At 32.7% G+C, this 144,179-nt stretch overlaps 8 protein-coding genes and 1 long non-coding RNA gene across 16 annotated transcripts in view; 5 read left to right on the top strand and 4 right to left on the bottom strand.

Moving 5' to 3' along the window:
- LOC130635517 (DNA ligase 1-like) overlaps window positions 1–2,382 on the top strand; it is a 2,638-nt gene extending 256 nt beyond the window's left edge. Inside the window, exons 2-6 of the mRNA XM_057444870.1 lie at window positions 216–298; window positions 923–1,034; window positions 1,225–1,452; window positions 1,599–1,856; window positions 2,171–2,382. Coding sequence (XP_057300853.1) covers window positions 216–298; window positions 923–1,034; window positions 1,225–1,452; window positions 1,599–1,856; window positions 2,171–2,202 — 713 coding nt within the window. The 3' untranslated portion in view covers window positions 2,203–2,382. The remainder of the gene's footprint in view (window positions 1–215; window positions 299–922; window positions 1,035–1,224; window positions 1,453–1,598; window positions 1,857–2,170) is intronic.
- Window positions 2,383–9,782: 7,400 nt separating this feature from the next.
- LOC130635515 (uncharacterized) lies at window positions 9,783–17,271 on the top strand. 2 transcript variants are annotated; one of them, XM_057444864.1, is made up of 7 exons: window positions 9,783–9,934; window positions 10,629–10,722; window positions 12,514–12,879; window positions 13,565–13,864; window positions 14,135–14,461; window positions 15,257–15,394; window positions 16,291–17,271. In XM_057444864.1, the coding sequence occupies exons 2-7, from the start codon at window positions 10,662–10,664 to the stop codon at window positions 16,794–16,796; spliced, it is 1,698 nt and encodes a 565-aa protein (XP_057300847.1). In that variant the 5' UTR covers window positions 9,783–9,934; window positions 10,629–10,661; the 3' UTR covers window positions 16,797–17,271. The 2 variants fall into 2 exon arrangements, with proteins under 2 accessions (XP_057300847.1, XP_057300846.1); XM_057444863.1 differs by having other exon boundaries at window positions 10,626–10,722.
- A 16,514-nt stretch (window positions 17,272–33,785) lies between these two features.
- Window positions 33,786–35,839, top strand: LOC130635359 (neuropeptides B/W receptor type 1-like). Its single transcript, XM_057444692.1, has one exon. It carries the CDS (start codon window positions 34,520–34,522, stop codon window positions 35,663–35,665), a length of 1,146 nt encoding a protein of 381 aa, XP_057300675.1. The 5' UTR covers window positions 33,786–34,519; the 3' UTR covers window positions 35,666–35,839.
- Window positions 35,840–37,313: 1,474 nt separating this feature from the next.
- On the bottom strand, window positions 37,314–38,960 carry LOC130635514 (ADP-ribosylation factor 1-like 2). The gene is made up of 2 exons (XM_057444862.1): window positions 38,318–38,960; window positions 37,314–37,614 (listed from the first exon to the last, which is right to left on the bottom strand). Exon 1 carries the CDS (start codon window positions 38,892–38,894, stop codon window positions 38,325–38,327), a length of 570 nt encoding a protein of 189 aa, XP_057300845.1. The 5' UTR covers window positions 38,895–38,960; the 3' UTR covers window positions 37,314–37,614; window positions 38,318–38,324.
- A 2,774-nt stretch (window positions 38,961–41,734) lies between these two features.
- LOC130635513 (C2 domain-containing protein 5-like) lies at window positions 41,735–74,284 on the bottom strand. Of its 4 annotated transcripts, XM_057444859.1 has the most exons (37): window positions 74,240–74,284; window positions 71,006–71,056; window positions 68,075–68,157; window positions 65,860–65,946; window positions 64,947–64,987; window positions 64,067–64,112; window positions 63,487–63,571; window positions 63,283–63,378; window positions 62,908–62,993; window positions 62,611–62,680; window positions 62,090–62,150; window positions 60,651–60,803; window positions 57,620–57,705; window positions 57,095–57,168; window positions 56,858–56,966; window positions 56,052–56,166; window positions 54,910–54,995; window positions 54,734–54,818; window positions 54,255–54,500; window positions 54,002–54,059; window positions 53,732–53,785; window positions 53,464–53,538; window positions 52,462–52,527; window positions 52,040–52,147; window positions 51,697–51,816; window positions 50,360–50,417; window positions 49,416–49,477; window positions 48,697–48,795; window positions 48,139–48,228; window positions 47,691–47,793; window positions 46,770–46,805; window positions 46,602–46,649; window positions 46,406–46,437; window positions 46,124–46,198; window positions 44,317–44,439; window positions 43,638–43,784; window positions 41,735–42,457 (listed from the first exon to the last, which is right to left on the bottom strand). In XM_057444859.1, the coding sequence occupies exons 2-37, from the start codon at window positions 71,010–71,012 to the stop codon at window positions 42,257–42,259; spliced, it is 3,171 nt and encodes a 1,056-aa protein (XP_057300842.1). In that variant the 5' UTR covers window positions 71,013–71,056; window positions 74,240–74,284; the 3' UTR covers window positions 41,735–42,256. The 4 variants fall into 4 exon arrangements, 3 of the variants coding, with proteins under 3 accessions (XP_057300842.1, XP_057300843.1, XP_057300844.1); XM_057444860.1 differs by lacking the exons at window positions 46,124–46,198; window positions 74,240–74,284 and having other exon boundaries at window positions 71,006–72,149; XR_008982166.1 differs by lacking the exons at window positions 41,735–42,457; window positions 43,638–43,784; window positions 44,317–44,439; window positions 46,124–46,198; window positions 74,240–74,284 and having other exon boundaries at window positions 47,609–47,793; window positions 71,006–72,153.
- A 4,971-nt stretch (window positions 74,285–79,255) lies between these two features.
- Window positions 79,256–81,614, bottom strand: LOC130635358 (uncharacterized). The gene is made up of 3 exons (XR_008982149.1): window positions 81,437–81,614; window positions 80,793–80,840; window positions 79,256–80,592 (listed from the first exon to the last, which is right to left on the bottom strand). It is a non-coding gene; the product is annotated as an uncharacterized LOC130635358 (long non-coding RNA).
- A 16,636-nt stretch (window positions 81,615–98,250) lies between these two features.
- Window positions 98,251–111,890, top strand: LOC130635512 (out at first protein homolog). The gene is made up of 4 exons (XM_057444857.1): window positions 98,251–98,828; window positions 99,590–99,724; window positions 100,367–100,538; window positions 100,880–111,890. Exons 1-4 carry the CDS (start codon window positions 98,625–98,627, stop codon window positions 101,149–101,151), a joined length of 783 nt encoding a protein of 260 aa, XP_057300840.1. The 5' UTR covers window positions 98,251–98,624; the 3' UTR covers window positions 101,152–111,890.
- Window positions 111,891–117,379: 5,489 nt separating this feature from the next.
- On the bottom strand, window positions 117,380–124,501 carry LOC130635511 (translationally-controlled tumor protein homolog). Its single transcript, XM_057444856.1, has 3 exons — window positions 124,337–124,501; window positions 117,693–118,205; window positions 117,380–117,478 (listed from the first exon to the last, which is right to left on the bottom strand). The coding sequence occupies exons 1-2, from the start codon at window positions 124,362–124,364 to the stop codon at window positions 117,703–117,705; spliced, it is 531 nt and encodes a 176-aa protein (XP_057300839.1). The 5' UTR covers window positions 124,365–124,501; the 3' UTR covers window positions 117,380–117,478; window positions 117,693–117,702.
- A 3,606-nt stretch (window positions 124,502–128,107) lies between these two features.
- On the top strand, window positions 128,108–143,320 carry LOC130635507 (FK506-binding protein 5-like). 4 transcript variants are annotated; one of them, XM_057444851.1, is made up of 28 exons: window positions 128,108–128,177; window positions 128,281–128,334; window positions 129,471–129,568; window positions 129,670–129,828; window positions 130,465–130,602; window positions 131,417–131,656; window positions 132,185–132,268; window positions 132,492–132,569; window positions 133,144–133,171; window positions 133,249–133,280; window positions 133,685–133,726; window positions 133,837–133,944; window positions 134,112–134,195; window positions 134,470–134,505; window positions 134,627–134,648; window positions 135,151–135,192; window positions 135,383–135,914; window positions 136,410–136,541; window positions 136,764–136,791; window positions 137,169–137,324; window positions 138,136–138,392; window positions 138,547–138,702; window positions 139,458–139,554; window positions 140,085–140,129; window positions 140,557–140,697; window positions 141,641–141,729; window positions 142,474–142,520; window positions 142,597–143,320. In XM_057444851.1, exons 1-28 carry the CDS (start codon window positions 128,165–128,167, stop codon window positions 142,728–142,730), a joined length of 3,072 nt encoding a protein of 1,023 aa, XP_057300834.1. In that variant the 5' UTR covers window positions 128,108–128,164; the 3' UTR covers window positions 142,731–143,320. The 4 variants fall into 4 exon arrangements, with proteins under 4 accessions (XP_057300834.1, XP_057300830.1, XP_057300835.1 ...); XM_057444847.1 differs by having other exon boundaries at window positions 134,627–134,705; XM_057444852.1 differs by lacking the exon at window positions 132,492–132,569 and having other exon boundaries at window positions 134,627–134,705.
- The last annotated feature ends 859 nt before the right edge of the window (window positions 143,321–144,179 follow it).

Raw genomic sequence — 144,179 nt, 5'->3', positions numbered from 1 at the left:
AATGTAATTCCATCCTTCGCTTTATTCTATATTAAAAAAAAATATTTCTATTTTTATTTGTTATTGTATCTTTTATTTTTTTCGTTAATTTTTTCTATTTCTACATTGCATTCTTTATTCGTTAATTTCTTCCATATTTCTTTTTTGTTAACTTTTTTTATTTCTTTGTTATATTTTATTTGTTATTTTTTTTTATTTTATTTTTTTATTTTTAGCTAACAAACCTCAGGATGGTGATGATGGTGAAGAACAAGACCAGCCAGATGAGAAAATTGCAAAACAAGACGATGAAGAAGCCGTAAGTTTTTGCTTGTTTCTTTGTAAAAAAGTTATTTAGTTTTCCTATTCTGAAAGGTTAGAAATATATTTTTGGAAAAAAAAGACCGCCGTCATTCCCATTTGTGGCTCGCTTAAAGTGAAAAAAATCAAGTTTCTTTAAAAAAAGTTGACTTCTGGGTGTAGAAAAGGCTGCTTTGAAAAATACAGATACTGAAGAAAGAAATGTTCCGCAAGAAAAAATCTGATGGTTTATTGTTCTGTTTCGTGAAAATATATGCTCGCAAAATATAATAAAGACAGCTATTTCCGAAAATTAATTTTTGCGAAACAAAAATCTGATTTTGCAATATTCGCGACAATTAAATATTGTCCACATAAATTTAGATAGGATAGAAATAAGAAGATAGATAACTCGCACAAATGCAAGAAAATCATTCTCTTTAACCTTCCTTATCAATTACAATCACACTATTTGGGTTTTAAATAGCATTGCAATGCCTGTATATTTTTACCTTTATTGCCTTCAGCTTACCACCAGTATTTGCGTAAAACTAATGATATAGCAACTAATGATTTTTCTCTCTTCTTTTTTCGAAAACAGAGGTAGGGTATTGAACATTTTTCGGCATATTTTTATTTTTAGAAACCAGAGGATGAACAAGACGAACAAGAAGACGGAACAGCAAAAGATATAACTGGTCAGGAAGAACAGGAAGAAGAAGCAAGTGGCGAAGAAGGAGAAGAAAGCAAAGAATGTAAATTATAATTTTTTTTTTTTTTTTTAACTTAACATAATCTCTTTAATTTTTCTTCTTTTTTTAAAAAAAAAAATCAAAAGCGAGAAATACATTTTCATAAATACGAAAAAAAAGAAGAAATGCCAGTTTATTTAAAATGCTATAAAAAAATCTTTGCAACATATTTTAATCTGAATGTCATTTTTAGTCCAATGCAACTTGAAATTCAAAAGAGTTGGTTGCTATGCTGACAAAGGCAAGAAAAACAGACCATTGAAATCTTTCATCATGTCCGATATGGACATGGGCTTGCTTACTAAGAAAGGAGACATGCCAAAGGACGACAAATTCAACTCCGAATTGCCAAAGTTCGCATGCAAGTGTGCAAATGAAGCTCTCAACTCAGGAAATGCAGTCTTTGGAATTCAAAATATTGGTAAGCGTTCTTTACATTCAAAAGGGACTTCAACCTTAGCTGTCTATCTCCATTTCATCAGTTCACTCGGAATCTGCCTCAGGCCAGATATGACAGATAGTTAGGCAATGCCAATACGTGGTTTTTAAGAAGAATTATTCTTTTAGCTGAATGTTGGTCCGGACCTGACAACAGCAAATACGACAAAGACGGGCAATCCGGCGACTGCGTTACATTCGACTATCAAAATTGTGCTTCCGATGATGAAATTTGCGCTGGAAAGAAACACAGCAACTTTGTTTACTACGTCGACACACCTGAGCATACCAAATCAGCTGAAGAAGTCCAAAAAGAGCTTGCTGCCGCCAAAAAGAAGGCAGCACACAAAAAGAAGCAAGCTATGAAGAAAAAGGCTGCAAAGAAATGTTAGTTGTTTTTGTCTTACGTGCTCGGTGTAAAAGCAAATATGCTTGCTTTTTTTAGTTCGTCAATTCTTGATGACGTAGCAACAATCTGTGGCTTTAACGGCTGTCTAATTTGCAACAAGTTTTTTCCTTGTTTCAGTCAAAAGCTATCAATATGGACACATTTTTTATCTCCTGCGTTCGAATCAGCGGGTGGAAAGTCCTTGTTGCGTTGTGACAGTTATAAAGAATGCTCTTGTTTTGTAAATTTCGTTCCTAACGTATATTTCCTCTTTAAAATACTAATCATTTTTTCTGATTATTTTCCTTTTTAGTGAAGAAGAAGTCAAAGAAATCGAAACAATAAATGATCCTCATTAAACGAAATAGTCGTCCTTAGAGAAAAGCATTTCGGCGAAGAAATTCCATCCAATCTTTAACCTGGTTATGACATAACTAGCAAAAATAAAAATTATTTTTCTTGTAAAGATATCAAATGTAGTTATATGGCGTGTTTTAAACGCGAAATAGAAAAGTGAAAAATTCATTTCCTGTCCTCGATGCCTTTATTAATTCCTACAATCAATTATATTGTTTCCGTGTCTACTGAAAATAGTTAGTCTATGGCAGACATTTTTAGCCTACGGATAACAGTGTTAGCCTATGGCAGACGATGTTAGACCATGGCAGACATTTTTAGCCTATGGCAGACGACGTTAGCCTATGGCAGACAAAGTTAGCCTATGGCAGACAATGCCAGCTCATGGCAGACAATGTCAGCTCATGGCAGACAATGTCAGCTCATGGCAGACAATGTTAGACTATGGCAGACTATGTTAGCCTATGGCATAAGATATTAGGCCATGACAGACGATGTTAGGCCATAACAGACGATGTTAGGCGTCTGTTTGTTTCAGTCTGTGTCGTGATAAAGTTACGAGAAGTTTTTTTCGCAAAATTGTGACCAAATTTGAAACAAAACAATACATATCCGTTCTACCGCATTTACAGTAACTTTTCCGAGTTTCTATTTTCTCGCGTTCTCCCCAAAAACTTCGTTATTAGTACAGAAACACGCGCTTTGTGAAGTCATGCCGGTGGAACGCTCGAAGCAACTTTTATACAGCTCGGTTGTACCAAATTTCAAAAGCCTGTCACAAGGTGTGATCATTTTGCTGGCAATCATCTAATAGATACTACTACTTTATTAATCATGTAGAGTGATGAAAAAGTAAAGAGAAGAAAAAAGTCAATTTATTAGTTATTGACGACAAGAGTTGGACAACAAACAAATAATATATACCACAATTAAAGACAAAATTAAGTTAGAAAATTTAGAAACAGGTGGACATTTAAACGAATTTGGATGTCACAGAGGTATTTCCACGGGGTATTTTTTTTAAAACCGGTCACGGGTCAGTAAGCAGATTAAGCTGCCATTATGATCTGTAGTAACGTAACTTAAAACTTGGATTATCAAAGGAGTTCTTTACTTTCTAACTTCAAATACTTAATACCTTTAAGACAAGCCTGTGGAAGAATCCATGAAAATTGACCCTTTACGACGCAGCTACCATTTTGGCTTAGAGACATACAGACAGACGGCTAGCATTGTAGTATAGACTAGTCACTCCCCCGAGGAAAATACATCGGAAATTGGCGCGTCCCAGCGAAGTCGAACAACTATATTGCTATACTTTGTTATTTGATATTTGTGCCATGAAAATTCCGTGCATATTTTAAACGATAGACAGACAACGGGTATAGATAGAAACAGATCACTCTTTGAGAATTTACTACATTTTAACCCTATTCGATTCAAGGTTTTGCAAAAATATATGACTGAAGGTTCTGCCCCCACTTCCACTTCTCCTAAATAACTAGCTTCCCTAATAGATCAAACTTGGCACAGTAATAGTGTGTCATAAAAAAACAAAATGGTGGTGATAAGTTTTTACTCATATCAGCACTTTATCTGAGACGTCATCAGAAGCTTGAAATTAGATCTTAAAATTTTAAAATTTAGTTTTACATTTTGAGATTTATTTGAAATTTCTGATAGCCAGATAAAATTCATTTAACGTAACTTCCTGTATTTATATATTTCATATCAAAAAATTTCATATCAAAAGATGCCATTTTATTCACAACACAAGGCTTTTAGCAAAACGGGGGTACTAATATCTGGTAATGCGGAATTTATTTGCACATATGGCACATGGGAATAGCCACTCTTGTAGTATTTAATGAGCAATGTCCTAGATCTTACTAAGAAGTCAATATTTTTGAATTGTTATACTGTTAACTAGAGAGGACTAAAAGGACCTACTTTCGTATCATCCAGTATGTTGCGTCCCCAATAAACTAAATTGGACCATCGACTCAAACAATAACAAGTAGAAAGTTTGTCTCTAGAAGTCCTTCGCTAGTTGTATGTTAGACCAACACATAAAAGTCGATAATAGTCGATGTGGAGGGGTTGTAACCTTTACAACCCCTTCACATAAAAATTGTTTTTCAAATCATTATGGGCAAGATGACGTCATTAAATTATTTTCCTGACAACTGTGCCCAATGAACTACCAAACAGTTGTGCCAAGTGCCTTAACTACTTTAGGTGGGTGGGAAATGTGGGAGACATTAGCCTTCACCACCATTCTTTGTATTTTAGCCCCCCCCCCCCCAAAAAAAAAGTCAGTGTTAAAAGATAAAGAAAATATTCCTAATATAAAAGAACAACGAGAAAATAAACCCTTTTTGTTATTGTGCACATTTTTGTCTGTTACAACATCAACATTTGAATTCCAAAATGTCATCACTCTAATTAAGGAACTTCATTTGGACAAATCGATCCAGTCCGATAAGCGCTATGATGTAGGCGGAAATATGCGTAAAAAATATATCAAAGAATTGCGCCACAATTTTAAAAATGCAATGCGTTTCATTAGAATACCGTAAAACATGTTTGGGTAATGGAGGCCACACAACAATCTGATACACTGAGGCAAAATATTAATTTCAGGGATGTGTTCTTTAACTGCTTGGTTGCTATTAAACCATACACGATGGCGATGGCTAGTAATTACACTTGACCTTTTGTTAACAAGTTAGTTAATGTCTTTGTATGTTCTTGTAATAGCTTCCGTGAAAAAACGTGACCACTTTTTAAAAAGTATGTTTAGAACTGAACATGGTACAATGTAAGTAAAGTGTGGAAACAATTTTTTTTATTTATTTTGTTTAGCTAATTTTCTTCATGGTTATTTGATATTGTTTTTACTTATATTTTGTTATACTTGATGCTACATATTTGGAAAAAATGTAATACACAGTTTTGTTTGTTTTTATTTATTTTTCTAATCTTTCTGTTGTTTACTATCTTGTCCATTTCTTCTTACGTTCTTTTCCATTTTTCCTTTATTCTGATACGAAGCAAGAGGTTTTTATCAAACAAAGAAAATTAAAACCTTACCTAAAACAAGCTTATATTTCACCGTGTTTTTTTTTGTAGATTGCAGAAATGGCGAACAACAGTGCTAACAGTTTCTCTACATGTCAAACATCTTACGAATCAAAAGCGAATTTAAACGAATTGCAGAGAAACATCTTGATCTCCCTCAACATACCTTTGGCAATTTGTAATTTCTTCGCAAACCTTGCCATCGTGTATGGTTTAATAGCAACCAAGCAGTTAAAGAACACATCCCTGAAATTAATATTTTGCCTCAGTGTATCAGATTGTTGTGTGGCCTCCATTACCCAAACATGTTTTACGGTGATGATAATGAGATATTCTAATGAAACGCATTGCATTTTTGAAACTGTGGCGCAATTCTTGGCTTTATTTTTTACGCATATTTCCGCCTACATCATAGCGCTTATCGGTCTGGATCGATTTGTCCGAATGAAATTCCTTAATCACCATTCCAGTATGATTGCCAAGTCGAAATTAATACATCTTTTAACGCTTGTGATTGGTGTAGCTTTTAGTCAAGCAATTCTATATGTTTTCGGTACAAAACTTCATTTTTTTAAAACCGCCAAAATGGTGTCCGTTGGGATTGATATTTGCTTAGCAGTGACTATACTTATCATCCATATTTTTACGCTCAAGGCTGTGCGACAGAGACGAAAAGAAACAACGCATAGCCATTTACTACGTCACGTGGATAAAACAATGACTCGCATCATATCGCGTATGTTTCTATCCATCGCAGTGTTTTATGTGTCGTATGCGATTACGTCCGTCTTGCATGCTACTTTAAAGAATAAAATACAGGGAAATAGAAAACGCTGGCTAGATTTTTGTCAACTTTTTGGATATTTGCTTTCCTATTGCAACTCTTTTGTAAATGCTGTTATATTTTTGTTAGCAAATGCCAAAGTTCGGAAATACTTAGCACGCTTTAAAATGTGGCATGCTTTTAAAAAGAAGGAAGCTGATTGCTTACATATCCAAGAGAGTGTAGAAACGTCGATATAAAGAGAGCCCTCCATTGCTCGCTAAAAGAATGTCCTAGTTGTTTGGCAAATTAGTTCTCTTATCTTGAAAGAATGCTCAATTTTAACATTCTTTGACTGTTAAATGGAAATGATTACTTTTGAACCAGTGAAGTAGTGGATTGATTTGCATAAATAAGCCTTTATACGGTTAATTATTGGACATCTGGAGTGGATATCATGATGGAAAGTTTGTAATGGCACTGCGATTAAAGGTTTTTATAAGACATTCCTTTCATAATGTGACACGTGAAGATATTAAAACATTTATAAGAAAGTAAGAGTAATATACAGAACACACATTTTTCATGAGTCTAATTTTCCAATGAGTTGATTATTTACGCTTTGAAAATCTGATTGATTGTTGAAAAAAATATTGTAAAATACTGAACAAGCTTTAAACATATACAGAAAAAAGAAATTTTTTTTTTTGTACATTTTCTTTCTTTTGTTTCGCTTGTCCATGATTTTTACTTGTTACAAGCTCGTGAGCTTGTATTAAAACGCACATGTGTCCTACAAGAATGGAAATTTTTGCCTCTCTGAGCACCGACACGGGAGTCGTCGTGTGTTCGAATCTCATCTTGGTAACTATTTTTACTTTTTTTTACTATCTCGCCCGCGAGGACGTGTTTACAGACTGACCTAACGAAAATTGAAATTTCGAGAAATTTTCTATCAATATTATTGCCTATCCGAATAGCAAAATATGTCGTGTCTAACTTCAGCTTTTTATACACTTTTTTGGCGAGGTTGTTTGCGTATATCATACGCCTTGTATTCCCTTGGGTAGAACATTTTAATTAAATCAATTAATTATTTTTTATTTTATTGTAGATATTTTGTATAAAGGTTTTTAGCTTAGGATATTTTTATCACTTGAAAATGTAACTCAGTTACAAAAAGCTTCGTGCTACTTTATAAATTAAAAATAAAATTTTAACAAGTGTTTTTAAAACTTTTCTTATTTAGAAAAAAAACAGTTATTCAATTTCTTCTCAGTTCGCGAAAATACTCAATGGAAACAAATAATAGAACCTATAATACCAGGGTAAGGGGTTGGAGATAGGGCCAGCTTTGAAAAACTTTTTTTCTGGAATTTGAATTGCGTTTTAGCCAATCCGGAGTGTCAAATTTAAAACATTTTCTAAGACCGCTTTAATCATCGATATAAAGAAGCGGCTGATTGAAAATTTGAGAAATTGTAAAATAAAATTACAGTAAAGCACTGTTGTGCTCAAATATTTTCCCCTTGGTTTGTCATAATAATTCTTTATTTTGTGAAAAATTGCTTTAAAAGGTACCCCATTCGTTCTAATTTTCTTTCGTTCATCTTCTTAAAAAGTTCGTTATTTTGCTAAATTAGCACAGATATTAGCAAGAATGCGCGCGAAAACTAGCACTTGTCCAACGAAAAAGTCTAACGCCCATCAAATTTTAAAGTCAAATGCTGAGGCTATTACGATATTCAAAACTCAAAGTTCATATCTGAAAAATGTAAGTCAAAGATGCAATTTCTGTAAAAAATGACTATTCCAAAGGCCTTTGGCATCGACTTTTTGAAAAAGGGTTCTAATAAGAGACATGACTGATGTTTAATGAAGTTAAATATTTAAAATAGTATACTTCTGTTAATTTTTACTGAACAATATCCATAAATACCACAAGGAACAACACGTTGATATAAAGTCTCCACGGAAAAATATTTTTCATGTTTGCATCACTCCATGTTTTTACAGGTCCAAATACTAATATCCAAGTAACTAAACAGTGACACCTGTAACCAACTTATTGTTGTTCATCCGACATCATGAAAAAACAATTTCCGTAGTTCAAACCTCGATATTTGAGCGACCCCTTTCAATTAAAATGTCAAAATGATATTTTCAGAAGCGTTTGATATATGTGGTAAATCCACAAGGTTTATATTTTTGGTTTTTTTGATGTTCTTTGTCAACCAACCAATATCGTTATAGTCTCCGCGAAAAAAAAAGGAAAACAGGCGCATATACACTGCAAGGAGATGTCTTTGATATGATTGGTAAATATAGTTTGTTTTAAATATAAGTGATGATTAACAATAAAAAAATTTTATTTACAGAACTTGATTGTTCTGTCCTAAAAAATTCTTCCTGCAGGGAGAATCTCGAGTTTTCATCAGATTATCTCGAAAAAAATTAAAGGAAATCTCAACGAGTCAAGCCAATGAAAACTAAATATCAAAAAGAGGAAAGAGAAATTTTATTTTCATACTAATATGACATTTTATTTTCAACAATAAATTACAACACAAAGAAAATTTTTGTCGAATTCAGTTAAATAAACGACATATTTTAAAATGAAAAATAATACTAACATGTAATCCTCAGCTTTCTTCTGCTTGACCTGATTAACTCATATTTTTCTTCAAAAGGGGGTTTGGAATATTATTATTAGCTTTATTTTGACTTTGCTAATAATGAAAACAAAGTTCTTGTTAAATTTGTCTTTTTTTCCGGTGTGTCTTTGTACCTTTGATGCAGTCAAACAAAGAAAGTAGAATAGGTAGTCTTACTTTGGCAATAAAAGCAGTCATTTTAGTTAATAAAATGTTGGTTAAACTGCAATTTTTAATAGTAAGCAAATACGCCAGAATTTTAGCAGCTTTTTATAACTTTAATACACCTTTCTCAAATTAGTTTTTCTTAATGCACCGCTGCTATTTCTAAACTTTTTCAACCAAAGTAAATGTGATTTTAGAAATCCTCATCTAAAACTTTATAGACGGTGAAATCCTCAGTATCCTACAGCAAATAAAAAACCTGTTACAACAGGTTTTTTAATTTTGTCCTAATTGAAATCTGCTTGAAACCAAGCCTTATCAGTATAAGTAGAAAATTAAGAAGATTTTGACCGCAACATAAATACCACGAAAACAGCATTTTCACTTGTCGGATATCCATGGTCGGATTAAATTGAAAATGTATACACACACCAATTTAATGATGTTGAATATGATCTTAAAGTCAAAACATCAAAATTATAAAATTTTAAAAAACATGTAATTCGGGAAACGTGTATTTCAATAGTAAATTCACTCGTCTACGTCTGCAGTAACTTCTAGTCGTAAAAACAAAACAATATTACTGAAAACATAAGCAAGTCACATTTAACAGTACATCAATTTTATTTTCCAAGTGTCTGTCAGTGTCTATCACAATGAACCTGTACACAACATAAATACTCTTTAAAAAGCATTTTGTCCATAAGAATAGTTTCAATGTAAAGGGTGGCCTATGACTAATGTTTTATATACAAGATTTAAATAATAGGATTTACTAAAATATCTATTTTGAATTGTTACATAATTTTATTTGAATGTTTAACATTTTTAACAACATAACACTATAGCACCCTGGACAGCCCTGATAAATCATCATAAAAGATCGTATTAAAAATTGTGTTGTATTCCTTTCAAAAGTAGGAACCACCGTGTTGAGAAGGATAGAAAAGACGAGTGAGGTTTGTTTTTAATAACAGCATTGAAGAGAAATATTTTTAGTTTTAAAAAAAGAAAGAAAGTGGCAAGCACATCGCAGCTCGAGTAGATTCGCTTTGCTGTAAGTTATTCTAATGTTATTATAGATTGCAATGGTAGAAAGTTAAACTAACGACACTATGTTGCGCCCGATCTCTGACGTCGTAGAAACCGTTAAAAATGTAAGTTGCGACACGATACATAAACAGGTAATTAAAATGCGATACCCAAGCGTTACGTTACGATACGATAGGTAAACGGTATCCTGTCACACGATAAAATCGAAACGAGATGTAAATTGCACGTTTAGATATGATGGGCCGACGGTATGTTATGATACCGTAGGTAGCTAAACAGTATCCTCTGAAGCGATTAAAAATCGAAACGAAATGTAAATCGCACGTTACAATAGGATAGGCCAACAGTATGTAATGAGACGATGAGTAAACGGTATTCTTGAAAGTAGTACATTCCGAAACAAGATGTAAATTACACGTTACGATAATATGCGCTAATGTTAGGTTATGATAATATAGAATAGGTAAACAATATTCCGCAACAAGATTAAGAATATAATTTGCTCTGAAATGAGATACTACCTTAATATAAAATAAAAAAGTTTTATGTTACAATACGATGACACGACGCCTTATTAACACACCATACGTGGGAAGTATTCTTTATCTGTTCAAAATATGTATAGAGAAGAGATAATTAGTGAGAATTCTTGTGAGATTAGATTTATGTGTAGTTAATTTTTTATGTTGTGTTAGAAGTAATCCTGCATCAGTCCAATGTTTTGCTAAAGGATGGAACGTCACGTTGCATGCATCAAAATTCTGTTCATTTGGGCATTGTGTGTAAATTCAGGTAGGTTAAAATCTTTATAAAACAGTGAATGGTTTTAATGTCTGACAAAAAGATAATTTGAAGTTCTTCTGCAAGCTGATCGATTCACTGTAATTCTTATGAGTTAATCTCGGTGACGGGTACAAACAATCAATAATTTTCTTACATTTTGTTAGAAAGACATTTAATATTTTCTTTTTACATACTTTTGTTAAGGTCACGGAGATGATACTGGAATCCTAAAAAGTTTTTAACCATATTTCTAGTTTTAAACTTTTTTAACTTGTCTAATTTTTTTTGCATTGCAACAAGTCTGAAACATAGCCTTTCCTATTCTCCTATACTGCATTTTTTAATAATTGATAACATCCCTATCTCTTTATCCTTACATCGCCTACAATATTTTTTATATACATAGCATTATCGAACCTAACAAATAGAGCGATGTGAAAATAGTACTCTGGGAGTTTAGGTATTTTATTGTTGCGCAACCTTCTTGTAATGAAAGGATTTAATAACAAAAAAAATATTTATTGATTGCTTGATTGATTGATTGATTGATTGATTGACTTAGTTGGCCAATTAATGTTGCGTCTATGTGATGCGACTAGTGATTTATATCTCCTTAATCCTTCTCCCAAAGTTTGTCAACTTCGCTTCCATGCTTTCTTCAAATTTTAAATTGGAAACATAGAAAAGCAAAAACAGTAAAGAAACGTATAGTTAAATTAAGTTTATAGTTCCTAGTCAGGTTGAGACCTCTACCTAACACGTAGAAAATAAAATCACCCACAACATTTTCACAAAAAAGACAGGCCCTGCTAAAAATTGATTCAGTTCAATCCTGTTTAATAAGATTTAAAATGAAATCTTATTTTTTAACTAATAGCTTAACCCTATTTGGTCCGGGGTTTTTCGAACATACTATGACCGGGGGGGGCGGATTCCGCCCCCCCTCAATAACTTTTCATAGGATTGTTCAAATTGAATCAAACTTGGCACACTTATAGTACGTCATAAAAGGAACAAAATGGCGGCAATAAATTTTTGCTTGCGTCAGCACATTTTCTGTGACATCATCAGAAGCTTGAAAATTGTTAAAAATGCCACTATCTGCTTAGAATATCATTACTTTTGTTCTAGAGCGAATTTTTACATTCTGTTTGAAGTTTCTGAAAGCTAAATAAAATTTGTTTAGCATATCTTCCGGTTTTTACATGGATCAAATAAAAAATTGCCAAAAAATGCCCGAAAATCCGATTTTTTTCGATTTTCGGGTAAAATCCGACAAAATCGGGAAATCGGATTAGTCACGTGTCAAAATTATTCAAAATGATCTTCTTGATGAAACAAAGTTGTGTTGCAAGTTTCAAGTGCTAAGGATAATCCTAACAGGAGTTATTATATTTTCCCCATTATAAGGATTTCATAGAGATTTTAGGGGTAGTTTCGAGTAATGGCCAATATCAAAGCCTCCGAAAGGTATGGGACGTAAAAATTTAGCATGCAGGTGTCTAATAGATAAATGTTGAAACTCAGTAGGTATCATAGCCATATAAGAAAGCAATCAGGAGTTATTAAAAAAAAACCGTCAGGGGGGGCGGAATCCGCCCCCCCCCCCCCCCCCCCCCCCCCGGACCGAATAGGCTTAAGAGTGTGTGATGTCGTCTCCGTATGTGGGTAATAAGAGGTTTAAAACCTCCTGATGTGTTGTACCAAACTGGTTGAGATAAAGGTAAAGGGTACTTTACTGCTCATAAATTTTCCTTTAAATGTATTAAAAAAATAAGTAATACATTTTGTATATTCTAGCATTTCCGGCAGTATTATACACGGACAGTCCGACAATAAGTGGAATATTCAATCAAAGTGCAATTATATCATTCAAAGCAACCATCACTGCGAATGATAATAGAACGGTGAAATCATTTTATGTAGAACTACCACCATCAACTCAACAAATTGCAATAGGTAGCAATAACGTTCTTCAAGCTCTTCCAGTACCACCATTTAATTCAAGGCTAACTGCCAGTGCTGCAAACCAGGAGTATCTGCTGCAGGTTAACCCGTTAAAGTTTTCAGATGATTATACTTTTCGAGGTGTTTTGATTTATTTATTGAACAACGATATTAATAATCCCATTGCAGTTGAACAGGATGTAAAACTTGATGTGTTTGGTAAGTTGCAAAGTATAATTGCATGTTTGTTGCAATATTTTTTGCCTATTGTTACGATTTATGAGCGACTGGTATTTGAATTTTCCTACACAAGATTAAGAATATAAAAATTAAATCATAGAATGGCATTTCAATTGTTATCCAGTTCTATTTATTTTTGATATGTCTGCTCGTTTTTCAAACTGACGCAGTATGAAAGGGTGGACCTTTAGAACAACCAATCAATTTTTTGTAACTATGCATACAAACTCCCTTATTAAACTTACAAGAAGTTTATATAAAATTCTTTAACTGTTAATAAGATTTAAATCCTAAAGGGTACTTCAGGTTCTAAGTACTTAAATGAGGTTCTAAACTGGGATTTATTCAAAGCACTTGATAAAAGACCATATACGTTTGTTGTGGGATACTACTATTCATTAGCTCGTAGAAAGATCCATGGAGAATTCTCGCATCTCTACAAAGTCGATATATCGCAGTTAAAATATTATTAAATATCGAAGATTTGTGATAGATTTTTAATACATTTAAACCTCACTTAGTTAAATTTAAGCAGGCTCATTATTTATTTGTTCCCCATTTAAAAGAACATGTATAAGCTAATCTCAAACACTGAAAAGAAATTAAAAATTAATCCTATTTCCTGGAAACCTCAAAAAACTATGTCTGTTTCTTTTTATTTCAGGTGGACCGCATGTCTGTGGAGATGATCTCCCTTCAAATATTACTCTTAATGCAACATTTTCTGTTGTGTTGAGCATACATTTATGTGGTCGTCAAAAACCATTGGTAACATGGAGTATAGATAACGAAACAGTCACAACACATAATTCAAATACAACTGAAAATACAACTGCAGACGCCCAATATGTATATAGTGTTGTGTTACCTAAAGTATCTGCATCCATGTGTGGGAAAACACTGAAGTATATAGCAACTGGATATGAATCTGACAAAATTGGAACCGCCTTGTTAGATACCCAATGTATGTGTATCATGTTTTTTGTAAACATGTAAGCGCATACCAGATAGAACCTTCCCTAAAACAATACACATTATTGGGACCTTTGGCTCTGCCGGATTTTGATGTTTTGGAGGAGCTAAAATTTTTGCCGATTTGACAAACTTAAATTGAAAAACTGACAGCAACTTATAACTTAGATTTATAAGTTGATAAGAAGGAAATGACATTCTAATTTCACTATGTAGTCAATTAAATTTTTTAATAATTTTAACTTTTGGTATATTTTTTTAGTTAAGCCACCTGCGGTCGTTATTACACAATCTTACAAGGACTTACTGTGCGTACGTACCACTTGGGACCCAATTGATATTGGCCTATGTACAGGTTATTACGAGGTCAACTTGATGAACAGCTCTGATAAAACTGTGCATTCAGCAGTTCTTAACGACACTACAGTGGATTTTACGTATTGTTACAACACCAGCAGTGGTTTTATTAATGTCACATATGTACGTGTGCGAGCCTTATACGGAAAACAGTTTGGAATGTGGAGTCAACGGAATGTCTCAATTACTGCACCTACAACCGTGTCGACAACAACAAAGTCAGAAAGTTCAGGTTAGATTGTTTTTTTAAATTGACGACACGTGTAAAAGAACGCCAGCACAACTGTAATCCCAGAATCCAACACAATTGTAGTCCCAGAATCCAACACAATTTTAATCTCAATATCCAGTAGAACTGTAAATCCAGAATCCAACACAATTGTTGTCCCAAAATTCAACACAATTGTAGTCCCAAAATCCAACACAGTTGTAGTCCCAGAATCTAACAAAATTGTAGTCCCAGAATCCAACACAATTGTAGTAGTCCCACAATCCAATACAACAATTCTTAAGGGAACATGCCATGCTTGTTTTATTTTTTCGATTATTTTGTATCAAACAATGTGTTACTAAGCTTCTTATTGTAATTTTTCATCCACTCTTTAAAAAGATGCGGCAACAACAACACTAAAACTGACCACAACTGTAACTACAGCTGCTACTGGTAGTCCAGGTAGGATATAAAAGAAATGCACAATACAATTTCCTTCAGCTGCACAAAGAAAATCATCACAATTATGAGCATGTAGACAGAAGAATATTATAAAAAACCTATGCTAGACACAAGGCACGAACATCACCTTTTGACGTAGTGGTAAAGAAATAGCAAATCCAGAACTTAGTACACTTTGCATTGCAAACCGTATTGTACAAGTTTGGTGTACACATTTTGCAATAATTCTATGTACAGTTGCACGAATTTCGTCAATTACATTTACCACTTAGAACTTATGGCGACCGCCGTACGACGACGTGCCGATATACAGCACTTACAGAAACCTATATTTTCTGATATGATCTCATTTAGGAGCAGCAGGAGATGATGATGACGACGATGATAAAACACTCATCATCGCTATTGGAGCAGGTGCTGGAGGGTTGGTGGTCCTTATTATAATATTCGTGTTAATCTGTTGTTGTTGTGGATGTTGTGGAAGAAAGAAAGGTAGGTGTTACGCAAGCTAGATTCCTAGTTTTTTCTTAAATCTATTAAACCCGTGCTTTTCGATACTTTTAGTGGGGGGATTTCTTTGAACTACTTAAAACAAACGCATTGGCAAAACTCTATATTATGTTAATACAAACTAGAAAAACATGATGTCCTTTTTATTAAAGATGGACCCTTGGCAATGGATCAAAAGGTTTTTGTTTTCAACCAAAAAAGTAATTATTTAATGAGTAATAAGATCATCACGAAGTACAAAATGTTGTTTTTACTTTGGTGATAAAAAAAAGATTCACTCCAATTTTATCATCTTCGTGTCAATAAATTATGCACCAACAGAATATTGCATTATCGTAACCGAAAGAAAGAAAAATTGGGATCATAATCGATATTCCCTTCAAACATGGTCTACATTTTACTTTAACTTCCCATTTATCGCCTTAGCAACTGCTTAGAAACTACATCAAAATCAAAATAAATAAATAAATGTTAGTAAAATCAGGAAGATAGAAACGAGTCCAATGGTATAATGGTAAAATCAATACGTTGCACATATTCCAAAGACAGTCGTTTGTTTGATGCATAACCCAAAATATAAACCTCTAATCAAAAAACAAAATTTTGCATCTATCTTCTTTATATTAATAACATCCATGTTTTGTCTGCCTTTTCTCATAAGGGTTACGCCACAACTTTATTTCAAACCCCCCGCAGAGTAACAGACAAACAAGAATGAACGAAATTTTGATTTGGTATGACCAAAAACGTGATATGACGAGCAAAATCCTGTGGAGCTAACGGCTACTTATTTGTCAGTAAGAGTTCCAACAATAAATAAGGGGCTAAAATTACAAACCTATCTAACAGTTAAGTAAATTGAAAATATTGTTTACTAGAAAAAGACGATCTACAAAGGCATTCAGTGCGCGGGTACAGTTACCGCGAGACAAGCAACAATAATATTACTGCTGACGTCTACAAAAATGATGTAGAGATGGGTAATGCAAATACGTACACAGAATTTCCCGCAGAAAATAAAGACGAGTTAGCTGAGAATGAAAACAATACGAGAGAAAATGAAGTTGCATATAAGGATATGAGCGTAGAATTTGACAACAAGGAGGAGGGTGAGGAACAGGAGGTCAAGGATGAGGATGATGAGCATGAATTTGTTTCCGTAGCTCAATTAAAATATTATGATCCGGAAGAGTTTAAAATCAAAAAAACACCAACAATAGAGAATTTAAACACTGAAAAGCCAACAGAAGAAGAGCATAAAGCGAATCTTGGATATGTTGAAAACAGAACTTATAATGATGACGAATTTGACACGGACAGCGATCATGATTATGAAAATTATGACGTCACTAACAATGAAAAACCGGAACACGAAAATCATTAAACTTGAAGGGATGAGAAATGCGACAATATAAAAATAGTCAATCTAAGAAATGGGAGAATAAATCTTCTATTTTTTTCTATACATTAAGCTTGAAATAATCTTAGTTGGAATTTCAGAATATTCACAGAGGAAAAGTATTATTAGAAACAAGCTGTTAAGGAAAAATCTGCCAGATTTATTTGAAAGAAGATGCAGAAAGCAATTGCAAATTTTGGTTGATGTAAATATTTTTTAATCACGTTTATCTCTAAACATTACGAACGTCATGCAGCAGACTTGAAATGTACATTTAATGCTGTTGTCAATCCATTTTGGAAATGCGCTTATCACTTCAATAATATTAATTTTCCAATAATTACTTTATCACTTTGATAAATTTATTTATTTGTTTATTCTTAATTAGTTTATTTTTATTTATTTACCACATATTTTTGTACAAAATTGCTTTTTAAGAAACATAAACCAGTTTAAACGGCGTTCATAATACGTTTCAACTGTTTTAACAGTTCTAAGCGAAAAAAAATATGTTTGTATTTTACGTTGAGTTAAGAATCAAAGTTTTTTGAAAATAATTTTCTTAATCAATAACTAAGTCTTTGAAGAGTTTGGAACTGTTATATTCTTCACAGCCACCAATGCCGTTACTGTCATATATAAACACGTATATATGACACATATATAACATGAACAAGACATATATGAAAAAGATGATATGTGTTAGAAACCCCAAAGAACCAAGAAACACTCAACGCAGTATTGAAATTTAACTAAAATTTACTGAGTTCTGACTTTTTTGGCATCTGGTCTGACAAAGAATTTGGATTTTTGTTACGTTTCTGCAAAATAATAATGTTTAATCTTGGAGGTTTAATAGAGTATTCATAGCATCAGTAGGAATAGAATTTTGTTAAAAACAAAATCTTCTTCGTTGTGTATGCTAAGCAACTCTTGACCAAAAACCAAAATGCTCTACATGTAAATTAGAATAACTTTTCTTATCAACTCGAGTACAGAGTACAGAATTTATAGTTTTCCTCTTTAAGTGGAGCAATCTAATAAATGAAATCATATTTTTGATTTGTCATGGACTTGGTCATGCTGTTTTTTACACAATTATTCAGCTCGGCTAGCTAGTTACCATACGTTGGTTTCTTCATGTGTGGGACCATTAACAATAAAAATTCAAACGAATTCTCACAGGGCTTCTCTCTATTCCCAAAAAACTTCTGTGGACTTATATGATTTTTGTTGTAATAAAATGTTATTTTACGATGATCTTTTTTTTTTCTTTGGTGCATCGACTCGTAACCTAGTGGTAAAGCGTTCGCATTCAGTGCGGGAGGTCTTGACAGAGAACATAAGAGTGTGAATCTATTCTTTCTGCTTAGCGTTCAGCGTGAGAATAGGATTAGGCGGTTGTCTAGTTCAGCAATTGCTGTGCTTGCACGACTTTTGTGCCACAAATGGGAGCTTCAAATGCGCTAGGACTCCCTTCGCAGGATCCTTTTTTGTAGCAGTACCAATAGGAACTGAAAAGGCTATCCTGGGAAAATAATTTCAAAAATAATAAAAAAATTTATATTCATGTCACTTTAGATTTCACTTTTTGGGTAATTGTGCAAAAAAGTTTTCATCATACAAAATTATTAATATCTCATTGCTTTGAGCATAAAACTACACAAAAAGATCAACGAAACACTTCTAAACCACTTGTCTTGAAACTCCTTTATAGCCACATCTAGTTTGTGTGTATTTCGATAATCAATAGTCAACACTTTTAATCTTAGACAAGCATCAAAATAGTAATTTTTAAGTCCTGTCACACAAGTATTTTTTTTTTTAAAAAAGTTTAAATGCTAAAACAAGCTCAATAAGGCAAGCTAGAAAAGCAAATAGTAGCTTTTCGCGCGCTCCATTTGTTAGAAAAAAGACACTTTGATTAAATTAAACCCTGAATATGACACATGGACTAAAAGTTTCACGTAAGTTATAAGTTGTTAAACGGAGATAAAATTTCTGAAAGATATATAAACATTATATGTTATTATTAATGTTTTTCTACTTAGTTTTTGCAATTAGAAAAGTTTTTTTATACAAACTGCGGATCTTATTTTTGTGATTTGCTGTTACAAGTGCAATTTTGACGAATTTAATTTTGCAAATGTGCAAGAACGATGTACGACGTAACAAAGGAGCTGTTCCAGAAAGATAACTCAATGATGCTCAACTTCCATCCATTGATTTATCTTACGAATCTGGTAGTCGTTGTCTGGAATGATCGTAAGCCAAAAACAAATTCAAGACAACATCCGATTATAAAGGTATATATAGGCAATTCCTGATTTGCTCAAAATATTCGCGTTTAGTTGCAGTTTTACAGGTAAGCATTTTTTTGTCTTTTAAAATAGGTGGATTTGTTAGCTTGGGCCACAATGAAGTACGGGACATCAATTAAGTTTGTAAAGAGGTAAGAGCACCTAAATTTGAAAATTAGTGGGGAATCGTTATCAGCCGTATCAGCAAAATGTAATAACGAAGTTGGTTTAAACGTCTCTGCGAGAGAATTTTGGATAAGGGACAAATTGCATAGCTTTGGTGTAGTTTGAATGCAAAGTTGAAAACAAAAAGAACTTAAGGTATTCTTTTTCCAATTGGCGCAGATGATATTGCGAAAAAGTGTTTTGCAGCAATCTGTCGCGTTAGATTCGATAGAAAATTAGTTTTGCTATAGTGCGCAGTATAACAAAGTGAATGAGAAAATCTACTATCAGAAAAAAAACGAAATATTTATGTACTTATTTATGTATTTACAAAGGTTGCATTGTTGCAGCTATGGAGAGTGTTTAAAAAACAGCAACTGTGTTAATTTTTTGCTAGCGATTGTAGATTGAAATTGCATCTTCTAATCAACGGCTTTGTAAATAGACGATTTCAGGCAAGCATTTAAACTCTTAGTGTCTTTTATGATAATACTTTCTAATGATTATAGTAAGTATTCGCGAAACCTCGTGTTAATAATTCCTCTTGATGTGATAAAGTTGTGCCGTAAGATTTAATGTCTGAGAATAATGTAAAAGCTCATGATATAAGCTGTGCCGTGTAGAACTGCTAGATTACGGCTGCTTCCAACACGCTAGATATTGGTTTTATAAGCTGTGCCAAGCCGAACCCTGTAAATAGTTTATGAAAGAGACTCGGAACAGCACATAATATATCACGAGCCTAAAGAAAATCTTTAAATTTTAACGATTATGAAGTATTTCATTAAATTTTTAAGACTAGCTTGGAGTGAGGCTATAATCTATGGTTCTAGAAGATATGATATATAACGACTTAGCAAGCAGGTGTATAAAAGATAGATATCAAAGTTAGGATCGTAGCTATGCAACGTCACAAAAGAGTTATTGAGAAAAACTTAAAGTTCTTAGGTAATTAATTACTTAATTACTTACTATTTTTACTTCCTTAAACAACAATTATTTGTTAATTTATGTGGGCGTAGTAAGGTTAAGAAATTTATTTGATGTTAAAATTTATTTTTATAATTTAAAATCCGCAAAACTTTACTTTATCAGGTAAGATGAAATCGCATTCGGGGTGATTTGTTGCAGATTAGATTAAAGTGTCATTGTGGTTCATTGGGTTGTTGAGGGATGGTTTGGGGTCATGAGTGACTGGTTTCGGATCATTGGGTGATGTATGGGGGTTGTTGGGATTTATTGGGAATCATTATTAAACTGTTGATATGACCAATAAAATATCGAAGAAACAAAGTAGGGTAATAAAGGTAATAGATTAAATTGGCTTCCCCGAGTCAATCTTTGTATAAAGTACGATATCGCACATTCACGCTCTCCATTGTTGGCAAGATGCATCAGAGTTATTATGGTATTCATACGAATGAACTGAAAAATGTCAAATGTGGAGGACTCTATACTTGGAACGTTCATATTTTTAATATATGTTAACGATTTGCCTTTTGCATCGACACTTTATTCTTTTGGGTGATGATACTAACTTATTCTATGCTCATAAATATATCAAAACTCTCTTCATTTTGGTAGACAATTAACTGGTTAGTTATAATGAATGGTTTAAAGCAAACAAACTGTGCCTAAATGTAAATAAAACAAAATATACGCTATTCTGCAAAAATTCTAAAACAGACGACTTGCCATTAAAACATCCAGATCTATGTATAAATAAAATTAGCATAAAAAGGGAAAGTTCTTTAAACTTTTTAGGTGTTCTTATTGACGAAAACTTGTATTGGAAAACCCATATACAAACTGTAGAAAATCAGATTTCTAAAAACATTGGAATATTATACAAACCAAAGCCATTACTAATTTATCATATTCTTAAAAATTTATACTTTTTCCTTATTCGCAGCTATTTAATATATTGTAACGTTGTCTAGGCTAGCACTAGTCATTCTAAGCTTACACAAATTTACAGCAAACAAAAGCACACATGTCGCATAATATTTGGCAAGGACACAGCTTAACCATTACTAAGAGAAATAGGGGGCCTTGAGTATCTATATACTGACACCAGCTTCTGTTGTTTATATATAAAATCAGGTATGCCGTTCTAAAAATAAAACAGGTATCACACAAGATATTCAATAAATAATTTGAACATTCCAAAGACTTTACTAGTGACCAGTCGATACTTACTATCTTATAGTGTGCCATTGTGATGAAAACTATCTTGAATGAAGACAAAAAAATCTATTTGCTTGTTGACGCATTTTAAGGAAACCAAAAGGCATTTCTTGTTACTTCATGATTTAGATTATTCGCAATATTTGTAGTCAATATTTTGTTGCTGCATTCTTCAAACTTTTATGTAAACAATCAGCAACCCGAAATTTGCTGATCACTAATCTCTCTTTTGTGTGAAATAGGCTTATTTGATATTCTTCTGCTTAAAAATTTATACGAAGAATATAGCAGTGCTCTATATGGATTGAAAAAACGCGATTAATACAGGCAAAATAGTTGGAAAGCTAATTAAAAACAGTGAAAAGGTTGCTATAAGCGTAGCGATGCACTTAAACATCAGGGAAAGAGTTGACTTTGGCAAAGAATACCCATTTCGATGGTAATGTCGGATAAATTATGTCTCCAGTACATGTTTAAAATATTTTTTTAGAAATAGAAGAGAGTCTTTAAATACGGTAGCAACTAACGGACCCCTAAAAATTGGACTCGATTTTCTATTCCTCTGCGAAAATCTAGTCAAAATCTCAAAAAAATTGCTCAAAAAGTGGACAAGCTATTATTAACAAGCACTTGGTTCATTAGACGCCTTCTTATACATGTGTTGACTACTAACTTTTTCTCTCGATCTCCAAAAAAGTTTTATTTGCTTATTGTCTTGAATTAACAGAAAGTAAACGAAGAAGTATACTAAGTTCATCTCGGAATTTTTTTATCTCAAACGTTTGGAAATTTTAAATTTCAGTTCCTTTACAATGTTTTCTAAAATAAAAAAAAAGCTTACCTGGACTTTCTAGTCAATAGCCACCTTCACGATTTCGAATACGCCAACAATGTCTGCTTCAAAATTTCGAAATATGAATAATAACTTAGTGTCTATATTATTATACCTGCATACGTCTGTCTGTCACGCAAAATGGTAGGTCCAACTTCTTATATTGCTTAAGTTCGGATAGTGATATTGATCAAAAATAAAATCAATACTATCCAATCTAATGTTTGGGGCGATAGTTATCAGGAGTTTGGTTACGACAATTTTTTTTCTCTTTTTGACTTGTTCATTGTCTATATTGAATGCAACTAGTTCTAACAGAATTACTGTGCGATATTTAGCCAAAAGAGAAAGACATGTTTTATCATTAAAGAAAACAACGCCGAGAGATTGTAAGGGAAATTGTAGTTATTAGATGAATTTCATCCGTACGTTAAGGTACAGATTAAATTAATGACATAATATGCAGTGACCAGCTCACATCGAATAAATCGGGGAGGCCGCGCTAGATGTACTTAGGTGGCATTTGGGGTAAACCAAAAGTTGCTCTAACAAAGTCTTAGTGCAAGTGGAGACTGCTACCTGTTGATAGAATGCACATATAGCTAAAAGTACTCGAATATGGAAAGATGAAGTGTCCGATAAAGGCACTCAGATACTCTGCTACCACGGCTACACAGGCTGCTTTACAACAACGACGCCGTGTGAAAGTGAGGAAAACAAAGGATGGGAGCGAACTAAAACACCTAATATTTAGAGTTAGAGTATGTTCTGGTGCACTTCATCTTATGATTAGGCCGTGTAAAGGCGCAGAGGTCAACTCTTTGTCAACCATGCGGCAAGCAGGAGGAGGGTCTACAGAACAAAAAAAGCAACGAAATTGTAACGAGTAATTTCGTACAGCAACAGTAAAAGAACATACGGCATTGACACAGCGTAAAGAAAGATCACGCATCTGTAACACAGCTTGCATAGAGCCAAGTGAAAAGACAATGTGAACAAAATTTGGAAATGTTAGTAAATGTCACAGCAATTTTTAAACCAATAAATGAGACATAAGAAGCGTATGGAGCAGAGTGAAATATCAATTGTATTGTCTATAGTTTAATATACTAAAAGGAATAAGTGAATATTGTATGGGAAGAAGATGGAGTCAAGTATAATTATTTAAAATTAATATCGAAATGATTTTGTTTTAATTTAAATGTTTTGACAATATTTCGTCCTTTTTGATGACATCATCAGGTCTATCTATAAACAAAAATACAAACAGTCAAAATTAATTAACATAATAAATATACAGCAATTTTAAAAACATGAAAGTTCTCTATCTTTGTTTTGAAATGACAAGAAACGCTGTGCATTTTAACAATCGCGTGTTTGAAAATGTTTGTTCCATGCAGTTGATACGACGACCTAGTATAAAATAAGTTTTCCTTCCCAATATAACTATATAACTTTCTTTAATATCCAAGCATGCGGAAGTGAGTTAACAGGGGACGGCATTTTTTTCCAGTCGAAGGCATGAGATTACATTAGACCACAGTCAGAGGTAACATGAGATGAGATCAGTTTTAAAACAGAAATTTTTTATAAACACAGTGTAGTTTAAGACTTGTTTCATGCTCTTGCTTATATTTTTATGTTATGATGTGGTTATTTACAATTATCCAAATCACTCAGCTTTCCCTTATTTTGATATTTGATCTTTTGATATTTGAAGCTGAATGGATTGCTAAACACCTTGGGGAAAAAGGAATAATGCAAAAGGGCCAACGAATGAAAGAAATCTTGCAAATATTAACACAACGTTATGTTATACTTATGCAAAAAGGCGTATAAAACTGCGCTCATACTACCGTCTATAAGCAATGTTCATAGCTGTAGTGATTGCGCAGAAGTTCTATAAGTAAGCCATCAAAAGTTTGATAGTGAAAACAGGAACTAAAGACACGATTATAAAACACAAAATTTTTTATATGTTTTTCCGAAAATGTCACATAAACCTCTAAAAAATTCAAAATGCACAAAGAACAAGCGAACCATCATCAGCCAGGTGAAAATGTATCAGATGCAACTCAAATTGATTTAACTGCCATTAAAATTTACTGACTTACTGACTTATGGATTTCTTTTGATCAAAATATAAGAATATTGGTTGCACAGAACACTTACGTTGGTTCAAGACAAACAAAAAATAAATATCTATCAACAAGTCGGTTGTGCTACATATGCAAAAAACGTTTTATGAAAATGTGAATCTTTCTAAAAATCGTCAAAAAAATACAAACAAACTTTCTTCTAAGAATGGTAACAGACGTACTAAGTTAAATTTAGAGTGCAAGATATGCAACCTTGAATATTACCACATGATAAATCAGACATCTGAGTTCGAAATAACAAAGTGCGATACCACAAGCAACTATAATGCCACAGAGATATTTCGAATTTCCGCATTTTTCTAGTGGTCTGAGTTGAATGTCAATATAACTATACGAATGTAAAAGTAAAAGAATTAATTTTTTTAAATTTATGAACATAGTAAAAACACAAAATTTATTATAACCATTTATTATTTTATTATTAATTAATTAATATTTTTTTATCTATTTCTAAGGCCCCTTACACAAGAGAATATTTACAACGCTGGCACCTGTTACCTTTGGTTTATTCTTTCTAAGGTAAACTTTACAGTTTACCTTAGAAAGAATAACAGGAGTGTGCGATATAGAATGAAATTCGTAACGGGGTCTTTTCATTACAATGATATTTTTTAATAATAGTGCTGTAAAAATAGTAGCTATGTACAATGTTTTTTAGTTGATATATAAAAATGCGACTTTACTAAATCCTGAATATACCAGATTCTGAATTCTTTCCCAACTATTATCGATTTATTGTAGCCTTCGAACTCAAGGAATGTTGAATTTCCATCGAATCCCTGAAGCGTGTAATAGGTTTTTGTTGGAAGCTGTCTTGGAAAAAGAAATTTGTCTTCTTCATTTGTAATAGCAATATAAATGTTATTCATATTGTGATCACATCCCCATCGTGTTCTATTTGAACTTCGTTTACAATTTATTAATTTTTCCCCACGATGTGTAAGCTTTAACTTCATGAGTCTTCTACTATCACGAAAAGTAAACCAACCATAGCTGTCACCTTTCGCGCGAAAGCAAACATTGATTGCTTGGAGTTTCCAATACACCTTTCCCGAGACTTATTCTTTTGATGTGCCGCAACTTTTTCTGTTGAGTTTTATGAAATGCAGCAAGTAAACAACCTGCTATTCTCATATAAAGATTTGTGGCATGTCCAACCACTTTTTGAAAACGAGGCGGGACATGGTAACTTGAGCATTAAGAAGACTTTAACTGTGATATATCTCCTCAAAATAGCACTTTCTGTTGGCGTATCAAGTTAAACTTTTACACATAAATTAAACAAACTATGCTGAATTCAAATATGGTATTCATATTTTACGAGTTTAAAAAAAAGTATGACTTATGGTCTCGGGAAAGGTGTATTGTGATCTAAATACACCAAAGCGAGGGTGAGTTCGTTCGTCTATGCCAAGTGCAACTTCATGCAAAATTTAATTTTGTAGTAATAAAGCCGAAGTTCAACCAGGACAGAGTGGGTTGGGTTGATTTTTTACCGTATGGTCTGCTTTATATGATTCACTATAACCCTATCCCCCCACCCCCGGGGGAAAGTGCCATAAAGGTCCATCGGTTTATTCAGACTTTATCTGGTATCATGAGGTAAAACTTTTATTTTAAAAAAGTAACTCATAATGCCACATGTACAGGGAATTTTTTTCTCGATTTTGTTTTTAAATATAACTTGAATATTTGTTTGAATGTTGAACTTCTTTTTTTATATATTTCGTGAAAATTTATATGGGATGGCTTGATACAATAAAGAAATATTAAAATTTACCCACAGAAGTGCTAAAAACGCTAACGTAGTGTCTAACTTAGTAAATTTAAATCCTTGTACCATTTGTCTTGACCATATTGGGCATTCTGTTAATATAATTGTTTTCTATTAAAAGTCTGCATTACGAGAAGGGTTAAATAGTCACATCACATTTGCAAACTTACAGAACAAGACATGGTTAGGAAGGAGAAAAATGTTCTTACTGTCGCATTGACACTTGTATTGCTTTGGCTCGCATGTATCTTCACATCTTCCATGTTGACATGGTTGGTTTACTTGACAGTAAGCACCAAGCTAGAAGAATTAAAAGTGCTAGGTAATACATTAACGACCCTTCTTACACCGGGTATAATTCAACTCCGGTTCTTTTAAAGCTTTCCTTTACCCCACTGTACCCTAAATTTAGGCGAACGCTATTAGTAGCCGTCTTTTACGTCGAACAGGCCTGTTGTGACTCTGACGCATCGGTTAACAGATGGTCAGGGGAAAATTGAAGGAAAATGTTCATGTTTTTTAAATCCCTTTAAAGCCTGGTTCTCACTATGGGCTAACGATGAGTTAACCATAGTGCGCATGACGCGCTAAGACCTTAGACCATAGTGTGAACGTAAAAGTACCTGCTTAGCTCACAGCTGAACTCATCGTTAGCTCATCGTTAGCCGATTTTTTGAAATAAGAATTTTCGATAATTTATTTCGGCTAACAGTGAGATAAGTTCACTTTCAGCAATCTTCAAAGGAAGCCGACATAAATCTTGCTCCAATCGATTTATGTTTTTGAAAATAGTAGTATGTTCCGTTGTGTAAGGTCATTGTAAAACTAAAATGGCTGAAAAAACTTAAAAAATGTCGTTTAAAGAAGAAGAAGAAGAGTTGGCGTTCAGAGTGAAAGATTTTCCTTGCCTTTCTGACCCAAAGTCGTTTCCTTCTTCATAATTTTGTTAATTCCTTTCTTTCCAGGCTACGTCGTCTTCTTCGAAGTAGTAATAATAACAAGACTTTCTTTCTATCTTTCTTTTTCATTCTTTCTCGCTTTATATTCGGCTACAAAAGAGCTAACGATGCACCGTAGTGTGAGTGCAAAATAAATACATCAGGCACCCGTAGCTTAAAATTTGAAATCGGCTAACACATTATGCGCACTATGGTTATCGTTAGCCCATAGTGAGAACCAAGCTTAGGAGGTAAATTTTAGCCTTTTCATACTTTTATCAATTCATATGCCAAAATGGCTGTTCCCTAGCATTTTCAGAAATAAATTATGACGTCATCTTAAACTAAATAACTTCATTAAATTTTTATTCCAAATTGTGACCAATTTTTTAAAAGATTGATTTGTGAAATTTAAGAAAAAAGATGAAATTCATGAATAATTTATAGGTTAAAGTAAGAGATCAATTTGCGCATTTTTCCCGCAATTTGTGAATATATTTTATGCTTATCGATCAGTAAAATTAAACCACTCATTTCATGTAGTTTGTATGAAAAATACTTTCTCATCTAAAACATCAAGGTTAAAGTATCTTGTTTTTTTAAAGACCTTCCCAAAGCTTTGTATCTACAAAATTCTACCTACGCTCAACGTCTAGGAAATCAGCATCTCTCAGTTCAATTATGGTTAAAATGAGTTCATTAAAATGACACGTAAGATTTCTTTTGTCAACACGAATTCAAGTTGGCGAATTATTGAACATATGATTACTTACAACGTCACTAAACTGTTTTGAAACGAGTGAAATCTCTTTATTCAGTGGAGAATAGCTACCAACAAATGATTACATTGTTACACCTAATTAACATTTGACAACAGACAATATTGCTGTAAACTGTACAATTAGTGTATTGGCAATATTTTCGTTTGATTATGTATACAAGAGATAAATAAATGAATATAAACAGAGACACCAAGACATTACAGGACATTGTTTTGTATTGAAACCAGTAAGATAAAATAAAATATCAATTTTATGTTTTATTCTTATTTTTTATTATCCGTTTTTATATTTTTAATTTTTGTCTTTTCTGTTATTTCAGTGATTTGCGATAAATTAACATGTCAAGAAGAGTTTAATTATATTGTAGAAGAACTACTTTGTTCATCACTAACATACTGCCTGACAGTGAGCAGGATTCGATCCACGGTCCCCAGAACTGGGAGCCGCAGACGAACCCACTAGACTACGTGCGGCAGTATGCTAGTGAAAAACAAAGTAGTTCTTCTACAATATGACTTACACGCATTATACTCGCCGTCATGATCAGAGGTCTGATCGGGGTGAAGCATTCTCTATTGAGAATGAAATACGGATGTGCTATGATAAATATTCACCTATGTATGAGTGTGATTGTTTATGTTTCAAAGATAAGACATGTGCTGTTAAATTGTTATATGATAGTAGGTATGAAGTAAAAGATAGGAAGTAACTAGTTAATTTCGGGGGATTTAAATTTCCCTGATAAATACGCGAAAAGTTTTTTTCAAGAATATTACTTCTCTTTATCGAATGCATAGTTTTTTGCATTGCATGAGAATAGAGCACTGAAAAAGGGATCATGGGTTTGATGTGGTCATCACAAACCCTGAAGGTTTTGTCTAGCAGTATATTTTTTTGTTTGTTAACTCTGAAAAGGTAAAGAGTCTAGTTTTCTCCGCGAAGTTCACCATTTTTGATAATTCCAAATTTGAACAAAGTCGCTTCATTTTTATTAATATTTTTTTAGTTTTTTAAAACATTCGTTTTGTTTTAACTTGTAAAATGAAAACTAAATGCGTTTAAAACAAATTTGTCTCTACAATATAAAAGTTTCATTTAAATAAAAGTTTGCCTTTCAAAACAATTTCCTCAAGTCGAAAGTAAAATATAGAGAGATTCTTATTTTAAAAATGGTCATAATAATGTAGTTGTATAAGTTTCCTAATTCTTTGAGATTCTGCATGTACTTATAAACTGGTTTCTTATAAAAAAAATCATGTATGTTTCTTTAATAACTTATTTTGATAATTTTCACATTCTGCATGTAATTGTAACCAACTACGATCTTAATACATTGATCATTTAAAAAAACACATTTAAAAAAGACATTCACAATCCAACTGACAGCTTGACTTCGCCTTTATCCATTAAAAGTAACTAGTCAACTATTAATAGAGATTATATGAAACCAAATTAGTTTTAGTTTCTATCGTACTGTCCTTTTACTTCGTCATTCATTCATTTATAGACAGCATAGTCAGTACAGCAAAGCTTTGAATCAAGCCATAACATAAGGCGCCTTTTCTTCATTAATGCACAGTGGTAGAAGTTGTTATTATCAGGATTTACGTCGTGGCTTAAGAAGTAATTTGCACTCGGACTCGAAGAATCCTCAGTTTATGACGTTATGTAATCACCTCACAGAATATAATATAAATGAACTAATTTTGAAATTTTGTTATCTTGGGCGCACCATAGGGCATATAGAATTTCGCAAATCAGTTTATCTTTGATAAAGGGAAATCACGTATATTTCACTTCACGTGCTGAATCCAGTGCAGCGAAACAAAGGTATATTGTTTATGGCAATCTTAATACATATTTCCTTCTCCAACACCAACTTCCTTCTTTGACATTTCAAAACCTGATTAAAATGATAGGCACCCTTCTGAGTGCAAAATGTGTCCAACCAAAGGGTTAATCCGATATCGGAAATGGTTAATAAACTTAAATTTTATTTACTATTAATTCTTTTAAATTAATTTTCACTTATTGTATTAAATTAAGTCGCACCTACGTTCAGTATTTTAACTTGCAGTCAAGATAAATATCTGTATAGTCATATACCTGAGAAGTCGGAGTCAGAGCCAGACAGATCTTATTGTAACTGTATGTGAAGTGGTATTTTCAATAAATGGTCGGATTTACAAACTTATGGTATTTCAATAACGTAACTTTTATTTTGGTAAAAATAGTTATTACAAACTGCTATTGTTTAAACTTGATAGATATGTACGCCCTCCCCTTTTTTACCCTTAACGCATCCTTTTCCGTACTTTGACGGGAGGCAGTGGCTGAAGATCTCTTATTGTTGATACATGGAAATGAGGCGTCAGGCTTGAGTTCTTTAACAGAAAACCTTGTTGTAAGAAATTTCTAAGATTTCACTTTAATTTCCACACCGTAGTGAGAAGTGTGACTTTTTACATCATGTTTCGTTTTGGGTTGAATTTAATTTAGGGGGTGGGGAGAGAGGGTGGCCCGTAAATGCCTCCCGAAGTGTTAAAACTCATTTAAACAGTCCTAAAGATATATACCATGGATTAAAGTCACTTAAACTGATTTAATTTCACTTCTGGTCTCATGTGAACGGTCTTTAAAAGATCGTAATAAACACGACGTGATGGTGAAAAAAGAGCTTTGAATTAGTTATATAACTCAGACTTAACATATTTTAAAGACTTTCTTAGGCTGAAATTAAACCTAAAGAATCTTAAAATAAATTTTTCTAAAAAACGGAAATGTTTGTATAAAAATTATTTTTATTTTGCAATATGGATTTCATTTCCTGACATGATTGTAATTTATACATACAATAACAATGAAATTGACATGTGACTGCGTTACAAAGCAAAAAAAAAACAAATTACAAATTGCAAATTATAATTCTTCAAGATTAGTTTCCCTTATGTTCTTATATCGTAGTTGTAACACTAGCTGTTATACAACTTCTTTCTCTCCACTTCCCCATGTCAAGCAAGATCTCTTCCTTATAGCAGAAGTAGTGTTGCGTTATAACTGTTCTTAATTCGACAAGCAATTAATAAGAATGATTGCTTGATTAGCTCATTAGAAATAATTTGTGTTATAAATATAAAAATGAAATGAACCTTTTGAAAGAACATTCATGCTACCAGACCTACGGAGGTTAGTACGACTTCATATATTTTCTGTATATTATGTTTTATAATGTAATTTTGATAGCATACCTATCCTATTAGTTAACAATTTTCAAATGGAAAAGAGTTTAATTTTATTATTAATATTTTGCAACTCTATTCGTGCTAAAATTTACATGTGCTGAAATCCTCTCGACACTGGGTCTTTCTCAATTAGATTCCTTGCCGTTCAAAAATTAGTCATGCAAGGTTACACACTTTTTTTCTCACATAAGGCTCAAATCCATCAAGAAAAAAGTAATTCGCAAGCAACTGCCAGCTTAAAATGAGCAAAAAAGATAAATGGAAAAAAAGCAGGGAGTATAAAAAATACCAATGGTTTTTGGGACTTGTTCTGAAAGTCGTGTAGCAATTTTCTTAGATACCTACTAGAATAAACATGATGAAAACAGAAGTTTGATTTTGATTGGTCTGGTCAAGAAACAACGTAAATTTGGTCTTTTAAGTAGCTGGGATAGTTAACAAGCAACAAGTAACCAAAAATTGAGTGCAAGCCCAAATGTTGCATATAAAACGCATGTAACTACTCACTAGCCAATCCTAATTTGATTTTAATCTCTACAGCGTGTATAAGGATGATCTTGGACTTCATTTTGAATATGTACCACTCTTCAAGAACTCTCTTTTTAATTGACAACATTAATCATGTAGATCACATCGTAACAATACAAAGGTAAGGAAAGGTAACAATAATTCAACATGCAGCATTCTGAAAGAATATAAAAAAACTCGTAACTGCTTCTAGATAACTGAAAAAGTGAAACAATTTTAGGAATGATCATAATCATTTTTTTTCAGAGTTTGAACAAAACATAAATTTTTTTAAAAAGATAAAATTATATTCTTATATTGAGTAATATAAGAATAGGAGCTACCCTCCTAATGTGAATTTTAGACCAATATATCGTGCATGCTGCACCTAATTTTTAACCAATAGAAGTGCTAAAAAAAGGGGAGGAATTAGTAATATCTTTACGCTATGTCAAATCACTCAAATTGTTTTAAGTTTATTTTTTTAAAGTAACATATCACGACTCAGCTATGAAGTATCTTTTTTTAAAACAAAGGATAAAAAGGCGGGAGAATAGGATGTTGTCTCAAAAGATGTCGGATATCCTTAAGCATGTACATTTCTTGGATGCAACGTTACAACACAGCAACGAATTTTTACCAGTTATTGATAATAGCTTGATATCAATAAATTATAATTTAACTTTTCTCTATTAGAGTTACAAAAAAATTTTTAAATAGCAATACGAGATTTACTAAACACAAAGGTAAAAAAATATGACTTCCTATTATCCACTTTAAAAGTATTTTATGTCTCCTATGATCGGTCAACGTTTGTGATTTTACTAACCGAATGTGCTTCCCGTTGCTAATTATAAATTTTGATTTTATTTCGCACTCCATCAAAGCTGATGTTTCTAACTCCAGTATGTTAGAGCGGAATAGGTAGGGAGGAGTGTGATAAATTGTGAACTGCTCGTCTGCGTCGTGCGGTCTTTGAAACATACCGATATGTTATGAACTTATACAACTTACAAAGAAGCTAATTACAGGATAGTTGCATTCTATATAGTTACTATATTAAACAGCTGAAGAAAGAGGTAGAGATGTATTATGTAGTTAGTATCTTATTTAACCTTTGCAAATCACCATGACAGGCTTTATTTAAGAAATATGCTACTTTGTTTTTAAGCGTTACTCATTAATGTTGCTGCAACTCTGGTCTGTAGCATTTTCGTAATCTTGAGTGTCCTCCAAATTAATAATTATATTCTTATACCAAACCATTAATATTTGAAGTTTCGACTACTTAGGACAATCTCAGTTATTTTTTTGAGATTTGTTCACCTATTGTTGATTTTGTTTGATATAAAATATAGAAAATGGATGAACGCTCTTGCTGGTGGAGTTTCCTCATCTTTCTAATGAAATTCTGGCAAAACTATACATCAAGCGTTATTAAGTCTAGCTTCTACAAGTAGTTTTACGTTCTTTGATTCTGTTAACACTTTACTCATATAAATTCTCGAGATTCATGAATCGACTTTTTACGGCAATGAAAATAGCACAGATATTTCAATAACTTGGTTGCAGAGTCTCTGAGTTGCAGGTGTGCTAGACAATATATTTTGAAAATTCGATAGTCAGATTACCGTCAGGGGAAAAAATCGTTAAGCTTTCAGTTTTTTAAGTAGTATAATAATCTATTTGGTGAATATATTAGTTTATTTCACAACAATAAAAAATAGGTAATTTTCATGGATGTTATTGTATATCAAGAATTTCTTTCCGATGATAATTTATCCTTTCTTATTAAACTTTGTTTACTACTACTATTAATATGTTTTTTATTTATTTTTAACGTTTCTATGTACATAATTGTACTAATAAAAACACAAATAACAAAGGCATTAGAAAGACGTTGCGGAAGTGAAAATATCCTTCTTTTGTCGAGCATTTCATCCTGTATATTTTTTTCTCTTTTATTTTTGTTTGTTTTTCTTTGAGATGTGTGGCTGATATAACGGTGACAATTATGGTGCTCCTTTCTACAATGGACGCACTGAACAAACAAAAACCTTTACTATTCTATCACATAAGGCAGAAATCTAAAAAATCAAGTTAAATAAGTTGAAAAATGGAGAAGATAATTCCTGCTTTGTTTGGATTGACGTGGAGCCAACTTACAAAACAGTCCATGAAACTCTAATATTTATGTATAGTTTTTCTAACAAGACTTTTCTGATCTTTCGAGAACGGAAGCGTAGAGGTGTTTTCAAAATCCAGAAAATATATAAAATGGCCATTTATGAATTTAAAAATAAATTATTATTATTATTATTACTATCCCGGATAAACTCTTCAGTTTTTTTAGGAACTGTTCTCAACGAGGGACCTGCAAAGGGGGTCCTAGTGCAATTAAAGCTTTCATTTGAACTATGGAAGCCGAACATAGCCTTTCAACTAGACGATCACCAAGATATCAATCCTTTTCTTATATTAAATGTTAAAGAAAAAAAAGTCGATTCACACTTTTATAGTCTCTAGCATGACGTTGTTGGGGTTTGAACCCAAAACCTTGCTCACTAAATGCGAACACTCTACCACAAATCCACTGATCGATTTAAAAGGATGCTCATATGGAAAAATGCAATAGTTTCGGATGATAATACTTTATTCTTTTCTTCCTCGGTTAGAAAGATATCGAAAGATATAATAATATGTTTCCCTTTTAATTTAGACATAATAACATCATAAAAACAACAAAAACAACAACACAATAAAAGCAACAATTGCAACCTGGTTATCCTTGAGCATTACCAAAACAGATCTGTTAAACAAATATGTCATTTGGAAACTCTTCTAATTCATCAACACCACAATCAATTGAGAAGGATGTTACATTCAGTGAATGGTTGTTGGTATTTGCATTCATAGTAATCATGGTGACAGGGGTGGTTGGAAACCTTTTAGTATGTTACGTATTTGGTGTCAAGAAAAAGTTAAAATCCACTACTGAATGGTTGATTCTATACCTAGGAGTCATTGACCTCTTGACGTCAGTGTTTAACCCAACATTATACATATTCTGGACGCTTACGCATTACTCTAAATGGCCTTTTGGTTATTATGGTTGCAAGATATTACCAGCCATTGGTCCAATTATGACAGCTGCTTCGGGGGGTGTGTTATTAATTTTTGGAATTGATCGTTTTCTTGCAATAGTCACGCCATTTTATGGTCAGTTATCATTCAAAATGGTAACTCTTGCTAATACAATTAATATGCTGCTTTCGATAGCTTCTTTTGTGCATTATATTCTGGTGTTAAAGTTATCTCCGGATGGGAATCGTTGCTACGTCTCGGGAGTGCAAACATTGGAATATGCAGTACCAAATTGTTCATTGATTTTGTTTAGACTGGTTGCATTCATTGTTGTCTTTGGAGGTACAAACATCAGTATCTATCTCACTTTGAAAAGAAACCAACACACCTCCACTGCCATTGATCTGAGATTGCAGAGACATGCGCAATCGAAACGAATCATGCGTGTCTTAGTTACCATGGGAATTGTTTTCATTTTATTAGTATTTCCAAGAGAACTTTTTTACCTGATATACAATCTTTCATGGGTGAACTCCAGCAGTGGCATAGGAAGCAGCCCTACGATATTGCAGATTAATTCTTGGCTAAAAGTCATGCATACAGCGAACAGTTGCGCTAATGTTTTCATTTATGCACATATGCAAACTTTATACAGAAAGCAGATTTTAAAATTTCTCCAGTTCATGGGTTGTTGTAAGTATGGCTATGAATTGCAATCGTTCTCAACGACACATCCATCACCAACTACAATGTTATTACCATTAGGTAAAGGTTACTACGAATGGATTGTCAATACGACACAACCGAAAAAGAGGACATTCTTTCAACGTGCTCAGAATTGGAAAAACAATAACAACAATAACGGAATGGTTGTTTACATGTGACTTAAAAAACGAATAAAAAATATTGCACCTTGACGCCTCTTTGCACATTGTTTTGGTCCCAAGGCAAGTTAGGACTGAAAACAAATTTAATTTCTTGTAATATTTAAATTTTATATTTTATAAATTTGTAGACATTTTTTTCTTTTTATTAATACATGCGTGATTGACGAAAAGCCGTAGTGTTTAAACATGATGCACCTGTCCTATTCAAAAAATTTATTTGTGATTATTAATTCTAAATGAATGTTCTTTGTCCAAGCATGTAAACATTCAGCTGCATTAGCAATAAAAAAGCTTGAAACCTGAAAAACATACTGCAATCTCGGGCATGTTACTGCAATCTCGGGCATGTTACTGAAATCTCGGGCATGTTACTGCAATCTTGGGCATGTTACTGCAATCTTGGGCATGTTACTGCAATCTTGGGCATGTTACTGCAATCTTGGGCATGTTACTGCAATCTTGGGCATGTTACTGCAAAAAGGCCGATTATTTGTTATTTTTTGAAACTGCCGAAGTGAATCAACTTGAGAAAACTCAGCAGAGGGTAAGCTTTGAGCTTATAGAATCGTAGGTTAGTTAATCATGTGTAAGCGTTAAAAATGCACTACTGGCAGTTTCTGCCATGCCTGCATTTCAGAACAGTCCATGCTTCATAGTCCGAAAATCAGCAGCGTGGAGGCAGACGTTAGCAAAACTTAGTACGAGTTAAGATTTTCAAATCAGTGGAAGTTCTTAAGTTGCCAGGTGTTTGTGCGATCATTTAGAAAAAAAAATCGAAGTTTGTAGTACGTAATAGAAACAGTGCTTATAATTGCTTGTAGGACGAATTTTAGTTCTACTCCTGCATAATATAATGGTAGAAATTTTTGTTTATTTGAAGTTAATTTTTTGCAGATTTTGTTATAACCTTAAATAATTTTTGAACCGCCAAATTTTGAAATACTTTTGGAATTTGCCTCATCCACGAAAATTTTTAAAATTGGCTTGTACGTGAGAATTTTTATGACCAGTTGGAAGAGGCTTTGTAATCCCCGAATGAGTTCTGTCAATTTTTTTCTCACAACTAGTGATTTTGAAACATAAGTTATATTAATAAAAACCAAAACAGATAACACCAAATTTTTTTCGTAATTTGGTGTTTACATGCCTCTAAATTCTAATGATGTAAAAAATGGAAGTTACTGCTAACCCTATTTCAGCGTTTTGTAAAAGGGTTTATCTAGCAATAAACGGTAATAGGACGTAATCTTTAATTTACTTTTTCTTACTCAATTCAAAAAACAAAACAAAAACAAATGGTATGTCAAATTAATTGATTAACAGAGATGTTTTATTCAACCATTTATATTTAACCACACTTCCATGATTTAACAATGTATTTCGGATATGAAAATGAATCTTCAGGTCTAATCAATCAATTTGTTTATATATTTGCTATAAGAAATAGACGGAATTGTGATTGAAAAGTAAAATGACATTTCTCTCAATTTAAATGAAACTAGAACAGATTCTCTATTCTCTAATTTCTCTTGGGATAAAACGACTAAATCTTAAAAATTTGCTTGTATTCAACATTATGGCACTTAAATATTTAATCTTTACAGTAACAATGATGGTAGCTATACATTTAAAACAAATCATGAACTTGCATGTTGAATTTGTTAATGTTGTTCACATGAACACAGAACAAAGGTATATCTTCTTTAAAGATAATAATTAGTTAAAGGAATTTACAATTTTTAAAATTTGTTTATTTATTTAATACCATCTGTTCATTTGTCTGATCTCATTTTCCCAAAATTGTCCTTCTTTCTCCCTTTCCTTTCGCACTCTCTCCATTTGTTTCATCATGTCATTGTTGAAATACATCATATCGCTACTCGCAGTCGAATCACCGTCGTTAGTTGATTTCTTCAAATCTTTCGTCGAACAATTTTCTTCCTCGCCTGAACACAAATACATCGGATTATTACAAAAAATATATTGCAACTTTCGACACAGCAATCACGCCGTGAAAATGATTATTTGCATACGCCTTGGCAAAAAACGAGGATTGATATCATTTATCATAATAAGGTACTGTTTGCAGAAACACGTGAACAGGACAGATTTACTTTAAAATCTCGGGTATGTTGGGTGAAAAATTTTAATAGAAATACAAAAGCTAATTGTAACGGTCAATTGTAAATAAAATATATAAATATATATATATTTTGTCCCTAAGAAAGTATAGAAAGGATTTTCTTTTGCAGAACTCATTTCTGCGAATTTGACCCAAACCAGCAAAACTAAGTTTCGCAAAAATTTTCAAAACGTTGGTCATCCACAAATATGTTTCATTTGTTGCACCTGCAAAAATATCTACCGTAACTCGATTCCTGTAGGGTTCTTGGTAGAAAAATACGGAATCTTTAACAAAATCAATTCTGCAAATTTCGGGAAAAATGTAGTTATCCACAAAAAAAATGTTCCGCAAAACGAAGCATTCTGGATCCACCTATAGATCAAAACAAGTTCCGCAAAAATTTCTCTGCTGAAACTAATTTAAACACCGAAAAAATTATGTAAGGGAAAATTATTTGTCATTCCAGGGTTAAGTAGCATGATATCCCTGACTGCAAATAAGGTTGACTGTAAAGTTAAACTAACCAGCAGCTCAACTATATTTGATACTTTTCTTTTTTCTACACTTCATCTGCTGACTAATCCATTCTAATCCTTGGTACAAACCATCTCCCTTTACTGCTGACGTTGCTTGTATGTACCAGTTTCTATTACGCAATCTCAATAAACCAAGTTTATCAGTCAGCTCTGTAGTAGACATAGCGCCTGGTAAGTCCTGCTTGTTCGCATACACCAACAACACAGCGTTCTGTAGATCTTCCTCTTTTAAAAGTTTATAAAGTTCATGTCTAGCTTCATCGACTCTTTCCCTATCGTGGGAGTCAACGACGAAAATGATTCCTTCAGTTTCTTGGTAATACAAGCGCCACAGAGCTCGTATACGATCTTGTCCTCCTATGTCCCATACTGTGAACGTTAAGTTTTTATATTCAACTGTTTCAACGTTAAATCCAATCGTTGGTAACGTATGGACGAGTTCTCCACTCAGTTTAAAGTAATATAAAATTGTAGTTTTACCCGCTGCGTCGAGTCCTACCATTAGAATTCGACATTCCAGTTTTCCAAACATTCGCTTGAAGAAATTGCCTATAACATTCCCCATCTTTAATTTATGCTGCTATAAGTTATTAATTAAAGTTTAAATTTATGCACCTATAATTAAATACTTAAGTTATATTTATACAGCTATAAGTAATCAAACAAACTTTTAATTTATGCAACTATAAGTAATTACACGAAGTTATAATTTATACAATGCAAGAATGGAATATGGTCTTAACTTGTGAAAGCAAGTTAATGGTGATGATAATTTATGCACCTATAATTAATTACTAATAACTGTCTGACTACCTTCATTTCGTACATTATGCCATAAAGACAAAATTAATATGCAAGTAATTTAAAAAACAAATGAGATTGTCCTGGGTGGCAAATGATTCAAGCATTAACAAAAGGTGGAAAGAGTTTGAAGAAGAATGTGCTGACCGGTAAAATTCTCAATAATTAATAGCGGGGGGGAGGGGAAATACGCAAAGTTCTGAATGAAAATAAGTTTTGCTGAAACTTCACACCAGGCTGTGTAATATAAAGATGTCCTAAGTGATTTTTTGCTATCACAAACATACTTTATGAGTACAGCCTGGATGTTTATATCACATACGATTTGAACATGTAGAAAAATAAAATGTGAATGAATTATCTGCTTACAATTGTAAATCCAACTTGTAAAACATAACAAAGAAAGTTAGTTCAGTCTCTACTCTTTGGTTGTGCTAATTGGAATAAACAACACGAATAAAAAGTTATCGACCATTCAGATTGTAATTTTTTTTATCCATTTCGTAATTCTGTAGCTAACAAAAATCTATAAAAATTTAAGAAATATAAAAAAATATTCATGCCTCACATATTCCAAATTCATATCATTTGTAATATCTACTTGTCCACTTCGCAAAGCTATGTAATTATTCTAAGGATAGAAATTGTTTTTGGAAGAAACTTTTGAGGTTTTCTCGCAAAAAATAAGGTGAACCATAAAAGTTTTTTTCTCGTTGCTGTACAACAAAATGCGTAAAAACTACTTAGACATATATGAAAAATTTGTAGAACCGCGAAAGCTTTTCCCTGCTAAATGCATAAATTCCGCGGTAAAGCTGAACCGTACAAGCTTCTTCCGGAAACAATCTCTTCGTTTAAAATATTATAGATCAATAATTTGCAATATACTATATACTACATCACGTGAATTTTATTAACAAGTGAATTTTCTCCCATAGTAGCAACGAAAAATCACTCACAAGCAAATCTAACCAAACTTTTTCAAAAAAAAAAACTAACTCGCAATTTTTGTAAGAATGAAAACAACACGTAACTTCTTTAAATAGAATTTCATTTTGAGCATGTTCAAACTCATTTTCGGTATTATGCAATGCAATATCGTACCCAGGACTTTTTATTCACGTATCTAGAGTTTCTTTGTAAATTTTTGTGGACGAAGGAGGTTTTAGCAACCTTTCGCGATTTTTTTCAGAGAGTTTTAGACATATGTTGCAAAAAAAATGTTAGCAGCAAATATCTTGTCCGGATAGTCATACTCAGATGTGTTTGCGATTCTCCGTTTATTTTTAAATAAATAAATAAATAAAAAGCAAGAAAAAGGTTTGGAGGGCGCAACACAAACTGATAGTTTCAATGTCTCTACAACTTGCGGGATAAATTTCAAGACTAAAACATTTTTCAACTTTCTTTATTAGCTTTAAAAATCAAGTTGAAAATCTAGTTCAAACAGCATATTACCTTTCTGAGATAATGGCTTGCAAATTCCTTCCTTCAGGAATATCATAAAAAGAACCATGATGGATAAATTTAATATTCTCTTCATTGTCAAACCTTAAACAAAAGCAGAAATGACATGTTTATCATAACAAGATTCAGGCGATTGATCGTTTTTTAACCAAATCGCTAACTCTTCATTGATCTTTTACGGCATGTCAGGCTATAGTGAAACAGAGGTAGACATACACCGTTAACACATTTTCCAACACCGCTCGATCTTTTTGCATATTATAAGGCTACCAATAAATTATAATACTATCACACTACATACTACTTCGTAAAAGACTTTAACAATAATTGAAGGCGATTCGCAAAAAAGAGTACTGGGTAGCAAATCATACAACAGATAGAACAAGAAATAAAATGTGATTACCTTCGCGATTGAAAAATTTTTTTTTCAAACACTTTTCTGTAACAACAAGCGAGTCTTCCTAAAACACTGAAACATTCTCTAATGTTGCTGACGTCACGTGATTGAACACGTGTTTATTGTTAAAAATGAAAAAAAGAAATAGTTTATAGAAAACAGGGTTGCCATAGAAACAAACATAGGACACCATTTTATAGTCTGGAAATGTTTTTTTAGATTATTTGCAAGCATCAACAAAATATCAGAACATGAGTTTTTATAGAGAAAATATAATTATTCGAAATATAAAATCAGTTTCTTGCATTTTGTGTCTTGTTAAGCATCTACATTGAGAAGATGAAATTCAAGTTTTTGATTCGTAACGTTTTTAGTAAACTGTAACAACAAGCTAATTTAGAAATTAGAATCTTATATAATTTGTTATTTATTAACTCACCTCAGACTGACCTGTTGAAAAAAGTTTTTTTGTTGCATATAAAGTAAGAAATGTTCTTAAAAAATATAATCGACTAGCTGGGGGGGGACCGTCGTAGAATGTCCGGGTGAGCGCCTAGACCTGTCCAAAATACACGGAGATTTGTTTAAATTCATTACATTTTTAACGAAGATGGCTAACTCAATCAATGCGATAAATGTAAAAGAGTTTGTTTTTCTAACTAGGCTATGTTTCCAACAACTTGATTGTATACCATGGAGGTAGAAATTGAGACCTCCATGGTAATATATAGAAACAGGAATTTTGGATTCATATAATATTTTCTTAATAAATAGAAAATTACATAAATATATACATATAAAAAATTTTAGCGTGCAATTTAACATTGAATATATTATAGTTTTTTTTAATTCCTTTAAACACAACGGTTTTTCTTTGTGCTTCCTTTCATCAGGAAATGTTTACGGATTTGTAACAGCACAATTTGAAAGCAGTACTAATATCAGCATTAATTCAGAATTTTTCGATGCTGGGAATGGGAAAATTATTTAAACAATTTCCACACAAAACGATTAACCGTTTTTATTTGACTTCCACATCTTCCGGTGAGATAAATGATCCAGTAGGTTAAAACCATCTATGTTGAAGGTAGCATAAGTCACGTGACCTGTTATCACTTTCAGAGTGGATGCCTAATAACACGTTCAATTTGGTTTCACATGATAATAATCGATTTAATGATGGTGCGCTTATTAATCAGCATGATGTGAGTTGCTTCGAGTAGTTGTACCTCAAAAACAAATTTATTCAACCCTTATTTCCTCTAAACGTTAGTTCCAAACACCGCGCGATCGAGTTTATACTTAATTTCTTCAATTAACTCAGGTGCTTGGGGTGTAGCAGGTGATGAACTAATCGAACTGCAATTTGAATCGTCTTCAACCTGACAAAAAATTGTTTCCATCTCATCAGTGCTCCGCTTAACATTTGCTGTATCGCCACTTACGTTGATTAAACATTGTGCCTAAAAGAATATTAAATGTGCCTGAATAAAAATAAGTGCCGATGTTTATACATCGTACCTAAATGTAAAATGTATCTAAATGAAAATCCATGCCCATGTTTAAACATCGCGCCCAAGATGAAATAAAAAGAGCCCAGGTGATGTACATTTACTCGTATCTCTTAACAATTCAAACGTTCTCGAAAAGTCCATTTTTTAGACTAATTACGAAATAATTATTGAAATCCCATATGAATTTTTACCTTTTTTGTAACAAAAGGACGGCTTCTTGTCGGACAATTAAAACGGGAAATTTCAACCAGAGGCGGCATGTCTAAGTAATTACACCGCCAGCACTTCAAGAAGTCATCTGTGCTGGCACTATAATTACTTAGACATGCCGCAAAATCTCCTAAATTTTGGAATGGTATATGTTACCAAAAATTATATGCGAAATGGAAAGTTCGTACTTATCAAGCCCTTGTTTCTCCGAAAGCAGTATTGCTTTTGTACAGCAGTAATTATCTTAATAAAAGATATTTTAAAGGAAAAATTTGGCAGCAACAGCAGAATTTAATAAATTTAATAAAATAAATTTAATAAAAAAAAAAAAATAAAAAAAAAAAAAAAATTGGCAGGCAGCAAAAAATAATTTTTCGTCACCAAGGCTAGCACTAGTGCTTTATAATGGCAGCTGTCTTTAAAGTAAAATTAATGTGTCCACGAGGAAAAATAATGGTTTTGCCCGAAAAACTATTTTTAAAATTAGCACTTCCAGAGTGCTGTAAAACTCATCGAAATTGCAACGGATTGGTTTGAAGGGGCGAGGAAAAGCTGGTGTTATTTCTATGTTTCTTATTTTCTTACCAATCAGATTTTTATAAAGAGCAAAAAAAAAATAATAATAATAATATTGACGAAAATTTAATTTTAGGCACAGCAAAAAAAATAAATTTTTCGAACTAGGCACTAGTGTGACCTTGAAAATATTTTTTTAATTGGCAGCTGACTTTAAAACAACATTAATGTGCCCACAAGGACAAACCATGCTTTTGCCCGAGATAATTTTTTAAATTAGAACTTCTATATTACTGAAAAACTCATCGAAATTGCAACAGATTGGTTTTAAGGGGCGGGGAAAAGCTGGTGTTATTTTCTATGTTCTTGTTTTAAAAGAAAAACTATCCCCTTCCCTACTAACCTGGTTTTTATGTGGGTTATAATTCAAAACGATCTCATTCAAGTAAAACGACAGGATTGCATTTCCACCCAACGCAATTACGTGAGCACGAATGATAGCATGAACCTCACTCACAAATTGTTGCATGAACAAATTCAAACCTCCATCCTAAACAATAAAAACAAACTAAAAGTCATGCTCCAATGCAACATTGCGAGAACTTTTCTGAAACGGCAAATCAATCTAAGGAACACTAGTACATCCTTGTCAGACAAAACTACATCGAACAGCAGTTTTATTGGATATATCAGAGAAACGTAGGCGTGAGGCGTCTAGTAGAAGCTCAAACATTGATTTCTTCGTTGTTTATTTAAAAATACATTTACTCTGACAGCTACGCTATGCAAATTATTGATTTTGTCTCTACTAAAACTACTCGATCTTCAAAGTTGAAGATTTTTAACAAAAAAGTCTAATTATCAGTCATAAGTTTTTTTTCAATATTAAATTAAGAAGATTAATAAAAGGATTATAAATTATAAAAATATAAATTTTACAATTCTTTTCGACACATACAATATCAGGGTTTTGCCATACTTTGAATTTCCGGATGTAAAACTGTTTTTCGAATTTCACAGCATTTTATACAACACTCGAGAGTGTTACAACTTTAAAAATATTTTTTACTACAATCATATACCTCTTTGACAGCGCTACTTTCTCTAATCAAAAACAAGTTAATATTTCCAAGATAGGAAACAATTTGAGCGTTGGGCACATAATCCATTGGGCAGATAGTGACAGATGAGTGGAACGGTTGCTTCTGAAAATAAGAGACAGGAATGTCGACGGTAAATATAATCTTTACAAGTTACCAATAAAATGTTTTACCAAAAATAAATCTGCTAGATAATCGGATTAGGTAACATTATAACGGAGATTTTGGAAACAAAAAAAAACAGAGATAAAGAAAGAAAATGACAAACAAAACATTGTTTTCTTTAGAATATAATTATTATTTAGCTGCACAATGATAAAAGATAAAAAATATTTTAGTACTGCTGCTATAAAAACTTGCATAACTAATAACTTCTTAAAACAACTCAACAACTCCAAATCTCTATATTCGTGTGTGTTAATCGTGTTCAATCGCGTTTAATTGTGTTAATTTGCGTTTTATCTTGTTATTCGCATTTAATCGTGTTAGCGTTTTAATGTTACCGCCCATTGTCTTAAAAGAATATTTAGTGTCCTAGTTTAAAAAAATCGGTTTTGGAAAAATCATTTAACATTCTTTTTAAAGGAGGGTAGAACATGGTAAGTAGTGTAAAGTTATGAAACACATTGTAAGGTGTAGAAGTAGTGTAAAGTTATGAAACACAAAAGTTGTAAAGTGTAGAAGTAGTGTAAAGTTATGAAACACATTGTAAGGTGTAGAAGTAGTGTAAAGTTATGAAACACAAAAGTTGTAAGGTGTAGAAGTAGTGCAAAGTTATGAAACACAAAAGTTGTAAGGTGTAGAAGTAGTGTAAAGTTATGAAACACAAAAGTTGTAAGGTGTAGAAGTAGTGTAAAGTTATGAAACACAAAAGTTGTAAGGTGTAGAAGTAGTGTAAAGTTATGAAACACAAAAGTTGTAAGGTGTAGAAGTAGTGTAAAGTTATGAAACACAAAAGTTGTAAGGTGTAGAAGTAGTGTAAAGTATGAAACACAAAAGTTGTAAGGTGTAGAAGTAGTGTAAAGTTATGAAACACAAGAGTTGTAAGGTGTAGAAGTAGTTTAAAGTTATGAAACACAAAAGTTGTAAGGTGTGGAAGTAGTGTTAAGTAATGAAACACAAATGTTATAGGGTGTAGAAGTAGTGTAAAGTTATGAAACACAGTTACATTTGTGTTGTTAAAGTAATTATTTTTTATAGATTTAAGGATTTAGTAATCTATTAGTTTTTGTTCCCTATAGATGCCTCAAAACAGTTTGTCGTTCGCCCCTCCTTTCACGTTTTTTATAAAAAAAAAACACAGCAAGGGCCACGGGGAACGAACAGACAAATATGAAGCAGTTAGTAAGATCACATGCTTAATTATTCACACAGTTACGAGAATTAAACATGCAAAACAAGTGCACAGAAAAATTTCAACTAGTTAAATTTAAACTGATACCTTAAGAGAAGAAATTTTGACGGTAATGATTATTCACCCATTGTAAGGTCGACGTTGCGAATGACAAATTTTAAAAATTTCTCATGAGCTTGATTGTTTAAAGTAAACTGTTTGAATTAATTGGAGAGCTAAATATTACGTTTCGTTCTATTTTGATTTTGATTTAATAAAAACTGCGAAATTAAATTCCCGCGGAAATTTCCTCCCTTACGGTAAGTTAAATGGTTTTTAATTTATTTATAATTCTGAGTTTACACCAAGCACCATTCCGCTTTTCTCTAAAATGTCCAACTCTACTTTGCAATCCAGACAGAAAAGATGCCTAGTGTAGACTCAGCTTTAACATACTTTAGCTTGTAGAGCATTGTTTAGCATTGTGTTGAATTGGCCCCTTGGCCATGAAGCCGATAGTGGTAGTAAAAACTAAACGAACAAATCAGTAAATCAATAAACCAACATATGGAAATAACTAAATACATGCTGTTGGTAGAATCATGTAACAGGATCAAATTTAATGCAAATTTCTTCCACTGTCATGCACTGCGAGGCACAAAGCAGCGCTTCTTCGATTCCACGTTAAAAAAGAGTCATAATATTAACAAAAATAGTGGTATATACAATGTAACCTACCGGTTCAGGTCGCCCTTTCTTTTGAACGAACGCTAAAGAAAACAGTTGTTATTGCGTATGTGCGTGTTGCAATGTGCTGTAAAATTTACACAGTCTAGAAAACCAGCAAACTATATAAAGAACAAAAGGAAAAAAACAACACAACTACCAACAACAATAACAACAACAAAAGCTAAAAACAAAAAACAAAAACTACCTTGCGGGCTTTCTATAAACATGTTCACTTCATCAGATGTTTTCGAAACTGAAATGATGAAAAATAGTATTTAAATATTCTTTCTTGACGCAAAATATTTTTTACAAAATTATTCTGAAGCGATTTATTTAAAGAGTCTTCACTGTAACAAATCTATAATTAACTTACTCTGTGTTGCATTGGAATTGCGGCAAAATGAATTATCTAAAACAGAAAATGCTTAATGAACCACAATTAAAATATTTTTGGAATATTAGACCTACGCGCTTCAAACTTGTCAATGTTCACAACAGAGGTAGGACTAAGGAACTTATCTTATTTGGTTCAATCTGACACCTTAAAACCCGGATAACTGTTGCTGACGTCGGAAAAGCCTATTTTCTTGATTTCCTGGTAGTTCGCGAAACAACGCGTTAATTGTTTCACAATGTAGGCGAAATATTTAACAGTTGATGCTGTTTTGCCATTTTCAGAAATGGCCATTTTCAAAGAACTTGTACACGATTGTGGTTACATATAAGCGTGAATGTATTAGATTTTTGTCAAATTCACCAAATCCATCAAATCTTCATTATTCCCCTAAGATAGTTATACCTCTTTGACTATTTCAAGGTCTGTGTTCGATGTTTTGCCATATCTCAAGCGTCTTGAGAATACATATACAAAGAAAATCTTTGCGTTATAACTAGAAGACTTTAATGGTGCACATTCCAGATATTCAAGGCCACCAAGTTTTAAGACTATAATGGTCCGGCAGCAGGTGAAAAAAAGTACACCGAAGATATGGCAGTGCACTGACATGTAACAGAGTTTTAAAATCAGTAAATACTCTAAACTTGAATCTAATTTTTTTTACGAATTAAGGTAAGGAGGATTTAGGGAAAGTAATCTTCCAACATAAAATTAATTGGTTATGTTTAAAATCCAAAATCAACAGACAATTAGCTGTTCTTTATACAGTCAGAGACAATTTGGTAGATGAAGCTTATACCTAAACAAAAATTCACCTCTTTAAACGCCCGATATTAGCAAAATCACCAGCTCTTCCCATGGGCGGTAAGAGGACGACTAAAGTACACACGTTCTTACCATGTGAAGAATGCGAAGAAGTTAAAGATCGAACACTCCTTTTCTTTTGTAATGGCTTATTAAAACTGTCCTCTGTCTTTACTGCGCATGCGTTTATAGTTATCTAAATCACAATAAGAAATATAGAGGTTTAAAAAATAAAGCTTGATAATTTCCACTATATAAATGAAACAATTCTTTAATTTAAATCAGTACATAAATGACAGTTTTCTAATTTTTATTATTTGTTTTTTAAAGGATTTTTTGATCCTATAAAAAGCTTATTTTACAGCATTAAAATGTTAGGTCATTTAATTATAGCACGGAGGTAGATAGTTATACAATGTTACACGAGTTGCACATGAGTTGTTTTAGTTAGTTTATTAACGTGTCTTTAAGCAGGTACATATGCATGCGCAGAGCATGTGTACAACAACACTACAGAATTAATACACGTGACTCTTTATACCTGCAAATAATCATCGTCATCAATTTCAACATCAAACGATGTCCTTGTCAAACAACATGGCATCATACCTCGTGTCTTTAGACGAATACCCTACACAGAAACATCACAATTAAAGCTATCACAAACCGTAGTGTTATTGTACCTTAATCTCAAAGAGAAAGTCTATTACGAATTGCAAGTAATGCAGAACTAGCAACACTACCTAAGATCTAATACCGGCAGGAAAAACAGGTCTATCAGAAAGATCATAATAAAGACTCATACGAGAATCCGTTCCTACAGAGCATTAGAGTAACGAAGATAAGTTTTTTCCAATCAGCTCATTTTATTAAAGTGCCTGTATTAATATTTTTGAGAATTTATGTAATCCAATCCTGTTAAATAAGGCACAAACAAACAAACAAACAAACAAACAAACAAACAAACAAACAAACAAACAAACAAACAAACAAACAAACAAACAAACAAACAAACAAACAAGCTGGTAAACAAACAGCCAAACAAACAAACAAACAAACAAATAGAAAACAGCAACAAACAAACAAACAAATAACTTACCATGACAAGGTTTTCACATATATTTGACAACCACTGACTAATCTTGATATTTTCTTCCCCTTGCATTGGAATTTGAACTCGGTTGAAAATTGAAAAATACTACAGAAAAAAAAAAGTTTCCTTTAGAAATAATAATCACTTTTATTCACTTAAGCGAACAACAAGAACCTTTCTACCAGATTCATTCTACCAGTAACCTTTATTTGATTTTCCGTGAACAGAGAGGGTTGTTTAGCCCTCTCACCCCTCCTACTGTTTAACATTTTTCATAACATTTAATGTGTTCAGTTACACCTTTAGATTGTGCTACTTTTCCTAGACAATATATTTCTTTTTACGCAATTTTTTATTGATTTGATGACGTCATTGACAAAAAATGCGAATATCAGCAATTTTTCTTGTGTCAAGCTTTATGAGAGGTTAAATTAGCTTTGCCCCCGTCACCTACATACACAAGCCTTTAGAAGCACCAAATCAAACCCTCTAGCCGAAATGGGGTAAATTGGAAATAACATTGGAAAGAGAAGAAAGCTACTGTCATCATACATTCTGCATTATTCAAACTTGAACTACTCAACGCCAAGCACAATAACATAATTTATATCTTAATTTTCTGACTCAACTGCTGTTCTTTGCCTATTTCTGGTTTTGAACAACTACCATGATTGAATAATCGAGGATGTACTACTGAATGTTGATTGTACAGAATATAAGCAAACCTGGTATTCTTGTTTCAGCAAAGGAAAACCAGGTGTGGCTTGCGTGTTGAAGATTGCGAACCCTGCAGATAATAATAACAGCTCATTTAGACTTTCCAGTAAAAAGCACAACAACAAAGGAAACAGCTTAAAATAAACTCTATGCTAACAGTAATTATACATAGGAAAATTTTTTCTCCTTGTCTGTCCTATATCACGTCACTTTTCGAAAATAGCAGAGTCTGATACACACGTCTTATAAAAAAGTTGCATCAATACACTCCAAAAAGTAACTTATGACAATCCATAAAAAACATAAAAACGCCAAAATGGTGGAGTTTCTTTCAACGTAAAAGTAACAGAAGTTATAGACGTTTTCCTGATCAAATTAAATTTTGATCATTTTCTTGACTGAGCACAATTTGTTGACATTTTTGCACTTTCTTGACAAAACAAACATCTCCATCAATTTATGAGAGTGTTAACTTGATAATGATATGCTATTTTGAATAACAGACAGAACAATGTTTTAACGGAGAAAATACTGTGATAAACCCCAATAATACATGTTTTCCGAATTGTATGTTTTTCATAATTTTATAATTTTGATGTTTTGACTTTAAGATCATATTCAACATCATTAAATTGGTGTATGTATAAATTTTCAACTTAATTCGACATGTGAAAATGCTGTTTTGGTGGTATTAATGTTACGGTCCAGATCGTCTTCATTTTAGACTTAGTACAAAATTAAGATTTCACATTTCATAAAGTTTCCGGTGAGGATTTCAAAAATCACATCCATCTTGTTTGACAAAGTTGAGAAATAGTAGTGGTATATCAAAGAAAACTAATTCAGGAAAGGTTTATTGCATTTCGCGAAATTCATCCATTTTGCAAAAGTTTAGCTTGTACATTTTTTACGTTTTTAGCCTGGTAAAAGTTTCTTTCCTTTCTACGCCTACCTTCATGGTTTGTATCTGATAGTAGAGGCAAGATGTTCGTATCACTTTGATCGTCTATCTGTAAAGAGACAAAATTGAACATCAAATTGAGCATAAAACAATAGCTAACAAGCAAAAACTATGATGTATAAAAAAATAGCAAATATATTTGGCTAACGCGATTATAAAATAAATTGAAAGCTAAAAACGTATATACACTTTCTAACTTTGTTTTATGTTTCTTAAAATGTCTTACACGTGATAAATATGGCGATGTATCAACATATTATTTACTGAGAAAACAACTATGTGCATAAAACAATCACATCAAAGCTTTTTAGTGATTTCCACCTGTTCTTTTTCGTCGAAATCACCAGGGTTTGCACGCGTTTTATATAACATGGACTAACAAAAACCGACCAGAAACACCCAGAAAATGACCAAAAACGACAAGAGGCAACCAAGACACGACAAGAAGCAACCAGGACACGACAAGAAATGACCAGAAACGACTTGAAGCGACCAGGACACGACAAGAGGCGACCAGGACACGACGAGAAGCAACCAGAAACGATAAGAGGAGACCAGGACACGACAAGAAAGCGACAAGGAAACACAGGACACGACCAGGTAACGACTAGCTTTATTTCGTCATTTTCTGCAGATTAATTTTATCACTTTATACTAACAGGCAAACAATGATGCATAATATACCGATGCAGAAAATATGTACAAAGGGTAATCACTGTGGGTTTTTTTACAGGCTAACGGCTAGCTCATAACGATCTTTTTTTTCTTGGTGCACAGAAATTCATGTTTCCCAAAAATGAAAAACGCTGTGAAAGATGTAATGTATCCTTTACCAAGTCAGTCATACTAAATTTCTAATGCGACACATTTCTGTTTTTCAGGGCTGACTTAATAAAGCTCCGAGTGATTTGCCGCCATTTATAAACATTCACCAGGCTATGTGCATAGTATAATTGGGTAATCCTCACTGCTGACGTCAGCATGCTAAGATCTTCATCGCTATATATATTACCGCATATCATCTTTAAGATATATTGTTTGTACGGCATGTAACAAAAAGTGCTTTAGCAAACAGAAACCAAAAATTTGACCCAAGTAATAAAAGAGAAATATTCTTCATTCGTGTTATCATTAAAGATAAATCTTATAAAAATATATTTTTGTAAAAGCGATGTAATGATTTTTAAAATGTTAACATCGACCCACAAGGTAACAGATTGCAGCATAGAAAACATTTTTAACAACTTCCACTTTTTGCATCACACAGCTGGAATCATCTTCATATTTTCACTACTAATAATATTACACGAGTTTAAAAGCGTACTTACTTCTAATATGTACGTATCTTTCCCATCAACGCACAAATCAAGTTTTCCATTCTTCACATCATGATGTCCACTTTCACACTCGTCAGAGCATTTTCTCACCCGCGAATCAAGCAGAATATCCTGTGTTACAATTAGTAAGAAAAATAATATACCAATATAAGTTTAAATTGCCATCTATAGCACATGAAGAAAGAGGAGAGCGTACTGAAAGTCATTCAATGTAACGGATGTGAGACAGATTAATATGAATAAGCCTGGTTTATCTACAGGTTCAGAAAATTCAATTAAACTGTCAGAAACCACACCTAAAAATATATTTTTTTCTAGAAAATGTTCCGCTTACGTAGTTATCTTTAATGTTATAAAATTGTTGATTCTTCTTTGTTGTTTCAATAAGCTTCTTTTGAATGTCTGCGATGGCAAGATTGTCGCGTTCCCCACTATCAGTGTCCTAAATACCCCCAAAAATAATTTGTGCAGTGAACAAAATAACGCATACATAAATCGACATTAGAATGTATACTTTCTTTTTAATAAAAGCAGCAAACTAAAACTTTGTTCCGCGTTTTTAAATATTTGAATTATATTCAAAAATTTTGATGCCACCTACAGCAAGAGAATAACGATACTAAAAGGATGTTTGGTTAAAAAACGATGCTTTTAATTTTTTTTACAATTATGCATACCAACAGTGTGTGTGTGTTTAAAGTCACTTCAGTCTACAAATTTTATAAAAAAAACCCTTAAAAGCCACCAGTTACAAACCTTTCTTCCGGATATAAAAAGCATGGGTGGTTGTGGCAGCGCTGTCAGGTAGACAGCAGTTCCAGTCTAGAAAGAGAAGAAAACATCTTATAACCAACAGATACATATTAGGTAGGTTATAGATATACGTATAACATAATAAAAAGCATTATATTAAAATAAAAATTAAAATACAAATTAAGATATATCAGAAAAAGCAAGCAAGCGGGTTAGATGCGAAGCAAAAAATCAATAAAAACCAAAACATATGTAAAGATTTGATCACAAACACCTTTTCATACTTTCTTAATCCTAGCAAATTCTAAGTGAGGAACATAAAATAGTGGAACGGAAAAGCTTGAATTCAAAGATCGTTTACTTGGCAAAATCAAAAATCTTAAACAATACTAATTTTTGCTGATGGCGGAAAGACAGCACCGATTGTTTCATAATGTGGACATTGTTGAAAGTGCAGCCATAAGCATCTTCGTGGTCTACGCCTCCGGCAAAGAAAAACTTCTTTCGCCTATTGACTGCAGACTGCTGGCCAAGTAATGTTGATCGGTCATTTAAAAATGATTTCCATAAATATTTTGCTCATGATTAAAGAGGAGTTTTTTTAAAAATGTTTTAAAGTTCTTAATAGTGTGCACTGCAGAAACAAGATGTGGATTTCTCCGAATCCTTATTTTACACTGACTCGCAAAGCTGTAGAGCGGCTGTGTTACAACAAATCATCTTATATTTCTCATGGTGTAAAGCATTAATTCAGACACACATATCTGCAAAGACGTATTAAGACAAGACAAGAGCTGGTAAAAAAAGATTTGCGAGGTTTATAAGAAATATTAAGAACACAATGTGGCCCTAAAATTTTTATGTTAGCATTGTTTAATGTGGCAACAGATCTGTTTGCCATCTACTCAAATATTGGTGGCTTAAACTTATGTTCTAGAGATATTTCGTATGGATTAAGGGTATGTATACCCTGGGTATACTCAACTCAAAAACACTTCCACATACCATTACACCTATGATGGCTTGATCGCCTATACTCAAAATTGTTTGCATACCAAATATAGCATTCATTCCTTTTATCTAAATGAAGAAAATTGATTATTTAATTTAACAATTTTTCTTATGTTTTGAAGTAAAAAAAAATTATTATGCGGCAGTTCGAAACAGGCAGTAATCATGTTTAGGCTGCCTTAATGTAAATGCCATCACAAACTCCACTTGTATCTTGTCTCGATGTAGCCGTGAGTCAACTTTTATTAATTGCGTAGATTACCTTTAGCTTATTGATGAGCTGTTGATGTAAGTCAAATTCCAAAAATGGCAGAATCTAAAAATGACAATGAGATTAGTTTGGTAAAGTAATAATATTACGGCTAAAGTGACAGAATGTTCCTGTGAATTCCATAGCATTGAGTTAAATTCCAAACTACCACGCCAGTTTCCGGTAAGTTAATGGCCAAAGAACTAACAACTACATACACCATTACTCTCGTGTTGTAAAAATGTGGTTACTAAAAACAAGTTAAACATAAGTCATATTTACCTGGCTGACATTTTCTGCATTTATCTCATCCTTCTCTTTCTTCTTACTTCTAATTACTCTGAGAGAAAATAAACAATATTATTTTGCCGGCTATAGATTCTTAGTTCGTCAACACTGTCATCAATACGTAACATAATTACTGCTCAAAATTGCATTCCCATATTCAAGATCTTAGAAGCTGTCCTGGCTACCATTATAATAATGCCCATGCACAGCTATTCATTAAAATCAAGTGAAATCCACATAGACTCACCTAGCTTGCACCATGCAACCAGATCCGGTTACAGGAAGTTCATCAGGAATGTCTATAGTTGTAAACAATATATCTGGAACTTTGTCTTGTCGACAGAACATGCATCTACTAAGGGTGACTGGAAGTGGAAGATCCACATCTTGATATGGAACATGACATAAATGACAGCTTGGTAGGGTGTTGGGCTGCACTGCTGGAGTTGAATTTAACGAAGAGGTATTGTATTCAGCTTGATGTAATATGTGTCTATATTATAAAGCAAACTACTTTAATGGTAAAAACAATAACTTATCCTTAGCCAAACTTCTACAGTCTAAAATAAACATTAAGCCAATTTTTGTTCTTATTATTTATTCGAGAGTATGATTACACGTAGATCGCAAGCATGAAAGTTTATTTTGATATATTGCATTACAGCGCAATTAAATGCATTTAGACACACAAAAACAAGAAAGCAGTTGAAATTCAAACTGATATACTTTTTAACTGGACTTATAGTATCCTTGATCTTCATTTCATCTGGATTAACATCTTCAATATCTTTGTTTACACAACTCTCATGAACTGAAGAAAAGATAAGAAACATGGCAATATAAACTAAAAAAAATTAAGGCCCCATGTTAACAACAATGAGGCAAAAAAAGATTATTCTTACTTTCAGGGTAAACTTGGTCTTCCATGTTGGATTCCATCTGTAACACTGCCGCCGTACCACATGCAGATAAAACTATCAAATCGTCACTATGAAAATAATATCTTGCATGTAAAATTCATATAAAGCAAATGTACACAATACACTATTTTTCGTACTAGTATGTTTGCTAGACGTACGTATAACGTCTTACGCAATGTATATTCAACCTTGTGCAAAGACATATTGTAAGATCATGTTGTATACGACAAAATTAATCAAATATATGAAGGAAATTATTTTTTGTGATATTTCTTTGCTCTTGTATTGTACAATCACTAGTATGATAAAACACATACTGTGTATAGCATTTTATGCAAAAAAACATGCTAGCATTTATTTTATATGTTGTTGTGAAGAAGAACAACTCGCACATGTAAAAATGGGATACGATTTAGAAGTATTATTGGAAAACAAGAAAATATTTAGTAACTTCGATCCAAGTCAGAAGAAAAATCTAATTTAAGACAGTTAAGAGATGGTTGTCACTTTTTAATTGTAGTAAATTAGAATTTCTTGTTGTGAAAATTACTCTTGTGTTGTAGAGAAAGGTTATAAAGATAATTATAGACGGGTGTTGATAAACCAGGTGGCTTTTAAAACTAAGGTTTAAAATAGGGTAGTCAGCAATTAAAGACCTCCTTCAAACACCATGCATTTAATTTATTCTGACGTCTTTGTCAAAATGTTTGACTATTTCTTGTGTAACATTTATGCTTGTATTGATTATGATGTTTTGAAAACTTTAACAGAAAAATGCACATTTTATTTCCCGTTATTTGACAAATTTTACAGAATTAGGATGGGTTCTAAACGAAGTGAGAAGGTCGTTTCAACTTCTTTACATTATGGGGGTGTTTCTAAACTACCCCCCCCCCCCCCCCTAAACCCTAAGTCCCCCTACCATTAGATCACTAAGAATTGGGAGTTCTTAGAATTACCTACAAATCCTTGTGCTCTTGTGCCTTCATGTTGTTTGATTAACCAATAAAAATATGTTTAGTATGGTTAAAGGTTGGGATAAATTTGCTTATTAAGCTTCCCACATCTGTATTAATATTTGCCAATCAAATTTCTAATTTAAAATAGATATGTGCTTTTCTCACCATATAGTAGTATATTCTTTGTATCCTAAAACTGCATGGCAACCCATGGCCTTTGCATGAGATTTTATTTCATTTCGAATTTCTTTCCACCAACTGTCTCTTGTTTCTGGCTCATCTAAAACAAAACAAAACACTTAAAAAAGAGGTAGCAATAGAAAATGTTAGTTGAATTTAATTTGTTTTTATTATTAACAAAACTAAACAAAGTTGTAATATATAAAATTCTCGACTATTCAAGTGTCCTCCTAATTAGAAGGTAGAAGAAATTTTTTTTAAGCGGCTTATCCACTGAAGTTTACTCCCTCAAAATATGTTAAAATAAGCTATTTACGAAAGCTTTCTATATCTGTATATAAAAATTTCTTCTATATCTGTAACTGTTGCAAAAAATCTTTCTTTTGTTTTCAGTCTTACTGGTTAAGGTTTTGTTGATCGTTAGCAAAATCTTTAAATTGATTGCTGGCATTTTATGACAACTTAACACAATATTATATTCAGACCACCTCAAACAACTAATTAACACCTACGAAAGTTAATTCTCTCCAAAAATACGTGCGCTAAAGTTCCTCTTGTGAAAAATCCATCTAAAAGTATCTATTTAATAATAGCCGTTGCCTGTTTGTCTCTGCACAAAATACTACCGCATGCAAAATGTGGTTATTAAAGTACAGACAAACCCACGGATTTATTCACGGGTTTGTCTGTAAAAAATAATAGCTAAACCAAAAATAGTGGCAATATAAAAATGTTGGTAACTAAATTATAATTTCATTTTTCTAGTTTAAGATTTAGTGTGTCAAACCTACCTGGGTTATTAATCTTATCAAGTAATTTTACTGATCTTGATGAAACGATACCACCAAGATGAAGTACAAAGTCAGGCGGAGGGGTTGTGAATGTGAAGAAGGGATATTCCTAAGGTAGAAAATTGACACTTAACATTAGTTTATCTAATCTTCTCCAGTTTAAATTAAATTTGTCAATACGATAGTACGATGTGCTAATTTATCTTCATATAAAGTAGATTTAGAGATTTCTCTAACCTGTTCATCAACAACAGTTTTCAATCTTTGAAAATTAGCTTTGTTAGAATCTGGACTTTCACCAAGCAGTTTATCTATAAAATAATCAGCTGTATCAGATTTTTTAATCAAAACAAATTTCAACTTACAAATTTCAACTTAATAAATCTAAAATTAGATTTTGTTTCACTTATATCGCACTTCTGATTATCCTGAAATTCTCTGGTGGAATAAAACAAAAAGCCAACAACAGCTCAAACAGATGGATTTTTTTGTCATTATTTTATCTGTTGACTGTTTTTAACTAAAATATTAAAAAGTCATAAAACATAGAATTTCTGTAGCAAATGTAACAAAAACAATTTAAAATTAAAATGTGCCAAAAAGACTTAAATCAGCCATATAAAATATAATTTGAATGTGTAAGACAAATCATGGATTTTGTAGAACCTGTTTAATTAAAAAAAGGAATGGTACATTTTAATAATGCAGTACTAGTTTTTTTCAATTTCAGACATTCAACACAACATCTTTATCCCATTTTACCTTTTTGATCAAGATCTACTGATAGAGAAGTTCCATGCCTGCTACGTCCAACAATGTTTGGAATGATTTGAACATCAAAAAATTGCCTACAAAAAATGTAATAATAATTAACAGTGCAATTTAGAACTGTGCTTACCCTCTCATTTTGTTGTTTTTTGGAGCGTTAAAAAGAGAATTTAAGTTTAATGTTATTTCAATGTAGGAAAACAGATTACAACAAGAATTAAACGAAACATATATTACGATAATAACAATTTGATGTTCTTGTGTTTGTATAGGACAATGTAGACGTGAAGACCTGGCTTAATTCCTGAATGATAAATTAGTTATTTTAACAAACGCCTTAACTCCATTAGATTGAAGTCAAATGGCTTATTAACCGTTTAGCCGGTCTATACGGGAAAATATAGACCGAGGTCATGACGTCATGGACCGAACACAGTGAGGTCCATTCGAGTGACAGAGGTCTATATTTTCCCGTATAGACAGGCTAATAAGGTTAATAAGTCATTTATTACCCCACTGATTATTTCATAACCATTAATGAAAAAAAGGTTTTAGAGTCCAGGGGTCTTTAACAAAAACAAGGCTTAGGTGGAAACCATGTAACTTTCTTTATATTTCGAACGTACACAGACATTCGATCCACAACTCGTTCAAAAATAAACAATACAATACAACTTTTAAAAATAGAATATTTTCAAAACAGTTTTAAAATTCAATTCTTTGTCGTTTCGCTGGTGGAGTGTTCGTATTAAAATTAAATGTACAATTGTTAAAATTTCCTCCGGAAAAAAATGAAGAGAAGGTTGAAGACTGCGTGGAACTGGAAGTATTAAGAGCTGTCGATTGGTTATGTACGTCAAGTTGGTTATTATTTGAGCTCAAGATGTTTGACATTTTGTAACGGTGAGTGGTACTAGCTGATTTGTAATTTCTTAACGAATCAATATTTTTGTGACCACTGTGTTGGGCTACATTAACTTTCTTGTTTTGTTTTTGTTTTGATGTCGGTTAATACGGCGTCATATAGACTGGTCACGTGAAAAAAAAAACCAATCAAATTTTCCGAGAACGTTCGAATAAACGTAAACATTCGAAAATACTCAACAGTGGGGTAATAAATCTTTTTATTAAATTTATCAAACCAGTCACATCTCTATAATACGCCAGTTCCGTGTGTCTGTGACAGGCAAAGTGGATGTGTTCATTTTTCTTTGATGTTACCGAAAAATACATGTCTATTACGTCAAATTTTCTGACGTTACAGCGCGACGTCAATATTAAAATAATGAAGCCATTACAGTGCATCTAAAACTTTGAGGGCAAATAACTTGGAAACGAGGTGGTGACGTCAATGATTTTTCACCGCGTGGGTAACTAGGGACCACCTAGGACCAATTTGGGTAATTTTCCCAAACCTGGGTCCCCGAATCCGTTTCGGAATGGACGGGTTAATTACGTCATCAAAAATCTTCAAACCCTAATATCTCTGCAACCGTTTACCAAAAGTACATGATCCTATACATTTTCTTAATCAGTGCTTCAAGATCTATTCGATGAAGGCAACAGGTATACGAATTTCTTAAAAAAAATTTTGGGTTTTGACGGTTCATTGCTGACGTCAGCAAAATTTTTAAAACCTTATATCTCCTTAGGCGTTTGTCGAAAACATATAATCCTATACATTATTTTGATAAGCATATTAACCTCTACACATTACAGGCAACGAATAAACTAAACTTCGCTAATTTTTTTTGTACCTGCACTGCTGACGTCAGCAAAAAATCAAAAAAACCTATTTTCCATTGTCCCTCTGCCTAAGTGGATTACTCCACGGGCTTATCGACTAGTCTCTATAATAATACGCTAGGTGTGTCTGTCTGTGTGTCTGTGACAGGCAAAGTGGATGTCTTCATTTTCCTTTGATGTTGCCGAAAAATGCATGTCTAATATGTTAAATTTTCTGACGTTACGACGCGACGAAAATAACACTACTTTAACGTCAATATCCTATATTAAATTAATGAAGCCATTACAGTGCACCTAAAACTTTGAGGCCAAATAACTTGAAAACGAGGTGGTGACGTCAATGATTTTTCACCGCGTGGGTAACTAGGGACCAACTAGGACCAATTTTGGTAATTTTCCCAAACCTGGGTCCCCGAATCCGTTTCGGAATGGACGGGTTGATGACGTCATCAAAAAACCTACAAACCCCAATATCTCTGAAACCGTTTGTCAAAAGTTCATGTTCCTATACATTTTCTTGATCAGCATTTCAAGATCTATACGATGAAGGCAACAGGTATACAAATTTATAAAAAAAAAATTCGGTCTTGATGGGGCCATTGCTGACGTAAGCAAAAATTTTAAACCCTTCCTTATATCTCATTAACCGCTCATATCAAAAGTACATGATCATATACATTTTCTTGATCAGCTCTTTAATCTCTACACAATAGATGCAACGTGAAAACAAAATTCTAAATTTTTAATGGATAGGTTGCTGACGTCATCAAAATTTTTATCCTGCCTCAGTGGATTTTTCCACGGGCCTTTTCGACTAGTTATAGTTATAATTTTCAGGGCAAATAACTTGGAAACAGTTGGAAATAACTGACGTCTTCTTTCATCAGAGTACCTAGGAACCATCAAAGATGACTTCATTAAAAATCTTTAAGCCTCAATACCCCATTAAATATTTATCAAAAACACAATGCTATGTTTTATTTTGATCAGGACAATAAAGAAAAGACTAATATATGAATAGGCTCATGATGTATCAAAAATCCTTTAACTCCATCAAAACATATGATCCTTTTAATTATTTTGGTCTACGTTTGAAGCTTTATTCAAGGGATGGAGCAGTTGTTAACAAATTTTAGTGGTTAACAAATTTCCGAGAGAAGATTTTACCTGACGACAGGTCATTCATATCCTCATATTGATTGCCTGCCTATTAAAGTGATTTTACATAAGCAATTTCAATAGTCTTTCATAATAGATCATGAGAGAATTTTCAACAAACCTGCCATGCTCATGATGTATGTCTGGAGATGGTTGCATTGCTACTGGTGGGTGAAGAGGGTTTAAGTCATTCTCTTGTACTATCGTTACAGAAGTTCCAATTGCTCGAATAACAATACCAGTTTCTCCTTCAAGATCAAAGTTCTGTTGATACCTGAAAACATGTAACAAGTTAATAGAGCACATACACTTTCAGTATTGGTTAACAAGAGAGAATAAAGCACTCTGGTTGAAGAATTAGTGCTGAAAATGTTTTTTTTTAATTTATTTAAATTAGCACCAAATGTGTTCCAAACCATTTTTGATCCTACAATAAAGCTTTCCTTTTACATTTCAACCTAACTGACTCTACAAAAATCCCGAACCTTTTAAATCTTCTTGATAAATTTTTTAAAAAGTGGGGGATAAAAATTCTAAAAAATAGTGGACTAAAGAACTGCTCATCACTTTATATTTTTTTCTTTGATCGATATTCACAGATTCTTATACTTCAAAGGTAATCACACAATAACACAAGCATTTCGATTCCTATTGTTTGACAAGGTGCTCTGTACTCAGCATTAACAAGAAAGACGTTGCAATAATAATCATGGTGAGCACATTCCATTGTACAATAATGAAGTTTTTAAGGTGAAAACTCATTCAACAACATCAACCGTTGCACGTATACAATCCAGTGATTTGATTTCTGCAGAAAAATTTATGGGTCGTAGGGGAAAGGTTTGGCATCAGGTTAAGATGCAGCATCAAACAGTATGCAGTCTTGATAATATCAGGTAATGATGCTAAGATATGCACAGTGGTAGAGTGTTCATTATGATGTTGACATGTTGAAAACACTTCTTGTTGCATTTTATAGTGAATCATAGGATATGCCTTGAGTTAATATTTAATATAAAAAAGACCTCTGAAATATTTTCATTAGTACAACCTACAAAATTATGGAAAATATTATTTCGGTTTGTCTGTTCAATGTTCATATATTATTGTGGAAAGTTTATTATTTCTTGAACATGATATTTTAATTGGCGACATATCAGGAGATCCTTCTCCCATAATCAGGCAAAGTAAAATGATGTTAAACATCTATTTATATAAGTGCAGAGGATCGAAATTCATAAAAATTAACCAATTAGGAACAAGCTGTTAATTACACTTAATTACAGTAATTAACCTTTTTGGACCTAGATGGAGATAACAACTTCTATGTAGGGCAAAATCTTAGAAAGTTAATACAAGGTGCTGTTTATGTGTTTGTCACGTTCTGCACTGTTGATGGCTTCTTTTTTCTTCCTAGCCGTCGTTCTAGATTCTCTGTCAATAATTTTCTTCTCATCCCAAGTAAACAGATGACTTCTGCTCCAGCTGTAGTCCGCAATTTCGTTTTTCTTCACAGTCTTAACTTTCATTAGCAACAAACAAAATCAGAATAGTACCAACCCTATAACAGCATTGCCACCTAACTCCAGCACTTGCAACCCAATTTTTCTTTTCACTTCACCTAGTAAAGAATTGCTTTTGATTTAAGTTAATCTTCCAACACTACATGCAAAAAGGTAAAACCTTGCGGCTGCACAAAAAAAGTTGGCATCAGCAAATTAAATTTTTCAAGGTAAATGTAACTGAATACATGATGTGTGAGAAAATAATTGTAAGGTTAATATGTTCTATTGTAAACCAATGACATTTAACCAAGACAATACGCCTTATGTTTTATATTTTATACTCTATAGCAACAGAAAAATAAAAACAAGTCAGTGTATGCACAAACGTTAGTATTAAGTTGTTGTTATATGGGTTACCAAACAATCAAAAAAATTTAGGTTTTTTTTTGTTGTTCTATTTATTAAAAAAGACTTGCAGTTTAACATGACTTCTTGCATTTGATTTTACATGCTTCTTATTTTATCTTTATACCACACAAGATGAGCTTCTGCTATGTTACATAGCTCAAGAATTACCTGCAAGTTTTGTAAACAATCTTTGTCTTGCCTCATTGGATGCTCTTGGTGTACGTATTTTATCAATCCACTGAAAATAAAACTAGTTGTTAGCCTATAGAGAAACCCATGGAAATTTACTCCTTGTGTCCCTATTAGTATTTTGTGCAATTGTTCTCGTCTGTTAGCATGATGTAATAAATTACTCTTGCTTAGCCAGGGTCCTGAATTAAAGCTACAACACAACCATTTTGCACAGACACAAGCAACAGAAGAGGTTAATAAGGCAAATAATTATGATACAGAAGAAAGTTTCACCTGGTACTCAGGATCATCATCAACTAAGAGCTCATCTACAAGACCATGAATACACGAAGTTGTATAACCAGATGGTACACCAGATGCTATCAAAAATTAAGCAACATAAACATTATAATAAAAATCTATTAGAATACAAACTTTTGAATCTTAAGCTAACTTTGTAGTCCAGGCTATGCTACAATATGTTTTTTTGAATACCCAACACAATAGAAATGTTTTTCAAAACTCTTTGTTACTCTTTTCCCAGCAAAACCATAATGTAAAAACTTTTTTTCTCTCAATTGCTCAGAAAAAAAACACAGTTGTTGTTTTCTACCATTCGACAATTTTTAAAAGAGACAGTAACAAGATCTTTGTACTTTTTTTACTTACAGGAAAAAAACTGGATACCACATGATGTTTGACGATATTTGTTAGTGTCAGAAAAGAATTGCACTCTAACTTTGATCTTGATGTAACCACGAATTCCTGTTAAGAGAACATCTCTGTATGATTTGCTTCCCCAATCAAGTAGATTTTTGCACAGACCATACATTTAAACAAAATATTATCATTCAAAGAAAAACAACCACATACCGTGAAGAGTGTCATAGATTGGGAAGAATCCACCCAATTCATTAGTACCATCTTTAGTAGTAAGAAGGTCCAAATTAATGTTTACCTGGAATATTGATGTTTATGAAAAGGAATTAAAAAATGGATAAACTTGCTTGGCATGAATATTTCCAATTTTTTTCAGGGCATATATTTCTTTTATTTGAATGTTAATAAGCAGGTTATACGATTGCTAAAGAGGTTTTTAGTTAAAGATATTTACTTATCATCCATAAACAAACTAGAAAATTCTACACACCTGAATTCCATTTTATTTACATTACAGAAAAAAGAAAATGATTAATAGAGGGCATTTTTTTGTCAAACCTGTAGGTAGATTTTAATGTATCTACATTGAAAAAAATTATTGCTTTTCATCTCTTGGTGAGGATTTTATCAATGATCTAGTTAGTCAAACAATGTATCGTTTTAGAAACTCCCTTCCAAAAAGGGTTACTACGATACTAAACAAACCAATTCAATAAAAAATAACAGTTTTGTTACTGCAAACATGTTATTTAAGTTTGTTTCTTTTTAATCATCAAACAATGTCACATACTACCTTTCCTATGGCATCATGTGAAGAATAAACATCATAGTCTAAAACTCTAAAAATAAAACACACATAATTATTCTCAAACGTTAAAAATAAAGAAAACTTATTAGAATTTTCAGGACGATGAAAATTTAATACAGGCATTGATTTAAAGTTGCAAAATCTTTTTTAAACAGAATTTTTACATTATTATAAAATACAGCCATGTATTATTCTTAATAAGGAAACAAGTATATATATTCATATAAAAAATATATTAATTTTAAAGTACTAGTCTCAATAATGGTCACTCTTTTACTTGGAGCATTATTACAAAAGCTCCAAATAATATAATAAAACGAAAGATGAAAAAAATTTAAGCCTTCTATAAACGATCAATTGGATATTAAATTTATGAACCTTTTTAGAAATAGTATAACATAAATTCCCGCAATTGTTCTGAGCTGTATATCATGTATAAGATAGATGTTTTGAAAGATGCCTGAACATGTACTAGAAGTACGAAAATCTTCGCAACAATAATATTTTATGAAATTATATACTTGTTTCCTTATTAAGAAAAATACTTACATTTTTTTATAAAAATCATTAAGATTATTCAAGCACTATGTAAGATATAGAAACCCTTATATTTCCACCAAAATTAGCCTTTTGAATTAGCCATTTGTGCCTACTGCGTAAGTTTTTTCTTAACTGCAACCCATGGATCAAAGTCTCACAAAGTTTTTAGTAGTCACTCTGAATGTTTCATATTATTTTAAGCCATTAAGCCATATTTACATTGTTTACAGCACCAAAAAAATTTTGAATAATTTAAGAATAAACAGATTTTTTTAACTTTTTTTCTAATTTATAATGCAAGTTTTCAAAAAACGTAGAAACATACTTTAGTTGTAAATATTCTTCTTGTATCTCTTCATCATCCACCTAGATGCAATTATAAAATATATTTTACACATTGTAAAAGGTTAAAAATTGGTTAACACAATATATCTTAAATGGCTGTTTTAAATTGTAATTTCTGGTCCTAAAAAGTGCTTATTTATATTGTGTATAAGTTTAAAGTTTTCTAATGACACTATTAACTCATTTATTTCAAGATGAATGATTTCACCTAACATGAGAAGATCGGATCACTCATTCAGGACACAACATCAGTTTCATTTCCATCAGTTTTCAAGCTGTTTCCACGGAAAGCTATCAGTACAATGCAATGGCTTTAACGACCTAATTAAGCTATTCATGAACGTATTGTTATTGCATATTATTTTACAGTTATTATTAAGTATTATAATAGTTTTCTCTGGTAAAAAAGAAAACCATTTTCTGTTTTTATTTAAATTTAGGGGATAGCTTAAACATAAAAACTTGCATTCCGCAAACTAAAAATTACGTTAAAATTAAAAGACTATAATGAGAAAGTTAGAAGGCTAGAAATACTTCGCTATAAAATGTGTGAGGGCATAAATGACATTAGTGAGTTTTCTAAAGTGGTTTTGCTAAAGTGTTTTTTAAAAGTCCGCAATGTTCTAATATGCACGCAAATTGAACTTTCTATAACACAACATCACAAAACGGAGGCAAGCGAAAAATAGCACACTTAATTTAATTCAGGTGTGTGCACTTTATTCCTGACCAGGTCTGCAAAAACATAATAACACACAGTGCATTAGTCTATGTATGAACAACACAAAATCACATAAAAAAAGGTTTAAATCACTGCTAAAGCAAGTGATTTGTTTAAAGTATGAGCTAAAGCACCATCTTCTCCCTCTCTCTTTTAATAAATAGCCACATACTTCAAACTTAAACCATTCAGAATCCCATAGCGGATTTAATGATTTCCTGTAAACATCAGTTTTATATGTTAAACTGCCAAGACGTATCTAAAAAAATAATTTATGCAATCAAAATAAATTAAACATTATAATGTTCTGCAATATTCTGATTTCGTACCAATACACTATTACTACTAAATTCTATATTTTCTTATTATTATTCTAGCCGATAAGCATAATTTTTTAAGTGAAATCAGAGAAAACCTATCAATGTAAAAAACCTTTTTTAGAAAAATTTTTTATCAGTTCTCTTCATTGTGTAGAGTTAGAAATGCAGATCAAAATAAAGTAAACGGCCACATTCTTTTAACAAACCATTAAAGAGGAGATATCAGGGTTTAAGAATTTTGCTGACGTCAGCAAAAACTGAAAAATGCACATACAAATTTTTTAAAAAAATGCTGACCAAGAAAATGTATAGGGTCATGCAGTGTTGATGGTCGGTTAAAGAGATGTTGGGATTGTGGGTTTCCAAAACAGGTTGATTGACTTGGACATAATGTTTTTGGCTACACCAAAAAAATGAACACATCTACTATCCCAGGCACAGACAGACAGACAGTCTTTGTATTATTATAATAAATTAATGATACTATTATGCAGGATATTTTATACTACAAATCACTTTATAGCCGGTCTCTAAAACAGCCTTTTCTTTTTCACAGCACACTGCAAATCTTGAGGTGAATGCAGAGGTGTTTAAAAAAAACAAGTTGACATCAGCGAAATTTTGCAAAGGCAAATTTTTTCTTCGTTATGAAATATTTTTCCAAAATTTATAGAATCCTTTATTTGCCTTGAATGTATCATAAATATATACTGATTATATCAGCAATAGAGAGTATTCTTTAAGGTGGCAGTAACCCCTTTAGACTATATATCCATATTTTTTCTGTTAAACACACACTTGTCACGATTTTATGGCTATACCTTTACCAAAAATATTCAGCCTCGATAATTCTTCTTTAAAATAAAATTCATGAATAATTAATTACTTCTGCCAAATATAGTTTAAGTCTACGTGCTTGCGAAATTGTACAGAAAGAGATGACGTAGTTATTAAAGAGAAACTTTAATAACAACAAAGATGGCGCATTGTGTAAAAATTTAAGACAATCATCATTATGCTACACTGCACAAGCTTCAGCTTTTGATGGCATTTTCGTTTTACTTTAACATTTTCAGACATGCTTGGTGAATCATGCAGACATGCTTGGTGAATCATGCAGACATCATACGGTGTGCAAAATTCTTTTATTCGGAATATTTTTCTTTTAATAGCGTTCAATGCACCAGGGGATGCTAACAAAGAATCTTTTTAAAAAAACAAAAGGTTATTGTTAAAAAAATAAGAATGAACAAAAAAAATCCGCACACCGTTTTAAAAGGATTAACCCAAGGTTCATTTAAAAACAGAAGCTGATGAAAAATAATGAGATTGCAAAAAGTTGGAGCTCGTAGAAGCCGATTTTTTTCTTGCTTATGATACATTTTTAAATAGAAGTTTCTGCTGACTCAGCAATTTTAGTGTTAAATTAAAATCTTTTTATTATGTATTAAAGCCTATATTTTCAGGAAATAGTAAAAAAAAATGGTATAAATAAAACACTGAGTAAATAATTAAGCCATTTGGACAGCTAAAAAAGAGTTACTGCCACCTTAAATGCAAAAATATATAAGATCATAAAGTGGTTGCTGAGTATTTTGCTTATTTACCATAAATAGAATTAGAGTAGTTTAAGTGTGAACAAACTAGCCTGAATTTAAAAGGTAATTTTCCAACGTCAAACACCGAAATAAAAGTTCATGTCGCCGTTTTTGCAGATGTGTGATTGTGGATTGCCAAGGCGAATCATAAAAACGAAAATTTATGTCAACATTTTTATTCTGATGTGAAATGGGTAAAAAATTGCTGACGCAAAAAAAAATTTAATTAGAAAGGCTGCTGATATTAATCTTGCTAATGGTTAAAACCATGAAATGTTTTTTTGGCTTGTCTCATATCTTAATTATAAAAAGGCACTAGCATCATTCCAAATTTATTTCCAAAGATATTTTAAAATTTTGCGTAAGGCATTCTCAATAATCACAAACAAGCAATCATAAATCTTTACATGTTTTTTCTTCCTTCAACAATTTTGCAAAGAACTCTCTTCTTATAGTACTATAATCTTACCTCAACAAAGGCATCAGTTAAATCACTTGCCCTGTCCATTATTGGTAGTTCCTTTGCTTCGATCACTTTAACTTTCACAATTGCTAAAATATTATATTATATATTTTACAGGTGTTATCTAGCCATTATTTTGTCAATTTAAATTCCCTCACTAAAATACTAGTTGACTTCCCAACCAAGCATCTATCTTTTCGAATGATTTTGTTATCAGTGGAAAAATCTGATAATCAATGCAATTAATTTTTTTATTACATCAAAATGCTTTTTGTTCCGTTTAAAAATAGAATTACTACCTAAGAAAGTTATTGTATCATATTTATTTCTCCTGATCCTGAAGATCCTCTACATTTGCATAAAAGGACTTAAAAAATGGTAGCTGATTAGTTAAAAAACTAAAAAGTGAAATTTTTCGTTAAGAATTAATATAGGGAGAGCTGTTTCTGGGCATCAGAAACCATAAAATTTTATTAAGAAATAACTCTCACAATTGCTAAAGTATTATAATGTTGTTAAATTATATGCTAAGGTCACCTGTATTTAAGGGTTTTTATTGTCAAGTACCACACTGCACTGACTTTTACTCAAATAAAATTTCTTTGTAGTAATAAACAATGTTGACAGGTAAAGTTATTTAAGCTTGTTAGTTTTATATTTAATGACTAATTTGTAATGCTATTCAAAAGATAAACAAAGATGTATCTGGCAACTGAACGGACATGTCTTATTATGCCCCAATGACAGCATCTTTTCTGCTTCATAGGTCACCATTTTTTTAATTTTATTCTAGCGAAGCAACTTCAAAAATCTTTTATTTCGTTTGCAAGTTAAAACTTGTTGTTACAATGAGGACAAAGATGTGGCTATCAAATCAAAAATCTTTAATCAAGATGAATAAAACATGCATTAACACTTCTATAAATAAGAGAACTATGGGTTACAGGTAAGAATCTCAATTTATTTGCAAGTTATCCACTGCATCCAATGTTTTTGTTTACACAATGAAATTAAATACAAATGGCCAATAGCATTTATTACATTTAGAATCTTGAAAATAAAATATGATAACCATTTTGAGAATCTAACTTGTCTAGCTTCAGACAGATGGTAAGACAAGGGGTTTCATATGAAACATCTAGTGATTTTTTTTAGAGCAATAAAACAATAATCAATGAAAATTCAATTACAAATTGCATAGTGCATAAAAACTAAGATACTTTTAATAGCCTAGGATAGATTACCAGGAATAATAATAATAATTAATAATAAAAATTGTGGTAAATTGTGGTAAATTGTGGTAAATTGAAATCCAGAATATGGCATAAAATTTTAAGAGATATCTTGTGAATATAAACAATACGGTAATGTATATAATGCAGGAACAATTATTTCTTTCCATGCATATAAAATTAAGCATGAATTAAGTTAATTAATTATCTGTTTTTTTATTTAATCAAATTCCTGGTTTCCACAAACGTATTAATTTACTATATAAAAACTGTTTTTACCCTATTTTCTGGTATATAACCCGCGGGTTATATACGTTGATTTTTGCGAATTCCACCGTTGGTGCGGGTTATATTGTGGTGCGGGTTATATGATAAGTTCTATATTTTCTGTCATTCATTGTGAAATTTAAAGTTTATACACTCAATGAAGAAAATAGTATGCACAATGCGTACATTAATATAACTGCATGCGCGATCCTATATCTACGTAATTTTACTTCAACTACGTGATTTAATATTTTTTACACAGTTAAATTGCTTTCTTTAACTTTCTATTGCTTGCCATTGCTAATATTACAAGCTCTCTCTGAAACACAATTCTGGAGATCATTTTTCCTTTGTGTTGGACTTAATTCTAATCTATTTATATCTTTGCAATCACATTGAGCACATTGAAATGATTTGCTTCTGGTAATAGAACAATATAGCAGGTATCATTTTTAGGTTTAATTGACAGGTATTTCACAACCTAGTGCCCAGGACTTAATTATTAATTCCTGTTAAAAATATTGAAAAATGTTAAAATTAAAGTATAGGTAATAATTTTCTTTTTTTATCTTCGCTTCCTTTGAGCAAAAGGCGGCCACTAATAAATATAAAATACAATTAATAAGACACACGCAACTATCTCCTCCTCATTGACGCCATTTATTTTATTATGCACACTGTAATTGCTGAGATATAAATAGATGACAAAATTCTATAAACATTAGAAAAGTACGTTCTGTACATTGCTGTTACAAACAATCCGTGATAATTATTATGTTGTTTATTTTTATGCCAAAAAACTTAAATATACATAAAAAACAGAGAATTTACTTTAGGTTCATAACCTGATGGAATAGTTTTTTATTTGTTTGTTTGTTTAATCACAGGGAGCAAGAGTTATTATTGGCTGAAACTAATGTCTCTAAATAAAAAGAAAACAGCATTGTCTGATTTAGTACTGTCGGCATTAGCAGAAGATCGACTTGTCAAATTAATTTTAATTCATTATTATTTCAGCAATCGGAGACAAAGAGATTCGCTAGTTCAGACACTCGGTTCTTGTGTTTGGGGTTCACAAGTTTTAACGTCCCCAACTTGTCTCCAGCATGAAAAAACAGAACACAGGCACATGTTTGTAAAATGATTAGGGTAAGTAAAAATATGCTGAATTTTTTTCTAACATAATGCGGGTTATGCAAAGGTGCGGGTTAGTAAAACACATTGATTGAAATTTTATGCAGGTTATACGAAGGTGCAGGCTATCTGACAGAATCTAGTTTATAACTTCCTAAAAAAGCTGAGCTGCGGGTTATACCATGTGCGGGTTATATACCGGAAAATACGGTACATTGCTTCTCAATGCCAAATATACAACCTATCAAGGATAATTTTTCTATTTTAAACAAAAATATTTTAATTTTACTAATAAAAACTATACCTGGCATGTTTGATGACTAAAAGGATGGAAATCAATGGACTACAAGGTGTTCTAAAAACAAAAAATTGCTTCAAATAAATAATAGACTAAATTACCACTTACCGAAAGAAATGTTTATTTTCCTCCTTGGATGCAGAAATTACAAAGATTAACATCATTATCATTATTTGCAGTACAGGATTTCATAGAAAGGGAAGCTTCCAACAATGAGAAAACAAGTAAACTAATATGGCTACTTTCTGTAACACAAACATATAATCCTTGTCGTCTATGACCAATATTGAAGATGCTAAATTTGCATTACTTTTCCATATTAACACTAACAAAAATTTATATTTTTCCTATTGAAAGTAAAATACTGTTAGATTTCCGATGCTAAATGCAAATCAGAATTTCGTTTTTACTGCCTGATATCTACAGGCTAGCCCAAGCTTGTCATATCTCACACACATAACTGTACAATCGCTCTAATTTCAATAGAATTGACTCGTTTTGTTCACTCCTGTGCAAACTTGCATGCAGATACTGTGGTGTGATATGTAGATCTGCAAGGTCAGTTCCTGAAATTTGTATGATGACTAAATACATACTAAACTTCATCACTTAGAATATGGACATCTGTTGTGTAGGTAGATAACCAGGCATGGCTCTCACGGCCATAGAATAGCATGCTATGCTCAAAAGTCCATGATAAAGGTGATGCCTTGTCAAATTATTGGGGACTTGTGGATGGAAAAATCTGGCAAGTATGGCATTATACAGATCCATCCTTCGTGAATTAAGATTTTAAGTGCTATGTTTCATGCACACTGCATAAATGAATATGCACATTCATTCACAATAATTTTCATGCACTAAATCACTTACTGTAACTCTTGAAGGTCATTCACGCTTACCATTTAGGCTACATGGCTATTTTCTTAATATTTATGTATTTCTTTTATCGTTGGCACATTTTTTTTATTTTAAAATAAATTGTATTGATGTACATGTTATTTCATGTATGCTACTAGATTGCTACATGCACATAGCATACACACTCACGATGTACGTAATTAACAGAGGCCTGCAGGAGTAGAAAATTACGTTACCAACTCGTCGGAAAACAGAAAAAAATTTATGGGGGGGGGGGTCATTTCAAAAATTAAAACAACATACTTTTTCGTTGCAGTAAAGCACCAATACTCTTTATTAGAACTCTATGAGAACTTACTAAGTCAGAAAAGCACAGAAATTAATTCAACATTACTTCAACTATCAACAAGAATTGTGCGGGCTAAACTTGACTTTCCCAGTGACAGGAGTGTCCATTAATGGTTTATTAACATTACAACATCAAGCCTAAACTGCATAAGTTGTTAACAGTTGGTTGGTGTTGAGTTCTCCAAAAATACCATTTGATACCATTTTTTCTGCAATACTTGGAAGGGCTTGTGCATTTTTGCGTCTGAGTCAATGAAATTGAAAGTGCTGTTTCACATTTCAGAAAAAGTTTAGGTAAGTTCAGTAAAAAATTGGGTAAGATCTGAAGTTATAAAAGAAAAAATGAGAACATTATTGAAAACTTATCTGGTCTCACCTCATAGGCACCCTTGTGTAGACAGGTTCGGCATTATATTTCAAATAATAATTTTTTGTTTGAAATGTTATTAAACCCATATGGATGTGCAGCATTGTTTACCTATACTAAGCGCTCCCCCTGGATTGAAATTCACTTTTTAAGTTTTGCGAGAAACATTTTGAGAAATTCACTACGATGTGCACAACATATAAACTGTATTTTTGAAGAAAAGTTATTATTTGAATAATATTTTACACTGAAACATCTTACTGTTGTGTGTGCTTCACATAATTTATGATATACTGCATACTTGTACTAAAGCGCTCCACATGAATGTGTGGCACAGTTTACAAAACTTATAAATCGCTCTACACCAGACGTTAAACGCCTGGTGTTAAAGTTACTTGTGACTAAACCAGACATTTCAACGCAAGTCCCCCTGTCTAGTTAGTAAAAAGGCTATGTGAGCATATATAAGATGCACATGTAAAGTTTTTCATATATGTATATTCATGCTCTGTTGGTCTAATGGCTATGACACTCATGCAAATGAGAGATCCAGGTTCAAATCCTGGACAGGGCTAGGAAAAATATAATTATCTTGCATCTACAACAAGCAGGTATTCATAAGTATATGATATTAGCTATATATTGAGTATAATAGGTAATTTTTGAGTTGCAGAGGGGGAATTGCGTACATTTATCACTTTCATTTATAGAGTCCAAAAACGTTTTGTTTTTGTAATAGATCTATCACTTTATGGTAAAAAAAGGCACAAGAAACTTCGTTAATTTTTAATCTCAGATTTATCAAAAAATGATAGTTTTTTCAGCATTATGACTGATTGTTTAAATATTTGTATTGGCACATAATTCTGCTAACATGATTCACTGTATATTGACCTGATATAAATTTCAGATCTTTTTTATGAGCCATTGAATTTGAAATATTTGCACTTCAAAATGTTCTATACTCCTGCCCTAATATGATACATAGCTTAGACATATTGAGTATACACAATCTTTGAGATGTAGGGGGGGGGGGGAGATTTTCTATTAAGGTGCCTGTGCCCCTGCCTTGCTGTTCTGTGGCCTTGCCAGCGCTGACCGTGCCTTTGCCTACTGTTCCTATGCCTTTTCTGATGCCTGCCTACATGCCTTGCCTAGCCTACCCCTGCCTCGCTGATTCCTCTTCCTGTTTCCTTGCCTGGCTTTGGCCGTGCCCTTTTCTTGGCCGTGCCCTTTCCTTGGCCATGCCCTTTCCTTGGCCGTGCTTAATGCCTTTGCCTTGTGAACCTCTTCGCAACACTTTCTATATTGTTTACTGTAAATAATAATAAAGAGAACATTGATTTCTATGTGAGATAAATTGATAATTCTGATCCAGAAAAACTTTTTTTAGAATTGGGGGAGCAATTAATGGCTCAGTTAGTTTCTCATTTCTTAGAATTGGGAGAGCCTTTGCACGAGCAAGAGCAATTGCTCTCTACTTATTGATAGGTCTGCACTTGGCTAATTAATATAATAAAGCCAGCTTAGCTAAACTATTTTAGGAAAATAAACACTGATTCTAGTGTTCTGTCTGCGATGTGATGTCATTCCTTACTCCACAGTACAACTGGTTGAGTACTATCCAGAAAAGCTTAGAGTCAAAAAAAGCCTTAATAAGGTACCTGGGAAAACGTCCAAGTCCAACCAAACGTGATGATGTGATGGTTTGCTGGGGAACGACTTCATTTAGCACCGGGCTAAGTGGTCCCGACACACGACGTACAACATAACTAGTACCCTTCATACTTTATCGATATTAAAAGTCCGACAGACGTTCAGTCATACTTCTCCAACCAAATGGACCCGACAAATGAAACCGCATTATCCGACATCCTCTCTATATAACAAATACATATTTTTTCTGTCAATAATCCATAACCAACGTAATATCGCATAATACTGCATAATACTGCATAATACCTTTATAATTCATAAAAAATACATAAATTTTCTGTCGATGGCCATACCAACGTAATATCGCATAATACTGCATAATACTGCATAATACCTTCATAATTCATAAAAAACACTTAAATTTTCTGTCGATGGCCATAACAACGTAATATCGCATAATACTGCATAATACCTTCATAATTCATAAAAAACACATAAATTTTCTGTCGATGGCCATACCAACGTAATATCGCATAATACTGCATAATACCTTCATAATACTCTCTGTCGTTACATAAAAAATACAAAAATTTTCTGTCGATGGCCATACCAACGTAATATCGCATAATACTGCATAATGCCTTCATAATACTCTCTATCGTTCCATAAAAAATACATATTTTTTCTGTCAATAATCCATAACCAACGTAATATCGCATAATACTGCATAATACTGCATAATACCTTTATAATTCAAAAAAAGTACTTAAATTTTCTGTCGATGGCCATAACAACGTAATATCGCATAATACTGCATAATACTGCATAATACCTTTATAATTCAAAAAAAGTACTTAAATTTTCTGTCGATGGCCATAACAACGTAATATCGCATAATACTGCATAATACCTTCATAATTCATAAAAAACACATAAATTTTCTGTCGATGGCCATACCAACGTAATATCGCATAATACTGCATAATGCCTTCATAATACTCTCTATCGTTCCATAAAAAATACATATTTTTTCTGTCAATAATCCATAACCAACGTAATATCGCATAATACTGCATAATACTGCATAATACCTTTATAATTCAAAAAAAGTACATAAATTTTCTGTCGATGGCCATAACAACGTAATATCGCATAATACTGCATAATACCTTCATAATTCATAAAAAACACATAAATTTTCTGTCGATGGCCATACCAACGTAATATCGCATAATACTGCATAATACTGCATAATACCTTTATAATTCAAAAAAAGTACTTAAATTTTCTGTCGATGGCCATAACAACGTAATATCGCATAATACTGCATAATACCTTCATAATTCATAAAAAACACATAAATTTTCTGTCGATGGCCATACCAACGTAATATCGCATAATACTGCATAATACTGCATAATACCTTTATAATTCAAAAAAAGTACTTAAATTTTCTGTCGATGGCCATACCAACGTAATATTGCATAATACTGCATAATACTGCATAATACCTTCATAATTCATAAAAAACACATAAATTTTCTGTCGATGGCCATACCAACGTAATATCGCATAATACTGCATAATACTGCATAATACCTTTATAATTCAAAAAAAGTACTTAAATTTTCTGTCGATGGCCATAACAACGTAATATCGCATAATACTGCATAATACCTTTATAATTCAAAAAAAGTACATAAATTTTCTGTCGATGGCCATAACAACGTAATATCGCATAATACTGCATAATACCTTCATAATTCATAAAAAACACATAAATTTTCTGTCGATGGCCATACCAACGTAATATCGCATAATACTGCATAATACTGCATAATACCTTCATAATTCATAAAAAACACATAAATTTTCTGTCGATGGCCATACCAACGTAATATCGCATAATACTGCATAATACTGCATAATACCTTTATAATTCAAAAAAAGTACTTAAATTTTCTGTCGATGGCCATAACAACGTAATATCGCATAATACTGCATAATACCTTCATAATTCATAAAAAACACATAAATTTTCTGTCGATGGCCATACCAACGTAATATCGCATAATACTGCATAATACCTTCATAATAATGTCTGTCGCTTCATAAAAACTACATATTTTTTCTGTCGATGGCCATAACCAACGTAATATTCCAGAATATTTCGCATAACTGCCATTTACGGAAAGCTGTTTTTATAAAGTAGACAAAGTTTGAGGTTGGATACACATCCATACACAAACAGAAACGATATTTCGCTCAAATATCCTTTTGCAACAAGACATAATAACGGCCCTATTGCAGGCTAAACAAAGAGGCGTTTTTGTACAATATATTCAACAGGCGGTGGTGTTCTATGCCCACCGATAGCCAATAGAAAAGATATTTTGGACTAATACCCCCGCGAAATTACATATCACAAGTCCTAAAAAATGCAAATCTGAGGCAAGGCATTATACTATAAATTTACCGGGCTTTACTGTTATGTACTTATCCGTGCAGCAGTAGAAACAAGTGTCCTCCCTGAAAATGACGCATCAAAAGCGCTAAAGCAGGCCAATCAATCCAAAGACATTACGTGTGTTTTTTATTTCTTTTTTTCGGGGCAGTATTTCAATAGTATAGCTTGATTAGTTCTTAAACCAAATGAATTCTTAGATGCATAAAAATTTAAATGTTCCAATGATTTTTGTCCGACTGAAGAAGCTGCTGCCGTAGAGAAGCTATATCACATTAAAGTTTAGAGCCGTTTACGATGAAATTATTCCATTGTTTGTAGTTAAAATTTGACAGGTCATAACTTTTTATCGGCAAAGGCTCTTAGGCTGAAATTCTGTAGAAGGCATGTCAGTAATATAACGTATCATTAGGAAAAAGATGGAAGAATTCCAAATTAAAAGTCAAAACTTCTATTTACATGGAACAAAGATGTTCCAAAAAGGCATAAGTATAAAATTTATCTCATTTAAAGAGTCTCCGTAGATTTGATATTCCATTGAAGTTAGGATCAGAGTACAAAAGCTAAAAATAGTTCTAAATAATGTAAGTATTATTGGCTATTGGTAAAAAATCATATGATGAGTTAACAAGATCAACTTTATGAGCAACTGACCGAAAAACCAATAGACGTATGATATCGTTAGTCATTTTAATAATAGCGGTATTTTGCCTGTTTGTCCGCGAAAAGCGCGTCCTGTTAATTAATCACGAAATTCTTTTATCTGCACAAAATACTAAATGCGATATATATTTACCGACTTTGTTTTATTCTCCCGCGTGTAGCATTCAATTGCAACGCCTGATTTTTTTGAAAAACCAATCCGAGATTTGGCAGCCACGACAAAGGGATGTGTAAAGCAGAGAGCAGTGTTATTACGGCCATTTTGAAAGTTGCGTAACGTTGACGTTGATAAGTCTGTCCTTGTTTTTTTATATATTTTTACATGTTAAGTTAAATATGCTGTTGGTACTATTGATCCTCTAAAATTTGCGCTGTTTATGAAATAGGTTGGGAGTTTACAGAGGCCGTGAATAACGAAAAAATTACTTTCAGGGGTGTTATAAAAATAATGGAAGCTCGATATTGTCGCCGTGTTCTAAAAGAAAAATTCATGTCAGTTCCATTATTCATAGCATAGTAGTTGGGTTGAGCGTCTCACATGGATATTGATTTCCGGAAAACATGCGTAGAATGTGATGGGAAACCTAACGTGCTTTCATGTGACGGTAGGAAGAATGAAATGGGGTTCAAGAATGCATTTGTAGAACCAATAGAAATCCTGCAAGCAGACGAAGTTATTTCTTCTCGTTTTAGAAGGCTTGGCAGTTGCTTTATAACATCAAAAAGTGACAATAATAGGGAATTATATCGTCCTAATCGTAGCTTATTGTACGTACGAAAAAATTGTTTTTGGGGAGATCTCAGAAAAGAATCGAATAGGTGACGATGCATTATGTTTTCATTAGGAGCAATTACGCACACATTTGCCATCGATGTCCGTCGGTCTTTACTGCCGCTTGATATCTGATAATACCAACATAAATGAAAAAAAAGCAATAGCGTCCGTTTTTAAACAGTTGTCCAACGATTCTTGTGTTGATACTCTTATACCATTCCGTGCAGTAAACATTATTATAGATTTGAGATTTGCATGTCAAGTAGGTAGGGGGACTCGCTCGTCTGTACTGGAATTTTGTTACCAGCAACAATTCTATCAAAAGATTGCAGATGTAATTATTAAGTCTTCAGAACACTCTCAAAATTGTCTTCCACGCAACGATGTGATTAATTTACCTTTGTACCCTGCATATTTTGTGAAAACAATTTATTCCTTTAAAATACAACAAGAGCAGTTATTTGAAGGTTCTTACAATCCAGCTGAGTTTGGCCTTTGTTTTTTATTCTTCAAATTATGGCAAACAAATTCGGCAAGTTAGAATATTTTCTGCCGACTCCAGCAACTCAAGCAAATACGACGACGTCCCTATTGAAGTTTGTCAAAAGTCATTTTCACAAGTGAGCAAGCAAGACATGAAGTTTGTGTTCTTTTGGTTCTACCCAATACATGGCCACTGCTGTGGATTTCACGTCATACTTCATATTGAAGGCCGAAAAGATGCACCTGCTTCTTTTTATATACATCTAGAAGAGGCCCCATTAGATATGTTCTATGATCATGCGTGCATTTTAAGCGAATACGTCAAGAACAGAAAATCAAGATTCTACCAACACACGCGCTTTTTCACACTCATAAGTTTACCACTGCATTCTATTTAAATTCCATATATATATATATATATATATATATATATATATATATATATATATATATATATATATATATATATATATATATATATATATATATATATATATATATATATATATATATATATATATATATATATATATATATATATATATATATATATATATATATATATATATATATATATATATATATATATTTAAATTCCATTCGGTCATTCCTATTCGGTCCGGGGTTTTTCGAACATACTATGACCGGGGGGGCGGATTCCGCCCCCCCCTCAATAACTTTTCATAGGATTGTTCAAGTTGAATCAAACTTGGCACACTTATAGTACGTCATAAAATGAACAAAATGGCGGCAATAAATTTTTGCTTGCGTCAGCACATTTTCTGTGACGTCATCAGAAGCTTGAAAATTGTCAAAAATGCCACTATCTGCTTAAATTATAATTACTTTCGTTCTAGAGGGAATTTTTACATTCTGTTTGAAGTTTCTGAAAGTTAAATAAAAGTTATTTAACATATCTTCCGGTTTTTACATGGATCGGATAAAAAATTGCCAAAAATTGCCCGAAAATCCGTTTTTTTCCGATTTTCGGGTGAAATCCGACAAAATCGGGAAATCGGATTAGTCACGTGTTTAAATTATTCAAAATGATTCTTCTTGATGAAATAAAGTTGTGTTGCAAGTTTCAAGTTCTAAGGATAATCCTAACAGGAGTTATTATATTTTCCCCATTATAAGGATTTCATAGAGATTTTTAGGGGTAGTTTCGAGTAATGGCCAATATCAAAGCCTCTGAAAGGTATGGGACCTAAAAAATTAGCATGCAGGTGTCTAATAGATAAATGTTGAAACTCAGTAAGTATCATAGCCATATAACAAAGCAATCAGGAGTTATTACAAAAAAAACGTCAGGGGGGGCGGAATCCGCCCCCCCGGACCGAATAGGGTTAATGCGGGTAAATTATCTCCCCAAACGTGTTTTTTTCAAAGACCGAAACAATGAAACAATGTGTATGGATTGCTTTTAAATACGGGAAATTCATCCCTAAGCTTTTTTTGTGGTTAATCAAAACAAGCTGAACTACAGATTTGTTCCCTTTTGGCAGCTTTTCCCAATATGCAAAAAAATATTACAAACGTTTTACACTGCGACACAAAATGAAAAATATTCAAAAGGAAGTCGAACGGAAAAATATTTTTTAGGCCCTAATTTTTACTTGTCTTTTGGACTTTAACTTTAAGATTGCAAAAGCTAAGGCCTGGTTGACAAATTGTCAATCTATCAATAATTTCATATTTTAAACTTAACTGAACCACCATGAATTCGTCATGCTTGCTGTGAATCTAGGTTATCGCGACTTTGAGTTTCTTCACTAAAGATAAGATAAATAAAAATGGAACAAATCTTATTCGTTAATACGAAAGGGTTTCTTGAGATTGATAACAACAAACATTCGAGCATTTCTCTAACATGAAAACAGTTAATATGTTCGGACTAACCTTCACTTGTTGTAAGGATTCTTTGTTCTCTAATGCTTTCACCATCGTTTCTGTCGGCAATATCTTTTGTCTGTTCTCTATAAACCATAAAAAAAGCACAACATAGCAATTAAATTGTTATATCCAATTAATTATTTTCTGTCACGTTGATTTTTGGACTTTTTAACTGAAAGTAATAGTACGTGCAACCCACTACACAACATTACTTTCATATTTTTTTTCAAATCAAACCTCAAATCAAATTTCAAATCTCAAATCAAATTCAATAAAAACTTACCATTGGCTGCCTAACCCAGTATTTTCCTTTTGGCATTACAGCATTTATCTAAACAACATTACTTAAATAGTTATGTGAATGTTTTAAAAAGATTTTCCTAAAAAAAAAAAGTTTCCTCAAATAATTATTTTTTAACATAAAAAATAAATGAATGATAAACATTTATCTTATATACATATTCTTGATCTGCATTTCAAGATCTAGATGATGAATGCATCGGGTGTACGAATTTGTGAAGAAATTTTTTTTGAAACTTTTGGTAGGGACTTTGCTGACGTCAGAAAAAATTTTAAGCCCTTATATCTCCCTAAGCGTTTGTCAAAAACATACGATACCATACATTATTATGGTCAACGTTTCAACCTCCACACCTTACAGACAACGAATGACTAACTTTAACCAATTTTCTTTTTGTATATGCACTGCTGACGTCAGCAAAAAATCTAAAGCAACCTATTTTTCCATTGTTCTTCTGCCTTAGTGGATTTTCCCATGGGCTTTATCGACTAGTCTTGTATAAGTAATCAGCTAAATTTACACTGAAAACACGATTCTTATACAAACTGGCACTTTTTTCTTCATACAACCCATTACTGTACCTAAATGAACAGGGTCACTTTAGAGAAGGATCATGCAATCATTACATGCAGTCTTTTATGAAGTTTTTTTCCAACAATTTTTTTACTTCTTTATCCACAGAGACTGTAAATACATTCTCAAACACACATAACATACCCGTAACACACATTATATTGCCATTACAATCTATGGAAATCTATGTATAGTTAGTTAAAAAGCCTCAATGACACTGATTTCTCTTGTGTATTTAACAAAGTCAGCATATGAATCATGATTTTTAATTGTCATGTGACAGATATCATCCATACCAAGTTTTATAATTTATAACCTAACACAAGGGAAGTTATGAGGTTAGGGCACTAAATTATTGTGCTTGAGCATTTAATACTTTATTCCGCGTTTGGTTACTTTCGCAGAATATCTCTTTAGTGATGTAGCTATGAATGGGTATCCGATTTGCCTTTTTGCAAAAGTAAAGATTTACTTCAAATGGTCTGCTAGAACGTTATCTTTTTCGCGCGCGATATTTCTTAAAAGTATCTTTCTAGTGATGTATGCAAGCTTTTATTCCACCTCTGCTTGTCTACTGTATCGTACATATATTTTATTTGTCTTGTTCTGCTAGGGCATCTAATATTTCAATGGAGCTAAAAATTCTCGCAAAATTTCCTTTTCATTGACTTATGAATGGGTCCAGCATTTCTGCTTTATTACTGACCAGAAGATGGTTTTCCTTTGAATTTATTTGCCCTTTTAAAGGATCTAAGATTCTATATTGTGTAGTGTATTGGTCTGGTTTCGGACCTTTGATGTGTCATTACGCAGGAAGGTATTTGTCCAGAACATCGTATCTCTTGGTGTATGGATAAGTATAGAACAATACCACTTGTTTAATGTATAGTATATCGTCTTCCCTCTGATTGTCATGTTTTAGGACATCTAATAATGTCAGCTCGAATGAACATAGAATCGCTTCTAATGAAGTATGAGTGGGTATAGCACACTGCTGTCTGTTCAATGTATTGCCTTAAGACCTTTAATATGTTTTTTCGCGAGAGGATATTTGTCCAGAATGCAGTTTTGGTATTTTGTCAAAATATCTGTTCTATTAGTGGATGGATTTGTACCCTACCTCAATACCTCTATAGTGCAACGTGTTCCCTCAGATTGGTTTATATTGTAAAGCCTTCGCATTGATTGGTCTGCTTTAGGACTGTTGATGCGTCATTTCCAGGGAGGGTATTTCTCCATAAAATTGTTTCTATTTGTGTATGGATGTATTTCCAGCATAAGTGTTTGTGAAAGGTAAAGTATAAAATTTTCTCTTTGATTGGTCTTTTAAAATATCTCAGATCTTATTTTGCACATACCTCAACTTCTAAAAGTGTTACCTTAAATGACGTATGGATGTGTCTCACATTTACAGACTTCTTTTAATTTTTCTGCTAGGATTTCGACCTTTACTTTCATCCAGGTTGTTTTTTAGCCATGTATTGTAGAATATCCCATTTACTTACTGGTTTAGGGAGGCTTTATTTGAATAGATCTATTAGGTCATTTTTTAAATAGTCTTATCCAAGCTATCACTGTCGTCTCTATTGCATGTGCATAGGTATAGAACAAAACCGCCTTTTTAGTGCATACTATACATCTTTCCTCAAATCTAACAGCTTAAGACTTTTACTGTGTCATTTGCGAGGGGGTATTTGTCCAGAATATTGTTTCTATTGGTGCATAGATGTGCACCCAACCTCACTGAATGTTTAATTTAAGGCGTAAAGTCTTCTCTTGATTGGCGTGCTTCATCTTTTCGCGGAAGCGTATTAGTCCAAAGTATAGTGTCTATTTGTGAATGGATTGTTATCCAACATCAGTGTTGGTTTGGTTTATAGTGAATAGTTTTTCCTTCGATTGGTCTGCTTTGGGACTTTGATGTGTCATTTTCTTGGAGGGTATTTAGTCAAATATGACTTCTATTGGTGGATGGATGTGTATCCAACCTCAATATTTGTTCAATTACAGTGTAAAGTCTACACATTGATTAGTCTGCTTTAGAACTTTTATTTTTTTATATCGCGGCAAGGTACTTAAGTCTTCTCTTGATTGGCGTGCTTGAGGACTTTTAATGTAGGACTTTTGATGTATCATTTCGCAGAAGAGTATTTTGCCATAATATCATTTCTATTGGTAAATGGATGTATACTCAACCTCAATTGTTGTTTTTTTCAATATGTGATCACTTTGCATTAATTGGTCTACTTTAGAAATTTTGATACGTCATTTCCAGGGAGAACACTTGTTTCTACTGCGGAATAATGTGGCATATAACGTTGGTTATAGCCTATCTACAAAAAAATGCATTTGTTATGTAGCGATAGAGAGTATTATAAGGGTAACATGCAATATTATGCGATATTACGTTGGTTATGGATTATTGACAGAAAAATATAATATTGTTATGGAACGATTGAGAGTATTATGAAGGTATTATGCTGTATTATGTGATATTACGTTGGTATGGCCATCGACAGAAAATTTATGTATTTTTTATGAATTATGAAGGTATTATGCAGTATTATGCAGTATTATGCGATATTACGTTGGTATGGCCATCGACAGAAAATTTATGTGTTTTTTATGAATTATGAAGGTATTATGCAGTATTATGCGATATTACGTTGTTATGGCCATCGACAGAAAATTTAAGTACTTTTTTTGAATTATAAAGGTATTATGCAGTATTATGCAGTATTATGCGATATTACGTTGGTATGGCCATCGACAGAAAATTTAAGTACTTTTTTTGAATTATAAAGGTATTATGCAGTATTATGCAGTATTATGCGATATTACGTTGGTATGGCCATCGACAGAAAATTTATGTGTTTTTTATGAATTATGAAGGTATTATGCAGTATTATGCGATATTACGTTGTTATGGCCATCGACAGAAAATTTATGTGTTTTTTATGAATTATGAAGGTATTATGCAGTATTATGCAGTATTATGCGATATTACGTTGGTATGGCCATCGACAAAAAATTTATGTACTTTTTTTGAATTATAAAGGTATTATGCAGTATTATGCAGTATTATGCGATATTACGTTGGTTATGGATTATTGACAGAAAAAATATGTATTTTTTATGGAACGATAGAGAGTATTATGAAGGCATTATGCAGTATTATGCGATATTACGTTGGTATGGCCATCGACAGAAAATTTTTGTATTTTCTATGTAACGACAGAGAGTATTATGAAGGTATTATGCAGTATTATGCGATATTACGTTGGTATGGCCATCGACAGAAAATTTATGTGTTTTTTATGAATTATGAAGGTATTATGCAGTATTATGCGATATTACGTTGTTATGGCCATCGACAGAAAATTTAAGTACTTTTTTTGAATTATAAAGGTATTATGCAGTATTATGCAGTATTATGCGATATTACGTTGGTATGGCCATCGACAGAAAATTTATGTGTTTTTTATGAATTATGAAGGTATTATGCAGTATTATGCGATATTACGTTGTTATGGCCATCGACAGAAAATTTATGTACTTTTTTTGAATTATAAAGGTATTATGCAGTATTATGCAGTATTATGCGATATTACGTTGGTATGGCCATCGACAGAAAATTTATGTGTTTTTTATGAATTATGAAGGTATTATGCAGTATTATGCAGTATTATGCGATATTACGTTGGTATGGCCATCGACAAAAAATTTATGTACTTTTTTTGAATTATAAAGGTATTATGCAGTATTATGCAGTATTATGCGATATTACGTTGGTTATGGATTATTGACAGAAAAAATATGTATTTTTTATGGAACGATAGAGAGTATTATGAAGGCATTATGCAGTATTATGCGATATTACGTTGGTATGGCCATCGACAGAAAATTTTTGTATTTTCTATGTAACGACAGAGAGTATTATGAAGGTATTATGCAGTATTATGCGATATTACGTTGGTATGGCCATCGACAGAAAATTTATGTGTTTTTTATGAATTATGAAGGTATTATGCAGTATTATGCGATATTACGTTGTTATGGCCATCGACAGAAAATTTAAGTACTTTTTTTGAATTATAAAGGTATTATGCAGTATTATGCAGTATTATGCGATATTACGTTGGTATGGCCATCGACAGAAAATTTATGTGTTTTTTATGAATTATGAAGGTATTATGCAGTATTATGCGATATTACGTTGTTATGGCCATCGACAGAAAATTTATGTACTTTTTTTGAATTATAAAGGTATTATGCAGTATTATGCAGTATTATGCGATATTACGTTGGTTATGGATTATTGACAGAAAAAATATGTATTTTTTATGGAACGATAGAGAGTATTATGAAGGCATTATGCAGTATTATGCGATATTACGTTGGTATGGCCATCGACAGAAAATTTTTGTATTTTTTATGTAACGACAGAGAGTATTATGAAGGTATTATGCAGTATTATGCGATATTACGTTGGTATGGCCATCGACAGAAAATTTATGTGTTTTTTATGAATTATGAAGGTATTATGCAGTATTATGCGATATTACGTTGTTATGGCCATCGACAGAAAATTTAAGTACTTTTTTTGAATTATAAAGGTATTATGCAGTATTATGCAGTATTATGCGATATTACGTTGGTATGGCCATCGACAGAAAATTTATGTGTTTTTTATGAATTATGAAGGTATTATGCAGTATTATGCGATATTACGTTGTTATGGCCATCGACAGAAAATTTATGTACTTTTTTTGAATTATAAAGGTATTATGCAGTATTATGCAGTATTATGCGATATTACGTTGGTATGGCCATCGACAGAAAAAATATGTATTTGTTATATAGAGAGGATGTCGGATAATGCGGTTTCATTTGTCGGGTCCATTTGGTTGGAGAAGTATGACTGAACGTCTGTCGGCTTTTTATGTCGATAAAGTATGAAGGTTGTTAGTTATGTTGTACGTCGTGTGTCGGGACCACTTAGCCCGGTGCTAAATGAAGTCGTTGCCGTTTGCTGTTCCTGTTGTGTAGTTACGGGCAATGGATTTTATCTTTCAAAAAACAAGAACTTTTAACCGTGTCCGTATTGGTCCGCATTACACGGGCGGCGAGGAAACACATGGATATCTACAAGTTTAGAAAGCAAAAACGGTAGCTAGTGTCACAAATATCAAGTGATATACCCTGTCTATTATATGCAGGGGCCACCATGGCTTAGATGGGGAGTCCTAGAGTACAGAAATTCCTTAAAAATGAGATTTAATATTGTGTAGTAGGCAGAAGAGCACTGTTGGTACGATTATTTGCCACAAATATCAACCTTTCTAATTCACATCCGCCCAATGTAAATGCTGAGATAATAGTGATTTGAAAAATAAATCAAGTTTACTTCGGCAAAATTTTGCAGAGACAATCTTTTCTTCGCATATCACATTTTATTTCTAAATTTTCTTTTTTATGTCAATTCTTTCTTATTTAGATTCATCAGTCAAATGCTCTTATAAAAACGCTATAGTAACAGACGCACATGGTAATGCTCAGTCTCATGTCTTCTTAAGGGTGAGATAGATAGATAGATAGATGTGCATATTTTACATGGCTAGCCTCACAAATATCGAGGGATATACCCTGTCTATTATTTCCAGGAGGGGCCATGGCGTAGATGGAGAGTCCTAGAGTATTTAATGCTCATTTTGAGCTACGCAGACCCAATTAGAGCCTGCGCTCTACTAAACAACTTCCGGCAACATCCAACGGCCCACACAGTGTGCCATCTTCCCAATTTCCCTCACATGGCTTGGGTTAACCCGGGGCTATGGTAACATTCACTCGCCCATGTTGAATTGCCGTCAAGAACCACTTATTTTAGTTTTGTTCGAGTAACACAGAAAAACAATGACCTAATCTTTAAATTTTATTTTTTATTTCATTAATTCCGTTAAGTATTTCTTATTGTTATTGTAATCAGTTTGACACCCAACATCGTTTGTTACTTTTTTGAGAGGGAGACTTTCTCTAGTATTTCCTTGTTAAAGGTTCTTAAGGACATCTAGCCAGCCATCTGTTTTAGAGACCTAAATAACAGTTAGTCAACATTTTTGCCAACAACATGTAATTGTGATCGCCAAGTTAAATCATAAACACCAAAGTTCACATCATCATTTTTTTGATTATGTTAAATGGTAAATGCTGACGCAAAACAGTATAATGTAGGTTTCCGTCAGTAAAAACTTTATAAGAAAGGTATATAGAGATGGTTTGCCAATGTTTATATACATAAGTTAAAAAGTTAGCGGTTTTTTGTGCACTTTTGCAAGCATTTCTGTAGGCAGAGAATATAAATAACAGATTACAGTAATAAAAGAAATCCATCCAAAAAATATATATTCACTCAAATTTAGTAAAATTTTTTAAGAAGAAATAGAAGAATAAAGTTAAAATTTTATTCCACTCCCTCTTGAATCTTATGTTACCGCAAAAAATCTTAAATTTCAAATAATTACTATTTTACCTTGTCCTGCTTTTTTTACCTTCACAAAAGTGAGCGCATGCCTATTGTTCTCAAAATGAAATCAAAACAACTACAGTCTAGGTCGCCTACACTAATACAGACGTGCAATCAGTACCGCACGCCTTGCTTATGATTTTGGCGTGCAATTATTACATTCTGAAGAGCGGCAGTGCAGAGTTTTTGAAGCATTGTTTTTTAGTTTTATTTGCTTCTTTTTTGTTTGGTGACTTATTTACAACTTCACTCACCTCGATTGTCATACAGTACAGTCTGAATGTAATCTACCGCGTACACGCTAATATCACACCCTTGGAGGACGGCAGTCGTTTTTCTTTTGTTATAATTAAATTCCTTAAGGGTTTTGCGAGTTTATATTTGCGTGTTAAAAAACAATGCACTCGCGAAGAAATATCAGAGCAATTATATTTCTTGTAATAGCGATATGCATTGTGTAAATGTATTGATAAGCTATTCACTTCAGTATTAGCATCATCATCATCATCATTCTCGGCTTAGCGTCCGTTTTCCATGCTAGCATGGGTTGGACGGGGTATATTAATGACCCTCTTCCAATCTGATCTAGACTGTGTTAGATCTAAACTCAACTTCCTCTCTATCAAGTCTGTCCTTATAACCTCCTGCCAAGTCTTTCTCGGCCTGCCTCTGGGCTTTGCCCCAGGAACTATCAAGTCTCTACACTTTCTTACCCAATTATCCTCCTCCATTCTTTCCAAGTGCCCCAGCCAATTCAATCTTCTTATCTGGATAACATCTTTAATTCTACAGAGACTTAGCCTGCGTCTTAGCTCATCTGAACTCTTTCTGTCTCTCAGACTGGCATTACACATCCACCTAACCATTCTCATATCATTCCTTTCTAAACGGTCAAGATCTTCCTGCTTCACTGCCCATGTCTCACTACCGTACAACATAACACTTCTTACACAGGCCTCATACAACCTACCTTTTACCTCAATTGACAGGACTCTGCTAGTCAATAAAGGAAGTAACTCTCTAAACTTTTTCCAAGCAGAACCTATCCTGCAAGTAACACTTCTTCCAACACCCCCTTCACTGCCCAACATATCACCTAAATAACAGAAGTTCTTAACTATCTCTAACGAGCCACTGTTGTACATCATTAAAGCTGGAAATACTTTATTCTCTATAATCTCACCTTTGCAACGCTTGCATACAAACTGTATGCCAGCTCTTAACCTTCCACTAATACTACTGCACTTCTTATGTACCCAATGCTTGCAAGTCTGACAAAAAATTGAGTTACTACCAACCCCTTTCCTGCAAACTCCACAAGGCCACTTTCCAACTACAAGGTCACACTTGGCTGCAATGCTACTTATCATGACTTTAGACTTTGCTGTGTTTACCTTCAGCCCTTTCTCTTCTAGTCCTTTCTTCCACTTCTCAAACTTTTCAACTAATTCTTCCATCGACTCTGCTATGAGAACCAAATCATCTGCATACAATAACTCCCATGGGCAACCTGTTCTGAACTCCATCGACAGCGCTTCTAAGACTAGAATAAACAACAAAGGACTAAGTACAGAACCCTGATGTACACCAACATTTACACTAAATTCATCACTAAGTGAATCGTTAATCCTGACACGACTTCTAGCATTGCTGTACATAGACTGAACCATCGTAACTAGCCACTCATCCACACCTAATTTTCTCATAGCCCACCAAATAACTTTACGTGGCACTCTATCAAAAGCTTTCTCTAAATCTACAAAGGCAAAATAGAGATTCTTTCTCTTTCCTAAATACTTTTCCTGAAGCTGTCTGAGTAAAAATATTGCATCTGTAGTGCCACGCCCTGGAACAAAACCAAATTGCATCTTATCTATATCAATTCTTTCTCTAAGTAACTTATCAATCACTCTTTCAATAACTTTCATTACTTGATCAACCAACTTCAAACCTCTATAGTTACCCCTTTCTAATGCATCACCCTTGCCCTTGAAACAATTCACTATTACACTCGACTGCCACTCACTCGGAATAGCACCATCCTTTATAATCTGGTTAGCAAGACTTGTAATAAGCTCAACTCCAATATATCCAGATGCTTTTACCATCTCTGCAACAATACCTGATACTCCTGCAGCCTTGCCAATCTTCATTTTCCTAATAGCCTCCACTACCCATTCTGTCTTGATCTGCATGGCTGGCCCTTCTACGACATCATCATCAGACAAATTATCCTCGTCCCAATCAAACTCAGTGTTAAGCAACCTCTGATAATGATTCTTCCAAGCTACCCTTTTCTCCTCCTCTGTGCTAGCCAAAACACCTTCATCATTACGTATACACTTCTCACCTACAATATCTTGATTAGTCTTCTTCATTTGCTTTGCTATCTTGAATACCTCATTGCGCTGGTCTTCCCTTCTTAACACATTTGATCAAAAAATGCAATGGGAAAAGCACATTAATGACATAAATAGAAAAATACTAATTAAATATTCTAAAATTAGAACCATTGCATCCTGTTTAACACCTCACACAAAAAACCTTTTAATTAATGCACTTGTCATGCCATATTTCCACTACTGCTCCTCGGCATGGGCTTGTGCCACCCAAGGTAGATTGGGAAAACTAGAAAAACGATTAAAATGTGTCCGTACCTTTCTTGGGAAAGAGAGGGAATATTCAATGAATAATTTACTCATAAAAAACGATGCCATATTAGTTTTCAAAGCCATGAATCACATTGCTCCTGATTACATGCGCTCAAAATTCCTTTTGACAAAAAACTGTCATAATCATCAAACAAGAGGAGCTTCAAAAAACAGGTTCACACTTCCCTTGGTCAACACGGAATTTGGCAAAAAAGCCTTCCCATTTAGAGCTGCAAAAGTGTGGAATAATCTTCCAGACCAAGTGACCTGTGATGGAAGTCTGCTTTCGTTTAAGACTTCCATCTCGAATGTATTTGGCAAATTCTAATGGAGATCACTTTTTAACTTTTTAATTTTTGTTTTTTATTCTTTTTCTTTTCAATTTTCACAGATTATAAATGTTACTATGTTTGATTGAGCTGAGGCAGTCTAAGGTTTATCATTTTTTGTTTCTTTTTTGTTCTAGTGGCCCCCAGTGGAAACAATCCACTAACTATAGGTTTTTGTGATTTTCTGGGCTAGCCACTTTAAATATTTATTATTATTATTATTATTATTATCTGCAAATCTGTTTCTCTCTGCTTCTGATTTTGCCTTATACACTGCTGTACAAGCCCGACGCTTAGCTTCTAAGTAAATATTTTTACTACCACCTGACTTCCACTCTTTCCAAAGTCATTAGCGTGGATTAATTAAATAATGAAAATCTTTCGCAAAGTTTTATAATACATTGCGCGAGAATGTATTGTTGATTTAATTACTTAAAAAGATTCCGGCGCGTTTAATTTAAAAAACATGTGAGAAGCATTGTTCACAACTATTAAACGACTCGCGCGTTTTTTTATTAAAAGAATACAACTACAGTTTATTTTTGTAAAACAAATGGTGTATATTCAGAAATAAATACAATACAATATCTACATTTCTCGATGAAAACATTTCCTTTATAACAAACAACGTAAAATAATCCTTCCGCATACTTTTTTATTGATACAAATAAAAACATTTATATCGCCGCTTTTCGTTTATAAACTTTTAAAATGCGATTTAAAAAAAACATTTCTATCGCCGCTTTTCGTTTATAAACTTTTAAAATGCGATCTTAAAAACATTCCTATCCCGCTTCTCGTTTATAAACTTTTAAAATGGGATCTTAAAAACATTTCTATTGCCCCTTTTTGTTTTTAAACATTTAAAATGCGATTTAAAAAAACAATTCTATTGCCGCTTTTCGTTTATAAACTTTTAAAATGCGATCTTAAAAAACATTTCTATTGCCGCTTTTTGTTTTTAAACTTTTAAAATGTGATCTTAAAAATATCATTCCTATCGCCGCTTCTTGTTTATAAACTTTTAAAATGCGATCTTAAAAAACATTTCTATCGCCGCTTTTCGTTTTTAAACTTTTAAAATGCAATCTAAACTTTTATATTTAATTACTGCAATTAAAAATTTCAAAAGAGTTTGCGCAAACTAGATTGCTAAAATTGATCTTGCAACCTATTGTGATTAAACAATCGATCGCGTGGGGTCGTTGTTTATCAGCGAGGCAATTATTTTCTTAAAAAAACAAAAGCTATCGCAATGTTATTGTTCTGTGTAACTATTCATGCAAGTTTCGCGTCTGCGGTATAGATTACATTCAGACTGTACTGTAGATGCATGATGAATTTCACGTGTCTTGCCTTGAGTAGAGTGATTATTCAGTTTTCATAATTTAAGGTGCGTGATGATGTTAACTTCAATTTATTTACTGAGATAGATAAAAACCCAGTCATACAACACAATTAAAAACTAATCTAAAATATAACAGTAGTAAACATAGTAAACATCTTAAACATTCTCCCATCTTTTAAGAGAGATAGCATTCTGCAATAACTGTCTTCTGAACAAAATGAAATGTTTAAAAATAAAAGAATGTAGTTTTGTTCGTTTTCTTTTTTGATTCGTTCAACAACAAGAATTATTGTCCCTGACATATCATCTTCCTAGGGGCTACAACAACTTGCTCATAACGTAATCAATCAAACGTAATCTTCCCATTCGTTAAAACATTCATCAACCGCTGCAAGGATGCTCCTTGCTTGGTCATTCTATCTGACAATTGTAATGATGCAGGTACCCATAGAACAGAAACTTTTCCTTCATTGACCATTTGTTGAATAGCTTCTATATCGATTCGACGTTTTTCTGACACCAGAGTAGTAGCATGAATATTTTCATACAAAGATTTATTACCAATATAAGCTGTTATGGGAATACAATTCTCATTTGTTCTCTGTGAAAACAAAATCTGTGACATTAAACAGCCTATGTAGTATGCATTATCAATACCATTAACTAAGGATAAGGCTTCAGCAGCAATGGTACTCTTAACAACCCTCTTGATCTTCTTTGAACACCAAGAAATTGGGAAACATTTCCCATCCTCCGCAACGACAATCACTATACTACCGCCAGCACTGGAGACGCCATCTGGTAAGTTTGCATATGACGCATCTGAAAAGACTACCAACTTCCACAATTCATACTTTGGCATATTTGGAAAGATTAAGCACACATTGTTAGTGGCTTTCATTTTCTTTATAACCTTGTTAGCCACCAAAAGATGCTCTACTCTTGCGTTTTTAATGGAAACACTTAATTCCAGCACATCGAAAGCCAAATCTGGGCGAGTTTGAGTAGCTATCCAGTTCAATTGTCCTATTGCAGATCTAAGTTCATGTAATTCGTCATCATTGAGTTCATCACGCTTTCTAGTGGATCGTTTGTTTGAAATCTGTATTTCCTGAATGCATTCAACATACTGCTTTTGATCCATAGTTATATTTCCACCATCTTGAGAAATGTTTATCCCAATGTATTTAAAGTTGGTCTCTTCTATCTTACCAACCTTATAGGTCTTAATCAACTGTGACATAATAGATGCTTCAAAAATTTTATTTCCTGCAAGTACAAAATCATCTACATGCATTATAAAGATGCCACACAGATTGTTATCTGTATCTTTCCAGTAGAAAAGTGCTTTATCTACTGTGGACTGCTCTGCCTTCAGCTTTAATAAGGTCTGACGTACACTTAAATACCAATTTCTTGGAGCATCGTTTAAGCCATAAACGACTTTAACAAGCTTCCATGTGAATCCATCTGGAACATTTGCTTCTTTGGGTGGTGTAACATAAACATCACGATCAATAGTGTGACCTTGCAGAAATGCAGACTTTACATCTAATGCCACACAATTCCAATTCTTGCAGGCTGCTATTCCAAAAAACATGCGAAGAGTGTCTTTAGCTGCGGTTGGTGAGTCACGTTGCAGTTTGTGCTCTTCCTCAAATCCTCTAACAACAAGACGTGCCTTAACAACTTTAGAGGAATCCACTTCTTTTTCAGTGATAATCCATCTTGTTGATATCTTACTTTGTTTATAATCCGGAACCTGTCGAACAACATCAAACAATTTCCAGTTGTCTAATTCCTTCTGTTTTGCTTTAACTGCCTCTACAGTATCATGTACGTGTTCTGGAAGAATAACTACATTGACACTTTCAACTTTTTTCCAATCTTCAACATCCTTAAAATCTAGGCACATTTCATCATTTGTACCTTCTTTCCTTATGTTGTACCAACTACTGTACTTCCCTGTAGCTTTTCCACCTCTACTTATCACTTTTGCTGAAAACCATTCTGGTACATCTTTCATTTTCACTTCAACATGGTCGTTAACTTTGGGAAAATCATGCTCTTTTCGAACAGACACCTGTTGTTCTCCTTCCAAATTCATTTCTGCTTCTGGTACATCTGAAACATTTTCCTCATGTTCACTTCTGTTACGTTGTTCTTGTTGCACAGGTGTAGCATTTGACTCTTCAACCTCTAAATCAATCACTACTTCTGATTGATGATCACCTACATCTTTGTTCTCTTTAAGATCTGTATTGTCAAGTTTGTTCTGATTAGAGCCAGAAAATTCTTGACCCACTTTAACTAATCGACAAGGTGGGACTCTGACATACACACTGCCTTGCGGAACAAAAACAACCTTGCCGTCTTGACCAATAACTTTAGCAGGACCCCTCCACTTTGGTGAATCATCACGTTTATAGTAGACTTTCTCTCCAGTGTAATACTGTGTGTTAGTACTTCGAAACTGATGACGCAAAGCTCATCTAACTCTTTCTGAAGCTTCAGCTTTAATAAATGCTTTACGTGCATTATGAAGGGCATTAATATGCTTTGCAAACACATGTGATACGGTTACACCCTCTAAAGCTGGTGGATTTGCATTTAACACTGATGGCAAATTCGGATTCCGTCCGAAAACTAATTGACAGGAACTATAACCAGAATTCATATGCAAGGAATTCTTGGCATTAAGTGCCCAGACCAAACCAACTTCCAACGATAATTTTGGGTTTTCATCAAGAATCTTTCTCAAACAATCATCTACAATTGCATGGTTCCTTTCACACAATCCATTTTGCCATGGACTACAAGCTGCTGTGTTTAAAACTTCAATATTTAGGTTATCACACATATCCCGGTACTCTTCATTAGCAAATTTTCCTCCATTGTCTGCTAATAAGCGTCCAGGAACACCAAATCCATTGCCAATCCACAACTGCATGGTTTTGTCAATAATAACAGAAGGTAATTTGCTTCGAATTACTGTAGCTAAAGTGAATCGAGTAGCTGCATCAATGAGGTAAAATAACCATATTTTACTTTTTACCCATTCTTTAAGATCCATTACAACACACTGATTGAAATCAGTAGCTAATGGCAGTGAGACCACTGGTCTAGGTGGTGTCCGTTTAAACTTCTTGCATGTTTCACAGTCCTGTTCAATTTGATCCAGGATTCTCTTACAGTCTTCATCATATAGTTTTGCATCAACCAACAAACTTGCTAACCGTTTTGCAGTGGGATGTCCAAATTGCTTGTGCAATTTTACAACTTTCTTTTCTTTTTCTTTAAACGACTCATTTATCAATATTGAGTTGGATAAACAGACTTCATCCTCTTTCAAGGGTACGCAATAATGGCCTGATGTTGTATTCTGCAAATCAACTAATGTACCAAATATTTCAGCAGTGTCGTTTACCAGATCTAATTTCATGTCCGCTTTCTTCATAGCTGTTTTACTAAGAAGAAGAGGTATATCACATTCAACTATGTCTGTCACAATTTCACATTCCTTCCCAGCCATATTACATGGTATTTTAACTTTGCCATTGGATTTTAATCTTTCCCCACCACCGAATCGAAAAACAGTGTCACTGGGAGATCGTTGTATTTTACACTTTTGCTCTGTTGTTAGTGAATCCAAATAACACTTAAGCCAATCTTCTCCAGTAACAGTTGCTGAACAAGCACTATCTAGTACAGCACAGTTAAGAGCTTCTGACAATAAAACACTTATCTTCAATTACTGCGCCCGTAAAAAGAACTGCTTTTTCCACCATATCATTTTCATCGCTTGCTTGGAACACTGGCTTGTCAAAGGTTTTATTCCCATGAGGACAAAACCGTGCAAAGTGCATAACTGACTGACAAATGTGACATCTAAGTGGTTCACCCTTTTCATCAAGTGGATTATTTCTTTTACGTAATGGTCGTTGATTGTTTCGTTCATAATTATTTCTGTTACCATATCTGAAACGTTCATTTTGAGGTCTAACTAAATTTCCATGAGTTCCAGTAATAAATACAGGTTAAGTTTTAGTAATAGATGGTTCAACTTTTATGCTTTCATTGCTATTAGTAGGTAATGATTGTTCTCCGAAAAACTTTTTTAATGCACTTTTCATTTGTTTAAACATAGTATTTACTTCTTCATAGTTTACACCAGTAAGTACAAGCTGTCTGTCCGAATGTTTTAAACAAGCTCCATCAAGTAATTTGAATGCTAAAACACTTTCTGGTAATGCCATATCAAATTTCTTTGTTTTATTGTACAACTTTTCAAATTCTATTATATACGACTTCATAGTTTCATCACTTTTTCTTTTATAACGATCAAAGTTTGTGTAATGTTCATACATATCAGTTAATTCATCTTTCTTAAACAAGTTGTCCATAAACGCTATCAAAGTGTCTATTCCATCTTCTTTATTCAAATCAGCAATACTAATCTCACTGAACACTTTATCTCTTACTTGTGTTGAATCTTCTTCTGGTAAAGATAAGGCCACTGCGATGCCTTGCTTCTGCTTCTCTAAATCTGTTAATAATGTCCATGCTTTCAATTCATCAACATAGCGATTATATGGCTTCTTGTCATTAAAGACTGGGGGTATCTTGTAATTGTGACTCATCCTCTGCTACCACTGTTAACTTCAATTTATTTACTGAGATGATAAAACCCCCAGTCATACAACACAATTAAAAGCTAATCTAAATATAACAGAAGTAAACATAGTAAACATCTTAAACAGATGACACATATGAAAAGTGTTGTTATCTGGCAAGCCTACTGAGTAATTGAATGTGTTTGCATCTTCATTAAAGGACCGTCTCAAAATTTCCATGCATAATTCGTATTATTCGTATCAAAACTTTGTATCAATGATCAGCCCTTAAAATTAGCTTCAGCATTCGGCACTGCCTTAATTTTGTTGGGAAATTTAAATGAATGGTGTTAAGAAAAACGCAAGGTATAGAGAACATTAAAGTCGGCCCCTTTCCTTCAAGCTGACACTCTTATGCTCGGCTGGTGCATTACACTGAGACTTGAACAAAAGACGGAAGACCATTGGAACCATGCCACAACTTTGTATCAATGATCAGCCCTTAAAATTAGCTTCAGCATTCGGCACTGCAGTAATTTTGTTGGGAAATTTAAATGAATAGTGTTATGAAAAACGCAAGGTATAGAAAACATTAACGTTGGTCCCTTTCCTTCAAGCTGACACTCTTATGCTCGGCTGGTGCATTACACTGAGACTTGAACAAAAGACGGAAGACCATTTGAAACCATGCCACAAGTCAGTCCGACCTTCATCATCACAGAGAATACTGTACTTTAATCCAGCTTTTGGACGAATGTTCTTGTGATGTAATACGAAAGAAAAAGCATGTTCAATAAAGTTTAAAAAATCTTTTTAAAAGGGAAATAAAAAATCAAGTATGTTTAGTAATAATAATCGAAAAAAAATCGTCTCCCACACGACACAGCAGGCAATAAGTCAGCCCTGTCCTTGGTTTTGTGAGAAAAGATGTCTCCTGTACAGTTTTGCTTTGCATTGAACTGTGCCTGTGACAAGCATTTTCGAAGCATGTCACTGGCGACTTCTGCGATATTCAACTTAATGATGCCTTGACCTTCAGTTTCTAAATAGCATGTGTACAACTTACTTCCTAATCAGTTTATTTTAAAACATAGAGAGCTAGTTGGGACAGAATTATTAACTTAGGAAGTACACCATCGGAAAGGTAGGTCAATAGGACTTGTACTTTATTTCCATTTGTCATCGTTGTAAGGAGATTAATGCAAGGTTAATGACGAAATTTTTTGCCAGCTAAAAAGCAAAAAAAAATATTGTTGACGCAATGTCACCGTAAAACATTTAATATGTATCTCACGTCAGCAATTTTAATGAAGATGGGTATTTCTTAGAAATACATTTTAGAAATGCGTTTTAGCGCGGAAGAACAATTATGTATTGGGTAAGGGATTACTCTAAAATAGCTCAGTTCTGCTTGACGTGTGTACAAAGTAGAACAAGGCGTGTGATAAAAAGCACACCCAAATTTCACCAAATGGCATGTGTGGAGGTGTGCACGTGCGATCGCACACCAATTATGACCAAGACTGAACTACGTGATGCGGAAAGTGGTCTTTTATGTTAGTTTTATTAGAAATAAAAGAATCTGCAAACCAGCCATGTCTGTTTTTTATTAGCTATAAATTTTTCTGCATTATTATGTTTTTTGTTTTATGTTTACAAAACTGTTGTTTAGGATTTATCGCATTATTATGGACTGACCTTATAAGTATATGTGCACATTCATCCGAATGTCAGTGTTTTTCTGTTATTTGCTGTTTTAGAAAAATGAAAGATTACAATGCAAGTTTTAAACATCCTTATATGTATCTTGACCATTGGGGCACAATTTTTGATTTCAGAAAGAGTACATCTAAAAACCCTTTCTGATCACAATCAGATGTCACCTTTGATCATATCAATAAACTACACATCATCAGTAGTAGAGTATCAATATAGAGATCAAGATGACTCGTTAAAATCTTGGAATCTGTTTTATGATCAGGTAATTTTTTTATAATATTATATATATATTATTACTAATATAAAGGGTACTATTTAACCAGCAATGTTCGTAGTGCTGGGCCAAAGTATTATTTACCAGCTGATAATCAGTCATAGATCATATTTGCAACCCCCTGACTAGCTCCTCTGGTTGAATATTGAACTTCTTTTGAATGGGGCAAACAAAGAAGTTGCAAGAAAAAAAATTGAAAAAAGGTGTAATTGTCTCAAGTCAAGAATCTGATCTTGAAAGCAAATCAGAGAACATTAAATAATGCAAAAGCTGTGCTCTGCCAAAATTTTGGACGCAAGATGCAAAAAAAAACATCTCTCCATATTTTTCCACCATTACCTCTAAGAAAAACAACTCTGGAACGGGCTGCGAGCCATCGAAGTGGGATCAAATAGTATAGCTCTAACTTTTTTTACAAGTGTGTATACCTAAAAATGAAATGTTGTACTTTATTTGGTCTGGAGGGGATTACCCCCTGTGGACTCCGTTTCCTCTTCCCTTTTCATAACATTTTCGAAAAACCCAGCTTGAAAAGGGTTGTAATAGTTCTTTTGATCCATCTTTAACTCTTGAAAGAGAATAACCAATCAACTAAAACATTAAAGGAACATAATGATCATATCGGAATATGGTCACTGATAACGTATGACAAGCAATATTAACTAAAACATCTAAAGCTACCCCTCAATAAATAGTGTCAGCCTCTATACATTTTACTGAAACATGGAATGTTTGTTTTAATTTTTTAGAACATTCAAATATTCAGAAGTGCAGTATTTGGGGAAATTGTGCTTGGTCAACCAATATACAGATTTACCTGTTTTATGCTGTCATTAGATGGGAATAATGTTGTACCATTTAAAGCTTTTGATAAGCTTAACCAGGTAATTTTATCAAAAACCTAAGTAAGTTAAGTTGACTTGCTGTTGTATACAGGCAAAGGCACATCCGTATTATCGTTGTCTATTTTGTTTATAGTTTTATTTACAGCATTTGTAATGAAATTAACAACAAACCCTTTAATTGAGTCAATTATTAGCAAGTTAAAAAACTAAAATCATGTATATGTAAATTGAAGTTAAATTCGACAGGTCATTTAATAAATTTTAAAAAAGTAGACTAATCTTTATAAACAGATATTGCATTGTTTATAATCAAATTTCATGATTTATTAACTCAAGGTGTTTAGTTTTAACAACCAGAACTGGATCTGAATATCGAACACTTCAGAGTTAATGAATCAGATATTTAACTTTAAATGACATATAATATCTGTTGTATTGTCTACCATAAATAAGGAAAAGAAACATATATATATATACCAAGTTTTTGACAATTAAAGAATTTTACAATTATAATCTACAGATCAATAAAAACAATACACCTGATATCAATTAAGAATGGCAATGATTACATTGCATTGTATTATTAAAAAAACAATGACCGGCAGTTATTACACAATGGTGTAGAACATGTGAATTTCTTGTAGATAAAAAAGATTACAAGTAACTACTCTTAATTTTTAGACATATCTCAAAAATAAGCAAGAAGCTGACACCGAACTTGCTTTGCAATTTTATTTAATTGATAGCAGCATTTTAAAGTCACAGCTTCAAGATTATGGCAAAGAAGTATTTAAAAGTTGCTCTGAGGCCTCAGAAGTGTACACAACAAAAAAAGATATCATGAAAATTGCAGGTATATTATATATAATGGTTATGGAGAGAAATATGACATTAGGGTTGTTAAGTGGTGTTAATCACCACCTGAATAATAAATTAAGTGGTAATAAATTAGGAAACCAAGCTTAAGGTTATTTGTACTATTTTTACTGTTTTTGATTCTTTTGCATTCAAAATTTTTCCTTTTTTTTTGCTATAAAAGTTTTGTTGAGTTCATCTCACAATGCAGAGGTTTTTCTTATCAATTAGAAACTTTTTATGAATTTTGGAATGTTACTTTGAATTATAAAACTTCCCCTACTAAATATATTTCATCATTTCTTTTAATTAGTGCACACATTCTATAAATTCCTTTAGAGAGAAACAAGAACTTCAATTTATTATCTACTGTTAAATTTTTGAACAACCAGCCATCATTATCACTTAGCCAATTCCCTTATTGTCACAGTGCACCACCAGACTGGTCACCAAGTTGCTTATGTGTCACAAGTATAAGTATCAACTGGTACCCTTGTTCCTATAAAACATGTCAAAGTGAAAATGGAGAAAAGTCTGTTTGTAGTATAGAGTCGTGTAAGCAAACGCATAGATTTGTTTATCTGGTCGAGAAGGTGAAGTTGTGTTTTTAGTTAAAGAGTTTTGTACATGTAAGTCTATTAGTATTTTTCACTTAAAGTAAAAGCTGGTCAAAAGCTGCAAACTTGTTTGTTTGTGTTGGATTGGTATGATTTATTATAACAATTATGATCTTTTAAAAGTAGTTTAGACTTCTTTTTTTTATAAGAAGATAATGTGTTTTTATTTTATATTTGTATTTAAAATATTTAATACATGCTTTAATTGGTCATGGATTAATTGGATACTAAAACCTTTCTTGTTTTAAGATTTCTTAATTTGTTGTAAAAATTAATTCTGACTATATTTATATTTTGCTTCATTTCCATGTATTATGTCAAAAAACACTTAGGGTAGAAGTTGGTTGGACAGAACAATATCTTCGACAAACATTGGGTTGGGGATGTGTTGACTTCCCTTAATTTATTAAAAATATCTCCCCAGCATCGTATCCCTTTGTTCATTGGACATTTCTTTGAGTCAAACCTGTCTTGCGTCCATGTTTTATCTGGACGTATTCAACCTATTGGGACAACATTTTGCCTGTCTTTTTTTCGGTACAAGATTTCATCAAATTATACTTCCTCACACAACACAGTTGGTATTCTCGCCTAATCAGATATATAAAAATGTTTGTGTTTTCCAAGTATTATACTCACGTTTTCAGGGATTTTTGAGAATTTTTTTTTGCTTTCGCAAACTGATTTAATTGAAATCCGATCTATTTTTCATACATTCGCCTCCAAATTTCTGTACTAACTGCGACTAAATAATTACTAGACTTGCTGTATTTAAAATGTTGCTACAATTTATTGAAATACTCTTGCAGTCACGTGGCAAGAGCATAACTAGCCATTGATCAGTTTCCGTTGTCTTGTTTTCTTTGTTGATGGTGGTATTCTCTCTCGTCGACTATGCAGGCGGTTTAAAACTGTATTCATCATCCATTGTTTCCCGTGTCCATGGAAATGGTAATGGATCATTCTTAAAAATTATATGTGCAGAAAGAGATGTATCGTACTATTTTTATTGCACAATTTATCTTGGAGTTATACCTGTGCATCGTCGAAGTTGTCACTGCATAATTAAACTTTCTCTTCTCTCTGAGAAGCATCATTATCACACAACCAAAGAAATATTTCCAAAAATTTTGCAATCCAAATAAAATAAAATCCCATGTTTTCAAAAGTCAACTGGGTAATCTTTGTGAACTTTGGCACAAAATGTCTGTCTTTTTGCCAAATAGTTAACCTAGATTCTTCCTTTTTTCTGATTTGTCAGTAGCTATAACCTAACTTCTTTAAATATTTCCGACAACAGTACAGACTCTTAGTCGTTAAGATGTAATTGTACATTCTTCTTTTCTTAGCCCTAATTATATATTTTTTATACTTTTCTGTCAATGATTTAGACCTACCAAAATTTGAGCGTCTTCTTGATTATGGACCGTATCAGCAAGTCAAAAGGCAAACCGTTCTTAAGTTACGCAATTTTTTGGATTTTCAAAATTTAGACTACACTGGAAAAAATATTTTAAGAAAATGTGATAAAAAAGTTAATTATAGGCCTTCTTTTATTATTTTATATCTCATGTGTTTTTGTTTTAGTGTGTTTCTTCTTTGAAAGATTGCCACCTGCGTGCGTCCAGGCCGGTCGGAAAAATTTACCCCTGCGAGCGCTGAATGGCTCACATAAATTAATCCGCGTAAGCAATCCACGCGCGATCACAAAAGCTTTTACAAATTAATTTGAGTGAGTGATCAAAAAGTTTAAAATATGTTATTACTTGTTTAAATGCCTATATTTCAGTGTTAGGGTCCCTTTCCTCGTTGTTTTATTGTGTTGCATAACGAAAGATGTGTGTTCTTATTACCGCCATATTGAATTTGTTTACTTATAATTTCAGTCTAATAAAAGTGGGAACAGCAAACTATAGTTATCAAGGGAGAATGGAAAAACAATAGGCATTTCCAGAAGACTAAAAAAAGAGAAGTATTAACAAGACTTGAGTCATTTAAAAAAATATTTTTGTTTAAAGTTTAAGATCTTTTACAACTACTCCGAATCAGAAAATACAACAACGCTGCTGTCATTATCGGTACTGTTGCTGTCTTCATTGTCTTACAAGGAAATCGTGGTTACATTAACTGAGCTGGAACAGGACTTCTTATGTGGTGGTTCCCACGTTGTGCATTTCTTATTCAAGATATTTTATTACAGTTATTTCTGTGATCTTCCCTTTCTTTTTCTGTCCAGATCTTGTTATTTAAATTGATACACAAAAGATTCTCGATGCTGATGTACCTCGTGCTTAACCTCCTAATCTGATAAAAGAAGTGTAAGTAGGATAAATGCTACCTCCATCCTAGAGTTTACTGCGTAAATACACATAACTAACTCAGCCAACATTCACAACTTTGGAAACTCAGTACGTTTGAAGGCTAGCATTGTCTCTTCCCCCAAATTGATTGGCTTTTATGAAGCTTCTTAATGAACGGAAGAGCCACAACTTCATCATACTCAACAAAATCCAACAACTGCGTAATACATACACATGTATGTACGTACTGTACTGTAAATGTATGTACATGTACATACATTTCTTTTATCTTATCAAACCCAAAATATTTATTGTCAGTAGGCCACCTCTTACAATCGAACCATGTCATCGATTCTAAAACTGGCTCCTGAAAATCAGCAAGCTTCGCTTCAAGTAATTCTTTTAACAAATTGCAAACATCTTTTTTCTTCCTATTGACTAAATTTGCAGAATCTTCGTTGAGGTATGTAATATTTTGAAATTCGATGGTGATACGTTGCTTGTTGACATTTTCTTTGTGACCTTCGTCACCCTTAGGAAGATTTAGGCAGATCGTTTTCTATACGAAAAGATGCTAGATATCTCACAAGCATCTCTTCATCCATGTCCGAGGATGCCATCCAGAATACAGTTGTCATTTTGAAGTGTACTATTTGTCTCATGTATCATATTTTTTCAATTGTCAATGTTTTCTTGTGAGGTTGAGATGCAAAACAAGTTTAATATAACATTTCTTTAGAAACAATAATATACATGTATGTAATATACAAGATATTTCAATTGTGACTGTCCCCAAAGACCAGCCAAAGCAATCCTGCCTCTCAAATTACGTATTAGGTCAAGTTACAATAATTCCATTTAAGATTATCTTGAAACGTGAACATAAGTAGCTTTAAAAGTAGGTAGCTAGCTAGGTGGTATATTTATAACATAACACTGAGCGCTAAATGTTATATCTTGATATCTGAGGCATTTATCTAGTTATTATGCACACAACAATCCAGTTAAAAACATCTCTAATCGTGCAACAAGCAAGTCTTTAAGAATGCGTTTGCTATACGATCTTTTCAGGCAGTGTTACGAATAAAAATCAACGATCTTGGTCTTACACCAACAGTTGCAAAGTGTGTTGTACGCACTTGGAATGCATGATTCGATTTAATTTTAGCTAGCTATATACAACAACACACCATCAGTTGCATCAGTTCAGTTTTTTCACTTTATTGGACTTAGTTTAAGTTTAATACAAGGTCTTGATGTATGCAAAAACATTTTAACACCATGATGCAAGTTGATCCTGGCCCGTCAATTGACAGGCCACTGTGTCTATAGATGGGCTGTTCCATCTATAGACGGACTGTGTTCTAAATTGGGTCAGAATGATAATACTTCACACTTGCACGTCTTCAATATAAAGATCGCAAGGCTTTGTTGTGTTGTTAAACACTTGGGTTCTTGTATGCAACCACCCTGTTTAATCGATAGAATATATTTAGAACAAACCCACCCAGCTAAAACAGTGTGTTATTAAATACATCTTATCTGAATAAATAACATAGAATATAAAGCTTGTAGCATAAAAAATATTATGCTAAATCCTGCTCATAGCACCTGAAATGTAACTAGGATTTGTTTATATTAATATAAATCCTATGTTTTATACAATGGCTCTATTGATCCGTAAATTTGTTTACCCCAGGTGAGTTGCATGGGCGTTGTATTAGAGCATGAGCAAGAAACTTGGTGCAAAACGTAATTAAAACCTATGAAGGACAACAATTGTACAGAAAGGATAGATAAGTGTTTCATGCAATGCTTAAACTTAAAATTCTATCCTTTATTATCAACACTCTTTTTCTTGGCTCCTAATCTCTTGCGATGCACAAAACGCCTCTCATGGGGTACTCAACGTATTAAACATCCGTAAATGACCACGAAAACTATACAAATTAGTGTGTTTCTATAGCCATTCATCCTTTCACACCATTCACTAGTAAGTAGGAGATTGCTATGCAGACATGTGATTTACAGTGCTACCAGCTTCGTATGCAGCTAAATCACTTAGGTTTACTGTGTTGGGACCTACCATGCTTCACCTTTTATTTAAACCATAAACTATTAATTAGCATAGAAAGGTCAAAGCAGATAAGTATAGATATGTAGACTTTTCTCTGTTATTTTTGTTATATGAGGGGTGACTGAAGTTGTTGTAAAATTATTCACCGTTTTTTTTCATGCTCGCTATAAGTGGGCAAGATTTTTGAGTGCTGTGATTTCTAATTGTGTTCGAGGAAATTGTGCACGTTTAGAGCTGCTGGTTTGTAAAAATTTTTTAAATGACTTTTTCATTTTCTTTCATTCCGGTTTACAAGCAAAGTCATTGTGTTCTTGTAAAATGTTGATATTGAGGTGTTTTACTTCTTCCCTACACAAGTGTTTTTACTTTTTTCACGCTGTGTTTTGAATGAGCTTATCATGTTTTTGTGGTGTTCATTAGTATTGCTGCAAGTAACTAACTACTGCAAGAGTACATGGTCCACTCTTAAACTGTTGGATGGGCCAGAGCGATACTTATGAATGAAGTAAATGGCTCTTTTCGAGATGATCCTTTTTCAGACTCTACAGAATATATATTTCTTGTCCTCTGACCTTATACTGGTAATTTTTGACTCCATGTCATCCTCAAAAAGTTGAGAGTCCACCTATAACTGTCACATTTACGGCATACCTGAGAACAGATCATTAAGCTAATGTGATGGTTAGCTTAAATTACCATGGCAGCAATTTTCACGTGACTCCTCACTTTTTAATATCAACTTTTTTCGATAATGACTCACACATTTTACATTTACGCCACCAAAATAAAGAATTCAGAATAAACCTTTTCCTCATGAAATATCTAACAAATAAAAATACATAGAGCTTGCTCGTTTTACTCCATCTTATTTTGATAAAACGAACCAAGACGAATGATCAAACCTTCTAATATTCAAAAATCTCGGAAACCACACAGCTCAGCCATTTTGATACCTAGATGGATTATACAACAAATCGATAAAATGGGTAATATTGAATGTTTTATATGCGTGCAGATAAAATCCTCACAGTAATTGTTGCTGCCAAAGTAACTGACACGATTTAACATATATAACTCTTATATATAACTCTGCCAAACAAAGGTTTTTAAACGGCAAAATAATTTTACACAAATGGTAAAGTTTATGCCTAACTTGCAGTGCAGCAACAACAAAAAAATATGTGCTGGTCAACACCTAGAATAAACAAAAACAGTTATTCATGTCGTATCTTGCAAAAATGCAAAAAGATGATTATGTAAAGAATAAGGGTAACGACATCAAGCATCCCTCAAAACGAAGCAGACCCTAAGGAACACAACTAGATATAATTGAAATCAGAAACCTTCATACACATAACGAGTCAATATATTCATAAAGACTCGATACATTCATAAAGACTCATTACATTTATAAAGACTCAATACATTCATAAAGTAACATTAAAACACATACAAACAAAGACTTCACACATAAAAAACATAAGCAAAACAAAGACTGTTTCAGTACTGGGCAGCTTTTCTGTTAGTCATGGGTAAGGATGCTGTTATGATTTTTAAAAGTATAGTAATAGCAATAATAATTTTATATACCCATTTAATAGGAACTGCTAAAATATTTTGTTTTATAAACAACACATGTCACAAATATAATTAGTATTCCTTATGCAAGCCATATTCCACATTTCTGCAATTAATCCAAGACTCTCCTTCTGCAGCCTCGCCCCAAAATCCACATATTACACACTCGTAGTCTTTTCAATGATATTATGCTCTTTCAAAGTCTTATTTTTCTTTCGTTTACTTTATTCACTTTGGCCTTTCTTTTAGTTTTGCCACAGTTTTTCATTTTCTAGTTCTTTGATGTTAGATTTATTCAGTAAAGGTGTACCAATTATTCCTTCTTACCTCTCTGAACGTCTCGACTTTTGTTTTTTGGTACCTTCAAGATTTTATTGAAAGAAACTCCTACAGAAAAAATCTTTACTAGGTGAATCTACTGCAGATGCGAAAAACAGATATATGAGTTTTCCAGAACTTGTTGGAGTTGAAGTTAGTACTGGTAACGCAACATGTTGTGTTAGTGTCGGTAGTTTTGCGTGTCATTTAAGGCAACAGGTGAGGCCGATGTTGTGACAGCTTCATGAGTTTGGACGAGGATATTTCAAATAAGGATTCTTCGATAAAATATCCTTGTCAAAAGGCTATATGCATATGCAATGAAAGCCTGAAACAGCAGTTTCAATTGTCGCTAGTTTTAAATATGTGTGAAAAATTCCTTAAGGAACTTCAACCGCATTTATCCTTGCTTGTTGTTAATGCATCCAAGATGTGCAAGGAGTATGAAAAGCACTTTTCAACGGCTTGAAAAAAATAGGATGTAGCGGTTAATGTGATGTGAGCGGTTATTGTGATGTGTGTGATGGAAGGACTCTTTCACCACTAGTTGCAGATGCTACAACTTTTTTTCTTTTTGTAAACAATACCATTTGTGGTTTATAGACACATGACAAACCAGATTTGTCACAATTATAAATTTGATTCAACAGGAAATTGTGTTTCGCAATCCATGTTTCTTAGCTATCAAATCCAACAGAAGTTTTGTGCAACTTAAATCCACGCTTTGAAGCGACACCTGGTTTTCTCAATGACAAAGGTGAATGTCTTTTTGAAAATCTTTGTTTCTCTTTGTTAAATGGGTAATTGATTGTGTTCGTTGTTACATGATAATCAAACATAACTTTCCTCTATTTTTAAGGATTATGCAAGTCCCTATAATGTATTGCACTAAAGTAATCTTATCTTTTTCACTTAGCACAGTCCTTCATCATTGACGCTCCGTTGAAGTAATTCGTAAGGAGCATCATACGCTTTGGATGCTTTCCAAAGAGACATGATTTGTTTCTTTTACAGCATTTGTGGCTTCACAAATCGCTTTTAAATCTCAAATTGCACTGGAAGACATGCGTACGCAATTTCTTGTCACTCAAAAAAGAAAAAAGGTGATTATATAATAGAAAAGATGAACAAATCGATGTCAGTGATTCCATATAACAAGGTAATCGCATATCTCCAAAAAGCCATTTGAAGACCATGAAGAGGCATGTGTTGTGCAAAAACAAAGCAAATAAAGGTTATTAAAAGTCACAGTACATTGTTGGCGCGTTTTACCCCACCTTCAGTTCTTTTGGAAAGGGTTAGAATATTTTAAAAATCTTAAACATCGGGATAAAAAGCACTTTAAAAGTTGAGAATCTTCATGCTTTATAAAATAATTCAACTACTTTTCTAAAACCAAATACGTAAACATTTTCGTCTTGTCTTCTGTATTTTGCTTTGTTTATTTCGGCTACGTTACATAACTACGCATGGGTACCATTTTATGACTTCTTTTTACAAAAGTCACAACAAAATGGGCAATCTTGTGAATACTTTCCACATTTCTGCTTTTTGTGATGCACCATTGTCTAAAACCCCTCGTCTTTTTTCTGTTTGTTCCTAGCAGTAGGCACTTCAGGGCATTTTTGTTGAATCCTAAATCAAGCACTAAAGCAAATTAAGATTGTTCTACAGACTAAGACAAATCCAACGAGAGGTCAATGACCTCTGTACGTTGAGTAGAACCAAAGTTATGGACATTTTAGTATGTGCAATTGATGGCATTTTTTGAACAATTGCATTGCAATATTCTGCAGGTAAAGGGGAAATAAAATGGCACAAAAAACAGGGTATAAAAAAGTCCGTTTTGACGACAAAATCGCCTGAACTGAAATTCTCATATCTTTCGTTCTAGAATTAGGAATAACTTTAAATTTTTAGAGGATATTAATAAACACTTATATATTTTATCATCATTTTTATTAATCAAAATATGGCGTCACAACTCTGCCATTATGGAAATGACCAAATATGGTTAAAACTAATAAAAATACCAATAAAACATTACTCGAAGTGTTTTCATAAAAGTTACTGCTCAGAAAACCAATATATAGGTAAAGGATGTGTCCAAAATTTTCCTGAAAGATTATCACGTGATAAAAGTGTGTATTTTACAGACCAGATATGGTTAAAACTAATAAAAATACCAATAAAACATATATTTGAATTGTTTTATGAAAGTTACTGCTTAGAAAACTAATATATAAGTAATGGATGTGTCAAAAATTTTCCTGAAAGATTATCACGTGATAAAAGTGTGTATTTTACAGACCAGATTTATGAAAACATAATGACCAAATATGGTTAAAACTAATAAAAATACCAATAAAACATATATTTGAATTGTTTTATGAAAGTTACTGCTTAGAAAACTAATATATAAGTAATGGATGTGTCCAAAATTTTCCTGAAAGATTATCAAGAGCGTGTATTTTACAGACCAGATTTGCGAAAACATGCGTTATTTCAATACCATAAAAAATTTATATCTTTTGGTCTTTTCAGTGAACGTGGATTTAAATTTACATATCCTTCAAACCCAATTAAAATATGATGTCACAACTCTGCCATTATGGAAATGACCAAATTATATATATAGTAAAAACTACTAAAAATACTGATTTCAAAATTGTCACTCTATAAGAATGCTGCCAAAACATGCATTACTTCAAAAACCATACAGAACTATCACGAAAACAAAACTTTTTAATTAAGCATCAATTTTTCAAAAAAATAATATCTTGCAGACCAGACTTCAAATAAGTTGTAAATCTTAATTTTTGTGTAAAAATATAAAAAAAGCACAAAATTTGCACAAATATAGTCATTGCGTTAAACATGTGAGGATAAAATAATGCAGATACTTTCTAAATTAGCAGTACAAAAGTTATCGTTCTATTATACTACAGAGTTTCTGTAAATGGTATATACGCAAATAGTAAAAATTAAAAATCACTTATATAATGATGAAGGATCCAAGAACCACTTTTACTTCCAATACAATCGTTTGTGCATCCAAAATATCACAAATTCGTACTCAGTTTGTTGTATATTAAAGAACGATGAAGCAACATGAAATATCAGGCAGACACTGGCTCATATGTTTTTTAAATACATCTAGAGATAGAAAATTAAATTGATAAGAAAAAAATTATCTACTAAAAGGAGTAAGAGAAACACTAAAAACTACTAGGAAGGTACTACTAATATATATACATTTATCAATCGAAAAACTAGGAAATAATAATCAGTTCTCCTTTCTCTAAATCGACAAGAAGAGGGAAGTTCCACGTCTCATCTTCTCCTTCATACTGCACAGTATACGTTGACTTTTTAGAATTTGATAAAACTAATGACATAACTGTTCCTCTACACCATAACACATCATCGCACCCTTCCTCGCGTACTTTATGCTGAATTAACTTTCCAACTAAAGACTGTGGGTTTTCCAAATATTTTTGAAGCTGTGCACGTTGCTTATCAATAACAAGCCGTAAGCGACCCTCTTTCAACTTTCTTCCCAACTTTACCTTCTGCTCCGTAACATTTCCTAACCTTGTATTCTTGTCCATTAAAACTGGCTTAGGTGCAATAGGTCTTTCACTTGCTAAACTATGCTTTACGACTTCTTTAAAATTCTCACACAATTCCTCCCACAACAACTTTCTACGCTTCCCAGAATCAACCTTTGTGACATAGTAAATTTTCACTGGACATTTCACACACAATGCAAACCTATAAAAATTTAACTGTGCAATCAAAACCTTTTCTTTTTCAACATCGTCCTTAATACATTTTAATCCATTCTCAATGTCACTTTCAGACGACCAAAGATTTACTCGACAACCTATCAATGAATTAGCTGCTGTTATTTTTTTCATTGTTTCCTTTTCCTCAATTTCTTTTTTTTATTTTTTGTTTGGCTAGCAACTGTTGTACTTTTTTTTCCTTCAAAACAGCTTTTCTTTCAGCATACTTCATTTTCATTTCTGGAGCCAATTTCCTTGCACGGTCTAAGATTAACTCCCTATCCTCATCTGATTGCTCATCAAGCCAAGAACCAGTGTCATTCCTCATCCACATAGTGAGAGCTTGAATTGTTTGGATGTTTGAATTTGGTTTTGATCTGATCAACATGTCTAATATCGCAAAATCAGATTCACTTGCTTTGTTAGTGGTAGGTACAACAGCACCGATTTTTTTTATATTGTCATCAGCATTCCAACATTTCCCACCTGGAAGTTGATCAACACATTGTCTTTCTAGTATGACAAGAATTCCTAGTAAAATAATCTCCAAAGCTTGTTGTGTCATAACATCAAAATCAACATCATCATTATCTTCAAACAGTTTCTCGTAAAGGCAATCCGTATGAATGGGTAATTCAGGAAATATCAACTGTTGATTTAGTAATGGTGATGCATCTTTTCCAAGTTCATCAATTTTTATTTTTAAGTGAAAAAGATGTACATTTAAATCAAGAATACTTTTTTTGCTTTCAATTAAACGCAACAATGGACCAGTTAAAAATTTATCAATAATTCCTAAAGCTCTTAATTCAGCAGTAAACAACTCATTACTCAGGTCTTCCTTCACAGCTTTCAATAAATTATTTGGATATGGCCAACCATTGAGAAATGCCAACATTGATTCTCGATGGTAGTATACAGCTGCTGCATTATAATATAAAACATTAAAACGATTACCAATAAAGGGTATGAGCATTGCTTTTTCACCTTTTCCATGAAGGTAAGAATTAAAGTAAGATGCAACACCTGCTTCATCACTACCTCTTGAATGAAATGCTTTGCATGCAGTACGTACAAGACAGGCAACACTGGATTCCTTTGTAGTAAATGCGTACTCTGGTGAATAATCTTCTGCTAACCCCATCTCTTCAAACTCTTTCAACACTTTATCAGTCTCACTTGCAAATTTAGTTAAATTTAGTTTTACCTCCAAATATCAGCTTTTTTCGTCTTCTCTTCGGCCCCACAACAACATATCTGCTTCTCCAATATTGGCTCAGGTCGTTATATAAACTCGTATGTGCCTAGTTTCAATATCTGCCCAAGTTTATACTTCTAGAGGTGCCGAAGGTGCCCAGATGTTTATATATAAATGTGATAACAAAAATAAATCACAGAAAATTTCCCGTCAGAATTTCCCGTGAAATTGCGCAATTTTTGATCAACGGGAATTGTCACGTGACTTGAAGTGCCTATTTACAGTTCAATTAAAATGGAATGTCAAACATTTGGATTCACCTCTCTACTAAATCGTTTACTGTATCATGTCTTGTTTAAATGATTTCTTAATCATAATATGCGTAACATCACAGAATTGTAAACATTTCAGGTATAATGCTTTCGTCATCCTCTAAGTAGTTAGTGTAATTTCTTTTATTTATTTCCGTAAACAATTTTAATTTTTTTGGCATTTTAACATTTTATTTCTTCATTGACTTCAATCTCATCTTTCGCATATCTAAGACAAAAAAACCAGCTCGCATCCGCAATTATGAAATAACAACACTTTGTTACTTGCTAATTCGCCATACGAAATATAAAAGTGAAACGTTCAACCAAAATTCTGACCGTCCTTGAAACAAATCCGCGAGAAATAAGTGATCAAAAGGATAAATTAGGCCTACTTCCTTGTTTTAATGTCATAATTGTTACTGCACTGTATTTAACCATGGAAATTTGTATAAATCTATGTTTTTAGAAATTTTTCATTTTTCTTTTTGACCAATTAATGCAATGTTGTTACTGGTGATGAGAAATTGTTTTTTTTTATTATATTATTCACGATTTTTAGTCTGTGGAGAGTACATTTATATATAAAAGAATGTGATAAACCAATGCTGTTACTGGTGATGGGAAATGGAATTTTCAATTATCTCATGCACAATCTTGCTCTGTGAAAAATTATTTTTAGAGTACGAGCCTAATTTTTTCAAGTTAGTCCCAAAGCTTAAAAGTTGTCTCATTGTTGATATTATGTGTTAGAATTGTTTAAACTTTTATGCTCTGTGCGTGCATTTTTCTTGAGACATATTTTTTCACAAATGTTTCAGTTAATATTTTCTTATATTGCTAATTTTTGTCTACATCTTATGACATGTAATATTTTTGGAAAGATAACTTAAATATTGATTTTCAGGCATTTTTTAATGTATTCACGTGGTTTTATGTTTAAAATGCTGTAGCTTGCCCAGCCTTTGAACATCTAAAAACTGCTTTTGCGAATCACTAGTTTAAGAGCTTAAGAGTTTAAAGCTTTTTAAGATATCCCATATCGCACCGTCAGAATATTTACATTTGCACACAAAGCAAGTAAATCTCGGTTAGCAAGTATATTTTGTTCTGTGTTTTAAAAAAATTTTGAGAGCAAATACAAGATTTATTTTTGACCTTCCTTCGTTCATTGACTATCTGTCTTGTTTCAAATTGAGCCTACCAGCAATATTTCATTTGGGTAGTATTTGAGGTGTGTACGCTATAAAAACAAAAAAAGAAAGCATTGGTTGTAGTCCTCTGCAAAAACAAAAATATCAACGCTAGGAAAGATTTAAAAAAATTTCTGACCATGATAAGTTATACTGACAGAGGATTTGCTGCGGGAGATTTTGTGAACGGTTTTCATGTTATTTACTTGTACTCGATTATTTTTTGTGTTTCTCTGAAAAACTCACTAGACAGTTATATTTTCGTGTTTCCCATGTATGCCATGTTTTCCTGATCCATCTGATCTTTGTGAGTAGAATTGACGATGTTTTTACATCCAGCAGAGATATGTAGAAAGTGATACTGGACCCCTTCTGAAAATTTACTTTTTTTTACTTAAATTTACTTTACGATTTTGCTGCATTTCAAAGATACTAATCTATATTCAAATCTAAAAAACTAAGCCTTTATCCGAATAAAAGTGCCTGTTCCGATGTATGCAGTTAAGCCTTAGTCTATATACAGCGATTTTATGAGAGAATATGGGATACTGAAGCTGTTTCAGAAGGTTTTGATTCACTGAACTAATTGCTGCAGTTGTTCTAAGGTGGTAAATGTCCAAGAAAAAGATATTTAATCAAAGAAAACTGGCGTCTGATGTAGAGATACAGAAATCATGCAACCTACAACATCAGATGTCATTTTTCTTTATTAGTGTATTTTTCTACATTGCTGCAGAACTTTTTCTTTGCAAAATACAACTTTCCCGAATTTCATAAATTATAATAATTATGGCGTCATCCAAAATTTGATAATTATTCTGTACTCTTCAAATTAGGATATTCGGATAGAATAATAAATTATCATGAAAAAAATGTAAGTTTATAGTGCAATATAATATTCTGGTTGGATTTTATTTTGAATTAAAGAAAATAATTATTTTGAAAACGAGGCTATTCTTGGAAAGCTCGGCTATATAAAGGGTTTGACCGTAACTTTCAGCGCGGAATTGAGGCAAATATGGAACAGAAATATGTATAAAAATTAGGTAATTTGTCTACGTTTTGCTAAGGAACTTAGGGATAAGAACCTTTTTTAGTATCGACCGCTTTAATTGGGTTTGACATAATTAAGAAATTCGGGAAAGGTCTATTGTCTTTACCTTTTTTTAACCGGAACCAATGCTTTATCATTTTGGTGTGGCATTGTCAGGGTTAAAATTAGTGAATTTTATACCCGAACACAAATTACTTATTATCTCGACATTTTGCTAAAAAAAATTTAAAAAAAAAGGAATTTTGTAAGAATATAATGTCTCAAATAACGAAATTGACAAAATTTAGCGAAAACATATTTTCGCGAATGGCGTCAGTGGCGATTAAAACATTCCGCGAAAAACAACTATTTGCGATATTTAATTCTAGCGAAAATTTATTTATTAATAAGTTAGTAGGGGGTGTTGAAGAATAATATTCTGGCTGGAAAAAATTCCAGAAACTGCTAGTGCGGGAGCATTATTGCTGACTCAAAAGCAAGAATGGGCTTGGAGGTTCAAGATATTAAATTTCCAGGTCATATTTCGTGTCAAGAAGAGACAACAGGGCTAGGATCGAACGAGAAAACTCGAAAATGTCAAACTTTATTTGTTCCGCAAAATGCCATCTTGAAAACGGATTTTGGACATTCGAAGCAGCTGTGAAGTGAATTAATATTAGCCCGTGTGAATTTTGCGACAATAATTTAAGCAGAATTTATTTATTTGTCAAATACATATAGAAGTACACGTAATCAGCCGCAAAACTTCAGCCCTAAGATAGCACGATGGTTTCTATTTGTCGTCACATTGGCTCCCTCAACCTCGTCCCCAGGATTATTTGCTTCTCAACGGCGCTGCGCTTTCTGATAGCAAAAGTAAAAGGTGCCGGGGTCGAGCTTGGCTCCCCCTTCTTCCCCCGAAAAATGTCAACAATGGTTTGTGGTGAACAGACTTTTATGCAGAGGATGTGAGTTTATCCAGGGAGTTAAATATCATAATTTTCATCTGATGCAGCAGCTTCAACAATAGTAATTTAAAACTTTCTCCCAATAATATAGAGAGTATGTCTGTCTGTGACAAGCAAAGTAGATGTGCTCATTTTCCTTTGATGTAGCCGAAAATTGCATGTCTAATGTGTTAAATTTTCTGACGTTGCGGCGCGACGAAAATAACAGTACTTTAAAGTCAATATCCTATATCAAATGCATAAAGCCATTGAAGTTACTTCAAATTTTGATCCCAAATAACTTGGAAACGAGGTGGTGACATCAAGGATATTTCACTGCACGGGTAACTACAGACCACCTGGGATCAATTTGGGTAAGTTTCCCAAACCTCGGTCCCAGAATCCGTTTCGGAATGGACGGGTTGATTACCTCATCAAAAAACCTTTAAACCCCAATATCTCTGCAACCGTTTGTCAAAAGTACATGATCCTATACATCTTCTTGATCAGCATTTCAAGATCTATAAGATGAAAGCAACGGTTAGCAAATTTCTAAAGAAACATTTTTTGTTGTTTTATAAGGGAATTTGCTGACGTTAGCAAAATTTTTAAACCGTTACATCTCATTAACCGTTCATCAAAAGCACGTGATTACATATATTTTCTTGATCAACGTGTTAAGCTTTATACATTAGAGGCAACGTAAAAACCAGAGTCTAATTTTTTTTGCATGTGGGTTGTTGATGACATCAAAACTCAAATGACGCTTCCTTTTTTTTTCTTGCCTCTGGATATTTCCACGGGCACTAGGGTTCTAGCCTTTTGACATTAATCAAGCGCTAGCGACTTTGGCATCACGCGAAGAGAAGTGATTGAATTAAAGGCTTCTGTGAGGGTAAACTATAGTGCGAGAGTTATTATAAAAATTAGCATACGGATCTGCGGGAACTCATTGAAATTCTGTTTTCGGTCGAGGAAACGATATTATCTTTAATCTTCATCCTTTTTCCAAAACATTTTAGGGGATAGACCTGACTTAAAAACACAAGGTTTGTTCAGATCCAAATTACGTCATCATTAAATACTTTATAGTTAGACAAAATTTCGCGAGTGTGTCCCCCACATTGCAAAACTTTTGGGACGTAAACTACAGCCATTTTTCAAATTTTACGCTGGAAAAGTTTTTAAAGGATGGACAAAGTTTTTGTTGTTTATTCCAAATTAACAATCCAAAAAATCCCGTCACACATACTTCGTAATTCTAAAGGATCCCAACAGGTTCGTACCTCTGGAAATGTTTATTCATTAAAGTTCCGCAAGACACAAAGTTGTGAAAGCTGAAGATCTGAAGAACAATCTTTTTTTACTCTGCAACATACAAAAGTATTATTTTTAATGCATGATTTATCATGTATTTAAGCTCTACATCAGCACCTTGGAAACACTTGTGGTTTGCTTATTTGTAAGAAAAAACGAGTGTAAAGACAAAGTCATTGTTGATATTTATTAAAGATGTACAAGACATAAATCGGCGAATTTTACAATTCAGAAGACATATCCATGTGAAATTCCAGTAAGCTAAAATAAAAAAGTAAACAAATTATAATGACAAACATGATTAAATCCATAAATTATGTATATGCACCAAATTGCTGATCTCTTGCTTTGGTTATATTCACTAAAATTTAGGTTTTCCAGTGTTATTAAAGTGCAGTTTTAAAAATATAATCTCAAATTGCACCTGTTTACTGATAAAAACCCAAATTATCTGAAATACAATAAGAACACATACTGTTAGGAGGTCAACATTTCTCGTCATACAATCCATCCTTAAATACTGTTATTTTGACTTCAGTCCCCACTTTATATTCACCTAACTGTTCATACACTATAATCATTCCATCCAAATCCAACTCATCACCATCAGTGGCAAAAAATTGTAGATTTTTGAAATCTTTTAAAATAGGTGCGATAGCTTTTGACATGTTCGTCTTTAAAAAGTTGCCACGCTCTGCGTCTGTTTCAGAAACCTTTTTCACAAGTTTATCTGCATATTTTTTCACTGCAGCCTTGAAGTCGGATTTCGAAGCAATGCTTGGAATTTCTTGGAGGTTAGCACCATCGATAATATTTCCAATTAAGATAGCATCACTTTTTACATCCTCAGCAGTATCTTCTGCAGATTTATTACCACCTATGGCACTCTCGTCAATTTCAGTGGAACATTCAATCAATTTTCCAGTCACAACATAAACCAGATCATCCACTAGTTCGATTTTGAAAGCGTCTGTGAACACATCCTTTTCTAAAAAGATGGATGTACTGATTACTCATGGTGACATTGTCTGGGCGAATTCAAATAATGTCTGACTAACATTGTCTGTTTTGAATATTATTTTAAAGAAAGTTTTAGAACTAACTGGATTATTCATATATCAAAATACTGTATCTGAAACTGTCACTTTACTTTGGTTTTCATTGTCATGGATTGCATGATAATTTAGGCTAAATTTGTAAGCTAAGGTTTAGTCAAACAATGTCGTTAACAATAATAATAACAAACTTTTTTTAGCTGAATCTGAGGCTCAGTTTTTTTTGTGTAGTGCAGTATCAAAATTAATTTTTTTGAAAACAGTGACCCACATAGAAAAATAAAATAAAATGATCCAAAAACCAATTTTTTAAACATGATCACAGATGCATATTCAGATATCACACACAACATACAAAGAATTAACCACTTAATTAATCACTCAAAACTGTTTCTACAGTTGTGAGCCCCTCCTGGAAATATTAGACAAGGTATATTCTTCGTTATTTGTGAGGCCTGCCATGTAAAATATGTACATCTATCCATTACCAGCAGCAAACCTATCAATAAGAAAATAACACCCAAGCAATAAATCGCTCTCCAAGGTTACAATAATTGGTCAAGCAAGCTGAATAAATGAAACAAGTTTATAAAACGCATATTTTATTACAAATTTTTTTTAATTTATTTTATCATCTTTTTTTATATATTTTAGTTAATTTTTACTGGAAATAATAACATTGATTTTCACGTGAGAGGAACTTCTATTGCCCAGCCAGAAAAACTTTTTGTGGAATCAGGGGAGCAATCAATGGCTCAGCTAGTTTCTCGTTTCTCAGAATTGGGCAACCTTTGTGTGAGCAAGAGCTATTGCTCTCCCTTATTGATAGGCCTGCAGTAGAATTTCTCCAATTTTTATAGGAGAATTATGACAAAGCGAATTGTGGCAACAAATTATACCTGCGCAATATCTTTTTTATTTCCACAAGAATAAAAAACATGTGGCAAATCTAAAAAAATACTAATGTAAGCACTTTTCATCAATAAAAAGAAAACAATTATTTTTAATTCTTTCCAGAGTTTTTTAAACTGAACCAGAGGTGTAATATGATGTTTGACATACTCAGAAAAACGAGGAAATTTTAAAATTTTGAAAGTGCATTTCTTTCTTAATTTTCCAGGGTTTTATCAAACTGGGTATCACCAGAATTATTTTGTTGCAAAAATTTTACCTCTGCTTCTAAAAATGAAGAAAAAAAAAGGAAATATTTTATTTTCACGAATTCGTTAATTAATTTTTTCGCAGCATTTTAATTTCGCGAAAATGACCAAAAATCACGAAAAAAAGTTGTTACAAAAATTTCCGACTATAAAGTATATTATAGAGCTTAAAAAGCTTTAATTGTTTTTGAAGGTCCTCTCATTCTCAAGATATTCACAAGGAATTTTAGATTTAAATATATGCTCCAGATTTTGACAGTTTTTGCCATATAATTTTAGGCCTGTTAAGGTACATTTAAACTTTACCAATGCATAGATATTATAAAGGTGAATTGATTAAAATAAATTGCCAAAATGACACTCTTTTGCTCGTCCAAGGCCTCTTAATTTTTTCCTATGACTCAATAACTTGGAATCTACATGTCGGTTTGCAATCAAATTTTGTGAGTGAACACATAAGGCCTATACAAGCTTACCCAAGCTTTCATCGCAAACAAAGTTGACATCCCCAAATATTGGGTTATTGCAAAAAAAATTTCGAAACATTCTACCATTAAAGCCAAATTGTTAAAACAAAATCAAAACAAACTGTACATGATCAGTTAAATTTTGCTGGGAGTTTGCCATTCATTTTGCTTTCTGAAAATCCCCCTTATGACAAACAATAAAATCAACAACAAAAATTAGAGAAACATCGCTTGGTCTTTTTAAATTCTGATGAACAGTTATCGCGAAATTATCAAGAAATGTATTAGTAAGTTCAGTTTTTGATTTTTGTCCATGGGAGTTATTGTATGCAGATGATTTGGTTCTCATAGCAGAGTCGATGGAAGAATTAGTTGAAAAGTTTGAGAAGTGGAAGAAAGGACTAGAAGAGAAAGGGCTGAAGGTAAACACAGCAAAGTCTAAAGTCATGATAAGTAGCATTGCAGCCAAGTGTGACCTTGTAGTTGGAAAGTGGAGTTTGCAGGAAAGGGGTTGGTAGTAACTCAATTTTTTGTCAGACTTGCAAGCATTGGGTACATAAGAAGTGCAGTAGTATTAGTGGAAGGTTAAGAGCTGACATACAGTTTGTATGCAAGCGTTGCAAAGGTGAGATTATAGAGAATGAAGTATTTCCAGCTTTAATGATGTACAACTGTTACTTAGGTGATATGTTGGGCAGTGAAGGGGGTGTTGGAAGAAGTGTTACTTGCAGGATAGGTTCTGCTTGGAAAAAGTTTAGAGAGTTACTTCCTTTACTGACTAGCAGAGTCCTGTCAATTGAGGTAAAAGGTAGGTTGTATGAGGCCTGTGTAAGAAGTGTTATGTTGTACGGTAGTGAGACATGGGCAGTGAAGCAGGAAGATCTTGACCGTTTAGAAAGGAATGATATGAGAATGGTTAGGTGGATGTGTAATGCCAGTCTGAGAGACAGAAAGAGTTCAGATGAGCTAAGAAGCAGGCTAAGTCTCCGTAGAATTAAAGATGTTATCCAGATAAGAAGATTGAATTGGCTGGGGCACTTGGAAAGAATGGAGGAGAAAAATTGGGTAAGAAAGTGTAGAGACTTGATAGTTCCTGGGGCAAAGCCCAGAGGCAGACCGAGAAAGACTTGGCAGGAGGTTATAAGGACAGACTTGATAGAGAGGAAGTTGAGTTTAGATCTAACACAGTCTAGATCAGATTGGAAGAGGGTCATTAATATACCCCGTCCAACCCATGCTAGCATGGAAAACGGACGTTAAGCCGAGAATGATGAATGATGATGATGTAGTGACAGGGGTGAATAGATTTGTTATGTGATTTAAAATCTTTGAATATATATGTAGCGTATGATAAAACAATACGTAAGACATTTGCATATTATGTTGCGTGGTCTTGTTGTAGCTTATTTTAAAGTTAAGCATTGCTAGAAACTGACAATTAAAAATAAGGTTAAATTCTACTTGTCGACACATCACAGATTGCCTGGACCAATTATTATTCTTCCAAATATTTATACAGGATATAGCCACTTCATTATTGGAAATACTGTTACTAACATGGGTCCTGTGTTCTCACATGGCATCGGTTAGCCCGTAGCTGTGGTAAAGACACTTGCTAAACATGACCGCACTTTGGACCGAAACACAGACTTTGTGATTGCGAAGCAAAACCCATAATCACAAGGCCACACGCATGGAGTAATATAAATGTCACCAGCAGAGGTACAACTTCACTCACTAGTGGCTGCAAAAAGAAATATATTCTGTACTCAATTTATGTTGGCCTAATACATTTTCTAAAAGTCTATTTGGAGTTTGTTGCCTAGGTAAAAAAAATAATCGAGTTTACACATTCAATTTCATAAACAAATCAAGGCCTTTTCAGGAGAGGCGTGCAATAGCATGCGCACACCTTCACACACACGCAAAATGGCTTAGGCGTGCTATTGATAGCACCTGCAAAATGACAAATTTTATAAGAAGTTAACCAGTGCAGCACACCCAAAAACACACCTAAAATACATAAGGCGTGCTTTTTAGCACACACGTATTAAAATTTTCCTGAAAAGGCCTGCAAATCAAATATATTTCATGATCACTCATACAGAAACGCTAAACAGTTGGACTGGGTTAAAATATAAATTATTAAAAAGAAATATGAGTGGCTTTCATAGAGACAAAAGGAAAGAAATTAGACAGTACATAGAAAGGATGAAAGGGTCAAGCATACAGAACTATTACTAGAGCCCTTATATGCAAACAAGGCAAAATAATAATAATAATATTAGGATAACATAAACTAATTAGGCTATTTGTTAACGCACTGTCTTCATCTTTATTTCCTCTCTTTGTGCAGCAAAATTTCAAAGCTTTGATATATAAAAAAATTGTCAAATTTGTATGACGGAACTCTAAAAGATATTGACCAAAATAATTAAAATATTTTGCGCATGACCTAACTCGAAGATTCTTTCTGGCCAAACACTGTATTTCTGCAACCGCCATTTTAAAAACCACACTTTGTTCAACATCCTTATTAGACTATTTGATATCCTAATTAGGTCATTCTCGCAGGAATAAAATATTTCGTCGACCCGTCGTTAATTTTCGTTGAAATTTTAATAAGTTAAGTGCAGCATTGGCAAGAATCAAAATAGCAAATGATATGGATGCAATTATTTTTTTGCAAAAGTTAAAAATATGATTCATATCCTGGAAGTTTGCTCTACTAATTCAAACATTGTATTTTATTTAATATGAATCCATAAAAGACTAGATCAATGAAAGACAATTTAAGCGTCTCACAATTGTGTGAATAATTTATGGCGAAAGTGTACCTTATGGCAAAAATTGTTCCTTTGTACACTAGCATTTATTATATTTTTTTAAAGTAGTTTTCCAATAAAGAAATATTAACTTGACCCAAACTGTTCAAGGGGGCAATACATTGTTCGTTAAAAATATAAAAATGAAGACAAATTTCACTTTATCACCTTTTTTATATATATTTTAGGGAAATGAAAAGAATTCAACAAATAAGAAAATGTTTCCACAGTTAAAATCTGCCATAATCTAGGATTGGTTTAAAAAAATGGATTTCGTGTTTGTAAAGTCTCCACAAAGATTGTTTCGTAAAGCGCTGGGGCACGGCTGTTTGGCTACAGTCAAACCGCGGACAAAATTAAAATGGCTTCCACAATTTTTTTTGAAATTTTGTATTTGTATCATTTTTTAAGTTATTGAAACTTTTTTTGTATTGTTTTAATTTTACTGAAATAAAAAGTATTAAAACGATCTACTTTTCTCCTTTTTAAATATATAAATATGTTATACATGTGTGTTATGGATTTCGAGTTATTTCGTCAAAGAAAACACACAAAATTAAAAAAAAAACATTATTTTTGGCGAACATATTTTTAAATCTTTTCTTCTAGCATGATAAACTAAAATGTTGAAACCGTCGACTCTGAATGACGTTTTATTTAATATATAGATGTCACATATTTGGCCCAAAAAACCTTAGGACCAAAAATAACCTTTGGACAATTTCGGACAGACTAATATTTCATCTAAATCATCTTTAATGGTCTTAAAATCCAAAGTAATGTTTTTTATTTAGCTAATAAATGAACTTTAAGCATACATAAGGCTCTTAAGGCCGTTTTTCACATAGTTCTCACATTTGGCCCAAATATAACCCTTTGGACAATTTCGGACAATAATAAAATTAAGTAATTTTCATTCCAGATATTTAACCTAACCTGTGGACTATAAAAAACATGTTTTTTTAACATTATTCCAGAGATTTTGTGGAAGACATTTATCTAAATGATAATTTTTAAGTCATTTTTAGACATTTTGGCCTAAATTTACTAATTTCGGACAGGTGCCAAAAAAAAATTTTTTTTTAATAATATGGACAATTTATGTAAGATTATTATTCTTTTTACAGAATATAAAAATCTTATTTTGTTTTTGAGATATCCTGTTTTAACTGAGAGGGTAAATCCAATTATTTTTTCGTAGCATTTTTGTCCGCTCCGAAACAGCTGTGGGGGGAGGGCCAAAACTCTATTGAACGGCAAATTTGCCGCTAACAGAGACGAAAAATTATGTAGGGGAAATATGAGTGCTGTTTAAGGGCAGAAGGAGAGAGCAAGTCTAGCGGCCAATTTGCCGTTAACAGAGACAAAAACTGTTTGTCAATGGCCCATAATGGAAATGGCTGAATGTGGATTTAATCTTTCTTTTATATAGCAAAGAATATTAATTGATATCATACAGCTATTTCAAAATAATCATCAGTAACTAATCCGAAGAGAGATATTGAAGGCATATTATTACAACTCTACGAATAAAAGCAATGAATAAAAACAACTAAATAAAATCAAAAAATATTCTTCAAAACTGATAAGAATAAAATTCGGGATTCCATACCTGTAAAAATATCCTTATAAAGTCTCATGATGTTAAATGTAAAGTCAGATATGGATGAACTGATTCTGTTTTTATTTTCGCCGGATCAAAAGGACGATGTAGGCAGTTGTCTCAGCCTATGAAGTTTATAACTGTGAAAAATTACATAAGTCCCAACCTACCCTCTCGCAAGAACTCTAACAAATACTTAGCTGGTTGTGAAGCAAATTTGCCGGATCGGAAATTTTGATTTATGCCCCAGCCAGGCCAAAGCCATCCAAGTATGGTCTAATAGACAAAATCCTAATTGTCATACATGCCCCACATGAAGCAATTACGTCCAAGGTCAGTCACAATGGCCAGACAATTATTTTTCTTCGTTTGACTTTGTATAAAGCCCGACTTATATGTGGAAAAACAATCAACATTTCACATTTTATATACTTCAAATTTTGGCGGAATCGAACCGACGGTATTGTGTGAAATGGGCGAAATGGTTAGAAAACCTCACAAATTCTGCAACATATTTTTATTAACAATCCTATTATATAATTATTTTTACTTTATATTAATAATACCTGCCAACGTTCAAATGACACGTAGCTCCCAGAGAAAATCATGCCTTAAACCCTCTTCTCTTTGAGATAAAGGTTTTACTAGCTAGTAGCTATAATATCATTCAAAGCCCTGGAACTTTGAAAAAGGTCGGCAACCAAGCTGTGCTTTACTTAACTTGGGGCATCTGGTTGAAGTGGCAAATTCTTAATGAATTCTGTTTTAATTTGCTTATTTTAGTTAAATTTGACAGAAAATCTTAACACACTATATATTTATCATATCAGCTGAAATGAGAGGTTATTTACTTGCCCACCTCCCATAAGGGATGCTTACAACAGACCATAAAACTGTTCTTCACAGAGTATATGAACGCTGCCCAGATTAAGAACGCTGCCTGGATTTTGTACATGTCAGCTTGCCCTGTTAGATAGATAGATAGATGTGCATATTTTATATGGCTAGCCTCACAAATATCGAGGAGGGATATACCCTGTCTATTATTATCAGGAGGGGCCATGGCTTAGTTGGAAAGTCCTAGAGTATTTAATGCTCATTTTGAACTACGCAGACCCAATTAGGATCCGCGCTCTACTAGAAAACTCCTGGCAACAACGGTCCATACAGTGTGCCATCTCCCCAATTACCTTCACATCGCTTGGGTTAACCCTGGGCTATGGTAAGATTCACTCGCCCATGTTGAATCGCCAGTGACATATCCAGAGTTTTTGTCAGACTACTGTTTTTTTATACCCAACTTTTGCTTAGGTTAGTATCTACGATGTCATAGTTTATAAGCAGGACAGAAAATACATAATTGGAGCACCATAATCAGGGCAGACCAGTTTATGTATGACAGTCTAGTATCATTTCTTACAGTACTGGAATCAGGACACCTAACATCGTGTGCTTGTATCATGCAGGACACGAACGATCCGCGATCCTATCGTGACCATTGCAATAGAAAAAATGTTAAAGAAGAGCTTTGCGATAGTCGCAATGTATAAAAGAATAACAATGCTATCGCGATCATCACTATTAATTGTGATTGTCCCGATGGATCATGAATAACATTAAAAATATTGAACAATAGATGTGTATAGCTAATCTTGTGTCTTTGTTTTTGTTACATTTAAAAATTCTTTTGCATCTTGTATTTTTATTAGAAATTGGATTTTAATAAGGTGACTCCAACTTAATTACTTGTTCTACGCGCGAAGTAGATAGTATTTTATGGTCTGTCTGTCGGCGAAATAAAAATAATTTTATCAAGAATGTATAAATGGTCAGAACAACAACATAAAATAAAATAAGGAGGAGGGTGTTACGACAAGCATATTTTTCTATGTATGTTTTGTTTTTATTAGCGAATGTTAAATTAGCGAATGTCCGATTTCATAAAAGTTCATGGAAAAATAAGAATGTATGGTCAGAACAACAACAAAAAAATAATAACAAAAAAAATAACAACGGAGGAGCGTGTTACAAAAACCGTTTTCTATGTATTTTCGCAAACGCATGCAGTTTATATTTTTTAGTTGCAAAGAAAAAATAATAATAAATTGTCTCACTAAAAAATGTAACTAGTACTTAAGGTGAAAAGATAAAAACACTTGCATGTTAAAAAACTTGTTTTCAAAAGTTATGCAGCAAGTTTTTTTGTGTTGTTTTGAAAGCTGTACAGCAAGAATTATTCTTGTGCTGTTTCGAAAGTTATACAGAATGTATATACCTGAGTTGTTTTGAAAGATATACGACAGATTATACTTAGCCTGTTTCGAAATTTATACAGCAAGTTATTATTTTCCCATTTGAAAACACAAAATTTATTTTAATAAAAAAGTTAAGTGTTCTTTTAATGTTTTTTGTGTAGTCTTATAAGAAAATTAATATTTAAGTGCAAAAAAGTTTCATGGACTATAGTTTAGTTGACAATATTTAAAGTCTTTCGCAACATTCAAATTATTTATTTATTTCATAATGAAGGAGGGTGTTACAACATGCGTATTTTACTTAGTTTTAATTATTTTTCTGATACCATTGAAAAAGATTTAATGATATTAATTATTTTTCCTAAATGATATCGACTAAGAAATTTGAGATTTTAGCAATCAGCGTAATTTTAAACATATATTATTCATAACAGGAGGGTGTCATAATCTTTTTTTTTCAAGAGATGGGATAAGAAATTGTTTGTTTGTTGATATTTTAATTATTTTTTTTATAGTGAAAGTTAGGGCATGTAGAACAACTAAATAAGTTAGAGTCTAAACAAGAAAAAAGCTTACGACAACGAAAATATTTTTGATTTAAAAAAACAAAAAACAATTATTCATATTTAATTGCGTTATTCTCATGACATTAATTACGTGATTTTTATAATGTTTAAAGATGTATCATGACGGTCGCGATATGGATTGCGAAAGTCACAATGCATCGTGAAAGTCAACCCACGATGGATCACTACCTTCACGATGCTAAAATATTTTACTATCGCGGCAGCATTGTGAATCGTGCGCTACGCATGACTTGCGATCCACGTTGGTAGGTGTCCTGATTCCAGTACTGTAATAGTAATTTATCCAAAATATTGTGACAAGTGTGTTATAACAGAAAAAATATCGATATATAGTCTGAAAATAACCTTTCGTAATTATGTAAAAAAAAAAAATTATGATTTTAAAAAGGTTACTGTTACCTTAAGTTACTTTTTACATTGCCATGGTCAGGATGCTTTGCAATGATTTTCATGTTGGATTGCAATGTTAACGATACATTTTCACAATCTATCATGGTGTGTTTGAAATGGAAATATTTTGTTTGTTTCTTTTAGTCATAATGTTGGTATAATTATTTAGATCATTAAAATGTTTACTTTTTTAATTTGAGCAACTTTTGGAGTACAAATTCATTTTTAAAACCATGATTCATTTTTCTTAGCCAAAATTATTATTTTTTCATCTTGTAGACAAGTGTGAACCCAAGCATGAGAACCGAGTGTCTAAACTTTTGACTTTCTCAATCTTAATTTCCTTGTTTTCAATAACCGGAATATATATTTATATGTAAAAAGAGCTTCCAACATGTGTTTTGAGTATTTTTAATCGATCCACAGTGACGTTTTCGCTCTGTATGTTCTTGTTTTAATGTTTTTATGTATAGATATTATATAGGTGAATTAATTAATATAAAAATGATACTGAGATGATGAATTAAATATTGTGTATTGGTATCTGCTTTTAGGTGGAAACTCTATATTTATATTAAAAACATGATTTACAGACCTTTGTTTAAATGGAGACTGCAGGTACACTTTCGTTTCACTGTTGATAAGTTTTATCAAACCAACTGTATCATTGATGGTTTCTGTACTTTTAAAGTTATATTAAATGTTTTTTCTTTTTATGCAGTTGGAAGATTCATGTTTCAGAAAAGACATGAGAAAATAGATTGGCGGAAACTAGGTGTGTGTTTTGCTATTGTGTTTCACATGTTTTTTTTGTTTAATATCCCAAGTTTTATTAAAAAAATTTTTCACTGTCACGGTATCACCCATAGGACTACTTTTACATTAAATATCTCGAGAACCAAAGCTCCCAAATATGAAGATATTGACACAGTTTATATTTACATTATAATAAACATTTTAAGTGCCACTTGTTATCAATCGTTATTTCTCCTTTAAGGTTACTGTAAGGGATTTTCTTTTCTTGTGCATATGAACAAAACAGAATTTTTTAATGGTGAAATTTTTTTTCTTAAATTATATCTGGAAGTACGTTTATGAAAATATTATTAAAATAATATTTTCATAAAGTTCATGATCATTCTCAAAATAAAATCTGCAAGCAGCGCGCCTAAAGTTATCCTTACTATGGTGCTTTTAGCGAAGTCATGCAGCAAGTTGTTTGTCGTTGAAAATTTTTAAAGCTAGTTTTTTCTGTGTTCATTTTTTCGTGAAGTACTGCTTACCTTTTGACTTTCTTTTACATAACCAGGTAAGTTAGTTGGCATAGAAGAATTGGTTTTTCTCTGCCTTAAAAATCCTTCTATTTATTATTTTAATGCAAAAAGCTTATATTAACCTATAGAACATATTGAGATTTTTCCAAATATTCATACATTTAAGTATATTAAATTAACATAAAGAATATATAGTGATATAAAAAATCATACTTACTTTCCCTTGCAGTATCCTTAAAATCTTACATTTTGAATAAAGGTGAAGAAGAAATGGCTTTTAAATTTTTATGTCAGCTATTTTGTTAAATAAATATTGGTAAGGTAATGATTTCTTATTGGGTACAATGTTTGGAAAATGATTATGGCAGCTTTTGTTGTTAAATTATACAAGTGTCACGAAGAACATGCCTTTTCGCCTGTTTGATCTTGCATCACAGCTTAGACCATACTTTAAGGGGAAATGCAAGTTTAAAGGTTATTACAACAAACTTAACACGTATTGGTATTAATGCATTTGCCTTATAACTTTTTAATTGTGAAATGGATTTGTTTATTTTATTAGGACAGCATAATATAAGCAATGAGAAGGAGTGCCGTACTGTATCACTCCTCTATACATGTCAGATTTCTTTTACAGCATCTGTAGATGTGGATCGTATTGCACAAGAAGTTGACGTAGACGCAATACAAAACAATATTTTAAATGTTACATATTGTGCTATAGAACATGAACTGGTATGTTAATTTTATATGAGGTAGAACTGAAGTGACAAAAAGAAACTTGTGAATACTTGGCATGAGCCTAAAACATGATCACTGCTTTTCTCTCTTATTAGGGATACCATGGATTAGACATTAACTTTATAAAACTATTTCGGTTGGCTCAATTAACGATAGAATATCTGTTGCACTGTCAAGAATATTTGCAACAATGTTTGGAAGAGAGAGACAATAAAGTTTTAGAAACCAATAATGAATTTCAACAACTTTCCACTGTAAGTATTTTTAGAGTTAGACTCATATAAGGACTTTTAGTAGCTAGATGAATACCAAAGTATGTCTATTGATGTGGAAAACCAACATAGAAAATTGTTAGCTATTCTTTTGTGATTTTTTAATCTATTATCTAGATAGTTTTTAATGTCTGTAACAGCGCTTAGAATAACGAACATTGGTCATTGGACTTCTGAAATTAAAAACTTAACCGTCTTGACACAAAAATAAACGGTTAAATTATCCATTATGTGTACATTTTCACACATGGAATTTTATATTAATACATTTTTGTTCTATAAGTAGTTACAAAGTTTAATTAAAGACTTTATTACACAGCTTTTTTTAATGGTCATAGTCACCGCTAGGGAAAAATATTTATTTTAAGCACTGCTGTAAGCTTGCTTGTTTTTTTCTTTGGCTCTGTTTAAATCATTGGTTTGTAAAAAAACTTGTTAGGTTCTGTTGAAATAGGGTGGAAACTCAATTTTGTTAAAGCTTTTAAAATTAGATTTGCAATCTGTCTGTCAATAAACTTTCCAGTTACTGATTATACTCTGCAATTGCTTTACGTTTTTTTTTTTTTTTTGTTCTTCTATAATGTAAGTTAAAATTAAAAATCACATTTTTTTCTACAGGAGAAGGAGAAAGTTGTTGGAGAGCTTAAAAAGCGCAATGAAGCGTACAAGACACTAAAAAAGGAACTTCAAAAATATAAAAAGCTAATTGGTGACTATCAACTCATGGTGAGAGCAGGTGCAAGTGGCTTGTATAAGGTGATCAATTCTACATGATTACTGTTAGCTATGCAGTGATGAGATGAAGTAATGAATAGAAGAATAGTTTAAAACTTATGTTTAGAGATATATTAGGTTTCTATAGTAGCAACAGTAACTGTTGCTAAATTAACCCTTAAAGCATGGTTCCCGAAATACAGTTGGGCACAGTTGGGCAAAAACATCCCATCGTTTGAGCATCATAACTTCAGAGGACCTAGTTTTTATGAAAAGTTCTTCTCTTATTCTAGAAAGATGATGAATTGGGCTACTTAACAGTACCAAACATAAATCAGTTATATCTGGTCCTAAGCCGGCAACTGCGGCTCAAATCTTGTGAAGCTGATAAGTTGTTGACCAAAAAAAAGGCTCTTTTTAAAAAAAAAAAACTCCCTGCAAGGGTTAAAAATGTGTACAATCATTTATTATTCATTGTTTTCTTGTGTAATTTAAACAAAAAATGTTAATGTCAGTAGTAAAATATTTTTACAGTAATGATTGGCTCATGTTGGACGATGGCACTACTGATTTTGATAATATGTTCAAGGGCATAAACATACACAAAGTATTGGTATACTTTCATCTTTTTATATGCGATTTATCTGTAGCCCTAAAATTTAAAGTGGATTTTAGCCTATAGAGAGGAATTTTAATAAATCCCTGCCCTGTAAGTCTAAGCATTATCCCTCCAACTAAAAAAATCATGTAGCTACACAAAATAGAAAACAGATGTTTTAAGGTGCCTCAAGAGAAAATATAAATTTGTCAGATATTGTAAGTTTCCTATTACAAATAAGTTTTTTTTTGCTTGCAGTGCACATGTTGCAGCAAAAGTTTCGTATCAGAGTTTTACCTGAGAAGTCACATAGAGCGAAGACATCCGGAAGAAGCAAGACATCTTCAGCCATTACAAGTGCATTATCAATCCACTGTAAATCAAAGTTTTAAAGATGTTGAACTTCAAAATGAATTAAACGAGATTCGAAGTAGGCTTAAAATTACAGAAGATGAGTTGATAAAAGAAAGAGAAAACATGAGTGTTCTTAGAATAAAGGTTTATAGTTTTGTTGTTATTATGCTTTTTGTCGGTAAATGTTACTTTGGCACTCCACCACTGTATGGGCCCTTTTTTTCTATATGCGCTGAGAAATCATTTTTAGTCATAAGAAACATTAACACAGGCTTTTATCACATTTTGCTACTAAGAAGTATTTTTATCATTATAGTTTTACAGGAAAATAATAATCCATCTACAAACTAATCCACCCAAACTGTGTAAAGTAACAAATAATTGTGAAAAAGAATGATGTTGTTCTGTAAATTCTCACAATATGCACTTCATACTTAATACATTTATTTATCACTATACAAGTTTTTGCTAAAAATAAAAGATGGATAAAAAAAATCTTTTATATATGAAAGAATGCCATACACTAACAAAAAGTATGCAAAACTATATATATTACCAAGGCACATCACAACGACAACTAACTTGTAGGATTTTTTTTTGTTTTTAACTTAGTCTAAGTAAAAGTAGTTAAGCTTATGAATTGAAAGTGATTTAATTTCTACTTGTGTACAGGAAAACGAAAGAAACCAAGAACTTCTCCATAAGTTCAAAAGTGAACATGACACATGGCAGCTCAATGAGCAAAAGCGAATGAAGGTAAGAATTTGTTTTTCTCTGACCATTCTAATTCTGCAAATTTATTCAAGAAAACTCTTTTTCAGTCTTTTTTCAAGCACAAGTTACTTACAGTTTTAAGAATACTTTAACTCTTATTTAGAATGAAAATACTCTAGAAATATAGTTTTAGTCTTTTTTGTTCTTTGGTTTGGTTTTTAATTTTTTTTCTGGAGTTTAATTAGAAAAATGTCCATGTATTTAGAATGAATTGGATGCTTATAAAGAAATGATGATGAGTGAACTGAGACAGAGTCAATTAGAGAAAGATTTTTTAAAAAAGGTTTTAATTTTCTTCTGTGATTAAAATCATGACATAGATGGTTGTGTTATATTGTTTTCTTTCAGCCTGTTCTTTTGTGGATAGTAAAAAAATGTATAAAAACATGAGAATAAAGAGTGTAGGGTGAGGGGTGGTATTCTATGTTTATACTAATATTAGTATTAACTGAAATACTAGTGTTGTTATATAATACTAGTCGTTAGCCCATGGAAAAATCCACGGGTTCGCCCATCCTATTTATACCCCATTGCGTGTGTCTCGCTACCTGCGCAGCTAAGCTACCATTTTGCGTGACAGACGGACCGATGGACGGACAGACGTATACGGGTATTATAATATAGATTAGTGTTAACCAGATATTAATGATATTAGTTCATCGTTAATCTTTTAAATAATAAGATTCATACGGCATTGACTTGATTACGCTTAAGTCTTTAACACAGCACTAAACCACTGTACAAACATGGCAGAAAACATTCCCATGTCAGGTTGTAAATACTTACAACTTAATACAATTAAATTCTTAAAAGAGTGTGGTAACGTTTTCTAATGATATAATATAAACAATTTTTAGAACTTGACAGAGCTTCAGCAAAGCACTGGTACGTACACCATAGTATTCAAAAACATTCAATCATTTTCTAGTATTACCGTTGTTATGTCAATACTTCTTCTTTAGGTAAACAAATGTCAAACTTGGGAGACTTAATGGTATGTGTTTTTGTTAAAAAGTATAATATGCTGTAATACTAATTGTTTTGAATGAACATGTGAGCTGTTAAATCGTATGAAATATTTAGCATTTTTAAAAGCTTTACATGGTGTAGAGTAAGAAGCTACTAGCTCATAAAAAGTAGCTTTAATTCAACTAGAATTGACTTTTTTGCCTACTTTTCGGGTAATTTTATGTTGCAAAACATGGAAAATAAAACACAAATGATATAAAATAAGAAATTGAGAGCATTTAATGTGTCTTTTGGTCCTAAAATCTTTGTACATTACAAAGCTGGTAGTGGATCAGTATAATTTCATAATACAAAAACGAATAAAAAAAATGGTGCGTTACAATTCTTATAGTGGATCATTGGGATGTATTAGTTATTTAATTTCTGTAGGATGCAGATACTGATCATCGATATATAGATCTTAACCAGAAGGTGAATAAATATTAATTACTCTTGATTTACGTACTGAGTTTATGTTACTCCAAGATGTTGATACCACAACAGCTGAGAATGTTATCAATTTTTGCTTGTCTTCACAATAGATCGAGCAAATGGGAAATGATTTCCAACAAAAAATAAACGAAATTAATGCAAAGCATGCTAAAGATAAGATCATACAAAGTAAACTTCATGAAAAAGAATTAGCAAAGGTTAGTTTTCGTTTATTATGGTGTGTTTTCAAACTTTCTTTTAATCTTATGTTATGTCTCTTCCTCCCTTATTTATTTCCACAGTATCTTAAACAACCTGAGTTAACTAAGCCAACTGCTAATCCATAAAATTTTTATTCTATAATTATTACTTTTATCATATTTAGGAAAAGAGTCGTTCTTCTAGAGCTGAAAAGGATCGAATGAAAGACCAACAAATATACGAAGAACAGATCCAGAATCTCCAACAGGTATGTTCAATCTTCAATCTTCAATCTTGATTCTTTTTTTGTTTTTTTATCTCTTCGTTTCATTTCAAGTGTCTCCAAGATATCATGGATCTACAAACCTTTCTTGTTCCCATTAACCCTTTACAACTTTGCTTGTATTGCCAGCATTTTTTAACAGTAGAGCTTAAAGCAGGTTATTATCAGAATTTGCATTATTAATTTTTCTGTCTGAACTACATATGAAAGTTTAGTATAACTGTTACAGTACTGAATAATTTTGCTCTGTTTTTTTTAGAAATTAGCAAAGCATGATAAGCTGTTAGAATCCAAGGTGAAGTTTTATTTGAAAAAGTTTTTTATTCTCAGTTACGTTTTTGTTGTTTTTGTTGTTGTTGTTGTACGTAGTTTTTTTCCCAGTAATAATCATGTTGCTAATATTTCTTTACTTCCAGATTGCTTTGGATAATGTTGATGGTAAACGTCAAAGTATCACTGCTTTAACACCCCCTTTACCTCCCCCAAGAGACTCAAGTATGTCTCTTTTTCTCTTTTTCTTGCCTCTTTCCTACTACTATTCAGCTTAATTATGAAACCTGAGAAAGCAAACTTGGGGCTTTAAGTGCTGAGCTCAACATCCATGCAAGTGTATGTGCACAGGCGTATTATTTTTCTGTTTTGGCCTAAATAGCGAACTGATCACTTCCATGCTAAAATATAAATGATTACCTGTTTAGAAGCGCTAAATGTAACATTTCAAACAAATCATCCTTATTGACAAAAAGTCTTGTATCTTCTTCTATTCTTCCATTTATGTTTTTTAGCTACAGATTAACAAAAACATCCCTAGTTATCCTTTTTCTACATTTCTCCGTGTATGTACACATAATATATTTGCTGGCACTGCCATTTTGGACATGATAATAAAATACAATACTGCCGAATTGTTTTAGATTGTGATTTGTGATAATTTATTTAGCATCCAGTCCAGCTCCTGTTGTAGGAGATTTACCTGAGAAAGGTTTGTTATTTTTTTCTCAGTGTAGTTTTATTTTGTCTGTGTTTTTACATTGATTTGAATTCTTCAGAAATCAGTTTTAATACCTCACATTTAAATTCTTATAATCAAATCAATAAAATTCATATGACTTGTGACCTTAGCCCTAAAGAGCAAGAGGATCCAAAAGAAGTAAAGCATAATGTTTTTTTAGAGAGCATTTGTTTATGGGTTTCTAATAACCAGTCTTTCCAAAAAAGTCATCGTGTATTCCGGACACCTGCATCTACCAAAGGGGATTGGAAGGACTCTTTTTCATTTCACGCCTTGTTGGAACCGGTTGGGGAATTTCAAAAAGCGATTTACGTGTACTCATGTGGTGGTTCTCCATACTGGCGACAATATGTATCAGAATCTAATCAACCGCCTCATTCAAGCTACAAGCACGATTTGACGTTTTATGTGACTTCCACAAAACTGCTTGGCACAATGAAACTACACGTTCTTGATGCTGGGAGTGGCAGTGTTGTACGATCGATGATATGCAAAGAAGATGCAGCAGAAGAATGGAAAAACAAAGGCTTGACTTTTTATGCTATGAAAGCAGGACCTAATAAAACATCTATTACTAAATCAGGAACATTTAACTCAGATGTATTCGAAAGTGTTTCGGACGATGACGTATCTGTGTCTAGTTTTACGGGAACCGACGTGATCAAGCAAGACTTAGCAGAAGACCTTAAACGGTGGGAGCTTTTTCTGTGGTGTTTCATTTCTAGTTTGTTTTGAGCTTGCAAACAAGGCTGTTTTCTAAGGTTGTAAAGGATTTTAATACTTCCTTAACGAAATTGAAATAACAGTAAATCCAAGACTAACAATAAAACGTGTATGTAATTTCAGCTTTAATCAAATTAATTGGAAACTTTTAGCTCCATGTAATTATTATCAACGGAAAGTCAGACAAAAATGTGTGTACTGTGTGTTCTCTGATAAGCAGTAACTAAGAGAGGGGTAAATAAATAGTCTGATAAACATAGTCTTGTCTTATCTAACCATGGTAGTTTTTTTCTAACCTATCTTGTCTCTTACTTAACATTTCGTTTATCAACGACTTGTTGTGTTTCGAGAAAGAAAAAAAAAGTTACCAATTCCATTTGATTATCTTGTGACGTGACGAAAAAGTCTAGCTCGAGAAGAAAACTTGTTAATTCTATGCTTATTCTTTTTTTCTTACATTTTAGAAGTCGCGAAAATCTTGTTGATGCTGGCGAGGATAAGGAAGAAGTAAGAGGAAAAGAAGAATTATTTGATAATGAAGAAGAAGAGTTTGAAAAAGAAATTGTGAATGAAGAGAATAAAATAAATGAAAATTTGTAGGTTTTAGTTATTTTTATTATTTTTTTCTATGTATGTAATTGTTTATCTTCTCCAAATGAATTTTCACTTTAATAATTTACAAATTCCTTAGTATTCTTAAATATTGAAAACACGCCAATTTTTCCATCTTTAACTTCTTTCATCACGCCAATTTACTCATCTGCAGTGCATGTGAAATTTAAATCTCAATCAGTCAATTTTTTGTGTTGTCGTTTTAGCACTGGTACATCATCTGGGTCACTGCTGGTAAATGTTTATTATTATTATTATTATTTCTTTTATCTTTTAAACTCTTTATACGAAGGCAAAAAACATAACTTCTCTAAATTAACAGAGATTTAAACTTGATGTAATTTTGATTTGACGTTTTGACGCCCTCCTTAGATTAATAAAGATTATATTTGAATTTTTTATTGAAAGTAATTGTAATACTGAGTCAGAAAACAGAGGAATGCATGAGCAGGAAAATTTTGACCTTATTTCTTGCGTTGAATTTCCTAGAAAGCAATTTATTGTGGCGGTTAGGCAATAACAAATAAAATATATATTTTGAATGAATAAAACTTATCGCACAACTGACTTAAAATCAATCAGTAAGTTTTATGAAATTTGGCTTTGTCTAGATGTCAACATTACCTGAAAAAGGAGAGTTCTATCCATTCCCTTCCAATCAGTTAGCAGTAGCACACTACAACCATAGCAAGGATATGGTCATGGCGCAACGCAGAGAAATAGCAGACATACTAGAAGATCACTTAGAAAAGCGAGGGGTTGACCCGGTATGTACAACTTACATTGATAATTGGAATTTATACAGGCTTTTTATAATAATATTTTATAAACCAAAAACAGCTCGTTCACTTTTTCTGATTCATTTTCGCTTTAATAAAATTCAAAATGATTACGAACGTTTGGTTTTTAATTCTTTGTTAACTTATATATCCTATCATATCCTATCATTGATGTAAAATGTATTTTCTTAGGTTTTATTTGAAGTATTTCTCCCCCACACAAACTAGTTATTTGTCTGTCAGTAGAATTAGGCTGCTGAAGCAACACTACTGTGATTTTTACAACAGTTTTCGTCGTCAGATTTTTTAATCGTAACTGTGCTATAATTATATGATTTTTGCTTAAAAGATGAGAATATTCCTGTTCTAACAAAAACAAAATTCTTATAAACAAAAAACTTGTAAATAAGCTTTTACATTCTTTGTCCCAATTCTTTTGAACCAATAGAATACGTTCTTGCCATATTTCGTATTTACTGAATTTTTTACTTATGTCTGTGTATGTTAACAGAAACTACCTAATTGAAATATTTTGGTAGCAATTAATTTAAAGGTTTGAGTTTATCATATTTTTACTTCATTGTTTTTTTGTATGTGATCAATAGAAAGCATCCTAAGTCTGTATATTAATTTTCTTCCATTGCCTGAAATATAAAAAGTGCTTACGAAATCTATATTGTAATGCTTGTCTGTCTGTCTGTGTGTCTGTCTGCCTGTCTGTTTGTCTGTGAGCTGCTTTTAGTGATGTGTGAATGCTTACGATGTGTTTTATAAAGTCGAAAACATTTTTTTTATTTAGGAAGAGCAGCAAATGCCAACATCAGTGTACAAATCGAAAATGAAAAACCACTCTAAAGAAGAGAAACTCACTGAAAAAACATATCCAGGCTTTCGTAAACGAAGACATAAAATTATTGAAGAGTTAGATGAGTACGTAGACAAAACGTTTAAAAGAAAGAAGAGCGCGAAAAGGAATCTGAACTCTGTTGCTGGTGTTGCGAAGTCTGTGGTGAAATTTCAAGGGAAGGAGAACAGACGACCTTTGCCAACAATAAAGTAGGCGACTCCTGTATTTACGGATTCTTAATGTTATTTTATTGTTGTTGTTGTTGTCGTCGTTGCTGTTGTTTTCCTGTTTTTATTCTTTTCTCCTAAATATCATCTTCCTTTTCTTCTTCTTTTCGGCACTAACACCCTTCTTTTTTTTTAGTCGAGAAAGCACGCCTAAAAAAGAAACGCATATACAAATTAACAATATAGTCAATTCGAAAGATCATGCAATTCACGGAAATAATGATGATGGTGATGGTGACGGCGATGATGATGATGAGTTTGATGTCAGCGAGTCGTCAGAATGGGATTCTGGGTAAGATATGATCAACTATACACTCCTGTGGATTAATTTCAAATAAAACGTCTGGATTTTGCACGCGAGAAATACGGGTTTTTAGGCATTCTGATTGGCTTAGCGCTCTTGACGACACGCCTATATGAAGCGGTATTGTCCGTCGTCAATATATATATAATGTAAACAAGCAGAAAAACAAGTTTCAAGAAGCATTGTAAATGATTTTAATCTACCTCCTACAATAAATTTATAGATAATAACATTTCATAGGATAAAAACAAAAAAATGATGATATGCAGTTTTATCAAAAATACTTATTAAAGGACAACAGACGACGAATTTATTGCACAAATTGTCAAAGCCAATGTCATTTTTGGCTAATTAGTCAAAAAATTAACTTCAATTTTGTGTCGAACATCGTAATGTTTTGTGTACAAGGATTTCTTCTACAGGGACTTTCGAATTCTACATAGAATGTTTTTAGACAGGACTGTTTCGAATTTTTACCTCGAATGTTAACGAAAGTAGTGAATTATATATTTATATAAGAACACTAAACCGAAATTCTTATTTTTTATTTTTATCAAAAATTCTTAAATATCCTCAAATTTGACTTAGAAAGAGTGGCAAACCTAGCTACGTTGTGTATGTCTTCTCTCTCTAAAACAATGACAACAAAGCTTCTATATTGTTTCATCTTTTCATTTCACCCTTCCACTTTCTCGAATGTTTTTCTACATGCTAATTTTTGTTTTGTCTGTTATATTTTCTAGAGATGAAGAAGATCAAGGGCTGCATATGAAAGTTCCAGCTGTGGCTATTTCACAACCATCACCTGAAATCTCATATGACGATGAACAGTATGATCAGGTGAGAACCGCTTATTACTCAGACGTTGTAACGAAGTCTACCATCAATACATTTTTCAAGTGCATATATGATAATTTAATGAAATAAATCTTCACGCGGATTACGAAGATATTCTTTCTTGAGTTCTACATATTGCAATAATGATCTTTTTTCGAATTTCAGTGAACTTTAATAATTTTGTGTTGCTAAGGCTTTGCGTTGTTATTTTCTGTCCTTTTGAAAATCCACGTAACAGTAATCAACTAAAAACGAAAATTTATCACCTTAACCCTTCAACACAGCAACTTTTTCTCTAATAACCCGAAATTTCCATTGTTTTCGCCGAAAACCTTTGGACTTTAAATCCGGTTTCTAGCCACATGCTGCCTTAATGCTGGGGATGGGGAAATTTAATTGTCATATGTGTCCTACCTTATCTCAAAGTTGAGTGATAACGAGCATGTCGTCCTTATCTACGTCTTTCTAAGTCGAGAGTTAAAGTCGACTTTTCTTTTGCGGTAGAATATACGAACCTACATGCTTTTTATTAGGAGGAACCATACAGACCTAAAATGCGACCACCACAAGGAGAGAAGGTAACTCCCTTTCTCATACTTCCTACTTAGTTTCTTTCTTTCGTGGTCATTTATGTTTAAATTTAATGTTCTCTTGTATATGAACGATCACTCGAACTTCAACTAAAATATTATAACGGTACCCTGGGCGAAATACTCGAACCCCAAAGGAGAAATGTGAACAAATCTAATAAGGTTACTATAAAATTAAATTGCTTCTATCTCTAGTAAATTTCTTTTCCGAAAAATTTCTAATCGCATTGGAACACATTTTTAATGAATGTATACTTTTGCTTGTCTTTGACTTACAGAGTAAAAAAAGAACTTTAAATAGGTAAAAAAAATAATTATGCATTCAATAACTGGAACCATTTTCTTGGTTCTTTTAAAAGTTGAAATTATCTGAAGTATACTGTTTAAAAAGTATATCATTTTTTTCTTAATTAAGGTTAAGAATTTAGCTGCCAGTTTAGAAGCAAGCCTTTCTCTTCGTGATCCAAGTAAAAAGAAACTGGCTGGAGCTGTTGACTTATATCACCCAACGGAAGATAATGCTAAACCTAAACGCTCTGTTTCTTTTCAACATGTTGTAAGTATTCCTTCATATATATAGATGAGTTGCGGTGTGACGCAATGTTTTGGTTTTGAGCAATGGACATGTGCACGCATGTGAACAGGCGAAAAATAAAAGCAACAGACCGCGACGATCAAAAATATTAAGTGTAAAAAAAAAGACTGACACTAAAATTGATAATTTCTGCTTTTACACAGAGAAGATAATAGTTGAGAAAAAACGATTCCAATGCGTTTTCAATCCTATATTCCTAAAAATCCATAAATTAGCGTAAATTTACCTGTCAGGATACGCGCACATATACGGAATTTTGTGAACAATCCCAACTCATCTATAACAGAAGATATATTAGTTTTAGGATGTAATAAATCAATAAATTATTAAAAATACAGTAAAAGTTCACACGATGCAGGAAAAGTCACCTTTATACCCCATTCACACCTAACAAAACTGATTTAAATCTGTTAAGATAAACTAGTTTTAATCAAAACTCGGCTTTTATATGTACCATTCACACCTGAATTTCAAAACACATTTGCTAAGATCAAAATAAAAATTATTATGCTCAAACGGTCTGACTTAAACCCCCTTTGAAAAAAATATTCTCTGGTCAGAACCATGAATAAAGTAATAAAGAATCTCTGTGATAGCTGATATTTAAACAAATGCTTGCAACAAGCGTCTTTACTTTTAAAACTTTGGCTTGAATAACAAAGTGTTTTCAGATTACAGCTTCATGTAGCAAATCAATCCCTTTTTAGTATGGTATGTTTAAACATGGTTTTAAAATAACCTCGACAGGTTGTTTTATTAAAACTAACGTCATTGAAACAGGTTTATATAAAACAACAGGGTTTAACTTCAGACGTAAATGGAAAATTAATATTCTTTGAGCTGATTATTGCTTTCATAGTGGTTATGGTTCAGCCAGGTGAATTTTAAACTTTTGTTTTTCTAGAATGACGATGATGTTGAAGAGGAAGACAGTGACTTTTCAACGACTTCATTCGAACAAGCAAGAACACGTGCTCCACACACTTCAACCAAGTATGTCTTTGCTTTTATTTTATTAAAAGCAGATCCCACTTTGCTCTGTTGTAAAATTAAGTTAATTGTAATCAGTAGTACACAGTGGAGAATGCAGTGGATGGGATGGTAGTGTTAAACCTCTGTGTGCCTAAATGTATACCGTGAATGACCGATTAGGGCCCAGGGCGCTTATTTAAAAGTTTCATCTTGACAGGGGAGCTTATTTGGCAGTGGCAGTTAATTCAACAGGAGCACTTTTTAATTTTTTTTTTGAGCAGCATATTTTTTAAACTTCTTTTTTATAATTTTTATGAATAAAAAATAGAAATACAAACAAAAAAGAAAGAAAGAAATACAATAGTAATAATGTATCTTTTATGAAATTTCAATATTCTCATCTTTATCTTCATCGTCGTGTTAGTAATAACCTAGTAAAAATCGTAGTTTTTCGAACCGATCCGAATAAGTGCCCTTTTTTCTCAAGGAAGGAGGGAGAGGGGCGCTTATTTACAATTTTTTTTAACTTCGGGGGCGCTTTTTCAACAGGGTGGCTTATTGGGCACAGGGCGCCTAATCCGTCATTTACGGTATGCTTCCAAGGACTATTTATGCTGCAGCAATTTATAACCTTTTTTTGCAAAACCGTTTTAGACGTCCTTATCTAGCCCGTTGTGTTTCGAAAAAGACTCAGATAAGCTAATTCAACTCACATTAAAATGAAATCTAATCCCCTGCAGGACTGACATGTTTTCTTTTTTATAGAAACAATGATTTTTCTGACGAAGATGACGATATAGAAACATTGTTAGGTTAGTTTGATTTACATTAAAAATGCTTTGAATACGTGCTTCAAAGAATTCATATTTATTTCTCCTACTCATTTAGCCGCATACGAACCATCAGGTACAACTTCAACTAAACCAACTGCGTCATCGACTCCTCATTCAAGTGCTGCAACAAGCAAAACTGCTGTAACCGCCTTCAATTTGGAAGATTTTGATGACGATGACAGTTTTTAGTATTATTTGACTGTTTTTAAAAACATTTCTATCAACGATTTGTAAAACTTTCATTATTTAAAAGTTATAAGTTTCCTTATGAATTCGAATTTCTTGTAAATGTTTGGTTGATTTAGCAACGATTCCATAATTTTTTAAACTTGATATGTGTGGGTTTCGCAATCTCGAGTACAATTCTAGCACAACGTGTCATCTCCATTATTATTGTGTAATAATAGCATTATAGAAACGCAACGGAAAGCATGCCTCTACTATACTTTAAAGTGATTTAACGAAGTAATTAAGGAGTCGTTTATGTGTAACTCAACGATTTGCTACAAGTATACGAGTTCTCTCATACAAATATTTACCCACTTAATTGAGTTACTTAGTTTCATCTCCTAGGTTTGATCTTCTGGTGCATTGGGTTTTCAAAAAATATTACGAATACTGATGTTCTAGTTTATACTGGTGTCTGTGTCTGGTTAATGCATCTGTTTCTCGGGTGTATAAGTTTATATATATTTTTACTGTATAGATGATTTTTAAACCTATTTAAGTTATACAACTAGGGAAGATAATAAATTTAAATATATTAATACAGACAATAATCACGTTTTAATCTCGTAAAGGTTAATCTCTCATAAACTAGTAGTTTCCGAATATGTTTTAAATGTTTATGGACAAACCAGAACGAGATGAATGGTAAAAATACCTTTATATCACTGGTTCACTGCACTCTAAGAACAATGGCGTTATCATATTTCGCGAAAATTTAATACCAGCAAAATGAACTTGATTGCAAAAATCAGTACTCAAGATTATAACGGTTATAACCCTATCCTCTAATTGCTTTTGTCACAATAATAATACCACTATGCTGCCTGAACTTGCCTTTCGTAATTATACTATTTAGTTTTGTTGCTGTTCTTTTACAAGTCAAAACAGGGACATTTAATGTTATTCCGTTAGGCAATGTTTCATTTTTTTAATTTGTTTTTGCAATAGGCACTCCGTAAGCACCGTGTATGCCTAATTGTGTTTCTTGGTTAAGCATATTTCAGCGTGATTTTGAATTATCACTTGCTTATACATGTATTTTTGTGTTGATCGGAAATTGATCGGGAAAGACAACAGTGGGTTACTTGATGAACTTTTTGCACTCTACCTTGTTTTGAATTAACTGTTTTAGGTACAACTAACTATAGTTTGGTGCCACCATTCAAATATATCACTAGTGATATGAAAAAAGACTACGACTATTGTGACTAAAAATATATCAAAAATTTGATAATGCAATTCTGTAAGAAAGAAGCTTTTGTAGTTTAGCTTTGCCGTATAATTCTTGCATTTTGCGGAAATGAACTTTTGCGATTGCACAAAATTAAACTTTTACACTTTATAAGTTTTTTCAAACCTTTACAAAATTTTCGCTAATTTTTATAACTTACAAAATTCTCCGAGACGATT

The sequence above is a fragment of the Hydractinia symbiolongicarpus genome, chromosome 3 (genome assembly GCF_029227915.1).
Source record: "Hydractinia symbiolongicarpus strain clone_291-10 chromosome 3, HSymV2.1, whole genome shotgun sequence".
Classification (NCBI taxonomy): Eukaryota; Metazoa; Cnidaria; class Hydrozoa; order Anthoathecata; family Hydractiniidae; genus Hydractinia; species Hydractinia symbiolongicarpus.
The sequence above is the reverse complement of the archived record's forward strand: the minus strand, read 5'-3'. Positions and strand labels throughout refer to the sequence as shown.

Coding starts and splice junctions, on each gene's coding strand:
- LOC130635515 (XM_057444864.1), top strand. CDS start 10,662: ATGGAACGTCACGTTGCATGCATCAAAATTCTGTTCATTTGGGCATTG. Junction 10,723..12,513: donor GGCATTGTGTGTAAATTCAG/GTAGGTTAAAAT, acceptor TGTATATTCTAG/CATTTCCGGCAGTATTATAC. Junction 14,462..15,256: donor AACAAAGTCAGAAAGTTCAG/GTTAGATTGTTT, acceptor GATCTCATTTAG/GAGCAGCAGGAGATGATGAT.
- LOC130635359 (XM_057444692.1), top strand. CDS start 34,520: ATGTCATTTGGAAACTCTTCTAATTCATCAACACCACAATCAATTGAG.
- LOC130635514 (XM_057444862.1), bottom strand. CDS start 38,894: ATGGGGAATGTTATAGGCAATTTCTTCAAGCGAATGTTTGGAAAACTG.
- LOC130635513 (XM_057444859.1), bottom strand. Junction 54,819..54,909: donor AGACCAAGTTTACCCTGAAA/GTAAGAATAATC, acceptor TCTTTTCTTCAG/TTCATGAGAGTTGTGTAAAC. Junction 44,440..46,123: donor ACAATGCTCTACAAGCTAAA/GTATGTTAAAGC, acceptor TCTTATTTTCAG/AAGCAACCGTTCCACTCATC.
- LOC130635512 (XM_057444857.1), top strand. CDS start 98,625: ATGCAAGTTTTAAACATCCTTATATGTATCTTGACCATTGGGGCACAA. Junction 99,725..100,366: donor CTTTTGATAAGCTTAACCAG/GTAATTTTATCA, acceptor CTTAATTTTTAG/ACATATCTCAAAAATAAGCA. Junction 100,539..100,879: donor AGATATCATGAAAATTGCAG/GTATATTATATA, acceptor AAATTCCTTTAG/AGAGAAACAAGAACTTCAAT.
- LOC130635511 (XM_057444856.1), bottom strand. CDS start 124,364: ATGAGACTTTATAAGGATATTTTTACAG. Junction 118,206..124,336: donor TTATAAGGATATTTTTACAG/GTATGGAATCCC, acceptor CCATCTTTTTAG/AAAAGGATGTGTTCACAGAC.
- LOC130635507 (XM_057444847.1), top strand. Junction 132,570..133,143: donor AGAAAGATTTTTTAAAAAAG/GTTTTAATTTTC, acceptor AACAATTTTTAG/AACTTGACAGAGCTTCAGCA. Junction 135,915..136,409: donor TTAGCAGAAGACCTTAAACG/GTGGGAGCTTTT, acceptor CTTACATTTTAG/AAGTCGCGAAAATCTTGTTG.